Raw genomic sequence first — 121,142 nt, 5'->3', positions numbered from 1 at the left:
GAGAGAGAGAGAGAGAGAGAGAGAGAGAGAGAGAGAGAGAGAGAGAGAGAGAGAGAGAGAGAGAGAGAGAGAGAGAGAGAGAGAGAGAGAGAGACCAACTTGATCTCGATAGCCAATACTAACGGACCTGTCACTGTTTGCATCTGTATTGTACACCCTGTACCTCACCAGTACGGAAGGACCAGCGTAGGTGGTGGGAAGATAGGAACTAAAAGGAGACCTATCGACTTTTTGAGTGTACCAGCAGAAAAGGACAGGGTCGATGACCATGCAGGACATGGATAAGATGATGGACAGAAAATTGGAAAGATAAAGAGAAGACATGAGGGACAAAATGGCAAAATTAGAAGATCGTGTTAGCGGAAAGGGGGAAGAGGAGGGGGGGGGGCAGAGGTTGTGACATTTGTACGGAATACGCTAGAAGCTGACATAGAGGAAACGGATTGCCTCTCGACTGGGACGACACAGCACGGTAAGGCACGTATATAACACCACCAGATAAGGAACTTACTCGTGAAGCTGAAGGTAATGAAGAGGCAACCAGAAAGTCGAAGACGCCATGAAGTCTTATCTCAAACAATCCACCGGAAGTCGATAATGTCGTGAAACGTAGCACGACAACACAAATACACACTGTACAAGCATGCAGAAGTTCAATGACGCCGTTTTATGTTTCAGTCAGAATTCTATTGTGATGCATCCAATGTTTTGGCGGTCGTCTCAGCAAAAAAGCATCATCACCAGGAATTTCCTATAGACATCTTAGATTAAATATCACCAGCAAGACATCTCCTATCATGAAAGAAGAGAATTCTCAAGAGTGACAAATTCCCAAAGCACTAAGTAGAATTAACAATCCTTTACCAGAATTTTTCCCGTGGACTATGAGGCTGTAGACCTGGGATCTATAAAGTATAGAATGTAGAAAATATGTTTTGGACAGATCTGAAGATTCCTCCGGCTCATGTTGGTTTCTAAAGATAGAATGGTCGAAACCAAATACGCACAATTCTTTTTTTCAGTAACAAACAGCGCCTGAATAATCATCACATCTCTCGACTTGTTAAAATTTTTGATGTAAAATACCGACATGTATTAATTTGCTTTGAAACATACAAGTATCGACATTCGGAACACAGTCAAGATGTCGAGACAAATGTGTTATAGAATATAAAACGAGTAGTACGGTTCTGAATTTATACTTTTGAAGTTATCAGATATACGGCATTAACGAATAACAAATTTGATGGTGTATGTACAACTCCCTATACCGAAGGTCCCTTACACCAAATTTGATTGTGTATGTACAGCTACCTATACCGAAGGTCCTTTACACCAAATTTGATGATATATTTACAACTCCCTATACCGAAGGCTCCTTACACGGTGTGTACAACTCCCTATACCGAAGGCTCCTTACACGGTGTGTACAACTCCCTATACCGAAAGTCCCTTACACCAAATTTCATGGTGTATGTACAACTATCTATACCGCAGGTCCCTTACACCAAATTTCATGGTGTATGTACAACTATCTATACCGCAGGTCCCTTACACCAAATTTCATGGTGTATGTACTACTCCCAATACCGAAGGTCCCTTACACCAAATTTGACGGTGTATATTCAGCTCCCTATACCGAAGGTCCCTTACACCATATAGCATGGACGGTACTGAAGATACAAGGACGTTTTTTGACATGGGTAAATATTGATTCTAAAGTAATAGGAAGGGATTGCGTTTCTCATACTTTTGTTCAAATTAACTTAAAGTGCATGTCCGGTCAAAAAACATCATGGGGCGAATGTGTGGTGCTTTTTCTGTGTCGGAATAAAAAATGTCAGTAAATATGTCCGTCACGAATGGAAACATCAAATATTTTGTCACCGAAACGTGACATTCATTAGAATCTTGCATTCGATATATGTGAAATCTAGGTTTCTGCACTCAACGTTAGATCCTGAAGCGACCTCTGGGGCCATATTTGTCTAACATACCAAATGACACACTCATCACACGAAACACGCTGGACCTTTTGATAGCGATATGTTGGCTGGTTGTGTCTTTCCTTTGCTATCTTCAAAGAAGGTATCGGTCTGTGATTCAGGGTGTTTATTTTCTCCTGAATTCATCTCTAGACCAGTCAAATCACTTCATTTGTGCAAGTTGATTTTGTCATAAACTGTTCCAGGGTTCCTTTGTTTTCGAAAATTTCTCGAAGAAAATGGCAAGTGATGTTCATATTAACAATGATTTCCCTAAGCCTTGACGAAGATTGGTACTTGTCGTGAATAAAAAAAAAACGACCAGTAGACTTCGTAAGGACTTCAGCTACCAAAGTATAACGATATTTAGGAATATGTGAGTTCTACAATAACCTGTGTATAACGATATTTAGGAGTCTGTAGAGTCTACAATAACTTGTGTATAACGATATTAAGAGTCTGTATGTAGAGTCTTCTATTACCTGTGTATAACTATATTTAGGAGTCTGTAAAGTCTGCTATAACCTGTGTATAACGATATTTAGGAATATGTAAAGTATACAATAACCTTTGTATAACGATATTAGGAGTGTGTATGTAGAGTCTGCTATTACCTGTGTATAACGATGTTTCAGATTCTGTATGTAAAATCTACAATAACCTGTGTATGACGATATTAGGAGTGAGTATGTAGAGTCTGCTATTACCTGTGTATAACGATATTTAGGAGTCTGTATGTAAAATCTACAATAACTTGTGTATAACGATATTAGGAGTGTGTATGTAGAGTCTGCTATTACCTGTGTATAACGATGTTTCAGAGTCTGTATGTAAAATCTACAATAACTTGTGTATAACGATATTAGGAGTGTGTATGTAGAGTCTGCTATTACCTGTGTATAACGATATTTAGGAGTCTGTATGTAAAATCTACAATAACTTGTGTATAACGATATTAGGAGTGTGTATGTAGAGTCTGCTATTACCTGTGTATAACGATGTTTCAGAGTCTGTATGTAAAATCTACAATAACTTGTGTATAACGATGTTTCAGAGTCTGTATGTAAAATCTACAATAACCTGTGTATAACGATATTTAGGAGTCTGTATGTAAAGTCTGCTTTTACCTGTGTATAACGATATTTAGGAGTCTGTATGTAAAGTCTGCTATAACCTGTGTATAACGGTATTGAGGAGTCAGCAGAGTCTGCTATAACCTGTGTATAACGGTATTGAGGAGTCAACAGAGTCTGCTATAACCTTTGTATAACGTTAATCATGGATTGAAATGTGTATTAACCCCATTATTCAATTATTTTCGCAATTATCATATATATGATAATTAACAGCCAAACTATTAGGATGGCAATTTCTCTTTAACCACATTATCTATAATATTCCTAACGGACGTGTCCTAATTAGATGACGACATGAAAAACAACCGTGCGTTGAGTATTCTGTTGTAAATCTTTGGTGAGAGCTACGGCATTTTCACGCACTGTTCACGTTTTAACTGAATAAAACCAAAGATAAAAACAGCGAAATCTTTTATTGAAAAATATTTCTCGATATTTTCTTGACAAAAAGAATTTGGATACACTCATTTTATATCACTAACAGACACGTCATATTGGACGGAAACTCGGCAATAAAACATGATATCATACAGGTGACATGAGACCAGCTCATTTCTATTACCACATAACAAAATCAGTCCTTTAAATACATTGATTGTTTTTTTCAACCCATCTGGACTTGGCGACACTGACTTGTCGATATCTAAGAGAGGTAACTCTCCTTTAAATGAGGATAGACATTATAACAATGGAAAGTCAAACAGAAACACTTACAAATCACAGACGAGATAACAAATTCTGTTATAAATTGACTGTCATAAATATACACTAGCTCCTTTAATTCTTACCGAAAATTACTCTCTTATAAAATATCGTAAAGACAAAAAAATATATAGATAACACTGTCATAACAATAAATGGACGGTATTTATAAACACTATTTTTCATTCATGTTTACATAAATAATTTAGGTTTCATTTCCTGGCAAGGTGTCACCAATGTTCACCTACTGACCTTACATAAAAGACAACCAATGGCGCTATTTCTTTACATAAGGTATATCGTGGATTTAAAGAAATCCTTAAGGATTCATAATATATAGACCCTGGACCCGAATATGTAAACAAAGTAAACAATTTCTACAATAACAGAAATAACTCTGAACGTCACTTAACAACTACATGTAACAAGATCATAATTCAAAAACTACTGAGAAATTATTTCAGATTAAACTGAAAAACAATTGCTGAATTGTACATTCTCATGATCGATAATGACATATATTACAATAGCTTTTAAAACAGTCATGGTGTATACTGGAAAGAGTTTGAATAGAAATAAATTACACGTGATTAAGTAATCATGTTTATGTTAAGAAAGCAGAATTCTGTTTTCCTCGTCCTCTTCTATTCATGATACATTATAATTTCCATGTTTCCACAAAGTAAGGACACTTACGTCAGAGCGCTAAGATCGATGAAAGACATAAAGGTGTGACTCTAATATTTAGTAACCTGTTGATTCTGTATAACTCTCGTTACATTTAAGTACATCTATTATCATGTAATATACCACAGTACCGAACGTAACAATTACAAAACGTAACAATCAGAACACAGCTAAAGAATAACAGGCAGTTTCACACCAAAAACATTTCCGTACGAGACAGATTTGGTAAACATGTAAATGTCCTACAGTATCAAACGAGTATTCCGAGACATGAATCACTTCAAAACTCTATTGTTGCTTTTACCAAGTATACAGTGTATTTGTGTCGGAAGTAATTTTATTACAGATTCAGTCAAGTATTCTTCATTAATCAAGCCTAACTACTCCAGCGTTTTGGAGAAAACAGATCCTTATTTCAATTCTGAAGAGTTCAATAATCACCTATACCTTTGTTAAGTAGCTCAAGACTTAAACAGTCGGCTGGATTAGTTTTGCTATACTGTGAACCAGTACTAAGAAGTATCAGGTATTTGTGTAATTGGTGCACGTGAGTTATCAGAACTCCAATGGTTTGGCCGGCTGTGTTGCAGGTGTAGTGCCCGTGTTGATTCTGGGTGTCTCCTCCCAGTCTGTATTGTTTACCAAAATTTTTGGCGTTGTTGGTCTGGAACCAGTTGGAGAGGGACTCCGGTATACCGGTGGTGCCTGAAAGTAGTGATATACACGTGTAATACACACAGAGACAAATAAACACGATAGAAAGGGGTGATTAATGCACGTGCATCAAAAATGTACTGAACTTTGATTTTGCGTGCTTTATATAAAAGTGCGAAGTAAAGTGCAAATGGTACAGCAGTCACAATGTTCATTAGTATCACAATTATGTTCCTCATAGGAATTATGCTGATACACATCACTGATAGACACGTGACGAATAATACACGCGCGGAATATAAATAGCACTCAACTTGTGGTATTTACAAAGTATACGAAGTGTAATAATATACTATTAGGAGATTTGATGTTCAAAGCACAAAACATTATAGGTAATATACTGATGTAGAAGGAAGCAGAATTTATAATCATTGTTATTGAACAAAAATCTACTTATTTACGCATGTACTTTTATAAGTTGTAGTGTAAATAATATTATTCAATCAAACACAATTATATCGACATAAAGAAGTACTATTTTTAGCATATAGCTAACCTGTTATCAGTTTAATAACATACATACTATTTCTTTTTTCACATGTGTAATTTGACCTTACGAAACTGTGATTGTGACGTCACCAAAATGACAGAGAATGAGAATATCGATAATTTTGATTTTGTATCAGCCTCGTAGAATTCTAATTTAACGGATGTTTGCAAAATCTTACACTACTTTCCATTCTATATGACATTAATAAAGCTCTTGCCTCTGAGAAATTCGTTTCATAAATCTCATATGAACAGAAACTCATGTGAGATCCTCTAAAACTTGAACACAGAAGTATATCAATGATTGTCTAGAGTCACCAAACATAATATATACTTGTATATAATTCTTGACATGTCCTTATAGCCTAATATCCTGAAATACACAGCCCTGAGGTATATATATATATATATAATAGTACTGATGTAGATAAGTGCAATATTCAGTCAACAGGAAACAATATACTTATCTTGGAATTTAATGACATAGTATTCAGATCTAAGAGCACTATTAAGGTTGATACTTAGGATAAAGACATACAAAGCAACACTGACTATCATAAAAATCTAAATTATAAAAAAATGTATTATTTGAACACCCATGTACAGAACTAATACTCCTGAAAATAACACATGTTCCTGTATATTATAACTTATCAAGTAGCATGACAAGCACGTGTAAGAGTTACACCTGTACTAGATTTTGTTTCAGTGGTAATATCGCAAAAAAAAATTTCAACCTTAAGTATCAAATTTATTTCAATAATCGGTAGATTTGTATACTCAGTGGAAATCTGTTCTGGCTCGCAAGAATATGTGACAACTAATATAAGTTTATATTATTGTTAATAGTAATTTAAGTTAAATCATAAATAATAATAATTGAAAATAAAGCAATGAAGAGATTAGGAAACATGCAGTGAGTTTAGAACGGTTCTGGTGTTCCGACGATCCGTTTTGTACATTTAAATGGGAGGATGGAAAATTGAAAAAGTGAAGCATACGCAACTATGCTATTGAAATGTTGGTCAAGGCATTTTTGCAGAATAAATCAATACCTGCAACGACACATTCCATTAGCATTGTTAACTACACCACTAACATTTTAAGCATAACGGTGTTAAAGAAAAAAAAGAATATTTGTTAATAATAATATTCTTTCTGTATACTGTGTAGGAACTACAGAGTATTTTTCTGGAGCTACGAAAAACTCATTTGTTTGCTATACATTAAATGGGTCTTTTTCTTCTGGCATTGCCGGGACAGGATCATCGGAAACAACAGGCCCTTCAGCATAAAGAATATGTGCACTTGGTCCGGGGGGAGTTTCTACCTCTGCCTCAGTCTTCTTAGATTTCGCCTTCTTTTCATTTACTGTAGTCACTGATTCCTTTTTCCTTGCCGCCGGTTTCTCTCCCGTCAGTTCGTAGACCTTCGCCATCAGGAATTGTTTGTCTCGACTCTCCTGCAACCAAGACAAGCAAATTATGTACAAAACTCACTACAGACCCTTACCAAAGACAACAGAAACCAACTAGCGAAGAAAAGCAACAAAAATGGAACAGGCTGTATCTGAAAATAATTAATATAGATCAATAAGATACATGAGAGGTCATAGGAATATCTCAAGTATATTTATATAAAAACCCAGCAAAAATAGGGAAAACTGTCTAAATAAACACAGGAGGGACACAGATTCAACAAAATCATACCCATACAAATGTAACAAGTGCCTACAAGACCCTGACGGTTCTATCAAACTGATTATCAGGAATAATGATAAATATTTCTTCACAAATGACATGTATGTTTCGAGTATCAATTGAAATAGTTTTAGAAAATATGATATAGTTCGTGATAAATTTCAATAACTAAATTAAAACAAATAAATATCAAGAACTTGCCATTGTGAGTTGTTCTTCCAGCATTTTGACGACGCCACGGTAGGCACTTCCTCTTGCTGAACAGAAGTAGATAATTATGCTGGAAAAACAATGAAGGTGAAGGTATTAACAGGAATTTCCCAGCAGAAATATCTTAAAACCAAAATGATCTTTAGTACTGCTTCACATAATACATTAGATCATAAGGAAAACGAACTAAAAATGTGGTCGCTATTCAGGGGTCGGCTCCATACAAGATTTTAATGGAAACTCATCATCTCTGTTCAACTTATAAACGGTAAATGTGAAAAACGTTTTCTTTTCACAAGAACAGTCTCCAAACACATTGACTACAAATATATAAAAGAAAGTTATAAGACGACGAAAGAAGAAGCGTTCGGAATTTACTGTATACAAGATTACTATAAATCAGTTATATTTCGCTTTGGAATTATTTTCGCGTTAAGACATTGATTATAGAACATTGAATTCTATTGTCTGATATGATATTTTGAGAGAAAAAAACACTGGTGTCTTTAGCATTCACACAATGAATTTGTTCAAGTCAAATCTTGACAGCTGTAATAAAGTGTGTAAAACATTGACTTAAAAGACGGCGTACATCAATACTACTAGGAATGTTAATACTGCCGATGATGACGTGATCAGTGTGACAAGGTCATTCAGCCATGCTGGAAGGTTGGAAATGGTCGCATCAATGATATTTGACATCCCTGTATTGTAGATTCGGAACGGCCCACACCCAGTCGACGGTCGTATCCTGGTACAGAAATAAGGTGGAACTGTTTTTCACCAAGAAAGTAGCATCTACCAAGACACTTCACGAACGGAAAGTTCGTAAATGAAAATGAAATAATAAAGGCTGTTCAATCTCTAAATAAATAGCAATAATAATAAAAACCACTAAAAGATTACGAAACGTTCTTTGAAATATATCAAGATAAAACAATGTTTTAACAAAATATCAATTAATATTGTAAATGCTATTTTTAAGGGCACCTATCTTTCCCCTTTTTTCCTAATATGGAATAAAATCGCAATTCAACAGAAATCGAAAATCTAAGAGAATAACGCTGACAGGCAATAATAATGCAATCGTGAGAATCCGAACCGTTGACAAAACGATCGATACAGGGAAACAATTCGATATCACTGTAAAATAACACAGTTTCGTGAGGCTCAACTTTCGTGGTTTTCATAACAGTACTACTTCGTGGACACTTGATTTCGTGGACAGAAATTGGTAAATAAATCTACTAATACGATAGTTTGCAGACATCTGAATTCGTGGATTAACCAAAGAAATCAATGAAATAGATCCCTCGAAAACTAATGATTTTACAGTGGTACCTTGGACTTAAATAATATTAGGCAATTGGGATGTAACTTCACCTGTATGTATTACATCATTTAAATTTATCGTGGACGAATGCATATATCAAAGATAAGAGCTGTATTATAAGCTTTGATTCATTACTTGGCTATACTGTATCTACATATAAATTTGTATCGAAAGGTATTATTCATTGATGTCTTTCCTACAATTTTGTGTTACTTTACTGTAGCAGTAACACCACGGAAATCCATGGTTGATATTGCTGACGAAATCTTTCAACTATTATTAATTACTCTGAGGTGTTTTATATGACCTTTGCGATTTATGTATCATACTATATCAACACAACTTACCTGACCATTGTATAACCGACTGGGAAAACTGACATGAAAAACGCCAGAAGTAGAATACCTATGAAGAAACTATTGTTCCGCGAGGCTCGGTACGGTTTCTCGGGAGGACCAGTAGTTTTCATTGCGGATAACTGAAAGACGATATCAAAATTCGAATCAAGTACGAGGGAATGACCAAATAATTCTAGATAACAATACATCAAAACATCAAAAAGGATGAAAAAGAAAATACCGTCAGCTGAAACCCTGAATATTGCAGACAAGTAGAACTATATTGAAATGTGACAGAATAAGTTACAATTACTCTACTACAACAAAAAGTTTTCCCCTCAGCAATAGTTCGATGTTAGGGTAAACACGTATTCGTGATACTGAAAATCTAGTTTAGCGAATGGACTTTGGTACTTACGTATTTCAAATAGAAAACCACAAAAAAACTGATAACCGTCATTGATGTGATCATAGGGCAATACAACAGGCCGATCCTGAAATCAATAAAATAAAACAAAAGGAACACTTTAATATAACACAAATATAGCAAGTTAGAAGATATTCATTAAAAATGGGTTATTGGAAAGGTAATTTGATCGTTGAGTTACGTGTACAAAATGTTATGAATTATAACATTGTCAATACATTTCTTCACATATAATTTGACTTATACTTACCAACATAACATCTGTGAATACACCAAGGCCAATACACTTTTTGGAATGTCGAATACAGCAGGGCCAACCTTCTTTAATAGCTTACTTTCACACTTTGTAGTTAGAGCCCTTAAAACAACAATAGTAAAACATGTTGGATTAGATTAAGGTTCTACAATATTCAAATATTTACAATTGTTTTTGCAATGGAATGATATATAAAACCTGAGGATGATGCTGATCTCGTTGCGTCTGTATTTTACATATAAACATGAAAAACGTTATATATATCCTATATTTCAATACTGAAATTAGCAGAATTGTTTAAACAGCAAGAAAAACTAATTTCAAAACATTGTTCTTTATGCTATATATAACTAAAGAGTGAACCACTTACATTCTAGGTCCCTCCACGAGCAGAATGACGATTACGTTAATAAAGAAATCCGTGACTACTAGCTTGTAGAATGTCTGACCAACGTAGGTTTCCCAGCACTGCAAAAACAAACAGTGGCGTCACCGATATACCAAGGAAACTCAAATGTGTTATTTCCTCCAACGAAAATGTACAAAATAGTGGAAAAATAATAATCAATAAATTAAAATAAATACCGTGAAAATAACGAGACCCAAATGTGTTATTTTGTGTAACAAAAGTGCCAAATACTAAAATAACATTTGTCAATAATTTTACAAGGAAAATTTAGTAAAAATTCATAGAAAATGCTGAGGATTATGCGAGAATACCATTACTGTATATGCACTATTATATATTTTACATGGAAATGTGATATATGACATAAAAAAAGTTTTGTACTACACATTTGTATATTTAACCAATTTGTTTCCAACGAATACTCGTTTGGACCCAGTAATCATTTGAACCATGCCGTCTTCATTATTCATTTGACTCTACACCTCAGTAGACAGAGAAATTGTGTAATTCATACCATAATTCTGACTTACCGTAATGGCTATACATGAATCCGGAATCCCTACATTACATGGGGTTGTCTTTGTACCACATGTGATAAGACTGTAGATGGATATGATCAGCACAGCCAATGAGGCAAGCTTCAGAAACACGATTCTGTTGGCAAGAGACATGTAAGTGCAAAACATAAAAGTTTAAACAGAAAACTTAATTTCAATAGCAGATGTACAGTTGGGCATTGTCCTTTTCAATACACATAATGTTTTTCGCTAAGTAGAACTCAAAATACATATAGTACAATGTTACACGTACATATTGTAACGTGAGAGAGAGAGAGAGAATGTGTACGAGAATATGGACTATGATTTTTAACCTATCTAGTAGGAACAGAAACAAGAAAATAAAAACATGTCAACACAATCATAATCCAAACTCAAATTCAATAAAACAAGGGCAAAATATGAACAAAACGAAAGATTAACACGTAAACTCCTCTCCTCAAAGAGTACAAGAGGAATAAGACCAGGTGTCCTGGAAGAGTGTTCTGTGTCATTGACAGGCGACAAAGATTTACATTCACGACACCCGCAATGCAAATCGTTGTCAACCAAAGTGAGTAATGTCATATTCTCAAATAAGAGCACGGCATTTTACCTTATCAAGTGTAACTTCAAGGCGAATCCAGTGGTATAATCTTCAAACTTGATCAGGATTTGAAAAATAATGGGCAATATTCCATTGAGAGCGCCCAGGGTAATGGATGGCAGATACTGTATCAGCAGTAGGACGAAACTGTCACTGGAAGTTGTCTGTAGATTAATGAGAGATGGTGATAATAGTTAGTACATTATTCGGTTAGTGGGGTGACTTTTTAAGGTTTTATTTGTCACCATAATACTGATATTAACGTGTTGTCACTGAGAACGTTCCAACAAACTTGCCTTGATATAACTAGTTTCTACTAAGATGAACTAATGTCTGAATGTTCCAAATGTAGAATCAACAGCTGCTGACTATTGTTTAAAATACTGTTTTGGACACTGGTCACTGTTGTTGACGGTTTTGGGCATCTTTTGGTTACGTTGTTAACTGTTTTGGACACGTTGTTAACTGTTTTTGGCATATATTTTTGACTATCTTTAACATAATGTTGGACGTTTTGGACGACCGTAAAACTGATGCTGGTGTAGGTCCACTATTCCAAATCAGAAATATCATTATGCAATGGATTAAGTGGACTCTACGTACATGCCTCAACGAGTATACATACAAATACACTGTTCGTAGACAGGAGTGCCACTATTGTGATACTGCATATACCTACGTGATAAGTTGTATGTGAAACAATGAAGCTCCTATATGTACGGATATATTTCAACAAAACAACAGCATAAGTAACTATCAATGTACTCACTACAATAGGAGAGCATTAAACTGTAGAAACTAACGACGAGAAACACGTGCAATTCAAATTATCTGCTGCTGTAAAAATGACATAAAAATCGCGATTGAAATATAACACTAGTTTCAACTGCGCGTCTGTGATTGGTGTTGGAAATTACATCAATGTTGCACAAGTCTGTGTGATTGGTTGGAATAAAAAACTACAGATAATTCGATTTTTTCTAAGGATATTACTGCCAGATTCGTCACCGGGATACAGATATTTGTAATCTTATGTACGACGCCTCGTGATACGGATTAAAAACATTGCAACTATTTAAGGCAATCTATCATATGTATATGTAATATTCCAAAAAATTACTCAACGCTGATGAAACCTGGAAAAAGACAGTGCTGATAGAACACAATACAAAACCACCAGTACTCATACGTTACATAAGCACATACGCTACGGTGAGTGTTCTCACCTCCCCAAAATCTAGCATCGCCATAGAAAGGCCAAACCGCTTAAAAACGGAATCGTGATGTTAAAAGACATATCTATCATTCCTTACAAGAAAACTCGTGTCATTGGTGTTGCACAACGTTTCCTTTATACATTGTCTTTATCTTATGTTTGGAAGTTTAGATAATATTAAAGTTTAAAGAGTACTAAGTGCATCAAATAAAAGGTCTTATCTTAATATCCAGGAGGTTAAACTCGTGTTTCATAAGTAAATAGAAAAGAAGTAACCTTGAATTGTTAAAAGTACTCATTCTTATCAACGATGACATAACATTTGAAGCAAAACATCATGAATTTCAACTAAACACACATTTAAGATGAAGCATTCTCTGCAACGACAGCTGTTCCCTTACCAATGCGTCCCGTCACAATCTTAGAACTATAACCAGAACTGATTATATATGACGCAAGACTTGCTTTCCCATGGTAGAAATGAAACGCATCTCATGAAAACATTGTCATGGCGACGCCGAGATACCCTCGACGTTAAATAACTGATCTCTGGTAGAAAACCCTGTTGGAGTAGTTTTTTGATAATGTTAAATGATGATGTTTTTCAAAAGAATCAGTTTACCTCTGTTGAGAACTTTTGGACGAAGTAGATTAGATATGCAGATCCACCAAGCATTGCTAGGATAAGCCAGTTGATGAAAAACCGTTTCGTGTAGAGAGCACACTTCTGATTCGATGTCATATTTTTTCTGGTCTGCCTAAATCTCGTTTCTGCCAGTTCTGCCTGTCATGATAAAGAAAACAATTTGTTATACAATGTATCGTCCTCTTAATTGGTTCCTGTTTCAAATTCTTGATCAAAGTCATAATGCTGCTTTCTTTCCTGATGTTGTTTACATTGCCATCGTCATGATGGACACCATTATCCTAAGCATCATGCATATGGTCACCACCTACTGGAAAATTCACATCAGCTTAGGACATGTATGGGTAACCTTATTTCATAACATCTGGTCAATTCAACCTGGTTATAACAGCCATACTCATAATACATAAATCTCGAACTTTACATCCTGGTCTCTTGAATTTTCCAGTGCTTGTGTATTTGTTCATAAATCTAAACAACATTTTTACTGAAATGGATCAATAAAATGACGCGTATCTTGATCACGTGGGTTATTCATTAAACTATATCTCTTGTCCTTGTGGTATCATACACTAAAATTTGAACAATACATTTTTTCGGGAAATTATGCAAAAAAAAGCATGATATCGTTACTTTATTATGGTTACTGTTACAAAAGTGTTTACGATTGCCATATGTATCTAGACGTTTATCAGTCCAGCCTTATCCGGTTTTTGTGACATTTTAAAGTGTATACAGTGAAAGAAGCGTACCACAATGTCTTTGTACACACTCTTCTGTTTAATTGTACTCCAAACCTCCTCTGTGAGGGCATAGTCCCAGCTACAGAACACTTTAATGTTATACGTGTACCGAACGGCATCACCAGACCGGGATATGCTCTCTCTAAAGCTCTTTACGCTTCTGTAACAGAAATAAAGCGTCATCAGTGATTGCCGCTATTGATCGAAAGGCTTAAGAGTAATTAATTGATGCTATCTTCGTGAGGTTGGTAAACATAAACTGATTAGATTTCAATATATCACAGAAAGTTTCGAAGTCTACATTGCCACCTTTATCAGATCAATGATCAGTGATGTTCATATTTGCCAGTGCACTAGAAAGTCATGAAATTAATCAGACTTTATAATCCTATCTGTACTAAGGTGAACAATTTTGAAAGAGATAGTGATAAGAAAACAGTGAAAACTGATTAAGTTACATAAACTACTAACCCCTCATTTAAGATCTATAAGATCTAGGGATATGTGTGTAAACGTCTTATGGACCCCCTCATCCCTGTTTATATATTTTTAAACTTGTAAAATGTGAAAATCTAAAACTAGATATGGATACTTACGCCTGTGCCATCACCACTAACGAAATGATGAAGACAACAACGACGACAACAAAGACAGCGAGCGGCATGATGTAATTAAAATTGTGACTTCCTGCAGTGCCCATACTGTATTCATTAGCATCATACCAACCAAGGAACAATGCTGTACCTTCCATCCAACCCTGAAAATAATCTAGATATAACGTAGAGGCCAAACACATACAGTTCGAACCAAAATTAAAAAATAAAAACATACAGGACAACAATACTTAATTTATAACAAGTACAGTATAATTACTAGTAAACAGAAGTACGTGTTGATATAATCCGACATTGGAATATAACTAGTTCCACGTACATGGTTGCCCTTGCCAAGAATGTAATTGCAATTTCGTAGACCTACTTTCACATATGTGCATCAACGATTTATCATTGATGATATAGTCAGTAGAGATAGTTATATCGCTGTACATTTTAAGACGGTATGGTCATATATATCACCTTATTAAAAACGAACTTAATTCATTATAACTTGATTTGATGTTTTGATGAATTTTACCCCTGACCACAAGGACATAAACATGCATTATACTAACCGTTCCCTGAAGAAAGTCTGCAATGAGTGTAGCGGCATTAGAGGAGACATTAACGGTGTAGGAGGCACTACAGGTCTGGGCGGTGGCCACGTCTACACCTCCGATACCTGTCCCAGTCACCGCACTGGTGTAACCGTTTGACGAGAAATTCACAATGGCAGGTAAAGTCACGAAAATGAACATTAGTAGAAAGATAGCGATGTTCAACTTGAAGAGGGTGCGCAGGAATACAAAGTAGGAAAGTACACCAGCCCCTTGTTGTCCTGTAAAATAATTAGTGAATAATGAAATTCTAGTTATGGCTATTTCACTAAATACAGATAAAAATTCATGTAATAATTTCAGGGTCATGTTGAACCTTAAATCTCATCTTGATTTCAAAGATAAAGAAGGGAAATTCTTTAAACTGTACTGTCACCCTGTGAACCACACTAAAATTATAGATGTTCTTAAAGTGTTACGCCCACACTATCGTTACAGGTAGGCAACTCCATAGAAAGACAAATTTACGTTGAATACGTCTTGTAAGTTATGTTTTACTAAACTTCGAGAGGTTTCAAAACACTTTCCACAGTTTTAATGGTCTCTTACTGATGACCACTTTAAAGGGATGACCATGCAATACCTCTAGTGAATGGCGTGCACTTAGCATTAATCATCAAACTTCCTGGACATGTCATTATAACAACACAGAAACTGGACATACTAACAACCCATCCTTTTAAACCGAACAAACAGTTGACACAAATGAAGAAATCAGAGAGACTGAGGAGCAGAAGGTAAGAGAAAAGATAGAGTCCACTGTGTTCGCCTTGGCACCCTCAGATTGAGGGCACTGTAAAACTTATCACGTGACCCTTATTGTAGATTAGTTACGAAATGCTACGACAGACCGTTCCTTTCTCTGTGAGGTTATGGTGATCACTCTATGGAACCAGCAGACAAAGACATCTGCGGTCTATAGCGAGAGGAGGAAGACACCTCCATAGATATGAAAATGGACTACTGGCACATCAAGTTATGCACAACACAATGCCGGTATTCTTCAAAAGACTTACACCTGATCACACTCGATACAATACCAACGATCATAATTCATTGTCACGTCTCCATTCCTATAAATATGGCACCACTTCAGACTACACTAACGTACTTATATGCTGCTCCTTCCGTTCTGCATTGTTACGCCTTATTTTATTATATCAACTTCTCTTTTAGATTACTACACTTTAAAAAAAACTACCATTAATTATAAAAGTCCTGGGGCGATTTTATGATGCAGTGTTACTGATAGCTCTATTTATTGAATAATCCAGTGAATGCGTCCATATATATTTTCGTTTATGTCAGAAGTGTAATTAATATGCATGTATCCTGGAACAGTTGCTTTCTTTCATTGACTGTGCCAGTCAGAAATCGATTGTGATGTAATAATATGAACACTGACGTTACGAATTGAATTTGGCGTAAAAATGGCTGCAGTCAAATATTTAGCTTGAAAAATAAACAGGCAAAATGTAGCCCATTTTTCAGAGCTGTGTAGTAAACAGTATCAGATTTGTCTTCATTTCATAGGAAGTTTTATCAAACTCGTCAAGAAGTTTTGAAAAAACTTCAAACACTAGTTTTATAATATCTCATATGACATTATATTATATATCATATGACGTTAAAAAATATTTCATATGAAATAAGAACGTATTTAAGGTTACATATTTATAAACCCAGCTTCTGTATCAGAAACTTTATTCTAACCTTAGGCTGTTGTTTTTTCAGGTATGATTGTAACAATCTAATATCTAACTTTATTGAAAAAAATATATAATCTGAGAATACTCATGGTTTTATTTAACAATCTCTTTCTCCCTAACAACCGGATCTTATCTAAAGCGTTATGCGTCTTATAACTCTATATTCGCATATGTATAGGAATTACATGACCACTGCACAAATTTTTATTAGAAATATTGATTTTACCTGTCATGACCAGAGACAAACTGCTTTGTAACGTAATCTATCTCGTGGGTATTGATCACGGTACCTAGAGAATTAAACATTGTTTGATCGTATTTCATTCATCATTATATCTGTCAGGTGCCTCGGGTATTTGTCAATAATAGCTCACGTTAATCGTTTATCAAATTATAAGTAAAACCCAGCTTTAATGACATAATTAACACATCATCAGAGATTAATATTAGTCTCAAATACTTAAACCTAGTCATTATAGGTATTTACACCTGAAGGTAGATCGATTCAGTTTCCTGTCAGGTGAGAGAACCGAAAATCATATTGGAAAAAACATTGGAAGGTCGGGGTTTATATCTCGACTTTTGTATGTTTTATTGAAAATGTCAATATGTTAGAGAGAAGTCCTCATTAACTAGATTCTAAATTATTCAATTATACTATTATTCAAAAGCTGTGGCACATTTCACAAGCACCACATACGTCATCATGATGAAAGTACGGGCCTGTTTATATCACAAGTAAACCTCCATTGTTTATACTGATATTTAAAGAACATGGTTAGCACGACTTAACCATTATATTCTCAGGACCACGTGATCCTACAAAATGGTAATAAATACCTCAATGTTTTGGTGCGATCTAGGTAACAACCATAACAAAGATAATTGACATATTGTGTGCGTTGTCGCGTGTGTCACGGTCGGGAACACTTATAGACCTACTACAGAGGTAGATATAAATAGTCTATTGTCGAGGTTCCATTCAGAATGTCAGTTTATACTTCACAAACAGTAATGTGGTGTAACTTGAAATTTAAATGTGTATGGAAAACGGATTTCAATTTCCTTTTTTTTCATACTTGATATTGTCAAATTCGTATACCAATGATTTCGACAGGTTCATTTTTAAAGACCGTTATTAAAAGCAATTTTATTTCTCTAAAGTGACATGGTATAATCTGGGACATTTTCTTCAGTATACTGACTGTGTTACAAGTAATTCTCTTCCAGTGATATACACTATAGCCTTAGCACCAATTAGTGGTATTTCAGTGATATATATTCATTTCGGTATCTGAGCCAATCTTAAAAAAACAAAACATTCCCAGATTATCATTTCAAAGAATCCTTCTATTGATCTGCTTAAGTAAGATCTGCACCGAGATACAACATCTAGATCTTTTAGCGGTATGATATTGTGATATATTGTTCATGTAGCATGGCTGACCCTTTCTCTCATTATATTATTAGTTATAGTTACCCTCATGACCGTACTTTAAACCAACCCCTATAACGTGTTTTACAATTTTGATTAATTGGGTCAATTATTGGACATGCTAATGTTTTATGACCTTTTTGTCAATATTTGCTAATGTTGGTTGATAATTAATCAAATATTAAGTATCGATTTTACATCACGTCATGGAGGGGTCACTAAAATTCGTGGATCTAGAAGTTCTTTAAGTAAATGATACCTAGTAGAACATGGGATTCAATCGGTCAATATTGTCTCAGCAATTTATTGTCTATGTAAAGCCATGTCTCATACCATATCCTGTGTAAATAACACTAACTGAGCGAGGAGTACGTGTCTTATTTATAACAGGTCATATCCTTATAATGAAAACAGTCCAAAGTATATTCGTTCTTCCCCTAATGCCTTGGTCAAAATACTTTACCGTATTGGTATCAAAACCCCGAATGGCTTGTATCTCAAAAACATAACGAGGAAATACACACAGATTACAAACCTTAATAATTACGTTTGTACTTGATTAGGGGAGAATGGTTGGAAACAAAGAATGTCTTTTCTGAAGAAATTATTTATCATCGTCAGTAGAATTCCCCGTCTTGTGTGTCACCTGATCGCTGTATTAAGCGTGATATCAGTAGTGCCCATTTTATCTGACTCGGTTGTGTTTCTGAATACCACCGCCACTGATTAAAGTGATATTTGACCGTTAGATCACTACAGAAACTACATTGGAGACAGTGAGCCGTGCTTCACCTGAACCAAGAGCTGTCCCTCATCCTTACACTTACCATGGCGTTCCATTTCTAGAGAACGTTAATTGTAGTTAATTATCTGAGCTGTTTCTTTGAAAACCATTTTAATTTGATTAAAACAGACATTAGATCTATTTACAAAGGAACGATCAAACCTTTCTTTTCATAAGAACCATAAATGTAATTAAAAAAAGTGTTTCGCAATTTATGATTAACCTGTTATAGTGGCGTTGTATTTAAATCCATGATACTACACCGTAGGGTTATCAGTACAAATAGCGGAGGGGTGTTACCAGAATATTGTTCTCTACAGTATCATAATTTTATTTTTTTAGTAAGTAGGTGATGTATATACCAGAGGGGAAAATAGTACGTGAAATCTGCAATGAAAGACATTGTCCTTTTTTAGTTTGTTCTTAATCTTTCCAAAATAGAATGACACGCAGACATCCGAATACAATTTATCTATAATTAATCCTAGGCCTATGATTTCAGTTTGTTTCTGTTAGGGCCTTGCTCAATGCTACACAAAAGGAAGATTTCACACCGAAACCGAAAACCATAGAACAATGGGTGTTGTCTGATTATAGCCTACATAGAAGAGATAGAATAGAAGGTGAAGGTGTTTACTTTGTGTAACGTGTATTTACATAGCCCAGACACCAATGGGGTTAAACCTTGTTGATATAATCGTATCACGCCATTAAAAAACAGATCAGAAAATTGAAGAAAAAAAATCTTCAAAGTAAAGTAAAATCAATGATTCCTCGGTAGGTCTAACAGGACAGGAATGTAAATAATGTATGAATGCTGTTGTAAACACGTCGTCCCTAGAACACCCTCCTAACTAGAGAACCCTATTACTTTATTAGACGATATGTTACAACATGTCTATCTACCTTCGATTTTTTTCAGAGCAGTCCCCCATAGTTCAATCTGGTATTGGAATTCTTTGTAGCCAATCTTGAACTTCTTCCAATCCTGAAATAAAAAAGTAATGCATGTAATGATCGTTCAAATCTTCATATACATATTCAGTAATGCTATAATCAAGAAATGACGTCACTTCGATATTGTTGATATTAAGTAAAGAAGAACTCTTCTGCATTGAAAACATCAGAAGCACTTCAGTCTTTTTCCCAGGGTCACTGATGTTCTGAACTTTCTATAAGTATCACCAGTGTTATCACTTAAAAGAACCATCAAAATATCTTTACGGGATTTGTAGAATATAATTAAGTAAACCATCAGTTTCATGCTCTTTAACGTGGGCTTTTTTCATAAGAGGAAATGTGCAAATTAATTATGACAATGTATTCATATCGTTCATCGAGACAATGACAATTAAGGATATCAGAACAATTTACTTATCGTTGATGAGGCCTTCATAGTCTTATTTCTAATTATAAAGAGGTGTATATATAGGATAACGTATATTTTTCTGTGAAGTATATCGTGAGAATAGACAAGACTTGCTGAATAGGTCTATGAAGTAATTCAGTTGAACTTGTTGAGGACGTTCTGTGTTCAGTAGGGAACTTCCTTTTGTTTTCGATTTTCTTCCTAACATATTTATGATATGGTATTTTAAATAACACCCAATATTTATGCAGCACTAAAAGTTTAATAACACTCCTTGTACCTGTATCGATTAGGCCAACAGGAACAATACACATGTCGCGTGGACATGTTATAATGTATACCTCGACAGAGAGGACGGCTTACTGTATCTAACCCTGATAAATCTACACGGTATACATATATGTACTTAAACAAGCACACGGGAACCTGTGATATACTACCTCGACCTATTCCACTGGGTCCCGAGATGTACGTGCAAATTCCAAACACTTTAAAGGTCATCACACGGGAAAAAAAATCATTTATTACACCCCATTGAGGGATCACATTTTATTACCGTGTCACCCATATGCCAGACCAAATACAGTGTATATGAAATACATCGTATCTTTTATTGCACAGAGCAAATTCAGTTTTTGTTGTTCTTGTTTTTTTTTGCTTTGTGTGTGTTGTTTTTATAGGAACCTGTCGAGTGGCGAACAAAGTTTTGAAATGTCCTTTTTCATCGGCTTAAAACAGTAGCGTTATATCTGTTTTCAAAGCGTGATTGCCTGGGTATGGTTTAAGCAATGGTTCTATTTATGTTTTGTGATTGAGCCTACTCACCATCTTTCGCCGATACATCCACCCGCTACATCCTCCAAGGCGTTTTGTTGGTCGCTCCGCCAACTTCGACCTTCAAGTAAAATATTAAATTTTTGAAAAAGTTTGTAAAACAGACGTGAAGTAATTATACCAAATGAACACGTCACTTATACAGTTATCAAAAGGTTTATACATATTTTGATACCATATTTTGAAGAAAAAAAATCATTACAATGACAAATGACGTTCATCATACCATGAACAGATTTTGAAACATTAAGCAGCTTCTATCCAGGTTACATTAGCCACGCGGAAAACAACAACAAAAGCTTAAATGAAGGTCTATCAATGTAACAATACACTGATTAGACAAATCTGATGATGATGATGATGATGATGATGATGATGATGATGATGATGATGATGATGATGATGATCAGGGGCGTAGCTTCCATAGAAAGAAAAAGCCCGGGCTTACACATAAAAGATCCGTGCATATATCGGACAAAATTACAAAACTAAGATTGAAAATAAATATCAGGGTTCGAAGTTTGTTGTTGAATAAATAAAAAAAACTGTCTCAGAAAACGATTCAAAACATCTTTGAAATCATGAAATTCATGACCCCTTGCCTGGGCTTACACATTTCTGCTGGGCTAACTACGCCCCTGATGATGATGATGATGATGATGATGATGATGATGATGATGATGATGGAAGTTGTAGTAGTGATAGTGGACGAACGACATCAATGAAGACGACGACTGCTAAGATTTCGGTTTCCATTTAACCCATTGTGTTTAATATACATTTCAATGTGACGCACGGGACGTCTAATTCATGCACAATATTATCGTTATAGATAGACCGAATGTTTGTTCGAGCGTATAATTAGGTAATACCAGAACAAATGTAGTATGTCGTTATTGATTACTGAGAACGCCCAACAAACTATCCGTGATAATAGATATCGTCATTCACCAAAGACTTTGTAACAAAAGCACAAAGTATTGTTACTTGTATACCATGTGAGTCTCCAAAGACTTTCACATCAACAGCATAATTCATAGAATATCAAAGAACTGATTTTGTATGGAGTCATTGTGGGGATGGTATACCTCTTTTAAACGTCTCATCTACAAATAACACCACTTCTATATAACATTGCGTCTGTATAACACCACCGCTATATAACACTATGTGTATATAACACTCTGTCTATATAACACTATCTCTATAAAACATCACCTCTACATAACATCACCTCTATATAACGTTACGACTATATAATACCACCTCTATATAACATCACCTCTATATAACGTTACGACTATATAATACCACCTCTATATAACACCACCTCTATATAACGTTACGACTATATAATACCACCTCTATATAACACCACCTCTATATTACGTTACGACTATATAATACCACATCTATATAACACCACCTCTATATAACGTTACGACTATATAATACCACCTCTATATAATACCACCTCTATATAACACCACCTCTATATAACGTTACGACTATATAATACCACCTCTATATAAAATTACGTCTGTATAACATTACCTCTATATAACATTACCTCTATATAACGTTACGACTATATAATACCACCTCTATATAACATCACCTCTAGATAACATCACCTCTATATAACATTTCCTCTATAAAACATCACCTCTATATAAAATTAACTCTTTAAACACACAGCACTTCATGTATGTATACGAAAGCGTGTTTCTGTAACACCATAACCATTATTATAAAATTTTGTAGGTATTAATCATCTCCATATTTCGATTGTATCACACCAGGAAGTGAACAGTAGCGTATTTAACAATGGCTTACCTTCTGATAGTGAGTGGAGGTGTCCAGCTTGATTCCGAACTAGGGTTTAACAGTAACTTCGAAGGTTGCGCTCGGGGTACGGTTTTAGCAGTGTTTGACCGTATCCCTTTCGCTGACGTCACGGGGGATATTTGAGGGGATCCATGTCCCGAAGTCGGCGAGGTTGAAACTTTACGGGTAGCACCGGAAGTGGGATGGACAACGTTTTGTCTAGCGGCCCACATTTACATATATGGCACGTTTAGTAAGAGAAATGACTGCACCGGCTAAACCACATACAGGTAGAAAATTCTAACACCACAATGGGCACCGGCTCCAAAACGTAGGATATATGGTCGATCCAAACATAATACAAATTTTGTCCTTAAACTGACACAAACACTATCCTTGTCGTAGTATAATATCGAAAGCACACGGAAAATAAGTAATACTTTTTTATGATTCTACGTAAATATCTATGAACAGGGATGTTATGTTGTAAATCAGGTAGAACTGAAACGTCCCGGTCCCAACATGTCTTCTGAACAGATTCCTTCACGTAAATGACACGATGAGTTGATTTAGTCACCAATCATACCCGGGTTGTCTTAGGTCGTATCGCTAATTAGTTTGAGCTGCGATTTCACACAATGTGATTAACACTCAATTGATGGCGTTACTTTGAAGCTTACTGAAATGTCTGGAGTCCCAGATACCTACCCCAAAGTACCCCCATGTCGCCCGATCGAGAAATAATACCGAATAATTTAAGTATATCGCAGTTAACGTACTAGTATGTTCCAGATCTACATTAACATTACCGTCTCTCACCTGATGGCAAAACAACGAGTCTATTGTTTAACCGTTTAAAAGCGGTTACGGACCACTTAATGCATACTCATGTAAGGAATTCGATATGGTGTATACAGTATTGTATAATGTTATGACACGAAAAGCGGACTCCTTTGTCCGGAATAAAAAAATGCGTAACTGTGGAGTAGAAGACGACAGTACTTAATTAATTAAGAAATCTGAAGGAGAATGTCATCAGAAGATTTGCACATCCACCGTCTCATTGCAATATCAAGGTCATCATCGTCAGAATATCCTAAATCTCTTCACTTATGTTCCGTATGTCCGAACACACATTGTGATGATAAATCAGATTAATGTCTCCCTTACAGCTGCAGGATTCTTGAGGACAAGGAGAAGAGGGAGGAGGAGGAGAAGGAGGAGGAGAAGGGCGGCGGCGACGACGACGGCGATGATGATGATGATGATGATGATGATGATGATGATGATGATGATGATGATGATGATGATGATGATGATGATCGTGATGATTTTTATCGTTATTACCTGTACTTCCGTTTCTGTTGAAGAGAACACGGTAAGTTCTTGATTAGCTGTAAAGTCTTGTATACATCCTCCTCATCGTCAAAGTTTTTCACACGAATGCCTCTTTTGGACAACTCCTTTAGGTCCGGATCGAGCTCATCATATGTAGTCTCTTCCGGATAAACGGCATTGCTACTTCGGGCCTTCCGGTTATTTGCCTCCTGTTTTCTGGCCATTGTGATCCCTACGTCGGAGGTCAAAGCCAACTTACTTGGAAGCAGAGAGAAGATTTGGTTTGCCTCGCTCTTATATGTTACCCTCCCTGTACTGCTTGATTCCGACTGGATCTCTCCTGAAATTGGTTAATTGATTTATCATTATCACGTGATATTTGAAGGAAAATGAGACACTTCCGGTGAAACAAATATGAACAAATTGATTTACGTTACACAAATACATTGTGATTTAGGGATAACCTATACAACAAAGCTAGGCTAATAACGATCTTGTTGCCGGCGTTATTTCAGGAAATGTTATGTAACATTTTCTTTATTGAATACACTTCAAATTTTGATTAAGTCCATCCATGAAATTTCGACTTCTGAAAGATAGCATTTACAAAACAATTATTACATCCGTGATTTATTCGTGTTGGGATTTTTAAGGCTGGCCAGTCCTGAACTTTTATATAACTGTCCACGGCATTTGGAATTCAGACTTATTGCCGATCAAAATTAGTTTTTTCATATCATAACACAAGATTTTTTCACTTCACAATAGATATTTCGCTACCATTTTTGAAAATGTTAAATAAAAACGGAGTAAGTTTAAAAACAGTTGACATCTGAACTATTAGACAGCTGGAAACGATCAGACTACAACAGTGTATTTAGAGTATTGTCCCCATCTTATGCTGTTTCTTAAATATCACTTAAGTGTTGTTTTTTCTTCTTTTTTTTTGTTTGTTTTGTTGTTGTTGTCGTCGTCGTCGTTGTTGTTGTTGTTGTTGTCGTTGTTGTTGTTGTTGTTATAGCCTGTTACGGCTATTATTGATATTGCTACTAAACCTTTATCATAATTCTGAGTGTGATATTGCCCTTACATGTTACGAAGATTTAAAAAAATGTACTTTTTATTTGCAGATTTAAAGCATTTAGTGTTTATCAGCACATTTGGATAGCCATTTTTATTATCATTATCCTAATTGTGAGGTGTCAGTGCTCTCAGTTGCTATTATCACTGTATAAAATGCTATACTGCACAGTAAACATAAATCAGTTACTCCGTTGTAAAATCACTATGGTGCCTCATGTCACCTTATATGTACCTCTGGATGGGTTCTCCGATTCACGTTAATCCCATGTTTGTTACCGTAGCAGCAGTATATATATATATATCGATGTGCATCGGCTACATACGCTATTGCCGTAGCACACATGGTGCACTACTCGACAATAGGGATACGGGAAAGGAAAATTATCAGCCACCTCTGCGTGATGTAGACAGAGAAAGTTCAACCCTAAGGGTTTAGCTTTTAAGGATTTCGCTCTATTCATCATATACATGGGAAAGATATTTTATATTCTAGCCGAAAACAGACCAATGCACATGTGAAGTATGGGATTATATCCTATCTTGTACAGTATTTCCATACTACTATCAGGAAAAATAGCAAAACATTGACAGTAGTTCAATAACAACTTATGTGGTATTGTTTGAACTCCTATCGTTTAGTTTATCTATGTGATTTTCTTATTATTTGTTGTACTAAGTATGACATACCCACAATCCATCTGCACCGGAAACATCATGGACATTGCTACCTACAGATACCGGTAGCATGGTGTATAAATTTCACTACTACTCCGTTTATCTGTGTGTGTATTGGTAATTTCGTGCTCTTCAGAGCTTGGTTGCAGTCATTCAATGGTTAGCAAAATAAATATATTTTCCCGTTAAGACACAAGGGCGTTCAGAACAAGATTTCCTATAATTTTGTTAATATATATGATTTTTCATTAAATGCTTCATACAGACCAAAGTGATTTATGTTTCTAAATCCTTTAATTCCGAGATGTTTAATCCCGATAACAAGTGCAAGCGGGAACTTGTAGTGCTAAACAAATAACAGCTTGTGTGTATTGTCGGGTATCAATATTCGCTTACTTTCAGTGACCAATTAGAATTTGATATGCAATGATAATGACGCTCAGAAAAGAGTTATTATAATAATATTTACGAAAACCGGAAGTCACAATAAGATTCATATCGAGGCCACGTTTTGGTCCGCTTTTTAAATCAATTTCTTTCAATGACTTATCAATTATTCATGATTTATATCAGTAACGGACAACTCAGAATTTTTATCTAAAGTCGATTAACAGTTGTAAATCTGGAGGAATTTACGGGACACTGCATGTACTGCAGAATAATCAGGTTGATATGAGCTGAATCGTCCCTGTTATGAACCACAACCAGCAACACTACATCACCATTCACGTTCCATAGACACACAGCTACTATTATCCGCCCCAGAACATAGTAAACACAACAACAACCATGATATACAAAAGTGAATTATACAAGTATACATGTAGACGTGTCCACACATTTTGATAGTTCGTAATAAACAGGTTACTATAACAGATAACGATAACATTCTCTAATGAAATCACACTGATTCTGAGAAACATGGTAATGGATATAATTTATAATATGTTTGTTTACAAAGTTATAGGTATATGACACCCTAACTATTAGTATACAAACATCTTCTTAGCAATCGTTGTTCTATCCACTTACTAAGTGTGATAAATATGTACCTACCTGTATCAATGGTTAGATACATTCCGATTTCGATTTTTTACTCTCTAATTTTGTAATTTTTAGATATTATTGTAAATGTGACAGAACATACCTTCTACAGTGGAAAACCATTGGTAAAGTCTGTTGTGTGCCGCCATTTTTCTCTACCAGTTTACTGAATATCTAAGAATCCTTGTTATAAAGCGTGAAATGCAAAAGGCACAGTGGCGTTCTCTATGAATAATTAATACCAGAAACTGTTTCGGTATCTCTCTATAGACAGTGCCACTAGTCAGGTTCCTCCAACCAGTTTTAAAGACATAATATTCAGTCTCTCTAGACAGTACCACTATCCAGGTTCCTCCAACCAGACTAACAGACACAATATTCAGTCTCTCTAGACAGTACCACTAGTCAGGTTCCTCCAACCAGTCTTAAAGACACAATATTCAGTCTCTCTAGACAGTACCACAAGTCAGGTTCCTCCAACCAGACTAACAGACACAATATTCAGTCTCTCTAGACAGTACCAGTAGTCAGGTTCCTCCAACCAGACTAACAGACACAACATTCAGTCTCTCTAGACAGTACCACTAGTCAGGTTCCTCCAACCAGTCTAACAGACACAATATTCAGTCTCTCTAGACAGTACCACAAGTCAGGTTCCTCCAACCAGACTAACAGACACAATATTCAGTCTCTCTAGACAGTACCAGTAGTCACGTTCCTCCAACCAGACTTAAATACACAACATTCAGTCTCTCTAGACAGTACCACTAGTCAGGTTCCTCCAACCAGACTAACAGACACAATATTCAGTCTCTCTAGACAGTACCACTATCCAGGTTCCTCCAACCAGTCTTAAAGACACAATATTCAGTCTCTCTAGACAGTGCCACTATCCAGGTTCCTCCAACCAGATTAACAGACACAATATTCAGTCTCTCTAGACAGTACCACTATCCAGGTTCCTCCAACCAGACTAACAGACACAATATTCAGTCTCTCGAGACAGTACCACAAGTCAAGTTCCTCCAACCAGACTTAAAGATACAATATTCAGTCTCTCTAGACAGTACCACTAGTCAGGTTCCTCCAACCAGTCTTAAAGACACAATATTCAGTCTCTCTCGACAGTACCACTATCCAGGTTATTCAATATCTCTAAACAGTACCACAAGTCAGGTTCCTCCAACCAGACTTAATGACACAATATTCAGTCTCTCTAGACAGTATCACTAGTCAGGTTCCTCCAACCAGTCTTAAAGACACAATATTTCAGTCTTCCCGGACATGTGTCAGTGTGCATACAACACTACGTTAACGTCCCATCAATACGGTGCCTTTTATCTACGACTTAATGATATTGACCTAAGACACCATAAACTGACTGTTTGGTCCTGGCCAACGAGTGTAAATATAGACAAGTGTAGTCCTCTTCCGTTCTTCCATAAGATTCAATTCTAATAATTTTACAATAAATACATCAGGTCGATTTTTTTTCCAAAGACGTTTCGTGTTTCTATAATGTCAAACGGCCTGACCGTCACATAACCGGGGTATTTAAGTAGGGCTCGTTTGTAAACATCAAAACGCTGTAAAAGTATCCAATCGATTGCAAGGTAATATTGCTATAAACAGGAATATATCAGTAAGGTATAAACAGAACAAGGGTAATATTAGTTAAAGGACAATACACATTTCTGATTTATTTACATTGAAGTCTCTTTTGCGAGCGAGCCAGCGAAGGGATCCGATCGCTCAACATGACCAGTGAAATTTACAGGCATTCGTTTTAAATGGTGTTCAATACATCTTATTGGGACGTGATATTTACAACAGTTTATGGTTATACGAAGCAGTGTTCACAATGATGGGATCACTTAATGTCGCTGTTACAGTGCAATCACTCTGAAATAATATTTCATTCGGTCACATTGCATCTGGCAATAGTTTGATTAAAATATCGCTTATACGGTTTGAGGGCAAAATCCATAATCTTACATCTATATTTGCATGAAAATGCCACGATATTAACTCACCAGAAATAATAAATACTTAAGTAAGATAAGCGACATTCTGCGCGTGACCATTACGATCCCGTTCTTGTCGACATGGAAACTGCGACCGGTAACTGGCAATATGTCTGTTTCACTTAACGGATTATACTGTCGGTAATAAATCTTTACTTCAGTTTAAATCAAGTCATTATCATGTTTGCCAGTAAAGCTATGTCATGTATAACTGCTGTAAATGCCACATCGCAATTCAATGCTTAAGTACAATGTTATTCCTGAGGACGTCCAACACTAAGGCTTAAACAGAGGACCTACCAATTTAGGTATTAGAAAGAAGATGATCAGAAGTTAAAAGAGCACTGCATAAAACTCAAAGTTTGCACTAAGTACTAGAGCTTTATTTTAATAACATGCCGAACTACCCAGCGGATTGCATGAGGTTCTCCCACATTAGTCGCCTCGTGGATAGTTTTCTCGATCAAAGACCCACGCGATTGTCATTTAAACGTACATCGGTAACTCAAATCATTTACAAAGGACATTTGTGCTAGCATCATGATGACCCTTTCTTGTGATCGGATGCACTTCTGAACGTTAAAATATAAAACCGCATGAATTGTGTTTGTAGGCATTTTGCGTATTGCTAGTCTACGTCGGACACATGCATTAATGAATGTTGACTAGAACAAATTTGTATTTAATAATTTACTTGTGCAAGAATCTGTTGTTTTAAAAAAATGTCTGCCGATAAAGATAAGGACTCTGGACTCCTGTTTCGGAAATCAGCTCAGTAAAAGCTAGTTATGTTGTTGAGGTGAGTCGTGCTCTGTTAGAGTCATGTGTCAGCAGGTGCTCATCTATCACGTGACATTATATACATGTTCTGTTAACCAAGATAAAAGCAAACCTTCGGAAACTAATCAAGCATGTGTATATACACTATATTGTACTACAGGTTTCAAAAGGTGTTTTCTAAACCAGGTGAATACGTTGGTACCAATAATTTTATAGATAGTAAGTAATAACGATGGGCTGATCAGGTCTCGAGTTCGATAAAACCATCGCCATCCCGAAGTCGTGAATACACCTATAGCACAATATACATCTCACCTCAACCGTGTCCGTTCCTGCTACCCTCGAACAAAGTGGTCTCTGTGGGGTATCGGTATACATTTACTATCTTTCGTCAATACTAGTTATGGGAAAGCAAACACGTGTAACAGGATTGATTTATATCTGTGTATACATTTCTTCGATTGATACCACAAAATTCAACTACATTCTAATTAATGGGGTCTATTTAAAATTTGTTTCGCCTCATTATTTCGTCCGCTTGAGTACATGGATTATTGGGGTTATATAGAGTTGACACTGACTCTTATCAAGGAGATGTTTCTTAAGGGCAAAGGCCAATCCTTACAACTGAGTTGATATGGAGGTTGGTCCTTTCTTAACTAACGTTACGTAAATGTGTTGTCGTGAATCACTCATCACAATTTAAAATGTACCCTTACCACAGCATGGCAACCCCCCTAAAAACCCAAACAAACAAAATCCAAAACTATCTGTACTATATAAACGGCATCTAAACGAGTCTTTGTTGCTAAGAGAACAGTGATCTTCACAATGATTCTAGAGAACGGCACAGAAAAGAGCGATGATCTTCACAATGATTCTAGAGAACGGCACAGAAAAGAGCGATGATCTTCACAATGTTTCTAGAGAACGGCACAGAAAAAAACGATCATCGTTATATTAGCGACATCCAAGTGGATTTTTGTTGCTTTAAATGGGCTTCTTATACACAAGCATACCTGCTACAAGTCTGTAAATAAAAAATGAGTTTTCGTGAAACTGTCAATGTAGGGAACACTATAACGGATTGAACCCCATACTGATTACAGCGCCTCCTACAGTTCTGTCAATATAGGGAACACTATTACGGATTGGACCCGATACTGATTACAGCACCTCCTTCACTTCTGTCAATATAGGGAACATCATAACTGATTGAACCCCATACTGATTACAGCGATTCCTTCAGTTCTGTCAATATAGGGAACACTATTACGTATTGGACCTGATACTGATTACAGCGACCCCTACAGTTCTGTCAATGTAGGGACCACTATTACGGATTGGACCTGATACTGATTACAGCGCCTCCTACAGTTCTGTCAATATAGGGAACACTATTACGGATTGGACCTGATACTGATTACAGCGATTCCTTCAGTTCTGTCAATATAGGGAACACTATTACGTATTGGACCTGATAATGATTACAGCGACCCCTACAGTTCTGTTAATATAGGGACCACTATTACGGATTGGACCTGATACTGATTACAGCGCCTCCTACAGTTCTGTCAATATAGGAAACACTATTACGGATTGGACCTGATACTGATTACAGCGACCCCTACAGTTCTGTCAATATAGGGACCACATTTACGTATTGGACCTGATACTGATTACAGCGACCCCTACAGTTCTGTCAATATAGGGACCACTATTACGTATTGGACCCGATACTGATTACAGCGACCCCTACAGTTCTGTCAACATAGGGATCACTATTACGTATTGGACCTGATACTGATTACAGCGACCCCTACAGTTCTGTCAATATAGGGATCACTATTACGGATGTATTTTATCTGTGATTTATCAGTATAGGACACTTCTAGTATCAGGTTTTGTCACACAATGACGGGACGTCCTCTGATACCACAGTAAGTACAAATCAGAGATTACGTAGACAGTGGTAAATTACGGAGATTTAATCTGCTGTCAGTCATTCGTTTATACTGCGCGACATTTTGTTTGGAAAGCAAACCCCCAACATTAGCTTCCAATAAAACTAGCTCTTTATCTAAACAAAGAAGCAGCATAAATTATCAGCTGTTGTTCTTATCATACTATTATTCGTGTCATTTATATTTTTTAATTTCCACGTCTGTAAAATGCAAATATATTTTTTGTTTTACGTCATAGCTGCCAAAACTATTATTATTAATTTTGAAAATTGCTTTTTTATTTTCAATTTTTTAAACCTCGATGTTTAATGATTTTGTAATGCTCGAGTCATGACACCAGTATATTAGAAACCGTAAATAAAAAAAGCTCTTCTTCGTTTTAGTGTTTCTTTTTGTAATTGGCTTCGTAATCCATGTGTTTAGAAAATAGTGTCTACAGCCTATCATTTTGAATTAAATTTTGTATCATTACGAATGGCTTCAACGCTCAAGTTTATGAAAGGATGAAATTTCTTTGAAATCTATAACGTTTTAGACATGATAAAACGACTGAAGTGACTGTCCTCTTTAACACTATGTGTTACTTAAGACTTTATGTATTTGACCAACTCAGACCGTGAGACGTCGAACCAAACAGATTGACATCATTGTTTTTTCAGCACTAACTTTATCGATAACTTACCCTCTGAGGTAAAATATTCCAATTAATCCAAGAATCCTATATATTCTTGATATTAAGTATAAGACCGTCTCTCTAAACAGCCTCTACCACAGCGCTGTTAACTCTCAGTGTCACGAAATCCTTCTATGTTTGTTCATGTCTGGTGACGTTTCTACGTTCCAAATTACTACTGATTTCTTTTTTTAGCGCCCAGATTTTAACCGACCAACCGAGCGACGATACAATAGCCTGATTTGAGATTTAAATGATATCAAGTAAATATTTGAATGAGACCGACAATAGCGAAACTCCTTTAGCGAGCAGACCTAGGGTGAGGTCTATAGGTAAGCACTGCCAAATATAGATCTCCTCTCGCGCTACGCTGACAAAGAAGAGTCGACATGTATATCAGAACCGTAATTGGATGCATTCACGCGATTATGTTCACGATCTCTTTTAAATTTAACAACAAGATAATTACGTTTCCATTTTAAATGGACATCTAAATTATGACTTGACGATGTTTTTTACCATGATTTTGTATTATATATATAAAGTAGAAATAATTATCACAAACATAAGACAATTACGTGTGACGTTTTGATGACTTCACTGTCACCTACGTCAGACGAATCTTGGGTATATTGTGTACGTAAGTAGTCGACATGACTTTTCGGCTAAACTATAATCCTATGTATACCCTAAGCTGATAAACAGTGTTACGAAATGGCAACAAGATTATAGTGAAAACAGATCGAACACTCAAAAAGTGTGACGAAATAGAAATAAAATTGAATTGGTGATCTTCCATGCCTATATCTGGTAGTGACATTGTGCTGTCCTAGTACGGTCGATTCGGGTTCACCTTTTTATTATAATCTTATTATGAGCATTGTTAATTTGTTTCACAAAATCAGTTTTCCTTATGCAGGTTCTGACATAATAGATAGTAAAGGTTCGTTAATTATATTGTTGATCACGTTCCTTAATAACCGCGATGTAACCTACATATTGACTTCATATTCGATGATAAATTATGTAGCTGATTTTAACCTCATGCTAACCACGTATTCGGCGGTAACCGCAGTGTAACCTGTATGTTAACTTTGATAATACAGTGATGTGTGTTACTTTAACTTATCTTAACCACATAATTGACAGTAACCGCTTTGTAACCTTGTGTTAAGAATGATAATACAGTTATGTGTGTAACTTTAAACTTATCTTAACCACGTATTCGGCAGTAACCGCAGTGTAACTTTGATAATACAGTTATGTGTGTAACTTTAAACTTATCTTAACCACGTATTCGGCAGAAACCGCAGTCTAACTTTGATAATACAGTGATGTGTGTTACTTTAACTTATCTTAACCACATACTTGACAGTAACCGCTTTGTAACCTTGTGTTAAGAATGATAATACAGTTATGTGTGTAACTTTAAACTTATCTTAACCACGTATTCGGCAGTAACCGCAGTGTAACTTTGATAATACAGTTATGTGTGTAACTTTAAACTTATCTTAACCACGTATTCGGCAGAAACCGCAGTCTAACTTTGATAATACAGTGATGTGTGTTACTTTAACTTATCTTAACCACATACTTGACAGTAACCGCTTTGTAACCTTGTGTTAAGAATGATAATACAGTTATGTGTGTAACTTTAAACTTATCTTAACCACGTATTCGGCAGTAACCGCAGTGTAACTTTGATAATACAGTTATGTGTGTAACTTTAAACTTATCTTAACCACGTATTCGGCAGAAACCGCAGTGTAACTTTGATAATACAGTGATGTGTGTTACTTTAACTTATCTTAACCACATAATTGACAGTAACCGCTTTGTAACCTTGTGTTAAGAATGATAATACAGTTATGTGTGTAACTTTAAACTTATCTTAACCACGTATTCGGCAGTAACCGCAGTGTAACTTTGATAATACAGTGATGTGTGTAACTTTAATTTATCTTAACCACATATTTGAAAGTAACCGCTTTGTAACCTTATGCTAACTTCGATAATACAGTTATGTGTGTAACTTTAAACTTATCTTAACCATGTATTCGGCAGTAACCGCAGTCTAACTTTGATAATACACTGATTTGTGTAACTTTAACTTATCTTAACCATATATATGAAAGTAACCGCTTTGTAACCTTATGCTAACTTCGATAATAGAGTAATGTGTGTTACTTTACGTTTTTCTTAACCACATATTCAATAGTAACCGCTGCTAATTTCGATAATACAGTGGTGTATATGTTAATATTTCGACCCAATGATTTGTGTTATGTTTACTACATCTTTGGTATAGTGACATTGACCTCCGTTTAAAACACATACTGGGTAGGTGTATAATCGTGAGTATTAGTTAAGTATCATGCATGTTATTTAATTAGTTATATATGTATACACTATTTGTAAGGCATCGCTGATCCAACATATATTAATAGCTGCGTCAAGTGGAATATTCATCTTTCTTTATTAAATACAGTTTAAAACTTCTATAAATACTTATATATCAAATATTAATGAAAATCTACTGGCACGTGGAAGTTGGCCTTCCATTATATAGTGCTTATCTCGGATTTACCATTACTGAAAGAATGCCGAGTGGCTTTCACTAAAATTATTTTCCTGTTTTAAAGGACTACTATTTTAACAAAGACTTAACATTAAGAGCGCCAGAAAGAGGTTAAATACTATTTAAAAACAGACTTTAAGAATCGAGCGATAATTGTTTTTGTTACTTATCAACGTTTTTATTCAGATTCGGAACCCGTTTTTGTGTCAATAGTTTACCATTAAGTAAGTTAACGAAAGTCTTTACACATAAACTGTATGTGATCTGAGGCCTGGCAACCGTCAAAACTTGTCTGTTAGTTTTGAAAATGTAAACACCTGAATGTTAAAACCACAAGACAGATCGTGCCAAAAACACTGATTTGTCAACATTCATTTTCATAAACTTGTTTATAATGTTTGTTAATTACCATCATTAACGATGATGAGTTAGTCCAATCACTAGGAATGATACAAAGAGATGATTCTATCCAATCACCAGCAACATTTCTGGAAGTAGTTCACCAATCACCATTTAGATTATAGGAAGTCAATTTGCTGAACTTGATAGAAAATTCCTTGTCAACATTACAGGACGTTCTCATACAAATTGTATTGCATTAAATCTCCTGTTTGTTACACAACTTTCCATTGTCCTATCGATTCGTAAGTCGCATGTCCATACATCAAGCAAAAACAACATTCATATTGCAATTACCCTAACAAATTAATGAGAAAACTTCTCTGTCAAATCACCAACAACTTTGGAGAAATTCCAGTGTCATCAGCAACTTAACACAATAAATCGAATCACCATTGATGTTTCAGAATTTCCAATGACCATTATCTTTGCAAATGGTCCACAGTTTGACCAGCAGGATAGAAGCGTTGGTCCTTACACCAACAGATGACCGAAGAAGTGATATAATTAGATGTAGGAACCTACAGAAAGTCAGTGATGAAAGGACATGGACCATTGCGTACTTTGACTTGAACAATTACACACTTTGACATGAACAATTACATACTTTGACACGGACCACTGCATACTTTGACACGGGCCATTGCATACTTTGACACGGACCATTTCATACTTTGACACGGACCACTGCATACTTTGACACGGGCCATTGCATACTTTGACACGGACCATTTCATACTTTGACACGGACCACTGCATACTTTGACACGGACCACTGTATACTATGACACGGACCGCTGCTTACTTTGACATGGACCATTGTATACTTTGACACGGACCGCTGCTTACTTTGACATGGACCACTGTATACTTTGATATGGATCAACGATTCTATTTTAGTCTACTATGAGTAGCTGAGGATCAATCATTGTGGATTTTTTGTAATCATAACTGGCTTAAACACTACTAAACCAAACGACATAAGGAAATTCAGACGACAATGAAAAAATACATTACCCACATCGGTCGATAAACAGACTTACTATCCCAAACAGGATCTCAGGTAGCGTCCAGTAAATCAGTATAATATCAAATCTGATATCCTTATCCACCGTAACCTTGACAGGGTTCAAAGGTCACACAAAACACTGATATAACCGGATACAGTATGTTTATTTCCGATAAAGAAAGAACATCTTAAGTTAATAGGGTAGACGTTTTAACCGACACCTCTACTAAATTGTTAATACATAAACACGAGTATCCCTCTTATGAAGAATTAATTTGTAGAGATAAAAACAATGCTTTAAACCTACCGCCTCGTTTTGATGGTACGCGGCGCGTCACTGTCAATAAATAATAGTTCGAAGTATTCATATCTATAACAAAATGAAAGTACTGTAAAAGTGTCTTTTTTCGGGGGTTCAAATTTTTCGTGAGTTTATCGAAACCTTAAAACTAAATAAGGAGATTTATTTTTCATTCTTTTGTTTATTTTCAAAGTATCGTTTCTCTCGAATTTATCCCATTCTCGAAAATAACAACTTTACACAATAACAAGTTCTCATTTAATGCAAAAATTTTGTTTATCATAATCAGACAATTAGATATTTTCAGTGACGTTTTTATTCCACGTCTGTAAGATATTGATCACAGTACACAACAAACTGCAATCGCTGTGGTTTTTGTGTTTTACATGCAAGATCCACATAGCACCATTTAGTATCAGTTTCTGGAAATCAATATTGATTAATCTAGAGTTATAACGGCTATAATTACCCCACGATATATATATATTTTTTTGCTCGTGAGTACACACCAACATGAAATTTTACATAAGTGCCAGTTATTTCGCTGATTCTAATGAATAAAGAATACTTGACCATTTCTAGATTGAGGAATGGATACCTACCCTGTTTCTTGGAAGGGCTTCTTGGTAAACCTGTGGAGGATATTGAAGACATCTATGTACTAATAATTCAGAATGGTCGAACATATCTAGCAATACTGTGATATACAGTAAAGCAGTGCGTTTACTTTGAATCTCACAAGAGTTCACTACTCTCTGATAAATATGTAGTATCTAGCCTTTTGAAAACCAGTGTATGACAAAAGCATGAGAACAATCCACAACTAAAGTCATATACTTAAGTATAACTATCTCCCAATTGTATTGGGCTTGTGATGAGGAAATATGACATTTTATTTCCATACTACAAGACATACAATAATAGCTACATTGTATGAAATAAACAATAACAAACTACACATACACCTAGTATAGGTTACCAATCATCCTATACTGATTGGTTATTTCACTTGTTTTATGGTAGGTCCAAACACATACAGAGTTTGGACGCCAGGGAGACTTTAAAGCCAACAGGCGAAATATGTGCACGTCATGTGCGTGAAAAGTTCAATCTTCAAATGATACAGTATACGTACTATCTTTTTATATCTTGTGGAGTGGTTACATAACTCTGTGATAAATATGGTCCTATATGATATGTACGTATTGATCATACTTTTGTGTTGTCGCTGTTAATCAATACAGACTAATTTTGACCCTTGGAAATTGGCATCAGTCCATTCATAGTTGGAGAGTAATCATTACTATATAGTATTTTTCCTTTTGAGTTTCAACATCTGCGGTGTAGTGGAGCTTGAAAAATGTTACGAGCTGAGTGATACATTAAACAGATATTCAGAGAACAATACACATAGACTAATGTTTTCTATAAGTGACTTACCATTTTTGGCGGGAGACCGAGGATGACCTGTTGACGATATCATGCTTGTTCTATAGTACAAACTCCGAGCAATAAACGTGATAAAAAAACACTTAAGAATGGTCTAACATCATCGATAGTCCTCTAACTATGTTTTAACGACCTTGCTCGCCCGTATATTAACACAGGAGATCGAATGAGTACGGTTAGGGTCCTACTACTTAGGGCCTGGAAACAATGGCTGGTCAGTAGATTGGTGATCGGATCAGGGATAATAGGATCAAACATTGTACGTCACAGACCCTACCTACTATGAGGCACAGTACCAACTTATATGTACTGTTACAACGTTTTATTGTTTTCACTTGACCACTTGGCATAAATCAATCATTTTATTATTCATTATAGGGCCATTAGTGTGGCATCCGTTCTCACCGCGCATGTGCTACGCTAGTTTTTGGTGAGATGACAACAACACAAAATGATCTTTGAAATGTAGCAAAATGTGGTAATAGAAACTTGACTATAATACAAAGACAAATAGCAACGGAAAGAATCTTTCTCACACTAAAATAAAAAAAAAATCAAACAAACAAAAACCCCACACAAACAAACAAATACAAGCAATCGATCAGTACATATCGGTTAAAGCACAGACACATAACCATTCACATATATGTTGTTTAGATTTGGTTTACATCGCTAAACTTTTCATCACCATCTATGGTCATTGAAGGACAGTCTCTCTATGTATGGAAGCCAAGAGTAATTGTTGTGTTCGTGTCTTCGTATGGGCTGTTGTATGTTCCGAATAATAGTGCGGAACTGAAAGCGACTTGGTAGCGTTATCACACTGAAGTATACTGCCGAAGGGACGAGACTGAACATTCCATCAGGTCACATTATACTGATAAGGGACAAACCAAACCAGTCGTTATGTTACCATTATACTGAACTTTACGCAGGTCTAGAAAACCATATAACTATCATTTTATAGACTTTGGTACGTCCCGGCCTGAGACAAAATTCAAAGCCTTCCTCACTGGGGCAAATATTCAATTAAAGACCAACCATAAGAATATATTAGGGGAAATGGATACTTAAAAAGAAGGTATGATCCCAAATTTAGTCGCTTCTTACAAATCAGGGAATATGCACAGCAGGTAGTATCCATACGTCCTACATGCTAATTGATTTAATTTCCTTTTTTTTCCGAATAGAGAATGTTTGGCAATTTTGAACGCATCTTTCCCTTTTTAGTTTTTTATAGTTTTTTTTACATAAATGATAAAAACCTGACTGCTAGGTTACTACTGATCCTTAAAATAAATTGGGAGGGGGGGTTAGTGAGCGAGGCGAGGGATGTTAACATTTTGTATTTGACTATTTGGTGACAGAGAGACGTTAGAGTGGTTGTAATCAATGAAAGGCTATATATTTACTGTTATACATATATATGTATGTCTACTATATCACAATATCTGTTTCAAATATTTATTGATTGACGGTATACAGTAGCTATTTAGTAATCGAGGTACATCAAATGATGACCTTATCAACTGATACCACTGTGTTTTTCTATTTTCCCGGTTACGGTTGAAACTCCTATTGACATTAAACGATTGTATTTATGACCCCCAATTTCACGTTATTCTATACACAGATGAGAATATACTAATTTCAATAAATAGTGTAAATACAACCTGATGGTATATTGTCATGTGTAAAATTGCTGTCATAATATATAGTGTGTACTTAAAATACGGAGGTTATTAACGACTGTATGGAAATAGAGGTAGAAAAGAATATACAGGAAATATATTGAGGTAATAATCAATAACATGTTCGATGAATGAAAGGACGCTGGATTGTGTCGGGTAATTAATTAGAACCCTGTTCATTTATCATACAGTGAAGATGCTTCAATACAAGAATGAGCAATGTTCAACAGTTTTTATTTTAGAGAGAGAGAGAGAGAGGGAGGGAGAGAGAGAGGGAGGGAGGGAGGGAGAGAGAGAGAGAGAGAGAGAGAGAGAGAGAGAGAGAGAGAGAGAGAGAGAGAGAGAGAGAGAGATATGAATAAGCGACAATGGCACTAAAGGTAAATTCCTTCATGCATAACGGTTTCAGCGCATCAAAATCAGTAGACGTGATCGCTGTGCTCGGTGATGCGTGACGAAACCTGGTAACAATGCTTAGGTGGATGATAATGATTTCCTAGTGTTTTACAACACATCGCAGAGAAGATGTATTTACATAAATCCATTGACACACAGTATGATAGCACTACTACAAATATTGTACATAATGAAAAGCAGTCTTGCTTGTAATTAGATTATCAGTCATTTTATAGTAATGGATAATGATTCCTAGAGTAAACTGGACATAATATTGTACACAAATATATTTCAGATAAATGCAACAGCATACAATACATTGTATACTATTTCTGTCAAAAACATTATGAAATACCACATGGCAAGTTATTATCACACATTAAGACCGTATAATTGTAATGTGATATGATATAGTGTCCTACACTGTGATAACTGATTAATATATAATGACTTACATGATAATATGTAAGCATTTTAACTGATTAACGTAATGGTATATCAATGATATAGTATGTCGAGGTATGTATTAGAGCAGCACAGTGTATTATATTGAATTATAGTGTATTATATTGATGTACAGTATATTAGATTGATGTACAGTGTATTAGATTGATGTACAGTGTATTATATTGATGTACAGTATATTATATTGATGTAGTATATTAGATTGATGTACAGTGTATTTATTGATGTACAGTGTATTATATTGATGTACAGTATATTATATTGATGTAGTATATTAGATTGATGTACAGTGTATTATATTGATGTACAGTGTATTATATTGATGTACAGTGTATCATATTGATGTACAATGTATTATATTGATGTACAGTGTATTATATTGATGTACAATGTATTATATTGATGTACAGTGTATTGCATTGATGTACAGTGTATTTATTGATGTACAGTGTATTATATTGACGTACATTACATTGATGTACAGTGTATTATATTGATGTACAGTATATAATATTGATGTAGTGTATTAGATTGATGTACAGTGTATTTATTGATGTACAGTGTATTATATTGATGTACAGTGTATTATATTGATGTAGAGTATTACATTGATGTACAGTGTATTTATTGATGTACAGTGTATTATATTGATGTACAGTGTATTATATTGATGTAGAGTATTACATTGATGTACAGTGTATTATATTGATGTACAATGTATTACATTGATGTACAGTGTATTATATTGATGTACAATGTATTACATTGATGTACAGTGTAATCTAGCTATACAATATCATTCACAAATACATTGGTTCCCTAAACTTCGTTATGATGATGATAATAGATTCAATGTTGTATTGAGAAACATGAAAATAAATACAAACATTATGGTACATACTGTAGCATACATGGTTATATATATAACTTTATTTTGTTGTTTTGTCGCTAGGTAAAGGAATTTCCCTAATTTACCCAACTTAGTTACATTATGGACACTTAAGAATGTTATCAATTTCAACAAACTTGGGCCTTTATGAAATATGGCTTAATTTATGTATATCAAAGATTGTTATATAAATTACATTTGAGAAAAAATGAAATACATCCTTGATATCATGTTTGACACAATACACAAGTTCTTTTCTCTCTCTATTGTTTTAGAAAGTAAGGTGGGACCAATGCTTGAATGTATTTCGACAGAAGTCAGCTTACAATCTTTAATATATTGATGATGATACGATCGATATATCACGAAATCACTTAGTGTTAACGCTAGATGGATCTATCGATCAATTAGACGTAACATTGTAACTAAGAATAGCACAGAACGTGTTACTACAGTGTTCTTTCATGTTGTAATACAACCCCAAGACAAGTGTGCTTATTCCAAAATGGTTTTAGTACATTTTTTGTATGTGATTGTGATCGAGAGCAGCTGAATATGTAACTCAGGAGGAAGGTTGTAGGTTTATCTAATCGATGGTCGGTGATTTTTTTTTTCTGGGTATAGTTGGTTTCCATTAATACGGTGCCGTGTCTCTGAAAATAAAACTAATGTCATACGAAAACGTAATCAGATTACGGGGGCCATCTTGAATACTGTCAGCATACACTCGATCTTTTCAACACGATGTCCCATTACACTGTCTGTTGATTAACTAGTTCTTACCACAATCTCGTTTGTCTTAATGTAAAACCCAAACAGAGAGTACCAATCACCGATTTCATAGTCGTCGTGGAACAGAACTCTTGGATTCACCGCTTGGTTGAATGCTTCACACGAAAGGTAAAAGCAAGTGAGGCATGCTATGTAGTTGTGGAGAAGATAGGATTTTATCAATGAATAAGGTATTTAAATCTTGTCGACCCATCAGTCGTGACTTAAAACTGCAGTCGACAAAACAGGCATATTCCTGTTCAGGAAAAAAAACTTTGTGAAAAGGTGAAATGTGTTTTCATGTGTAGATATGCTTTATACATAACTTATACGTGCGGGTATTCATTAAAAACACTGTTGAATAATAAAGATGTATATATTATATATATATATATTACCTTTGTGAATACCTGTACACCTATTCAATAACTTCAGGATTAAAGCTTGATTCTAAAACAACGTCAATCTTGTGTCGAGTACTATTCTTCGACCTCTTTTGATTTCAGTTCCAAGTACTCCCCTGTAAAGTCATAAATACATCAGTCATTCTGAATAATGTATAACAACGTTGCTACACGGTATAGAATTTAAGATACAGTTTCAGGAAACGAAAATGAAGATGTCTAATATATAATGCATGTCGCCGATTTGTTTATTATAGCAACAACCACGTCATAGAGAAACTATGATATTAGGATGACTTATTGATCCGGACAAGGTGAAAATCACAAATTGTGTGGATTTTGTTTGGTTACTAGTTTTGAAACAACAATGAGTATATGATCGTGGATATTTATTGATCCGTCTATGTCTACCATAACAGACCTACCAATGTAGATAAGCCTAACGTTTGTATTACTGTTGTGCCGTGCCGATATAACCCTTTATATAAATCAATAATGGAAAAAATAGTAATGTTACTATGAGTGATGGAAAAAAATATGCAGAAAGTTGTAGATGGAATATTTATTGTTTTGAAGGTAGATTATAATTTTTTTTCACACGTGCGGAGGTAAGCTGAACCGATCATCTACGACATGTATCCTCTCTCTAAAAGAAAATGAAACACACAGAAGTGCTACATAGTCAATAGTCATGTACCATAATTAAAACAATGTAGTACTACATGAAAGTACTATTGGTACGGATTACCTGTTCAGTGCATTGTCCTGTTAGAGTTATCTCCCTTCATGCTAGATTGAAACGTTTGAAGAGCTACATAGTCCATATGTCATATATCATATTAAAACAATGTAATACTACATGAAAGTATTACTGGTATGGATTACCTGTTCAGTGCATTGTCCTGTTAGAGTTATCTCCCCTCATGCTAGATTGAAACGTTTGTACGTCAAACAATTTATTTTTACAATCAATAACGCAAACTTTGTTTTTCAAGAGTTCTTCACAACCATTATGATTTGGTAATATGTTTTATCGTTGTCATTCTATAGTATGGCGCTGTTTCTGTAATTGTTTGTGTGTTTGGTATTTCAGGAGATATGGTCCAATAAATCAAGAATTTTAATAAAGTTTGCTTGTCATTATTTTTCATTAACATGTATTATCCGCTTCAGTGACGCATAGCAAATCAAAGTATTAAATAAAATAAATATGTTTACTTTAAAGTCTGTTCGTTTTAAAGGAATAGAAGCAATACCGTGTTTTACCATACAGTGTATACTGAATCCTCCCTACTCCGTCTCGTTAACTTCTTAACTATATTTAAAAGCAAACAGTATATCAATCACTTCAATGAATCTCATGAGGATTATGACAATGGAGGGCCGAGGAAGAAAAAATATGTCTTTCACTTTAACATGTCCTGAAACGAGGTCTTCAAATCCCAAAAAGAAGTTTTGACAAAAATCACTTTTTTACAACTAATTAACACAGATGGTAGATAATTATTGGTCAATTCGCCTGCCGTAGTGTCAGTATCCATTAGAACGACAGAAACTAGTCTCATGATACAGCTGATTTGATATTTCTGGGCTAGGACCGATCTTCCAGTAACAAGAGATCTATAACATCTGACCGATAACGGAGATGTTGGCCAGAGTTACGGGAACCGTGTACCTTATTTGAACAATTCTACTGATTGTGATTTTTGCAAATTCATTAAAGAAGTTTTAACATATTCGATAACATATCACAAAACACAAAGGATATGATATATAAAACGCAATGTGTGCCCTTAAGCATCAACACATCATATAAAGTAAATAAATTATAGATGTAAAACCATAACAAATACATACAATGTACTGACAACAATTCTATATCATATTTCTTTAAAAATTTACATATTTATATAAACAAGATAATTAATCACTTACGTGTAATTATGACGCCGAGTACTTTGTCACGTGCAATGTAAGTTGTAAATATTTCCACGTGAAACACACTTTTTGTTGTCCACAATGCTCTCCCCAACGCTGCGATTTTATATACACCAGGGACAATAATTAGTAGTAAACTTCTAATCCTATAGGAACACTAGTCCAACCCGCACTGACTTTTACGTACAAGTGTTTGTAGTAACCAAAGGATAATCCCAACAGAATTGCCTTACGTAATATTACATGTCTATAAATCTCTAACAGAATTAAGGGGGACATTTCGTTGTGTATGTTTCTCGATCTAGTTTTATGGCAGTGTAATAAACAATCATTTACCTTTATGAAGTAGACATTTATGCTGAACGGAATCTTTTTAATACATAGGTACACATTTAAAATATATGTACACTGCGTGATTTACGTTCTCGATACTCCAGTGGTTAACGCTCGCTATGCAGGTTACGAAAGTGATCGTAACCACTGGGTATCGAGGACTGTACTTTTACTAATTGAATCTTGATGATAGAAAGTATTGGAGTAAACAAATCAACTGTACCTGCCGGTTCATACAAAACTCACAAATGTGTTTGAAAGGAACAACAGTTAAGCGATTGGTAACACCATAGTAGCTATATACACAACAAAGGGAGGTAAGAACGAAATTTGAAAGACGTTTGATAAGCGTGATCATTTGGATAATATTTAAAAAGGGCCTGTTTCCAGTAATGTTAATTCTCCATAGGAGCCTGCCCCCGTATAATTTCTTATCTAGCTCAACTACTGTTTTTTTCTTTTCCGAAAAATAATTTTACACCTTTCCGACACCCAGATTTCATAATTTCAGTGAAAATGTATTTTTATAAAGTTGTCAATTTCAGCATCAAAGACATAAGCTCGTAAATAAAAGAAGGTTATCTCGAAATTGTAATTCGCAACATAGTATAAATTTCTTTTGATAAATATTTCCAAAACATCGTGTTTATTCATAAAACATAAAAAAAAAATATTCTCGGATGAAAATGCACTTGCAGAGACACAATTATGAAGAAAAATGCCATAAATTTGCAATTTTCTCCCGTTATATAGTTTTGGATGCAAATTTCCATCAGAAAATCGGATAGAGCTTTACTTGTTTCATATGTGTACCAAAAATCAGCAGCTAAATCCATGTGGTGGAACGTTCTCATATCGCCGCCTGAATGTGGTTGTAAATTGAAAGAAAAGAGGAAATGAGTAACAACCTTGTCTGAAACCCTATTATATAGCTTATTATATACAAACTTTATATTGAATATCAGAGCGGATATTTTCATGACAGTTTTATGATGTGTAAAAAAAAAAAAAAAATAAAGTACTGTTTCCCCGTCTCGATCTTGATTACTTGAGAACCATTACGTGTGGAACGTATCAGATATCTCTGGCTCATGGTTACATCGCCGAACATTTAAGTGAAGACGGCGACTATGAGGTGTGGCTTTACCAGCACTCCCCTGACCTTCTCCGATGTCAAATACGTTCTCGACACAAAAGCCAAACGAAATATAACGTTTGGATACGGTTCACCGTTTCACCTGATGTTGAGGCCCCAATAAAGGACTACTACTGCCAGTGCCCAGTTGGAGAGAGAACGATGGGAATGTGTGCGCACATCTCCAGTATCTTGTACTACCTTGGGTATTACAGGACGCTGGAAAACCCTCGACCATTACAACCACAGGTAAAGAAATTCCGACAAAACTTGAAATAGTTTTCCATGCGGCAACAGAGTGCATATATCGAAAGTATGTTTGGGGCTCGATATGAAAGATCCCCGCTACCATGTGACTAACCAAACTTATAAATATAGGTATTATACAATCGCCCGTAGCTATGAACACTCCCGTAAATGCGAAAACCAACCAAAATCATAAGGAACACGTTTTGTTTGTTGTTCTGTCTATTTGTCAGCCAATGTCTTCAACCACGGGGACTTGCGAAGTAGCCATCTTGGATCTTTTTATGAAAAAGTGTTTCTCTCACTTTTTTTCATATCTGTGTACATATTCTCAACATACCGAACAAATACTCTCGTTTTTCTGTTAATTATCTAAAGAAAGTCGAAAATCGGCAATTCAACCAGAGGCTAATTCAACCCAACATTTGAAAATGTTCCACCACTTACATTTTGATGATTTTTCCTCTCATCAATAGCATATTACGTACTATTTAATAGGATAAAAATTGGTTTGCATCCAACGCCCATAAAAGGGTGTATTCTCTAAAAAACACAGTTTTTGTGTCTAAAATGTTAACATCGAAAATGGCATTTTGGAGATTGTTTCTTCCATAAAACAGCCAAATGGCGCGATGGAAACATGATTTTTGTCACAATCATGCCATGAATGTATTCTTTACGGTGACTATCATTTGATTAGATTTTCATTAATATTTTACATAACATGCACATTTTATCAACACTTAGACAGCTTCTGAAAGGTACAACTTTGAGGAGCCATAAAAAACAAACCAAGTGACCTAAATCTTTATACTTTATAGATTTGTGACCACAACGGCATGGGCAATGCACCACCAACAGGAAATTTGAATCAGAGAAGGGGCCGTTTTGGAAACTGGCCCTTTCAAAAAAAAAGGTATGTCATAATACAAATATACTACTTTATGTATTTAACTACCTGATATCTGGTTTTTACACTAGATATAATATTGCTGTAGAAGTTAGTGATTGTTGTATATCAAAAAGTTTATTTACGCTGTTGCCTGTTATCGTTATAATACAATATTTAGGGCTTTAATCTACCTCGTTCACATAAAAGTATGTATATTGAAAGGTAGTCTACCCATGCAGGTACCGAAAAAATATACACTGATCTCTCAGTGTGATTATAACTAAGCGAAATGTTCATATTTTGTTGAAAATCTAAACGCTGAAAACAACATCTTTGTTCTAAAGGTGGGATTGGGAATTAAACGGAACTTGACATTTAATAATGTGTGTTAAACCGTTCCTATTGGACATGAAAAAAACAGAGTTACATACCAACACAACCTGATGTGTCATTCCTTGATAACGACTCCACTGGTGCGGATTGTTGTTGCTAAAACCTGTACTGGTACAACTTTTTGTTTGTAAAACCTGTACTGGTGCGGATTGTTGTTGGTAAAACCTGTACTAGTACAGATTGTTGTTGGTAAAACCTGTACTGGTGCGGATTGTTGTTTGTAAAACCTGTACTGGTACAGATTGTTGTTTGTAAAACCTGTACTGGTACGGATTGTTGTTTGTAAAACCTGTACTGGGACGGATTGTTGTTTGTAAAACCTGTACTGGTGCAGATTGTAGTTGGTAAAACCTGTACTGGTACAGATTGTTGTTTGTAAAACCTGTACTGGTGCGGATTGTAGTTGGTAAAACCTGTACTGGTGCAGATTGGTGTTGGTAAAACCTGTACTGTTGCGGATTGTTGTTGGTAAAACCTGTACTGTTGCGGATTGTTGTTGGTAAAACCTGTACTGTTGCGGATTGTTGTTGGTAAAACCTGTACTGGTGCGGATTGTTGTTTGTAAAACCTGTACTGGTGCGGATTGTTGTTGGTAAAACCTGTACTGGTGCGGATTGTTGTTTGTAAAACCTGTACTGGTGCGGATTGTTGTTTGTAAAACCTGTACTGTTGCGGATTGTTGTTGGTAAACCCTGTACTTGGACGGATTGTTGTTTGTAAAACTTGTACTGGGACGGATTGTTGTTTTAAAAACCTGTACTGGTACAGATTGTTGTTGGTAAAACCTGTACTGGTGCGGATTGTTGTTTGTAAAACCTGTACTGTTGCGGATTGTTGTTTGTAAAACCTGTACTGTTGCGGATTGTTGTTGGTAAACCCTGTACTGGTGCGGATTGTTGTTGGTAAAACCTGTACTGGTGCGGATTGTTGGTAAAACCTGTACTGGTGCGGATTGTTGTTGGTAAACCCTGTACTTGGACGGATTGATGTTTGTAAAACCTGTACTGGTGCGGATTGTTGTTGGTAAAACCTGTACTGGTGCGGATTGTTGTTGGTAAAACCTGTACTGGTGCGGATTGTTGTTGGTAAAACCTGCACTGGTGCGGATTGTTGTTGGTAAAACCTGTACTTGGACGGATTGTTGTTGGTAAAACCTGTACTGTTGCGGATTGTTGTTGGTAAAACCTGTACTGGTGCGGATTGATGTTTGTAAAACCTGTACTGGTGCGGATTGTTGTTTGTAAAACCTGTACTGGTGCGGATTGATGTTTGTAAAACCTGTACTGGGACGGATTGTTGTTTTAAAAACCTGTACTGGTACAGATTGTTGTTGGTAAAACCTGTACTGGTGCGGATTGTTGTTTGTAAAACCTGTACTGTTGCGGATTGTTGTTTGTAAAACCTGTACTGTTGCGGATTGTTGTTGGTAAACCCTGTACTGGTGCGGATTGTTGTTGGTAAAACCTGTACTGGTGCGGATTGTTGTTTGTAAAACCTGTACTGGTGCGGATTGTTGTTGGTAAACCCTGTACTTGGACGGATTGATGTTTGTAAAACCTGTACTGGTGCGGATTGTTGTTGGTAAAACCTGTACTGGTGCGGATTGTTGTTGGTAAAACCTGTACTGGTACAGATTGTTGTTTGTAAAACCTGTACTGGTACGGATTGTTGTTTGTAAAACCTGTACTGGGACGGATTGTTGTTTGTAAAACCTGTACTGGTGCAGATTGTAGTTGGTAAAACCTGTACTGGTGCGGATTGTTGTTTGTAAAACCTGTACTGTTGCGGATTGTTGTTTGTAAAACCTGTACTGGTGCGGATTGTTGTTGGTAAAACCTGTACTTGGACGGATTGTTGTTGGTAAAACCTGTACTGGTGCGGATTGTTGTTTGTAAAACCTGTACTGATGCGGATTGATGTTTGTAAAACCTGTACTGGTGCGGATTGTTGTTTGTAAAACCTGTACTGGTGCGGATTGTTGTTTGTAAAACCTGTACTGGTGCGGATTGATGTTTGTAAAACCTGTACTGGTGCGGATTGTTGTTGGTAAAACCTGTACTGGTACGGATTGTTGTTTGTAAAACCTGTACTGGTGCGGATTGTTGTTTGTAAAACCTGTACTGGTGCGGATTGTTGTTTGTAAAACCTGTACTGGTGCGGATTGTTGTTTGTAAAACCTGTACTGGTGCGGATTGTTGTTTGTAAAACCTGTACTGGTACGGATTGTTGTTTGTAAAACCTGTACTGGTACAGATTGTTGTTTGTAAAACCTGTACTGGGACGGATTGTTGTTTTAAAAACCTGTACTGGTACAGATTGTTGTTGGTAAAACCTGTACTGGTGCGGATTGTTGTTTGTAAAACCTGTACTGGTGCGGATTGTCTGTTAGAGTTACCTCTCTTCTTGTTAGATTTTTACATGTATGAAATAGACATGTCCTGAAAACTATTTGGGGAGAAATATTCTGGGTCTCGTGTATTGTGTTATATCAATAACTACTGTATTTTTGTTGTACAAAATAAAGAAGAATTATTCAAAATTTGAAATTGATTTTTTCCAAACTTTGAAAATTGAAATTTGAAGAAATAACGCAACGTTTCAAAATATACTAACGGAAAAAGTTTTTGTCCGGTGGTAAATATTTCAAATGTTTTATGGATGATTATATCATTGTTAAGATGTTTATATTAATTCCTCATTACTGATTAAAATTTGAGAAGTTCTGTTGTCTTAACACAGACGGTGTTGGCATGGATAGCGTTTAAACGTGGATACCCTACGCCATTTCCTGATCAAAATCAATAGCGGGTGTGCCCACCTCGAGCTGCAGTCGCTGCTCTAACTCTCCTTACTGTTGACCCCATCAAATTGTTTATGGTCCCTTGTGTGATGTTATTCCACTCCTGAAGAAGGGCCTGCGTGAGCTGAGCGACGTTGTTTGGGACGTTGACACGCTTCCTAAGCCTCCAGTCCAGCTCGTCCCACAAATGCTCTATCGGGGACAGATCTGGACTGTAGGGTGGCCAGTCGAGTACTGGGACATTGTTTTGGTTGAGGAAGTTACGACACACCCTAGCAACGTGCGGCCTCGCATTATCCTGCTGCAACGGAAGGTTTCGTGCTTGGATTAATGGAAGGACATGAGGAATGAGGACCTGATCCCGATATCGGACGACTGTAAGATTGCCTTGGATGATCACGAGAGGTGTTTTCACGCCATGAGAAATCCCCGTCCAAACCATAACAGACCCTCCTCCGAATCTGTCGTTTTCTTTAACGCATGCGTCAAAATATCGCTCACTGCAACGTCGATAGCAACATTTTCGTCCATCTGACCTGTACAACGTGAACCGAGACTCGTCCGTGAATAACACACGTCTCCAGCGGGCCAAGCGAAACCGATTTGGTGCATGTGCACGCAGCCATTGCATTCGACGTTGACGTCGCCTGGGTGTAAGTTGCGGACCAACGTAGGGACGTCGTGGCCTTAAATTGAACTCCCGCAACCGATTCCTAACTGTTCTTCGACACACACGGCGACCATGAGTGCCTACAATATGACTTGCCGTCTCCGTCGCTGTCTGAAATCGGTTACGTAGGTGTGAGAGACGTATGCTCTGATCTTGACGTGGCGTCGTAAAGCGTGGACGTCCGCTCCTGGGACGGTCAGCTAATCTTCCCGTGGCCCTGAGACGCCCAACTAATCGAGCTATCGTTGACTCATGGACTCCAAATTGCTGGGCGACGAGACGTTGCGATTGGCCATGTAGAATTCGGGCAACAGCACTACCCCTTATCAACTTCGGACATTCGCGACATGCTGCTTTTTAATCGCCTTGGAATGAATTGTTGTGCAATGGATGTGTGCTGTTCAAAACTTGGATTTGGTATGGTTTTCAAGTTGATAGCACGTGGTAGTGCTACGGACGCACGCTTTGTTGGAAAATCTGTTCAAATCGTGCAGCGTCGCCCGTGGTCACGGTTGACCGAATTGAAACCGACGATTATTTAGGCAGTACGCTGAGGTATTTATGTGTCACATTTCACAACATTTGGTCTACGGATAAAAAAGTTATATTACCAAAACTGAACTTGCGTTTCTTTTTTCCGCTAGTATAGTATTTGCATTTTTTTCGTTTTAATCGTTTCAAATCTTATTCACAGTAATGCAGAAACTCAATAGATATTAAAAACAACAGTCACATGTCTAGGAAAAGACACCTAATATTATCTTACCTAACCGGGTACAGGACTCGCACAACTGAATCTATCACTATACATTACTACTCAGCATTTAAGTTACACAATGTACGTGTATTAACATTGACATTCACAGCACAACTGAACACTGTCTAGACTCATTGAAACATACCTGTCAAAGGCTACAAACGGTATGATTTAGCGGGTTAAACGGCATTTCAGGCTGTCATCGCCTTCAGGATCCAACAACCGGAAGTTTACAAGTGAAACTAACCACCCAGTTAAGGAAAACCCCAACGTTTTACACCTGTCTAAATCCGTCCGACAGATATTGAAATCTTTTAAAACTATACATTTTCTTGAAGACTAATAAACACAGATTTCTTTCATTTATCACCAATTATAAATAAAAATCCTCAGAGAGCACAATGTTTTACTAAATCTGAATTTAAGTGAAGTCTTGTTGCATATTGGCTGAATCGAATATTTGTCTACTCCTTCTCGTGAACAAGTATCGCTTTCAATAATCATGTGACTACAAGCTGATCTGTGCCATTAAATCAAAATGGCAGAAACCATGACGCAACAGAAAATCAATGTCTGTTTAACTTTTCACTAACCGTTGATAAGCAATGTATTGTCGACACCATAATGTAATTCTGGTGATACTAAGTAGTGTTTTTGTATTGGTGATATGAATAAAAGGACATTCTGGTGATACTAAGGAGTGTTTTTGTATTGGTCATATGAACAAACGGACATTCTGGTGATACTAAGGAGTGTTTTTGTATCGATCATATGAACAACCTGACATTCTGGTGATAGTAAGTAGTGTTTTTGTATCGGTCATATGAACAATCTGACATTCTGGTGATACTAAGGACTGTTTTTGTATCGGTCATATGAACAACCTGACATTCTGGTGATAGTAAGTAGTGCTTTTGTAACGGTCATATGAAAAACCTGACATTCTGGTGATACTAAGGAGTGTTTTTGTATCGGTCATATGAACAACCTGACATTCTGGTGATAGTAAGTAGTGCTTTTGTAACGGTCATATGAAAAACCTGACATTCTGGTGATACTAAGGAGTGTTTTTGTATCGGTCATATGAACAACCTGACATTCTGGTGATAGTAAGTAGTGCTTTTGTAACGGTCATATGAAAAACCTGACATTCTGGTGATACTAAGGACTGTATTTGTATCGGTCATATGAACAAACGGACATTCTGGTGATACTCAGATGTGTTTTTGTATCGGTCATATGAACAACCTGACATTCTGGTGATACTAAGTAGTGTTTTTGTATCGGTGATATGAATAAACGGACATTCTGGTGATACTAAGTAGTGTTTTTTTTGTATCGGTCATATGAGCAAACGGACATTCTGGTGATACTCAGATGTGTTTTTGTATCGGTCATATGAACAACCTGACATTCTGGTGATACTAAGTAGTGTTTTTGTATCGGTCATATGAACAAACGGACATTCTGGTGATACTAAGGAGTGTTTTTGTATCGGTCATATGAACAACCTGACATTCTGGTGATAGTAAGTAGTGCTTTTGTAACGGTCATATGAAAAACCTGACATTCTGGTGATACTAAGGAGTGTTTTGTATCGGTCATATGAACAACCTGACATTCTGGTGATACTAAGATGTGTTTTTGTATCGGTCATATGAACAACCTGACATTCTGGTGATACTAAGGACTGTATTTGTATCGGTCATATGAACAAACGGACATTCTGGTGATACTCAGATGTGTTTTTGTATCGGTCATATGAACAACCTGACATTCTGGTGATACTAAGTAGTGTTTTTGTATCGGTGATATGAATAAACGGACATTCTGGTGATACTAAGTAGTGTTTTTTTTGTATCGGTCATATGAGCAAACGGACATTCTGGTGATACTAAGATGTGTTTTTGTATCGGTCATATGAACAACCTGACATTCTGGTGATACTAAGTAGTGTTTTTGTATCGGTCATATGAACAAACGGACATTCTGGTGATACTAAGTAGTGTTTTTGTATCGGTCATATGAACAACCTGACATTCAGGTGATAGTAAGTAGTGTTTTTGTATCGGTCATATGAACAAACGGACATTCTGGTGATACTAAGGACTGCATTTGTATCGGTCATATGAACAAACGGACATTCAGGTGATAGTAAGTAGTGTTTTTGTATCGGTCATATGAACAAACGGACATTCTGGTGATACTAAGGACTGCATTTGTATCGGTCATATGAACAAACGGACATTCTGGTGATACTAAGTAGTGTTTTTGTATCGGTCATATGAACAACCTGACATTCTGGTGATACTAAGTAGTGTTTTTGTAAAGGTCATATGAGCAACCTGACATTATGGTGATACTAAGGACTGTTTTTGTATCGGTTATATGAGCAACCTGACATTCTGGTGATACTAAGGACTGTTTTTGTATCGGACATATGAACAAACGGACATTCTGGTGATACTAAGCAGTGTTTTTGTGTCGGTCATATGAATAAAAGGACATTCTGGTGATATTAAGGACTGTATTTGTATCGGTCATATGAACAAACGGACATTCTGGTGATACTAAGTAGTGTTTTTGTATCGGTCATATGAACAAACGGACATTCTGGTGATACTAAGGAGTGTATTTGTATCGGTCATATGAACAAACGGACATTCTGGTGATACTAAGGACTGCATTTGTATCGGTCATATGAACAACCTGACATTCTGGTGATAGTAAGTAGTGTTTTTTTGTATCGGTCATATGAACAAACGGACATTCTGGTGATACTAAGGAGTGTTTTTTGTATCGGTGATATGAATAAACGGACATTCTGGTGATACTAAGGAGTGTTTTTGTATTTGTCATATGAACAAACGGACATTCTGGTGATACTAAGTAGTGTTTTTGTATCGGTCATATGAACAAACGGACATTCTGGTGATACTAAGGAGTGTTTTTTGTATCGGTGATATGAATAAACGGACATTCTGGTGATACTAAGGAGTGTTTTTTGTATCGGTGATATGAATAAACGGACATTCTGGTGATACTAAGGAGTGTTTTTGTATTTGTCATATGAACAAACGGACATTCTGGTGATACTAAGTAGTGTTTTTGTATCGGTCATATGAACAAACGGACATTCTGGTGATACTAAGGACTGTATTTGTATCGGTAGTATGAAAAAATACATCGATGCAAATAAATCTGTAGATCAATATATTTCTACCGATCGATGAGTAACATTTGCTCGATTGGAAATTTCTGAAAAGCAAACAGTACATCATATTAGCGAATAGTCGCGATACGTTTAGTAGTGCAGGGGGAGAAAAGAACCATATGTATTCCAAAGAACGAAACCACCCCCCTCCCTCTCCAATTTGTTTCATTACCTTTCTATACATACACGAGTATTTTTATCTATTTAAAGTGCTTCTAAATAAGTCTACAGACACAATGAATTCAAATAAGTGGAAAGCAGAAGGAGGCCAGAATAAAAAAAAGTATTGTTACCGATTGCAAATCGGTGTACCTGCATATTTCCGTGTGTGAAATTTCATTAAAACAAAATCAAAAAAAAAAAAAAAAAAAACCACCAAAAATATATATAGTTAGATAACCACATGTTGGTACTAGTGACCATGTACAATGTAGTTCTGCCTATCTTATCTTTCTTAAACAATGAATTGAATGTGAGAGAGATTCTGCTTTCCCCACTGATTTCCCTGGGGAAGCGCTGTTGTAATGGAGAGAAATAACGCACTCATCTATTTCACAATGTTTTATTGAACGCAATGGAATCTCGTTATAGTTTTTCGTGAAAAGGCTTTATTGTTGAGTGAAATGGGGTTAACTCTATTTTGGCTTTCCTTTTCATCTTTATGTTATTGTTATTATTATAAGGACTATGAAATTGTTGTTGAATCGAGAGGGAGAGAAAATACCTTTCCTTCATTCAGTGTTGTCTTTCCTTGGAACCCAGTCGAAGGATGATCCTTCAGTCTCCATTTTTGTGTCAAATACGGATAAGATACCAAATACTTGTGTCCTGGGATGTGATTAACGTTTTATTATTTATGTAATGTGTATCAAGCTTGACAACAAGTATTGACGACCATAACATGAACAATATGGATTTATCAATATATGGCCATTCAAAAAATTAAATAAAATATTAACACTGGTTTCATACAGTACAGCAAGGATCATACTACTGTTCTTCTTCTTAAGAAAAAACAGATGGTTAGGTGCACTGACCCCAAATCTAATACATATCACAATTTTCAATATTGAATAATTTCCATAGAATATCGAGTATATGTGTATATTATGAGCCATTCCAATATTCGAATGAATTAAAACGTTACATGCAGGTTACGGTGCACGTGAAACATCAACGATTGCATGATCTGCACGATTTAATCGTGCAAGAATATACTAAATTGAATGTTACAGATGTATTGTGTGTGTAACTGTTTGTTGTAAAGTTCGTCTCTAAGTGATGTTATTGAGTATGGTTAAGTGTGGAGACAGTGTCGATTAATCTACTTCGAGAGGTGTCGTAGGGAGCTAACTTCAGATTAAATGTGGCTGTATATAATAACGTACTGACGTAACAATCATAACCATGGCTGTGTTCATTGCACAGACAAGTGGGTTCAGAAATACCTCGAGTGACAAGGATTCGAAAGTAATCTTACAATAGGGCAACATGCCAGTTTCCTAAAAATTGAAACGACAACAGTTTCGATTGGAAGACAATAGTACCGGGTTGATAATGGTGCATAAAGTGGTATTAAAAGTGAAAGAGGAAAAATATTGACATTGAATACTTCAGGAGAACTCAAATATTGCCTCTTCACCGTTACTGCCACGGTGTCTTAATTGAAAAGTCCTGTTCCTGACTGAGTTTAACGCTAAAAAGAAATTTCAGCTTCCTGCGATTTTTAATTCCGATCATTTCAGCAAAGCCATTTTATTATTAATGAAAACAAATGGACAATATGGACCCGATAGGGTCAGAGTGTTTTTTTCTTCTCGCGAGATTGATTGAGAGCATCTGATATGGCCCTAGTAGGCCTTGTTGCTAGCATGGCCATTTCTGCCATCGACACCATGTTTCTAAACAATTAGCTATAACTGATGATAACGCTACAGTACGTTCATTTGTCAAATGAATAATTCAAATCACGTAATTGAAAATGTGATGAATCTTGTCCCCATTTCCGGAATACTTGAGCTTTTCAAAAAAATAAAAATTTCTTTATAACAAAGACACATGTTTTCATTGTGCTTCAAATTGTGTGCAGTCGAATTGATCAAATGGTTAATCTTAAAAAACAACCAAATAGATAGGTGAACTTATTTTTATACAATTGACAGAAACTAATCGAAGCGCTTTTCCGTGCCGCCATTGCTGTGTTTACAAGAGTTCTAGACAATGTGCCAACAACCAGGTACATTATGTTCTTTTAGATAATTCAATAAAGAAAATTATGAAATTCAAATATTGATGAGCACATTTCCATCCAGCTAATGATATTTCTTTAGACCAATTTTGATTTTCCACAGCTATCACACATGTTTTAATAACTTGGCATACATCAACGAAAAGTCTGAAAAATAAAAAATAAAAAGTTTTATGGTGCAGTTTAATTTTAACAATTGGCAGTAGTGTATCTAACTTGTGTGTCTTTAGTACAAATTTCCACCAGCTAAATTTTTAAGTAGAAAAAACAATCCTTCAGTAACGTCACCCACCGTTTTCACTAGACTGAGGCTCATTAGGAAGACAATATGACTCCAGTGACCAGCATTAATGAAGACATATGAGAACCTCAAGTTATCAAAGTTTGTGTACTTTGTTCTCCACCGAAATTTTTATAATCTTTTAAAAAAAACGAACTACTATCAAATCATGCTTAGGTATTACAATCATTTAAATTGCCTATTAATGATAAGGATACGGACCTCCCTTGTTTATACTTGACTCCTAAACTTCACAGAAATCCATATAAACAACGTTTTATTACTTGCTAATCTAGCTGTTTAACCAAGCCTTTGTCAAAACTACTTACCACTATTCTAAGTACTAGGAAATATGGGTTATATTCTTATTTTGATATATTATTTATTGAAGAAGTTGAATCAATAGAATATGAATTTTGAAGAATTCAAAACAGTTTTTTTCAACACCCTCTTATAAAATAGCATATCTTGCATAAAAAGAATTTCCACCCTGTAAACTACCATTCCCCATTCTAAACGAAAGGAACGCCTTCGTTCTCTAGTTATTTGCAAGAAAGGTGAATGGTGGTATAGATATATGGTTGTGAACTACACTGAAGCGTATTTGTAAAACATACGTCCTAATCAATAGAGAAATATACGGACGAAATCATAAAAATGATCGAGTTTCTGGTTGACAACATCTTGAGGTTAATGTCAAGATCTTCCTCCCTGCTATTGGTATGCTTATAGGAACTAACTGCGTCCCTATGTTCGCTTTTGTTTTTCATACGAGGCTGGATTTATTGAAGATCTTATCAAAACAGGTCACAAAGACCTTTAAAAGTGGTTAAATTTCACTTTCAGATATATTGTTGACGTATTGTCTTGAAATAACAAGGAATTTATTGACCACATCCATCATCTATACCCATCACATTGGAAATCAAGGACTCGACAGACTCTTCTATACCAGCCGCTTACCTCGATCTTTTCCTACAACAAATGCATTTTGGCCAGCTTTCCACCAAGCTGTATGGTAAGCGCGATTATTTCAATTTCCCGTTTCTGGATAGTAACAACCTCACACCCCAGCCTATGGTATTTACATTCAAACAATGCAGATTGATGAAACTTATTGGGAAGTTTTATGGTTACCATAGTGATGTAATTGATAAATATTCCATTTCTTTGTGTGATATGAAGCTGGACGTTTTTGATGCTCGTTAGCCTGTTGGTTCCGTTGTTGTATACCTTGTTCTCATTTGAGAGAGTGAAATTACTTCCTTGGATTGACCAAGTTTTACATGGCAGTGCCGTCGATAAAACTGAAGACACTAACTCTTCCGGAACACCTGATCTTACTCTTGTTCCTTTTTCAGGGGTATCCGTGTAAATATTTATTTTGTTCGTATTTTGCCCTATTTATGGAATTTGAGTTTCGTTTATGATTATGTTGACGACAAGTTCGTATTTTCTTGAATTTTTTAGAACTAATCAGACTGATGTTTGAAATGTTTTAAAATACGTCTTTTGTAATGCAAAATACTTTTCTAAGAAATATTAAAGATAACATTTTTGTACACATAAATGGAAGTTGTAACGAAAAAAATCGTTACTTCTGTTTCCTTGATTCCATAAATTCGGACAAACGGTTAAAAAACGTTCAATGTCAATTGTATAAAGATACAGACAACACCTTAGTTATATATACAAACGTTTATTACTGAGCTATGATTGCTATATATCTCAAACAACAATTTTGGCAAATGACAAATTAATGTATTGCTTTTTTTAGCATACAGCTGGTCATTTTGCACCAAGGAGAAAATCATTTCCAGTATAGATATCGCCTGGGTCTTCCATTCGTTTTCTTATACTTACCAACTCTGAATTATATTTACATCAGACACAGATTCACATTATCATAGTAAAGTATCATATATACGTTTTCGGGGATGTGGTGGGGACACCAGATTACTGTAGCATACAATAAAACAAACGTGAACTGTATGTTAATATTATGTACATAAAAAAATCGTTATACAATCTTTCAATCTTCTACAGAATAAAAGATAGCCTTACGCAATTTACAGAGCAAACATTACGAAAGTACGCAAAATCATAAATAGCAATGTACAGTAAAATTGTATAATTATTGATCAGGAATTTACTTTGTATATATCCTATAGATACATAACAAAAGACAATGCATACTATACATAATATAACATATCATATATATATATATGTGCATATGTATGATAATATATCATGTATGGATTATGTTATACGACTTAATACACATAGACATACAATGTATAAGTGTAATACATGTAAACCATACAGACATTATAATATATCATATGTCCAAAGACATTTATGATATATCATGTTTGTCAATATACATTATGATATACTATATCTGTAACATTATATACTATATATATATATTATGTTATATACAACGCATATAGTGTATCGTAGAGTAAATTTATTATATTTTATACATATTATAATACACCATACACATAGTATAATACACCATACACATAGTATAATACACCATACACATAGTATAATACACCCTATACATAGTATAATACACCATACACATAGTATAATACACCATACACATAGTATAATACACCATATACATAGTATAATACACCATACACATAGTATAATACACCCTATACATAGTATAATACACCATACACATAGTATAATACACCCTATACATAGTATATTACACCATACACATAGTATAATACACCCTATACATAGTATAATACACCATACACATAGTATAATACACCCTATACATAGTATAATACACCATACACATAGTATACATTATGTATGCTGTATACAATACAATATACCGTAAATTTTCAACGATGTACACAGCATTGTATAGCATATACAGAATACAACATATACAATGTAATACATCGTGAATTTATGATATCTTACTATCATTATCCTATCATGCTGTTTATTCAGCACAATGGGCTATAGTATTTAATACTACCACAATTGATACCATTAACATATTTTCTGTCTTTCATACCATGTACAAAGAACGTGAAATTGTGAAACTATAGCCTGAGAACGGTACATTGTGCTAATGTGCTATACTTAATAATGTGTTCTAAGCACAAGTATATACATTCTTATTGTATTCATTTTGTTGATGCAATCACTCAAGAAATTTAAAAGGTTTAAATGCTGGTCTAGAACACATTGAAATATATTTTTGCAACATGGCAAGAAATCATTTTACACATAAAATTAACAAAGCACTAAAATAGTTAGAAAAAAAATGCAACGATATTCACATTATAGACACTGATAAAATGTTATTCCTCCGTATGAATTACACACACGCACAACACACATACAATATTCCATCTGGTAAAACACATACTTAACATCTATGTAAACATGATGCAATTAAGAATACTACATAGGGGATAAACGATGCATCGTTTTACACCGGCGGCGAGTAATGAGATACTGACACCATACATAGTTTTAGTCTTAATTATACAAAATCTCATGTAATACACGTACATCACGTACTTACGTATGACCATATAGTGTCAATGTCAGTGTGTTATTATACTGACGTTACATGTATGATATTCCATGGATAAGGCACAGTTATAGGGATGTATGGAGAGGTTTCATATCGACAAAAGACCTAGTTTTTCGTAACGAATGTAAAATGTCTTCTCATTATGGTAGACCAATTCTTGTGCAATTGTTCCCATCGGCGTGTATATCTTTAAAAATAAATTCTTGAACGTAAACAATATATACTAACAATTATTATGATTTGCTTTTTCTTGTCATGTTTGTATGTCTTGTTTTCATTAGAGAACTTGACATTACACATGGTCTTATTCTCCTTGTATGTTTTTCAGGAGTCTCATGTTAAATAGTTCTTTTGTTCATAGAATGCCCTCGTTTTGTTAAATATGAGTTTTACTTAAGATTCTGTCCACGTCCATATATTTGTACACTGAATGTTCCCTTCAAATCGATTTCTTCTTTTTTTTCTGTCTTTTTTTGTGAAAAACGCTTTATGAAGAATAGATATGATACCTTCCCATAATCGCCCCTTGGAACCCCGATGTGTATAGTTGTAGAGAGAATGATCAAGAACGCACATGGTCATGTCTTTTTTGTTTTAACACATATTAAGCATTTTTATATCAATTTCTTGCACACATTGACTATGCTGTTGATATTGTTTGCATGTTCACAAAAATGGGTCCACTTTCAATAGGGAAAAAAACGCAAAATTACGCGACAGTTTTGAGTTATAACACATTAGTACCTATTATAACACTAACAAAGAAGCAGTTGTTTTCTTATATTTCGTAGGTACGAATAACGTGGAAATAGGGAAAGAATTTTGATACACAGATATATATGAACAGTACAGAAATCTTAAAACAGAAAGTATCATACAATGATGAATGTAGTTGAGATCAATACACTTAAACCTAAGCTGACATTGACCTCCCAGTCCATTAAAGACGTCACAATTTTTACTGATTGTGTTTCTAGAAAGAAAACGGAGTGTCAAAGAATACTTGCACATGTTATCCAAATTACGATAAAAATATCTTTTCTAATCCATTCAAACCTTAAACTTTTCCGTTTTTTTCTTACTGAGTCCATAAATCTGTTTGCGTTGGAGTGTAGAGTTACCCTTGATCGATGGTCCGCTGATGTTAAACTTGTTTTCATGTGGAAACGTTACATCACTTAATTTTATTAAACATGATTTACATGACGGTTTTCAACTAATTGGTAGAAGACGCTTACTCTTCGGGAACACCTGGTCTCTGGTCTTATTCTTCTTGTACGTTTTATGAGTCACAGTATTAGTCTTTCTTTTTGTTCACATTTTATCCTAGGTTAATCGAATTTGAGTGTGATTTCAGGTTATGTTAACATATCAGTATTTTCTTTTCAACAAATACCAGAGAAAGAATTGACAGTTGGATCCTCAATAACTAACATCGTTATGAGTATATATTTGAACAAAATCCTATGTCCCTACGTCCTTAATCGCTTTGTCGTGGATGATTTAAACTTTATTCAGGGTATGTTCGTTCTTTCATGATCAACTTGAATAAATGCTTTGACACTTTACTAACCAAATTTGAACATGGGATTATATGGTGTAATGTTTACCAATTCAATTTTTCATTATAATGAATGAGTGACTTCGGATACACCATATCATATCAACGTTGGTACCAACAGAACACAGTAACACAACCCAAGTGGGACATAAGTAATGCATAAAAACAACATATTTAAGGTCGATCATCAACAATATAACGAACAGATCAACATCGATATCAGCTCAATCGTAGTTCACGCCCATACAATGTTACTATGTCAAGTACAATTAGCCACGAAGCAAATAAATAAATTTACTTTGTGTGATAAAATGATACACACAGAAGTGTATCATATGTAAGTTTTCATTTCATTTCATGTTTGCCTGTGCATACTTCCGACATATTAGTTAACATTAGTGACCTATATAAACTTCAATGATTTAAATGGTGCAAAAAAACCTTGGACTCAGTGGGCTATCTACACAACAAAAGCCAACACACGGCGTTACGTATACCGCTATTTAAAATGCATAGACGAAAACATGTACCAGTGGATATAATCAAAATGTCTCTGAACAAGTTACTATATCAAAACATTGATGCACGTATTTAGCACATGATATTGTAGCACTCAGTATATATCTTTTGGTACAGCGTTGTGAAAAGTTGATATAAAACGTGTATTTGATCATCTTTTGTCCATTAAGTCTGTGATGTATAAAAAATATCTCTTAATAATGCAATTCTGCATAAAAAAGTTTTCCCAATGTAGAGTGTATGTCTTAAGTTTATAAACTTTCCCTCTTCAAAACAGTGTCATGTAATTTATAATCGCAAATACTATCCATCATAAAGCACCGGTATTTTGATTTTGACCGCTTGTAAATAGATCTTATTATACGAACAGTGATACACAAAACGCTATTCACTAATATATCAAACGGACTAGTGCAGCAGCAGATATCACTTTACTTCAAGGGGTGTGTTCATATATTGCAATGATTGTACAACTACCAATAGTACAACTCGTTATCAAACAGGTACATCTAACGCTGCACCTTATTGGACTGGGAAAATCACGTGTTTTCCCAGGAGAAATACCATCAACATGGTCACATTGTAATAACTCCTTTATGATGATTGACATTTTATGAAAAAAATGAATAACATTTTCCAAATGATACATAAGCACTAGCTGAAAGCTGAATACGATTAATATTTCATTGATATATACATTTCTTCATCCGTTATTGTGTATGGATACTAATGATGAAACAGTATATATTGGCAAAACATCTGACGGCATAAAATCAACATTATCGTAAAACAATATATAAACAATGTTATTTAGTGGTATGTTGTTAGTTACAGGTACATTTCTTGACATTTACGTTTTTGAGTTTTTGCTCTTGTTCACAAACTTGGTAACCATTTTCTCAATTAGACCTTTACCAGGTTTAAATATGTATCTGAAACACCCTATAATATAAACACTCGTATACAAACCATCCATACTAATCTGGTCAAGGTATACATCAGTAATTGTTATAAAAAATATCACTGTACAAGACAAATATTGAGATTTGGAGACAGTTAATTATATAATGATCTTACTATCACCAACATCAAACCTCCTCGTTGTTTACGCTTGAGTAATATTTTCCATCGCTCAATTTGCGTTGCTTCAGACCTTGGTTAATGTCCGGGGCAGCACTAACTGCCTCAGTGTCGGTAGCTACTGCTTGGTTATAACTTGGGGACCGCCGCATGCTTCTATCAGGTGAGCGCATATTGTCTTTTTCAACATCTTGGTCACGTGGCAAGTTATTTTGATGTTGCTCTACTTTGGCATAAGGCACATCATCAGGGTCTACATCGTCATCGCGAGACGGGTCCGAGTCTTCCAACGCTAACAGTTTTTTTCTAATAGGGTCTTCCTCAGAGTCCCGTTTTTTCCTTCCGATGGGGTCACTGCTTTCCTCATCTTTAGCTCTCAAAGGATCTGAATTTTCCCCGCGTTCGGTTATTGCTAAAGGAGAAGATGTCTTTCCATTTCTGCAAGTAAATACAAAATAGACCACAAATTATTCTAATTTCATTTATCATCTTCAAAAATATAAAATAATTTCTAAATCACAACGCTATGAGTTGCCATTAAAAAGTAAATATTTTCATGTTGTTGCGCTAACCTCGTGCTTATAGCACTTACCTTGCCTTCATGTCTTTATTGAGTTTGTCGATCTTCAGAAGAGCGATGTCAAGCTGATGTTTGACTTTCCAGATCTGAGTCTCACAAACGGGGTCTTTACATCTGTGTTTCTTTGTGTAATCTAAGGCCTCCATGACGGACTGCTCAAACGTTAAAGACTTCCCCATACTCTGTAAATGAGATATGTACTCAAAGTTACATACCGAAGGATACCCAAGAAAGTGCAGTAAAGTGAAACAAATCCGTTTAAACGAGACATAGCAGTAGCAAATTATGAATAAATACATAATGTAAAGAAAAGCAATGACTGTCATGGAAATATTCGAAATATTGTGTCACCATAAGAATTAATCAGAAATGCAGCGACCAATTATAAGATATGCCACCGTATTTTTATCTCAAATATACTTACTAAGCTTACTAATGCACAACAACCACATTTATCGTATTGTTTCAGACACTTCCTGCCAAATCGGAAGTAGAGGTGTTCCAATATAAGTAGAATACCCCCAAGCACAATTCCGGAGGCCAGGAGGATGAAAGCACTGGTAAAATTTAGAATGCCAAGCTGATGACTGTTCTGCTTTCTCTTCTGTTTGGAGTGACACGCCCCTGCCAACCAGAATTTCCGCAACCGATCTAGCTCTCCTGTGAAACACGGGATAAGAACAGTTCACAAAATAAATATGAAAAACATGTGGAATGCAGGTATGTATTAACTATGAAACGAGAGTATCTTCATAATGTGGATGTTTTGTATCAAAAAGTTTAAAGGTCTCTTAGCATAAACACACATACTCGTTTTCCCAAACTAAACAGTAGCCTTCAACATCCAAAAATATGGTGTTATTGGCGCCTTATAAGTATTCAGAATTATCTATATAAATATATACAAGCCGCTGAAGATACTTGATTATAAAGTAATACTTGGCATAAAAATGTATGATACAATTAGGAACATGTATTACAATGACCTATAAAATATATGGAGAACACTACAATCGACATAATAATACAATGTTTTATTACATATATGGACACGCTACACTTTACCTAATCAGATTTTCTTTAACCTATATGGATATCCGATGTAATATATAATTATCTCCCTTAAATTACATATAATAAAATAATACTATGAATGATTCTTGTAGCACAGCACGCTTTATATCAGAATAAGAAAATATTTTATAATATTTTTAAACGTTATTCACATCGCTCCATTGAAGGATTTGTCATTAGATACTATATGGGATATTTCGTGTGTGTTCTAGTTTCACATGGTCTGGAGAAGTACACATACCATATTCTTGAAGATCTAACAGGTATGAATTGACCTCCTCCACTAGGATGCCAGACCCCTTGGGGAAGCCGACACCGTAGCCCGTCATGGCGTACCACTTGCCCACGGAAATGAGATGACAGTCAACATCTATACCAATCTGGTACTCTAGGGGCGTGGCATCATAAATAAACGCTTGGATCTCTCTGTAACATCACAGACATATATACATTTAGGAGATTGCGTCAGACGTATTTTTTTCCTTCCTGTTACTATTATAAAGATACTCACATCTGAAAAATGTCATAAAGCATCGTTAAACGCATGAATCTCCCTCAAATCCCACTTGATTTAAACTTGGTCCAATAGTAACTTGTGATGTCAGTATTTCATCTTACTTCCGGAATAACGATGATTTACCTCATTCCTGCCTGCATGTATGATTTGTTTAGTTAACCAGATATTTTACGGGGATGATTAGCGGGTTGCCGTCGTCGTATACAAAGATGATAATTTCACCGTACATTCAGTGACAAACACGACAGCAAATTTAACCAAACAACACGATAAACTAGACTTATGTCGCCATGTTATGGATTTAAACCTCATTAAATCAGCAAAAATATAGAAATCAATATTGACCTTGACCAGTCTTTGAAAACAATGTACAGCACATCGTCTCGTCGGGTCTCTACAATGAGGTGTTACAATTTTCCTCGTTCATTTTTTTATTGTTTACCGTCATCAGAGAAACACCGGATCTGTAGGAAATCCAGACGATGTTTTGCTATCCATTGTGTCCATGACCTTTAATGAACGGATGGTACACAACTGGTTGACGTTTAGTAATTCATCTATTGTTTGAAAAAAAACTCCAAGACAAATGAATGTTCCAACGATAGCATTACTGAAGGCAAACTGGATTTGTGTACGTACTTTTGGATATATATGTCATTAAGAATGATCCTTCCTGCTTTGTGTCTACAAAAACAAACCTGCGTTATATATTTGTAATACTTAGCCGCCACAGCTACGAATCCCCTCGTGGAGAAACTATGCAAGGCTTCTTACGTTACATGTAATAAAAAGTTCCTTCACAACATGCATTCTGTACCAGATGCATGTCTGGGACACCCATCAACCTGTCTCACTGACCCTTTTTTCAATGCTTTCACGGCTTCCCGAACCGACGGCTGATTGTACTTTTTCATGTAGCTGAACATTTCTGGGTGATTTTGTCTCAGGTTTTCTTCCGTGCTTCCATTAGGCACGGTGGCGAACTTGAAAGGCGGTTTGTGACTGTGTGGATTTGTTAACTGTGGAAGACAAACCAAAAAAGACTTCCTTTAATAGCATTCACATCCAATTTTTAAATATATATATAAAAGACACATTTTACGTTGATAAGTGCTAACAGTGCGGAATGTTGTCTCCTTAAACCTTATATGCTTTCCCAAAGTGTTTCTACTATTACCCGAATCCGGTATGCATATTTGCCTTATATAGGTTTAACCTTGCAATTGTTATCGACATAGCTTACCCTCCAATCTTTGATGCCTGACAGATCATAGTAAACTTCCTTGGTAATCATAAAAGCGGCTAAGTTAGCAGTGTAGCTTGCCAGGAAAACCAGGGCGAACAATGCCCACACGTTGGCCAGGAAACGACTAGCGCCCCCTCGTGGATTATCAGCCGAGACCGAAGCCCCAAACAACATCGCCCAAATCAACCAGAAGGACCGGAACAGGGAGAACGCATGCTCTAGAAAATGAAGAGATAATGATAAAATGCAGTGATACAAACATTGACAGTTGTATTGTTCGTGTCTTGACTATGCACGTTTTACATGTCAAGTATCAGTCAGAAGGACAAAGTCATGTAAAGACGATAACGTATTCATTATTTCATCATTAAAACAACGCGATACTTTTCATACAAACCCCAGTATAGAAAATCTTTGGCGCTGGTTTTATTAGGTACAGACATGTACGGACCTACTCAATAAGTGTGTCTAATTTGGCACCAACTCACCCGTCCATCTCCATCTCGTGACAAGGACTCTCCATATATGGCCATACAGAAAAGGTATGAGTATGGACTTACCACGCTGGATGGATAACACTAGCTATTAGACGCCAGACTTTGAGGGACCTTGGGGACAAAAACAATGAGCCGACGTCCTACAGTGGTGGCTTTTAATAGCCTGTATATAGACTATTTGAGCAGTTTGGTATCAGTGGGACCATATCTTCATTCCATATATCAGCGTTAGACTATTTTCTGTATAATGTTTGTTATCCTTGAGAATGATTGTTTGCGTGTGCACACAGTACTATCGTAGCAACTGTTAAAAGTAATAGGGCTGTAATGAGAGCAGGCTGTAAACAGAGGTAGGGGACGCGTGTAGTTGTCATATACCAGTGTGTCGCGTACTGATAGCTATTTGTTTGACGAATGAATTTACATACTGGCGAATTGAGGACTGTTGATTGTTCTTTTATGTGGAATTACGTTTCAAGATGTTAGTGTTTTTTTCTGAAAAGGCTGCATGGTTTTATCGGTAATTTTTTCTAGTATAAATTTGAAATATAATAGTATTGTTGTCAAATGATGCATTTGACCAAGAACAACATTTAAAGAGTGACCCTAATGTTTCAAGGACAGAAAAAAAATCCTTTATGGACGATATTTCGATATTCACGACAGCCTGTACATTCTGGTGACCTAATTTACCTGTAGTTACCTCTCATAGGTGTGTTGCCCTGATCCAATCCCCACGGACTTAGCCACTCGAAGATAAAGATGGACGCTCCTATGGAGTGTACGCTGAACACCAAAATCAGGCACCATGACGGATAGTCATAAGGTTCTGAGGAGGAAAGACAGGAGGCAAGATATATTTTCGTCTTCATCAATGCAGCCCACCGTTGCATAATGTCAATAACAGCGTTTATGATATGGTATTTTGAAAATGGGAGTAATCATTTGATCACTTACTTCCAACTAATAAAAAAGGATAGTGTAATAGTTCCATATTATATCGTAATGAGTGTTGTAATCACATAACTCACTGGTACATGTATGAGAAATAACCGAAATTCCTATTCGAGAAAATCGTTATGACATATTAATTATGCCTTTGACATCAATATTGTATAGTAACCAACAACATGTGAAACATTACTAAGTGTTCCCGGCTGATTATTCACACAGTCTTTCCAATGATACTTCAATATATCTGAAAGACAATCAGATGTCCTGATGTTTCTACTAGATTTAAACACTTATCGGACCTAAAACTACATTGGTCTGTACTGCATTTAGTACAAACGCTTCTTGAAATTGCTATTCACTATTTTGTACGAGAATGAGACATGTTGTCCCTTTTTAATACAAACAGTAGTATTATGTGATGTTGATTATCTTCGTAAGTGAGAGGTTTGTCTTTCTAGTTTTACTTCTTTTGGTTTTTTTTATTCCATTGAATTAGCAGAACTCAGTAATATCTTTTCGAAATGTTCATTATCACTTTGGAGAGGTTTAGAAATATAATACTGGAGATGATTTAAAAGGATTTCTAGAGCTTAAAAGTTTCTGTGTCTCCACTTTACCATATAGGGAATTATAAAAAAAAATTAATAGACACTTTGGCAGGCTTTATCGTTATATCTAATTCCTTTACATGTATCATCTCTTCTCTTACACGTTTTACATTTGTCTACTGATAATGCATTTACGAATATTGGGCATTTTTGGGCTTAACTATCATCTTATGCCTGGTGGCATATTGAGATTAACGTGACATAAAAATTTACATTGTCACTAGAAGGTTTAAAAGTACTTGCAATAAGGAAAACCTAAGAAACGATGTCCTATTATGAACAAACACGAAACATTCACAAAAACCCTTGAAAAGTACATTGAGAATAAGACCATGTCTTCCGGAAGGGTAAGAGTCTGAGGTTTCATTGCTGACACCAATCATATTAATCCTGGTCAATACAAGTAAGTAAAAAACTCCTTGGGGAGTGGGAACTTCTATGGACTCCACCATATACTATACACACGATTTATCATCAAAATGTTAACAATGCAATGATTGGTGAGATAGCACGTTTAAAGAGGGATATGAAAAATGATAATTTAATGTCACATTGACATAGGCAGACTTTAAAGACACACGAGTGAATGAAAACCTTAACGAAGAACATCTTCTGGTTGCCAAAGGCTTTTTTTCCGTAGGAAAAAGGCGTACTTTAAGAAAGACATAATGTCGTTTTACACAGGAGAGTCTTACTTAAAATCGACATGAAGTCCTTCCAAAAGGACGCATGTGCTGCTTGTGTAGCAACAGGGTAAATGAGAGAACATCCTTCCAACTGAAAGAATCAGTTATAGAATATGACAGTTGAAGAGATCAAACTCCCCTAAGGATCATGGTCAATGCATACCTGAGACAGGAATGCATGCAACAACTTCCTTATTTAACTCCAAAATAAAATGATAAAAATCCACTTAGAATTACACAGGAAAAGTAGTAGGAAAGATGACAGTCATTGGACAAGACACGGTGGCGACTGTGCGTGTAGAATATCGGTAAGCGATTTGGCGGTCTTCCGAAAAATAAAACAGGGCTTGGCTTTACCTAGAACGGCTGTAGGAGATATAGCGCCCTTCCGAAGGGATACGACTATAGTTGTACCAGTCTCGAGATAGGGCATTGAAAATTCGATTAGCTGGTTTCGCTTTGGCGTGATCTGGAGGGCAGTGAGCACCATGTCTGCTTGTCGGTCCTGAAGGGCCCGGATGAGGCCATTCCATTCCCCTGTTATCTGTAATGTAAGAAAAACGGGAAAAGGGTAAGGCTTTGTTTCTGCATCAGTGTATCAATGTATTTGTGATTCACAGGTATACTTTAAAATGCAATTAACGAAAAGCCCTGCTACTTGTTTTTGTTATTCGTTATCAAAGTGTACTGAGGACAGTCAAGCACATGTGTCGTGGTGGTCGTGCAAATATCAGCGTATAGATATTTACATTGTCGTACAATTACAAAAATACCGACGTTAATAGAAGCACCTGACAAAAACCGGCGTTAATAAAACACTGCTACAAAGACCGACGTGAAAAGAAACCCTGTTACAAAAACCTGCGTTGATAGACATACCGTTACAAAGACCGGCGTTAATAAAGCACCATTACAAAGACCGACGTTAATAAAACAATGTTACAAAGACCATCGTTAATAGAAACACCGTTACAAGGACCGATGTTAATAGAAACATTGTTACAAAGACCGATTATAATAGAAACCCTGTTACAAAGACCGGCGTTAACAGAAACACCGTTACAAAGACTGACGTTAATAGAAACACTGTTACAAAGACCGGCGTTAACAGAAACCCTGTTACAAAGACCGGCGTTAATAGAAACACCGTTACAAAGACTGACGTTAATAGAAACACTGTTACAAAGACCGGCGTTAACAGAAACCCTGTTACAAAGACCGACGTTAATAGAAACACTGTTACAAAGACTGACGTTAATAGAAACACTGTTACAAAGACCGGCGTTAATAGAAACACCGTTACAAAGACCGACGTTAGTAGAAGCACCGTTACAAAGACTGACGTTAATAGAAACACTGTTACAAAGACCGGCGTTAACAGAAACCCTGTTACAAAGACCGACGTTAATAGAAACACCGTTACAAAGACTGACGTTAATAGAAACACTGTTACAAAGACCGACGGTCAAAGATGCATAGCTACGGATGAGGACCCTGGTTATAGAGAGAGCCTTCTCACTGTTTTAACAAAACAAATTCTTTATCAAGGTCAGCATAATTAAAAGAATATCAGTTAGGATTGCAATCCTTCAGAATACCTTAGTAACATTCGCCATTATTAATAAAGTTCATGGTCAGAGAAATTTGGTTACAATAGTCAATGATTTATAGACAACAGTTTCTATCTATTGCCAATGTTAAGAAATTACCAGATATTCGTCAAAAGTGCTTATGTGCCGACACCTAGTGTAAATACATGACAAGAGTCTTTATTTCAGATAAACACAGAATCCATTATATGATGATTCTATCTTGTAATCGTGTTTTTTTTTTTGTTTTCTGGCTGCAGTTAAATACTAACTAAACTTCACAATGTTCATGGTATATAAAATGTCTATACAGTAAGGAACAGCTCTCTAGTCTTATAGTTATACAATGATCGAGCTATGCAATATCTCTAAGCTCGTAACAGTGACGGTAAACAACTGGTAAAATAGTTAAATGCGTGCCATCTAGAAAGTCAGTTAATGGCTCTCTTTTTACAGGTAGATATTTTTTACGTTTTTTTGTTTTTGTTTTTTTCCAGACATGACTCACTCGATATTAATCTTATTGTAGGGAAAGGCACTTTCCGTTCTTGCTATATATACGATTGATGTTGAGGATTTAGCTTCGAGACTAACATAAAGTTACATTGCTGATATATTTATTGGAAGTGAAACTGTGTACTTATCCAAAAACAGCTCAAACGTCTACGGAATTTCTTTTTATGCAAACGCTACAATGGTAATTTGGCAGGTGTTTTCAGATTTGTTGAAGTATTACGAGTGGTTTGGTGGTGTATGGTTTATTGGTCGTTACACCTGTCAACCTTGCTGGAGCTAATTTATCCTATACTGAGTATCCAAACACACATAGAGAATTTATCCCTCATGGTGACAAAATAGTGTTTCAACATCTGTTACAGTGATTATGTTAGTGCTCCGAGTATACATTAAGTATTGCTATCAGACTTTGTCTCTGGAGGGTATTCTATAACAACATACATGACTATCATTTTACGTCCAGAACAGTAGTCTCATCCATTGGAGACAGTGTAACTAAAAGTCTTCGTCAAGGGCTGCCGCAAAATCCACCGGTACATAGTAAAACATCACGGCGAATCGATTCTGTCATTTTAGAATAAATCTAATCCACAATTTTCATTGACAGCTCTTCAAAAGGATGCCGTGCACTGCTCGGCTGGGAGCTGTTACGCTACACTTATCAATAGATGAGAGATTAGATAAGTTCACCACTAAAGATGGACGATAATCTTTAACAGTGTTGTGAAACAGTTGGGAGCTGTAGCGAACAATAGGATAATGATAAGTGTCCAGTTCCGCTATAGAGCACATATCGATCGTTTCGTCCCGGAAATACTATCGCACTGAATAGCTTTACAGTTAATTCAATGAACTAATTTGTAAACAACTTGCAATGCAAACAATATCAAACGATTCACAACGTCCGTCTGTAGATAGTATGCTCATTACAACAAAATCGCCGTGAAGGAGCTTCAGTCAATCGGCCTTTATTTAACACATGAATGTAGTTTGCTTATGACTTCTCATAATTAAGACAGAATGAGTTATTACAATAAGGCCAGCAATTCCCAGTAAACTATGCCTTCAACAAATAACAGAACAAAGTGTTTTATCTTTTGGGTAAATTAAACTAATAATCTACAAACAAATGCAAATCGTTGAAAAACGTTAGAAGATAATCGGGAGTGTGTTTCAACGTTAATGTCGCTATTGAGTACACTTGTCGTTTATAAAACGATTAGGGAAAGTGAAGGGATGTTATTATTGGAGTAAAGTCGTTTTGACGGAGAACAAGTTCATCCTAATCAATTTATCGTTTGATGAATGATGGTAAAGGATGATGTTAGGCAGCGATAGAGGTCTATAGCGCTATGTATCTCGTAAGTGGATAGACAGGGGATACGCTCAAGCTGCCTAGCTGTCTCGTCGGACGAACATTTAGATAGAGGTCTATAGGGCTATGTATATCGGAAGTGGATAGACAGGGGATACACTCCAACTGTCCAGCTGTCTCGTCGGACGAACATTTAGATAGAGGTCTATAGCGCTATGTATCTCGTAAGTGGATAGACAGGGGATACGCTCAAGCTGCCTAGCTGTCTCGTCGGACGAACATTTAGATAGAGGTCTATAGGGCTATGTATATCGGAAGTGGATAGACAGGGGATACACTCCAACTGTCCAGCTGTCTCGTCGGACGAACATTTAGATAGAGGTCTATAGCGCTATGTATATCGTTAGTGGATAGACAAGGGATACGCTCAAGCTGCCTAGCTGTCTCGTCGGACGAACATTTAGATAGAGGTTTATAGGGCTATGTATCTCGTAAGTGGATAGACAAGGGATACGCTCAAGCTTCTCAGCTGTCTCGTCGGACGAACATTTAGATAGAGGTTTATAGGGCTATGTATATCGTAAGTGGATAGACTATGGGTACGCTTAATCTGTCTCGTCGGACGAACATTTAGATAGAGGTTTATAGGGCTATGTATATCGTAAGTGGATAGACAAGGGATACGCTCAAGCTGCCTAGCTGTCTCGTCGGACGAACATTTAGATAGAGGTTTATAGGGCTATGCATATCGTAAGTGGATAGACTGTGGGTACGCTTAATCTGTCTCGTCGGACGAACATTTAGATAGAGGTTTATAGGGCTATGTATATCGTAAGTGGATAGACTGTGGGTACGCTTAATCTGTCTCGTCGGACGAACATTTAGATAGAGGTTTATAGGGCTATGTATATCGTAAGTGGATAGACTGTGGGTACGCTTAATCTGTCTCGTCGGACGAACATTTAGATAGAGGTTTATAGGGCTATGTATATCGTAAGTGGACAGACTGTGGGTACGCTTAATCTGTCTCGTCGGACGAACATTTAGATAGAGGTTTATAGGGCTATGTATATCGTAAATGGATAGACTATGGGTACGCTTAATCTGTCTCGTCGGGCGTGAATTAAGGGAGAAAATAACTAGAAATGTAAATAACAATTTCAATCTAAATGTTGCTGCGGGTACATCGTAAACAACCCAGTTCAAATTAAACCGTCACATTGACACCATCACGTAAATATCGACATATTGATAACTATTTAGTAATCCTTGTTTTTATTTGATATCAAGTAACTAACAGCAAAATTATGAGATCAAATATAATATTAAGATAGTACACCTGCGTACTCAAATGTACTACTGCTCATCTAATGTTGAAACAAAACCAATAACTACATGAGAAATATCGTTTAGATTAATAAATTTTGATAATTTTATATGAAAATAGTATTTTCATATTATGAAGAGTATTTTAGAAGAGGAGAAGAGGCACATTTCAACATAGGCAATCGATGTAAACGGGAAAGTTCGCACCGCATCACTATCTCTTCACTAGATAATAGTAATGAAAAAGTTCATGGCATTAAGTTAATTACTTAATTAATGATTTAAACCAATTTTACCATTCACTGTAAACGAGCTGTTGGTAAGGTGAATTATTGTGGTTGCCAAATGGACAGATAAATCACTATACAGACTATTTACCGGGCATATATCACTCATCTTGAGTTAATGTAACGCACGTGATTTCTCAGACAGTCATATATCAAATATAGAGTACCTGCAACGTCCATGCGACATCGCCAGCCATTTAAAAGCGTAGGGCGGTGTGTCTGGCGCATGCTCTGAACGACCCTCCGGTCTCTGCGATGAGAGAGCCAGACTTCCGTCGAATAATGTTCGTCCGCCTTTCGAGTGTCAACAATAAATTTGTCTATCCGCGTCGCATTTCAAAACCAATTATTTGCTAATTGGGGTCTGGATATTTTCCGGGGAATAGAACTAATGAACACTTCACACCATGATTTTTGTGTAGTTTCACAAAATTTAACTAGGACGCTGACAAAAAGCAACTGGTGCAACAAGCAAAGATAGTTTTGTTTTGTCATTTTCATCGTTTTTATGACACTATTTACTTGTTCTGACAACTGTAAATGTCAATCTGTAAGTCTCACAGATTACATCTCAATACACAAGAGCATGCTAGGAAACACTGTCCTGTTGTGGCCAAGGATAATAATCTTATCTTATCTACATACTCTATTCGTAAAACAGCATTTAAACTAAACATAAGTGTCTCCGTATAGGGAAATCAATGGAAATTTATATTGTCGGAGAACAGAAGAGACAACTCACCAATTGATCTCTTCAAGCCAAAAACATCTGAGCTTAACTTGGAATATTATTTTTACTTACTTCATTTTCCACGCCGAAGCTTCGGTCCGCCACCTCAAACAGATCAAAGTCGAATGCCATCTTTTCGCTGAGGATTTTTAGTAGGTCGATACTAAGTCCGGCACAACATCGGACCACAGTTCCGTTAAACAGCGAGGTGTCGTTTTTACCACTGTAACAAAACACTTAATTATACTTAGAGGAAAAGTTAACATTTTCACCATATCAGTTTGAACTTTGCAGAGTTTTTGTGTCTTTTGTTTAATTCTTTGAAATTATTGAGCGATGAACTTTGCCGATGGATGGACTTAAATCCCCAAGTTATGACATATCGTTGGCTGTGACGTCATAAGTCTTATGTACAATGACACGTTTTAGATATAGACATGTTCTTGACGTTTTCATAGAATGATGAAATACTGTATTTACAACGTTTATTGAATAATAGGTCAGCGAATTTCCTGATCTAAACTTGAAGGTTTATTTCAGTCGAATTCTTTTACACGCCTTCTAGAATCTCATACATCAGATCCCTTGCATCATCGACGCGTACAAGAAGGACGAGATAGCTGAGTGATGTTTTCAATGCATTTTTCTCCACGTATTCTATCTATTACTAATCAGATTTCAAAAGGGTTTCTAACAAGTGTACTATTTATTGATACATATTTTTCAGTTTTTGTTTTAACTTACTTTCCTTATATATATTTGTAATTGTCATAACAAGTTGAATATTTGTATGCAAAGATTGAACACATTATTACAGGCAATTGATGTTTTCTTTTGCCATGACCAAAATTGGGCATTGGAAAAGAACTGTAACTCTGTAGATGACGGACACGTGTCCAGATATCAGTACAATGACACTTTGCAAACGCATTAACTTGTCTACAGAATCTGGCAAGTGAACCATGGGCATGAACTCTGTATATACTGATGTATGAGAAGCAATGTTCGTGCATATTAACATTTGGTGGTCCACATGGATACTTTAACTAAAAGACTATTAGTATACCTAATGGACAGATATATAGATTGGTTGATAAAATCCACCCTGGTCGCGTGGGAACAATTATCAAATATGCAATATGACACCTGATCGAATTAGTATGGGGCAGAAATACGGTAACGTCCTTTCTTGACTGTAACGTAAGATCGCATTTCTATTCTGTAAATATTCTCATGTAATATTTTTCTACGTTGGACTTTGAGCGTATCTCGTGCGTGTATAAGATTTTCCCCTGCAATATTTGCTAAAATAGTTTATCAACTATTTGTCCCACATATGTTCATTGTAGCCTTTTGTGGAGAGTTCCATAAAGAACATATGAATTGGAATCGAATTTCAGATCTTTCATATACGTCGAATGTAAAATGTATGAGAATCCCCGTCTTTACAAGATTATGATAAGCTGTTAAGTAGAGAACAAAGAACTGTTGTTGATACAGATTTTAAATATTGCTGGAAGCAAACGACTCACTGAATGGTTTCGTTGTAGACTAGACGGCAAGGAATGGACGGAGGACCACATTCCCCAGTGGAGTTATCAAGTTCTTTGTACATAACATAAGGTTGCTCTTCTAGTGTCGCGATTCTGAAGAACCGTCTGTCTGGTCGTCCTTTTGGCGGAAATCGCATTTTTCCTGGCCAAGTGATTCCTCGCATCTCCAGTTTCATTTCAATCTTTTTTGAATATCGGACTGTAGTCACAACTGGTGCCCAGCTGCCGACCTGTAACGAGAAAGAGGTAGCAGTGACCGCTATTAAAGCGAACAAACATACTTAAAACACATACTGTTGAGCCTCATGGAATGTATTACTGTAAACGAAAAACATTTTCACCCAAGTTTAATTTCAACCCATTTCGCCTTTTCACATATAAAATGAAAACTGAGTTTAATTGTGGAGCTAAAGTTGAGTAATGCGTTTCCATGTATGTTAGACTGCATTTTTAGAGGGCAAAACAATCTTATTAATATTTCAAAAGCAGTCATACATATAGTCATACATATAGTCATACATATAGTAGTCATACATATAGTCATACATATAGTAGTCATACATATAGCAGTCATACATATAGCAGTCATACATATAGTAGTCATACATATAGTCATACATATAGTAGTCATACATATAGTCATACATATAGTAGTCATACATATAGTAGTCATACATATAGTCATACATATAGCAGTCATACATATAGCAGTCATACATATAGTAGTCATACATATAGTCATACATATAGTAGTCATACATATAGTAGTCATACATATAGCAGTCATACATATAGTCATACATATAGTAGTCATACATATAGTAGTCATATATATAGTCATACATATAGTAGTCATACATATAGTCATACATATAGTAGTCATACATATAGTCATACATATAGCAGTCATACATATAGCAGTCATACATATAGTAGTCATACATATAGTAGTCATACATATAGTAGTCTTACATATAGTCATACATATAGTAGTCATACATAAAGCATTCATACAAAAATCCTCGTTGAAATAATAAATTCGTATGCGAATTCACGCTTACGTTTCAAATGTGCAGATAGGAGACTTGTTACAGCAAAGTCAAAGTAATTTTACATTAGTTTTGTTAATAACTTATTGAATGATAAAAGAGTGTTAATCGAGCTGAACAAAACATTGTATCATTGGCTTCAAATATATTTCAAAAAGAAAATAATTTAAGATGGTCCTCGAAACATAAAAAAGAAATATTCAAGAAATATGTTAACGGCTTATGCAAAATTTCGTCTGTCTGTGCAATCATTTCTACTTAAAGCCGCCTTTTGACCTTGTCGCGTAGCTAATTCTACTTCCGTTAACACACGACTGACTGTTCATCTGATTGTCTCTATGTGTTGACAATTGTTTAGGCTTCTCTACAATAAATAGATTTCAAGAAATAACACGCGAAGCCCTCTTGACTTAACTCTGTTGCTATTCATGTACGCTAAATTAATTTTGAGCTGCAAAGTACAAATTACAACAACACAAAATGAAAAGACGATAGAACAGAAAGCTCTAGACAGCAAGCTAGATCCTATTTTCAAATTACCGCGATTAAAAGTCTGTCGAATCCACGAACACCAGATTGTGCGTATATTGAAAACGTGATTCGTTTACTTTCCATTGTTGCCGACCCAGCATTCTACAGTCATGTACTGGCATCCTGCCAGACTACGTGCTAGCATGCCATTTATACTGCATTTCACATTTCTGAATTTCCCGAAGTAGGCATATCTAGAACCAATATCTCCCTTACACACCTTCCAATTGTCTGACTATATATAAATCAAAGTTGTCAGTCAAGTCCTCTAGCAACAGACAATTACCACACTGCTTGTTAATAGACCTTTCCGTAATAGATACCGTTTTGCTTCGTGTTAGCTTTAAAGGGAAAGACAATTAAGTCAAAGTCTAATCAACCAAAATTTGTCGAGTACATAATATATTCATTCAGTTGTTACCAATATTGAATGCTCATCAGAGTCACATTTTATGAGACGTACCACAACGTGTGAACTAATATCGTTTTGATATCATTACTTTAATTATCTGCAATAATGTCATGAATTGTAAAGGTTATTTCGGTGATTCATGCATGGACCGTATCACCACTAAGCTTGATCCATTCATAAATGATCTTTTTAAGCCATGTGTTCTTTAAGCTTGATTCAAACATTGATGTGATATTGTATAATTTCCTGTCATCTGAACGCTTGATTCTAACAATAACGTTCATTGTAAGGAATTGATGTTTTGACTTTGTTTGCTATAACTGTAAAGGTTAAATCTTCGCTGTCGATGGTATAATACAAATTTTCTATCATTGTTTACATAATACTCTTTTTCTGGACTTTGCAACATATATTTTGGCTAAGTATAAAACAATTAATGAGACTTCGAAAGCAGCTATTGATAAGGAACAGAAATAGCGTAAGGGATGAAGTGGTATAAAGTAAGTTGGCGTGGTTAAAAAACAATAGTTAGGGAAGTCAGTATTAAAAAAAATGAGAGTAAACAATTACCTCCAACAGATCAGATTAGCTATTATGAATTGTAGCAATACATTTGCTTCTAAAGTCACACTAATTAAATTAATTTATCTTACTAGGAAACATAAAACTTCACAAACGTTTGATGTGAAAAATGTTTTGCACATCAGGGAATGCCAACTAATTTGAAAAAAGAGAAGTTTAAAATTTCACAGCTTGTTATGTAACTATCGGATTACTAGAAGAACGCGATCTAAAACGAATCAGCGAAGGAAGGTAAATCGCTTTTGGACACCTAATATGTTGGTATTGAAGACTGGTGAGAAGACGAACAAAAACGTTTTGAAAGATGAGGAAAGGAAATGTGCAAGCACAATGACAGTTTAGCTCCGCTTAATGTAAAACGCTTTTAAAGGCGGGTTAATCGGATAATATCATGTCGGGAATCCCACAGTTGAACAGTAAAGGATGAGGTGTGATGATGTATTAGAGAATAATACTGATTTTTTTATTCTATCAATACCATTATATATAATCCTTTGCAGATGATGTTGATCTGAAGAATGTATGTACTACTTTATACAAGGAATATTGTGGTAGACACACACTACAATATATCTATATACACTTTAATTAGCGTCAGACACATTATAAAATATAAATGTATATGATATTTGCCATAAAAAACCCCAAAAATTTCAACAAAACATAAATTTGTTTTCCACATCTATAAATACTTGTGTATTTTTACACATTTTTGAAGGCATTACCTTTTTAAAGAAATCTGTATTAATCAACTCCCTTTTCAGTAGATATTTTTTTCAATAAATCACAGAAAGTAAGATTGTCTTGTTGAGTTTCTGTTAAATGCTGTATATGCCTTCAAATTTCATTGTCTGAAGAAACTTAACATTTATTACTGAAGTTCAGAAATGTATAACGTATCTATGTTCTACATCTTCACTTTAACTGTCCCTGTCACCTTCTTTCCTTTTCTCTTCTCCTATCATATATACATTGTATTTGTAAAATTCATTCTTCATCCGGTATTAAAATATTTTGTTGTTTTTCCGTGATCTCAGTGTAAAATATCCCTAAATACCAAATACCAAAATCCGAACTTATTTAAACTGAATATTCGGATTACTCGAAATTTCCTTATGGCCACGTTGACTTCGAGATATCGAGGTTCGACTGGTAATATGAACCTCCTGTTGAATCGGTGTTGTACTCTTTTATTGTTGACAACACAGACGGCATCGAAATCGAATCGTGCACAAACGCTCGTCTTTGGTATTGATTTTGTTATTCATTAATCTTTTCCCAAATTCGTGTTTTTCTCTAAAAAGTCGATTTCTGTATACTTTTGCATCACTTTCGACACCCCAGTTGTTCTCTGTTTAATAGTGCCGTGTGGTGCTATGCTGCTTTTAATTTAACGGTTTAGTTTGCAAGACATGTTGACTAACTACGCTTTCTTTCTTTTTTTTTTCAAACATCACAAACTTCGATTTTTTAGTATGTCGAACATAGGTCGAAGAATGAAACTCAACGATTACGTCAATTCTTCTTCAGAGTCGAGTATGGCTTTCTTGCTAGATTCCTAACTTATTGGTTTTTTTAACGAATGAAACAATAAGGTTTCATTGCAGACGTTTTCTATCTATTGTCCAAAGAATGGTAAAATAACAGAGGCATGATTGCAGGAATTTCAAGTCGGTGATTTCTTACTGAAATATTTATCACAGAGAATCAAGATATTAATTTACAGAGGTTCAGTAAAAAACAAGACACTTTGGTTTGTCCATCAAGACAGAACTACTGCATAATACTCCATAAATATGTCCAATATCTAATTTAAAACCGATTGCCACTTATCCGGGTTGGTTTTGAAATTCTGAAAATGCAATTTTCTAAATAATTTGAATTATGCAAACCCATGAGCTCCACTCTAGAAATGTTCAATCATTCAAAGGACACAGAACTAGTACTTCTTCTTTAATTAGCCCAGTTTAGAGTGCATCAAGCGACACGAGTACAGTTTCCTTAAAAACCTGCAGACAGCGCGAGTTATGTCACTACGTTCACTAAAGGTAAATAGACAGATAACGTACGACGTTTAGGCGAGTAGTGTAACGTGTTCGCAATCTCATACATTTGTAAGAAATGTTTCATTCGCAAACCCCAGGAACATTTTTTCAGGTATAATCACAATGTAGATAATTTTGCTAATCTTGTTATTCAAGTAGATTTACGTTGGGCTTAGAAAAGGCTTGAAATGACTTTTCGATTTGATTTCAATCTACAAAACGAATACTGCTTCTCTGTCTCACCTCGGTCAGTCGGCCTCTAAGACGCCCTCTGAACATAGCTTCCTGTACGTTAAGGATTTGTAGGTGAACATATTTGTTGATGCTGATGTCATTGAATTCTATAGGGTACTCTGTGTCCGCACCAGCCGTATCCCCGTTTAACATAAGACTGCAAACAATTTTTAAAAATTAAACGTTGCAATTAAATTATGATGTGAAAAAATGGTATTTTCTTATGAAACATATAAGAACCTGACATCCTCTCAGTAGAAAGATCGTTAAAACATTCACTTTCAGTTTTATGAAGGTGACATATGCCTTTAAATGTTTGTATCTAGAAGCGATACAAGTGGTAATTCATCGAGTTTTACACGAAATCTAATTCGGTAATAAACGAAAAATAACTCCTTTTCACAAACATGAAAATACCGAATTGCTAAAAAATCAAGCATAAAACCCAATATCTTACAGATGATCATCATTTTTCCAAAGTCAGTTACCTGCTGTATGCGTTTCATCATCATTTTATCCACAAAAACAACTTGTTAACTAGACACTGGTGTGACTTCCGGTGTATACTCACTTGTACAATTCCTCGCCTACATCCCACGTGGTGGGGACGTGCGAGTTGTTACAGGAAACATCCGGATGTTGTTGGTCCATGTTGTAACCCACGTTTTTCATTTTCTGCATAGCGTCGATCCAAGCCTCAATAGCATTCTTTGTTACATTCGCCACCAGATCAGATTCTCGATCTGATCCGTACTCACCCTTGAACGATATACCTGTAAACAGTAGACGTACAGGTGTCCATCATTACAGTAAAAGTTTAAAATAAAACCCAGTTTTCTGTGATGTTAAGTGATTGAGAAGAGCCAGAACGAAAATATCAAGTACCAAAAAATGGAAATAAAGGGATTGTGTAATTAAAAAACGCAAACGCCCTTGAAATGGGACAAAATAGATAAAGTTGATACCCATCGAATTCTTCAGCAGTCTAATCATATAAGAAGATTTTTTTCCAAAAAATCACTGGCAAGGAATTATGGAAATCCTAGAGACGTCAATGGTTATTCTACCGTCCAAATAGCAGTACAATTATTACTTGAATATATCAACGTCCTCTTTCCCAGCATATAAAGAATATACAAAAGGTGACCAATTATCGTCTCAGTAACTTTTGCTTACAATACACGAAGGAACTGACCATTAAGTGACCTAAATAAATCATGTAAACTTGAAGAAGTGAAAATGGATCATGGTGCATTCCTTCTGTCAGTGGAAACGGGACAGACTAAGAACCACTACAGTTCAACAAGTCCGTGAGACATTGCTTCCTTCCGTTACTAAATATATCCTACTGCAACAGTCTCCCAAAACCAGAAGAAAGTGTCCTTTTCACTTATTCAAGAAGATATTTCGAAAGATATTGATCTGTTAATCTTGCGTTTTATTTTAGAAATCTTCCAACATGATCGGCAGATTAAAACATTTTATGTATCAAACGTGCAATATTTTGTTTGAAGTTAAAAACAATTAACATTTTTGAGTGGATTAGATTTAATTCATTATCTCATTAATTACATCAATATCAATCTATTAACGTTAGTATAGCTTCATGAAAACATTGATTTTCTTTTATTTCTACTCAACACCTCTCTCCTCAGTACCCTCACTACATGTTGTCACTACACGGTAAAACATTTGTTTATTGTATTACATCAATGGGTCCATTGGGGGCTTTATTTTTCTGTCTATCCACCAGGCAGTTGTAAGGTCACGTTTAGATAGCAAGTGGTGGTAAAATCTTCACCAAGGTAATTTTTGTGTTATCTAAGACGTAATCAGACAGTCCCAAGACGTACAGAATTAAACTATAGTATTCGACAGTAGTATGTGTAATCATTCATTGCTAATCAACATTGACCTGGATTCTCAATACTGAAGGACAATGTGATTCATTGCTTTTAACAGGCAAGAACTCCTCTTGCATGTTGATAAACAACAACCATAAATTAAAGATCATAAACACGTGCAGTGTCTTATTTTGTATGAAAGATTACGAGATAACAGTGTATATCCAATTGGTGTTGAGAATGTCTTAAGAGAGTTGTGTGAAAGCTAAGGACCGCCGAGTGTCATCTAGACTCCCCTATATTGGATTTTTTTACCATATAAAATCGGTAGTGAGGACTGGTGTATGGTTGGTTATATGAAGCTACTGGTTCCTGTAAACAGTCTGCCAGATTTATACCGACGGGTATTCCCCAGACTCGGGGTATTCCTTATATAGATGAAGACATTAAGTCTGATTAAAATACCACAGTCACTGCTTGTAAGAGCCATTGGCGAGACAACTGGTCTAGGAGTCTCAGGAGCGATTTGTGAACATTGATAGTGAGATTGAAGTACTAGAATGTCGATCTGGCGGGGCATATCATATTCCTTCAAATTTTCATATCCCAACGTACCCCACTGACATACTGATATCTAAGTACTTCCATGATTTCCGTGTGCCATATCACAACATTCCATTGGTTGTTTGACGTCATATTTCACCTTCAATGTCAATTGACGTGATTTAAATACGACATCCTAGATTTTCCTCAATGACATTATGCCACTCAAAAATCCCTACAGGTACTCTGACGTCATATTGTACACTCTAAGTCAGTATGACGTGTCATTCCATAAGAGTGTACCGTCATAGTGAGTATGACATCTTTGCAAGCTCTCGATGGTTATGTAGTGTACTAATATATATCTGATTCATCCTGGTTTTCGACCCAGTGTCTTAACTACTCTCGTGTTATAACGTAGCAAGATGGGGTTTGACAACTACTTACCGAATGTGCCGATAGGAAGTGTGGTGGTACGAAAGGGGCTGCCGGTACTAGAAGACGTTAGTATCCACAAGTAATCCGATCCTGCAAGACCTAAATCCTGAGCCGCATCCATGACACTGTAGGTGTGTATCCGACTAACAACATAGAACAGAATGATGGAAGAAAAGTTACACTGGTAAAATCGACTTTCAATTTAAATCGGTAAAGGACAAATAAAGGGAAACTTTATCTCTGATTACCTTGTATGTAGGATGTAGATTCTCGAATCTTTATGATTGTTCTTCTTAAGGAATTCCTTTGTTTCTTCATCCACGTAATCGATGTCGTAACTTCCGGTATACACCAGCGTCGTCACACACGTTAGCCTATGAAACCAACAAGAGTGACTATTGACATCGAAATATCTAATGTCAGTAACTCGGAATGATAAATAATAGAACACATTATCATATACCTCGGCCGAAGTTAATAATGTGTTTATTCAATTTATGTGGGTTTTTTTATTTATTTTTATCTTAGAAAGATACACAATAGGAATTTTGATGTAATGCCATGAGTCGCTTACGATGTTACAAACAAAACATACATCGTATAAAACATGTGTAAATTATTATTCAATAGTTTGGCAAATAAATACAATTTTATAAAAAAAAAAAAGAGCTAATTAACAACCAAAATATAGTGGCAACATACCGCGGTTTTCTTGGATATCCTTGGTAATCGTTATTCTGTTTCACTAGTGACGTTATGGCACTTATTAAATCAAAACTGTTGACCTGTGATGACGTCACGATGGTGAAATGAGTCCAGTTGTAGCTGTATAACAGTTCTAAGATGACCTGGGCTTCATGGTATATAGTGGGGGATAACTGTAGTGTACGTGACTTTCTCTGGTTCTGAAACAAGAATGTAACAAACGATAATTATACAGTTGTTGAAGTGACAAAATACTGTATATGAATGGGAAATTATGTTATGATGAACAGTATAGGTTGTCTATGAATAAAACACCTAATAAAGACTATATAGAATAGATTTGCCTTATAAAAATGCAGGCAAATAATGGTAACGTGAATGACCTTATCATGGTGAGATAAGTTTCAGTAAATAATACCTTTTCACACAAATTTAGATAAGACACAACAGAGCCAAACAATGAATTAAACTGCATCATACAGTTTCGTCCTAGGACTCGTCAGTGATGCTACATCATACAGCTGTTTCGTCCTAGGACTCGTCAGTGATGCTACATCATACAGCTGTTTCGTCCTAGGACTCGTCAGTGATGCTACATCATACAGCTGTTTCGTCCTAGGACTCGTCAGTGATGCTACATCATACAGCTGTTTCGTCCTTCTAGGACTCGTCAGTGATGTTACATCATACAGCTGTTTCGTCCTAGGACTCGTCAGTGATGCTACATCATACAGCTGTTTCGTCCTAGGACTCGTCAGTGATGCTACATCATACAGCTGTTTCGTCCTAGGACTCGTCAGTGATGCTACATCATACAGCTGTTTCGTCCTAGGACTCGTCAGTGATGTTACATCATACAGCTGTTTCGTCCTAGGACTCGTCAGTGATGCTACATCATACAGCTGTTTCGTCCTAGGACTCGTCAGTGATGCTACATCATACAGCTGTTTCGTCCTAGGACTCGTCAGTGATGCTACATCATACAGCTGTTTCGTCCTAGGACTCGTCAGTGATGCTACATCATACAGCTGTTTCGTCCTAGGACTCGTCAGTGATGCTACATCATACAGCTGTTTCGTCCTTCTAGGACTCGTCAGTGATGCTAAGGGCCTACATTTTGAAGCCTAGATCGCTACTAAGGGAAATCCAAAGTGACGATAGAAAAGTCAAATTCTAGACGTTGCAGTGCACTAGCCCCATAGTTTTAAAAATCGTAATTTTCATATAGCTGAAGATTTTAGAACTACATCAAGTACATGTGTGTATTCTGTACAGTGCCACAAGTCGAGTGAATTAAAACCTGGCATGCAGGTTACGGCAAACCTTGAGGATTTAAAGTTCACCCGAAGTGTCTCCCAGTTGCCTTACTTATCAATGACGAAATGGCAACATGGGCCATAATAAGATTGTACAAAACACACACACAAGTGAATAGCATCAATAAATACACATTTAGATAAGACATAATAGAGTAAAACAATGAATTAAACTGCATTATACAGCTGTTTCGTCCTTTTAGGTCCCGTCAGTGATACTAAGGGCCTAAATGTTAAATCTAAGAGGCGACCGAAGAAAATCAATCGTGATCGATAGAAATGTCAAAATCTAGATGGAGAGGTGCGCTAGCCCCCTACTTTCGTCTTTTGTTTTAATAAATTTGGTCATTTTTAGCAGGAAGTCAGGTACATGGGTACATTCTGAACTGTGCCATTTTTACAAGGAATTGAGATATGACATATAACTATATACTATATAGGCGGCCTTTTAATGACAACGTAGGCCCTTGTATATCTTAGATAACTTAAAATCCATTTCGACCAGTTTTCATTTTCCTCATTCGATTAAAAAAGTTCAACAAAATAGGCTCTTAGCATTACTGATGAGTCATAGAAGGACGAAGCACCTGTATGATGTAACATCACTGACGAGTCCTAGAAGGACAAAGCACCTGTATGATGTAACATCACTGACGAGTCCTAGAAGGACGAAGCACCTGTATGATGTAACATCACTGACGAGTCCTAGAAGGACGAAGCACCTGTATGAAGTAACATCACTGACGAGTCCTAGAAGGACGAAGCACCTGTATGATGTAACATCACTGACGAGTCCTAGAAGGACGAAGCACCTGTATGATGTAACATCACTGACGAGTCCTAGAAGGACGAAGCACCTGTATGATGTAACATCACTGACGAGTCCTAGAAGGACGAAGCACCTGTATGAAGTAACATCACTGACGAGTCCTAGAAGGACGAAGCACCTGTATGATGTAACATCACTGACGAGTCCTAGAAGGACGAAGCACCTGTATGATGTAACATCACTGACGAGTCCTAGAAGGAGGAAGCACCTGTATGATGGTATTTAATTTAGGATTTCTTTTTTACTTTAACTTATATCAAATTTATATTTAAAGGTGATATTCAATCTATGTGTCTTTTGTACAAACAAAAAACCGACGCAATAAGAGACCTCATCATTACGACATACGTTCTTCTGACTTAACAATGACATATTCATGTAAACCTTTCTATGGTTATTCCGATAACTATCGAATGATGCGTTTTTAGGCCTATAGATGATGACTAAGAAAGGGGATAATCAAGAAAAAAAGTCAGTCCAGTAAGGAGAAAGCTGTCTGTTTTGTTTAAATCAAAACTATGACTTGACATTTTCAATTGTTTTTTATCGTTAATTGAAGGAACAGCTTTAAAATGAATTTAGACTGTCTGGTTTTGTCAGCCTCAAGCTCCACATGGTATCTTCATATTGCAGTAATACTGATCTAATAATACAAAGTGCATCTATTGCAGCCTCGTTCTGTCCAATACAAGCTTTGATTTATGAAACTAGCTAATTTCTTTATATTTAACTGTCATGTCCATCCCCGGTAGCTAGAAGTAAATGAATATGTCGTAATAGTGATATAAAGCAAACTGCTATCTTATTCATGGTTCCCTGAATTAAACATATACGAAATGCAATGGTTTTGATGAGACAACAAAGCTGATTGATACAGCTCGCGGAACGGATGATCTTCGGACCAATCAATGCATTTGTCTTATCAGCAAAGAATACAGAACTAGCGACAAGAATTGCTATACTGGTCGGTCCAGTATTGTAGATTTCAACATTTTCATGTCTTTGAAAGAAACTACCCTTTCCATCAATATCAACAATGTGACAGTGAAATGACTGCAAGCAGCATGACGTCACATCGTTGATAGTTACGTTACGTGGCATGGTGGCAAGTTCATAAAGTCAATCTATACTCATGATATAAATCATATCGCTCGTTCTTCGGATAAGGCATCCGATACGTGAGTCCTCATACCCATGAACAACACTACAGTAAAACTGTGGTACTGAAGAGAGTCTAACATGAGGCAAAACAATTGATCTCTTCATCACATTCAGTGCAGATGTAATACAGTAAGCTCCTGGTAATGCATCTTGATTTGATTTGGCAAAAACATGAAATGATTAACATCAAATATTCGCGATGTCAAGAAGCAAGTACGCCTAACGCGAAATGATCGGTTACTCTGACACAAGGTTACATGTTCCAGTTGTACAGCGATTCAACAAACCATAGAAGCATTTGTCTTCCCGTGTGCGATACGATAGTATGGATGGGGCTTTCATATAAATGGAGGGTATTCCTGACACATAACATACTCATCAGTATAAATGGGTCGTTGGGTGCGCGGGAGTAACGTAATAACACAAATCAGACGGCGTGTAATTTGAATAACGTTATGAGAATGATGGTATGATAGTTGATAGAATGAAATAAAGAACAGGCCCAATGTAGTGACAGACTGCTGCGAAAGGGGAGTTTACTGGTGGTAGTCATCATGATATAAATGGGGAGATTACCGATGGTAGTCATCATGATACGAACGGGGAGATTACCGGTGGTAGTCATCGTGAAATAAACGGGGAATTTACCTGTGGTAATCATCATGATATAAACGGGGAATTTACCTGTGGTAATCATCATGATATAAACGGGGAATTTACCGGTGGTAGTCATCATGATATAAACGGGGAATTTACCGGTGGTAGTCATCATGATATAAACGGGGAGTTTACTGGTGATATTCATCATGATATGAACGGGGAGATTACCGGTGGTAGACATCATCATATGAAAAGGGGAGTTTACCACTGGTAGTCGTCTTGATGTGAACCTCAAATTCCTTAGGTGCACCAGCCGCCCGTGATAAATGCTGAACCGTACACCCAGGGTTGCATTACGGATTGAAGCATCATTGAAGATTCATTTGGAATTGTCCGTTGACAACGAAAAATACACGAGAATGAAAAAAATAATTGACTTATCAAAATTCCATTCAAAAACAGCACAGTTTTTTGTCATCAGGGTCAACTAGATTGAAAGATGTCATGTAAAAACTAAGGAAAAGAATACGCAGACAAGATTTAAAAAGCTGAAAAGAACAGGAAAACACAACATCAACGAAACGAAAAATGTGTGAAATCCTATGCTTATCAAGGTGTTACAGACATATATGATGAGATTCTCTTTATAATTGGTATAGCAAGGAGACGAGTGTGCCATTCGTCCGACAGCCATGTTAAAATTCTGAATGTGCACGGTACAACACAAAGGAAGATTATCAACGATACTCGTAGGTACAGCATTCAGTTAAATCACCGACAAGTGTCATTTCATTCTGCGTCAAAAGTTGCAACGTTCTCAAAGTGAGAACCGAAGTAATGATAATAAAAGCTCCGTACAAGTTGGAACGTAAACATTTCGATTGTCATATCTTAAAATGAAATATAATACTTCGAAATGGGGTTATGACTATACAGCTAGCCAACAGTTTGCTTCTCAAACCCTCACTATGTTATTTGCGGAAGTCGTGATATTAAGAATAAGTCTAACTATCTAATAAACTGCCGTATGTAAATTACATTGAAGTTATATTAATTTGGAAAGGTATTATGGGACGGGAAAGGATATGGACACGTGAGGAACCCTAACCTGAGGAACTTTAATGCTTAAAGGAAATAAACGTATACTATTTTAATCAACAAGGTAACAAAGAAAGAGACAGTGTTTATTTCATCATTCACGATCAAAGCAAGGCCTTAACATGTAATTCAGGATAAATCGACTAATTGTGAACATATCGTTAGGTAGTTGTAGGGTTTTAGGTGATTGCTAGGTAATGATAATCGTCCATCTGGTAAAACACTTGATGCCGAATTTTCACTTTAATGTAATTAATTGAAGCATGTGTTTTGTGCACATGTAAACTCCACCAGTAATCACGCTGCACCTCGGCGAACAAAATCAGATTTATATGAACAATTCAAATCTCGTTATCAACCAAACTGTTATCTAATTTAACCACTGGATCTAAAAAAAGCTTGAAATTGTTCGGTGCTAAACACAGGAATAATTGACCAGATGTATCTATTGATTAACGGTAAATCTTTTTTTTTAATAAGGTATATGATACAAAAATTATAATATAGAATTCAAGGTGTGTGGTACACAGAATTATAATATAGAATTCAAGGTGTTTGGTAAACAGAATTATAATATCAAATCCAAGGTGCATGGTACACATAATTATAATATAGAATTCAAGGTGTGTGGTACACAGAATTATAATATAGAATTCAAGGTGTTTGGTAAACAGAATTATAATATCAAATCCAAGGTGCATGGTACACATAATTATAATATAGAATTCAAGGTGTGTGGTACACATAATTATAATATAGAATTCAAGGTGTGTGGTACACAGAATTATAATATAGAATTCAAGGTGTTTGGTACACATAATTATAATATAGAATTCAAGGTGTGTGGTACACAGAATTATAATATAGAATTCAAGATGTGTGGTACACATAATTATAATATAGAATTCAAGGTGTGTGGTACACAGAATTATAATATAGAATCCAAGGTGTGTGGTACACAGAATTATAATATATAATTCAAGGTGTGTGGTACACAGAATTATAATATAGAATCCAAGGTGTGTGGTACACAGAATTATAATATAGAATTCAAGGTGTTTGGTAAACAGAATTATAATATCAAATCCAAGGTGTGTGGTACACAGAATTATAATATAGAATCCAAGGTGTGTGGTACACAGAATTATAATATAGAATTCAAGGTGTGTGGTACACAGAATTATAATATAGAATCCAAGGTGTGTGGTACACAGAATTATAATATAGAATCCAAGGTGTGTGGTACACAGAATTATAATATATAATTCAAGGTGTGTGGTACACAGAATTATAATATAGAATTCAAGATGTGTGGTACACAGAATTATAATATAGTATTCAAGGTGTGTGGTACACAGAATTATAATATCAAATCCAAGGTGCATGATACACATAATTATAATATAGAATTCAAGGTGTGTGGTACACAGAACTATAATATAGAATTCAAGGTGTGTGGTACACAGAATTATAATATAGAATCCAAGGTGTGTGGTACACAGAATTATAATATAGAATTCAAGGTGTGTGGTACACAGAATTATAATATAGAATTCAAGGTGTTTGGTAAACAGAATTATAATATCAAATCCAAGGTGCATGGTACACATAATTATAATATAGAATTCAAGGTGCATGGTACACAGGATTATGATATAGAATTCAAGGTGTGTGGTACACAGAATTATAATATAGAATTCAAGGTGTTTGGTACACATAATTATAATATAGAATTCAAGGTGTGTGGTACACAGAATTATAATATAGAATTCAAGATGTGTGGTACACATAATTATAATATAGAATTCAAGGTGTGTGGTACACAGAATTATAATATAGAATCCAAGGTGTGTGGTACACAGAATTATAATATATAATTCAAGGTGTGTGGTACACAGAATTATAATATAGAATCCAAGGTGTGTGGTACACAGAATTATAATATAGAATTCAAGGTGCATGGTACACATAATTATAATATAGAATTCAAGGTGTGTGGTACACAGAATTATAATATAGAATTCAAGGTGTTTGGTAAACAGAATTATAATATCAAATCCAAGGTGCATGGTACACATAATTATAATATAGAATTCAAGGTGCATGGTACACAGGATTATGATATAGAATTCAAGGTGTGTGGTACACAGAATTATAATATAGAATCCAAGGTGTGTGGTACACAGAATTATAATATAGAATCCAAGGTGTGTGGTACACAGAATTATAATATAGAATTCAAGGTGCATGGTACACATAATTATAATATAGAATTCAAGGTGTGTGGTACACAGGATTATAATATAGAATTCAAGGTGTGTGGTACACAGAATTATAATATAGTATTCAAGGTGTGTGGTACACAGAATTATAATATAGAATCCAAGGTGTTTGGTACACAGAATTATAATATAGAATCCAAGGTGTGTGGTACACAGAATTATAATATAGTATTCAAGGTGTGTGGTACACATAATTATAATATAGAATTCAAGGTGTTGGGTACACAGGATTATAATATAGAATTCAAGGTGTATGGGACACAGAATTATAATATAGTATTGAAGGTGTTGGGTACACAGGATTATAATATAGAATTCAAGGTGTATAATACATAGAATCATAATATAAGATAAAATGAGATATTCGGTAAATACCAGAAGAAGCATCATTCAGTACATATTAAAAATTATAGACAGTAGAGCAAAATATCTAATAAATATAATCATACTTCTCCCTTTTCTTATTTCCAAAGATCTTCCGTCTAACGCGCTAAAATTTATTTCTCGTTTTCGTCGTAAAAAGTAAATAGGAGTTTAATAGTCGTAACTACCATTTTAAATTATACAAGCTAAGCATTATAAAGTCCCTGTGGTGCATTACACTGCGTTTAACATGTTTGAATATAAGACATTTCACACCAATAAAGCACCCAAGTATATGTATTATAATCGGCACTACTTAGATCTAATGAATACGTTCACGGCTCTAATTTTCATTGCATATTCTTTCTGGAGAAACGATGACATCAACATCTTCTGATTATAACGCTGAATTCCTGTTTCGTAATCAGAAAACGATTCAGAAATATATTTTGTTAGAAATATATTGTTTCTCTTGTGTTCTTGACATTGACAGCAATTTGCAGATCAGTTTTCTAGTTCTAGTTTCATCCACAATTACTGAAAACAAGAGAGTATTCGGAATTTCACCCTAACACGACTTGTAGAAGTAATACTGAAATAGAGCAATTTCTGGCGCGGTTCAAAATACGTTTTTTGAAACAAACTCCACAGGCTTAAATGACATAAATCACAATAGAAAAAAGTGGTCCGTGGAGTCCAAGCATATACAAGGTTAATTAAATTTAATGATATCATTGTAAAAGACGTAAAAAAGAAAGTTTTAGTTACTGCCGCTTTACGTCCTGTTAACAGCCATGGACTTCACCACTCAACCACCGCGGCCCCTTATAAAAAGGAACACAGCTGAATGAATACTAGTGGAAAATGGTTAGAAGTCTGACAAGTTTTAATAAATACTGGTCCGACAAACTTGGAATGATTTATCGGGGGGAATGTGCATACAAAATCAATAAAAAACATTTCGATGTATACAAAAGAACACACAGAATTTCTTCATACCATGTATTTAAATGAAGGATTCTATTCTAGTACTGAAACAATTTCATAATCATGGCTTTATCATTGACAATGACAACCGCGTGGGAAAATAAAAAAAAAAAAACCAAAGGCAGGACTGATGTTTTATTAGTTCTATCTATCTGAAGTTTTTATCAATAAAATAAAATGTTTTAATAAGATGTTAAAAATTAAGAGGAGCAAGTTTAACATCTTTAAATCCTATCTAATAAGCTATCAAAGCATGAATGATACGCAACGCCAAGGGGACACAGTAAGCTAGACATCACACCAAACATACTATACACGACAGAGATGGAAACCGATTTACTTGCGTTAGAGGATACAAATGACAGTAAGTATCGGCTGGATTCAGAAAATAAAGATTTGTGGTGAGCCGACGATAAACTGAACATAAGTCAATGTTGATCGACGTGATCAGACAAATGTTGCAGCTTATTGTACTATGAGTGCCGCCAAGGCGTTCGTCTTGAAAGCATTCATTTGACACAGACGCCGGTAGTGTCATCGTGGTCATCTACACGTTTGTATGTCGAGTTATGCCAAATGGCTGTCACAGGAGGCGGTGTTGGGAACAAACAGTTATCACAACGATATCACGATTACTGAGTTGTACCCATCAAGGGGCTTTTCCAACACATCAACTGAACTGTTGCCTCGTAGGATGCAATAGTTGTAAAAGCGAATAGATAAATTCCATCACAGAGATAAAATTCCATAGTGGCCATCACACAATTACCGTCCCCGTCAATTTGTACTAGGCTTTGTTTACAACCATCATTACTGACGATCATAGAAAGGAACCACAGTATGACAATTTTGTACGGTTTTGTCTTTACACTAACGAGTCTTTGGTTAGTAATGGTATGTGTCAGTCATGCCTCGCTTTAATATAAATATATTTTATTGTTTATCTGACATCATAATATGACATCAATATAAACGCTTCCCAATAATGACAAACATGATATCAACTCAACAAAGAGGAAAATAAACATCAAAGATAAATGTTATTATAACTTATAACTATTTATCATTGATGTGTCGGTATTTCCTTCGTTGTTTTTAAAACAATTAGATTTACTGAAACGCTTACAGCGTAACGTGAATATCGTTTTTAAACATTCTGAACTTACTCATTTGAACATTTGAAGAAAAAACATAAGATTTGATTTCTTAATTGTTTCTGTTAGAAAAGAATATTAAAGAATCGATAGAAGTTTAGATGAAACCCTCAGACAGAGCGAATATAGTAAGTTCACAGCGACTTAATCGTATAATAATTTAGATACAGATCGAAGTCCGTGATTGATTTTAGATAAAGAACAACAGTACGGCATTCTTTGGGGTATGAATTATTTACAACTTTGAAACCGCAGAATTGCTTATCGAAAAAAGGCTGCATATACAGTTTACTGTGTACACGAGCAGAACTTTAAACAAGTATATTATAATCGTACATGCACAAAGGAAAGATTGAAATACTATCATAAATGGATGTTGTTATTGTGCGATCTGTATAAGAATAAATGTCCTTGAGTTTCTTGGGTCAATATCCGTGTAAGGAATAGAACCATTTGTTTAAGTTCCCAAAGCCTTCGTAGTAAGCTTGTGTCTGGTCCGGAAACCTGATGCTTGCTTTGGCCTCCCTAGTAAGATGGCTAAGTGAACAAGACACATATAAGACCCCTGAGACCTCACAGTGGTGTTACCATGTTTCCTTTAGTTCTCCATTGCCGCTGCGAGGATACCCTAGGGAGTCGCCAGTCGATAGACTGTCGTGTAACTGACAATGTATTTGGGGATCAGACGAGATAGTTTTATCACTGTTGGACCAACCTGTCAGACGAGGACTTATTAGGGCCAGCACGGCCACAAGTCGGCTACTTCTTGATAGACAAAGCTATAGCTGGTTATCTTTGGCAGCCATTAAAACTCATTATGACTCGGCGGCATCTGCGGTACTTTAAATAAATTAATTGGGTCCGCTAATTGATTAAGTGGTAGCTATTAACGTACAAGACTTCGGACTCTCGCAGTATGACAAGATAAAATCCAATACACAGCTAGAGCAAAGACATCACAGCCGAACACACCTGAGCTACGATGTATGTAACGAAATCAGTATCAAAACGGAAGTTAACATTACTGTTAATAACAGTTCTGGTACAGAGAAGAAGAGACGATGAAGATAAGTTTTTTTCTTATTCAATTAAATTATTAGCTAATGACACAACAATATCTTAATGTAAAGAATTAAAAAACCCAAATAAGATAAGATGCGATTTTTTTTCATAAATAATCAATTTCTTGATTTGAATTTCGATCGACTGTCTTTGAGTCGTGTTAGTGTGAAAAAACAGGAAATTCTTTAATGTCAGGTTAGACGTGTGAGGTAATATAATGTATATGAGCTCTATTACTGTACCTTCAGGTGCAAGATGGGCCTTCACATTATTTATGTAACTGTTATTTGAAAGAAAAGCACTGTTCAAACATTCAAGACAACAGACATATACTTGGTAACTCTGTTGATATATCTATACTTCTAATTAAAATTTAGAGTGTAATATGCTCCGAAGTGTGTTTTATGAGCAGTTCTAAGGATCGCAAAAATACAACTTCTCATTTCATGAAATCTCATATGAAATGAAAATTCACCTCAGATCGTATAAAACATTATAAACCTGATGGTAGGACAAAAGAAATATAAATATTGTCACCATTCCTTGGTGATAAAAACAAAGGTGGGACGAAAGAATTGTACATATTGTCACCATTCATTCATTCTTTCTCAGCTCTTCTCCCAATGTCTCTCTTAACCTTTTGTTCTAAGCGTTGACCGAGGAAAATGTGATCGGATGGTTGGTAGCAATCGTATCAAGGTTTTTGACATTTCAGTGTGATGACACTATAAAATGTTCGTCAATGACGTCACCATCCGTCATCGCCATCTACTTTGTTCTGTCTGAAAAGCTGGCCTTAACGCTGTTTTCATTAAGACTTTTATAGAGTTATTTTTAGTTCTACGTCCTTGCAACATCCAGAATCATATGAAGACGGTATTGCTAGGGCCCCTGATCGATGCTTTTTATGTTTTGAGGTGTCATAACCTTGACAAGGTAGCGTTCAATACTGAGTGAGAAGCAAGAAGCACAGAGTACTGTACCTGTCAGTGACTTTGGTATGTGTTTGGTGCGGAACCCGCAGACTTCTTCAGGTATAAGTAAACCGAAAAGTCAAAAGTAGGGTTTTGTTCAGGAGAGACAGAAAGAATATAGAAAAAATACTATGATCCCATGTTTATTCGATTGTAAAGATAGAGTAATTCAGGCATCGGGTACAATGCTGAAGTCCTTTCTGTGGAGCAAGCTGATTGAAATCAAAGTCATTTGTGATGATAACAAATGCTAAATCCACTTAAGATGTGAGCAGTGGACAATATCATTAGCTGGTACTCTTCAACTTAAACATTTTGTTTGAATCATTTCTCGTTATTGTGCAAGGCATTTGAAAACGAAACCCAATAGAAAAAACCAAAACAAAAAAACAATTAAATAAGATGACTCCCGTAATAACATTTCGTAACATTTCAGTTTTTTTTTCATTTGTTTGGTTTTAGTTTCCCTGATTTCCTTCTTGATTACCTTTTTCCTTTTTCTCTTTTTTAATGTCACGTTTGTCCTAGTTTAGTCTACAACATTTTGTCGGGGGACAAGGCTACGTGCTAACTATACTCCTGACGTCATCACTGTGAAAATAGCAGATTGGTGTCAAAATTAGTTCTGTCTGTCATACAGATTCAGTTAAAAATACTGACACAGAATCAATAAAAGCCTGCAGTGTAGCTCACTTAGAGAAGTTTAGCCGAATTAAAGTGAATTATTAGCGGAAACATAATAAAGTAAAGGAGAGTGGTGAGATGTTAAATGCTTGGAGAGACCGGGGTGACATATGCCTGTGATGGCTGTTACAGCCGTCAACACAGAGATATGTCACGATGTCTCGGACCGGCCTAACGTGCGACCAATAAACACGACCTTTAATAAAGAGTCACGGAACTTCACGGGACTCACGACTGATAGCAACGCGGGAAATTGAATCATCGACTAGCTGTTGACTTTCACCGACGTCTTCTGGACATTGCCAAACTTGAAGGTACTGATGTATGGATTTTATAACACACTCAAACGTACGCATTATCGTAGAAATCAACTAAATTAGCATTTGCATATACACACGGGGCTTCTCAAATCTATCGACCAAAATTTCAGACAGAAAATTTTCAGACGATATGCAACCGATTATGTCATACTTAGAATTGAATTGCATTGCAATATTGTGAATCAGACATCGGCCATCGGATTTACCCTGTACAGCGGACATGGAATGGATTCCATCACAATATAAGCGTTCACCAAAGGCAATGATCATTTTATCTTCTTGGTGGTCACACGAAGAAATGATAGTTCAATTTCAATCCTAAATATTTTTTTCTTTCTTTTATCATCATTGTCATTTTACTTATAACAAATATATACCAGTGGTGTATAGACAAGTAGATATAAAATTACCACAATGGCTGCCAAATGAAAGGACTACAAATGGCTGCCAAGTGAAAGGACTACAAATGGTTGCCAAGTGACAGGACAAGCACTTTGTAAATTGAAAGAACAACCTATGGTTGCTAAGTTAAAGAACAACCAATGGTTGCGAAAGAAAAGAACAACCAATGGCTGTCAAGTAAAAGAACAACCAATGGTTGCGAAAGAAAAGAACAACCAATGGCTGTCAAGTAAAAGAACAACCAATGGCTGCCAAGTAAAAGAACAACCAATGGTTGCGAAAGAAAAGAACAACCAATGGCTGCCAAGTAAATGGATGATCAAATAAAAAGTTAATGCTACAACTGGTTTCCAAAGTAAATGTTAACAAAATCATAGAAAACATAACACAAGGTTAATAAAACAAATAAAACAAGAAATGTATTTACCATGTCCATCATATAAACCCACACGAATTGGAAAGCATGGTCACTACAGACTTTTCTACAATATGGCCAGCTTTCCGCCAACCTGTATGATAAGCGTATAATAAATGTACGTTTTGAATATCCCTATTGTAAATTTTCCATTTCTGGATAGCAACACCCTACATACTCAACTAATAGTGTTTACATGTCGCAGTTGATTCGATATTCAATGGCCTGTTCAAATTATCACGATTTTCATGCAAGAAGTCTTCAACTGATGGACACGTAGCACAGGGTTTCAAAAGATGCAGATTTATGAAAATTAAAGGATAGTTTTACGGTCGTCATAGTGATCTCATTGAGAAAAAATATCTGTACGATATGAAGCTGGGTGTTTGATGTTGCTGTATACCTTGTCCTCATTTTCGAACGTGACATTACTTACCAAGAGGGTGTCGTCGAAACACAAGACACTTACTCTTCTGGAACACCTGGTCTTATTCGCCTTGTACTTTTTCAGGAGTCTTCGTGTAAATATTCTTTTGTTAATATATTTTGATTATGATTATACTGACATGTTCGAATTTTCTTGTTGTTCTTTAAACAACTATGACTAAAAATGGACATCATGGTGATCAAAGCTGATCAGTGATAGTTATCATCTGTTGGCCAATGATAATAGTTAGCAGCACTATCATGCTCTATCGAGGAATTGTTCATGGTGCATTTCGCAGTGGTCGTACAGCGCAGTATATTTGAGTTACTGACTTGTATCGACCTTTTAAATGTGGTATGTATGCAATCAGCTTTAAAGAGCAGGGTCGCTTGAACTTTAATAGTGCTGACTGTGAACTATACGATATTTTGACTACAAAATATCCTTTTAAAGAATTCTGGTGGAAATGAAATATTTTTTTTAAAATTTGAAATTTCAGATCTATGATAAGAAACGCACGTTGCCAAATGTTTTGCATTTTAACCAATCAGGATATAAGTAACCAACTATTGATAATAATTGTTGATAAAATATTGATTTGCAGTGGAATACACAATCACATGTATCCTACTGATTTCGATGTGCCCACTTTTAGGTAGTGTCAATTTCATATAAGGACTCATTATATGCATTACTATTTACACACATTATGCTGAAATAACACCCATATTTATATTTGTGGTAATCCGAATGGTGACAAGAAAAAGTCAGCGATTAAAGATATACACCTTCTCGTCATGTTGCCAAAGAAAACAAGAGACCCCCTACGAAGTGGATTCCGTTGTGCCTACCATAATCCCGTATGGGCCCAGTACGGCATTTTCTAACGAGTAACGTGCGTACTTTATTTGTTTAAAGATGTAAGAAGTATTTCATGTGTAATATTTTTAAGATCTAGATAGCTATGTTTTCTCGATATGTGATGCTCATTTGTGTAAAACAAATATTAATGTTTATTCTACAGAAACATCTGATGATTGTTGCGCAACTGAGGTAACCTCCATGTGCGCCAGACACGCGAACCCGTTGATAATGTTGACAATTAAGTTGTAGAGCGTACTGGCGAACACGAACAAATACTTGGCTGTAGTGTTGATATCAAGAGTTAGGGCCATACCATCAGGACAATTCGGATATTAAGAGTTCAATTTTACAGTAGAAAAGATAAGAGAAACGGCAAATAGCATCAACATTTCCTCACACGCAATGGTTTCGTTTTGGTACAGGAATCCCACGAACAATTATATCGATAATGTTACATTAGTAGCAATTGTGTTACTATGTACTCCAGGAACCCTTTATCTTTTTCTATATTCACTTTTTTTTTTGCATTAACATTGGAATTGTGACAATTTTAAAGAGAAAAACTTCTTCTAGGTCACAAGTATTTTTGTCAGGGAGATAGTTTACACTTTGTCGAAGTATATAGATATGAAAAATATCAATACTATCCACGCTTATATACTAATTTAGATTAGACTCAAAACGCAAAAATGACATGTGTGCTTGTCTAATGAAAATGATTTAAGAAATAATGAAAGAAGACAATGGTTACACATATAATTATATAATAACATACGAGATAAAATTCTACTTATGGTTATCGTACCTTCCAGCATTGAATAAACTACGGATTCATGTTAATTATTATAATATAAATGAGATTATACGTCATTCTTTATCGAATACACCAAAACTAGTCAGATCGTACATATCTAATAATTTCACAGGTGATAACATGTATGGTCTATAGGTTTGAACCTTATATCCAAGGACGCTGTTTTCCAATATCACCATTTTAATTTTATTCAGTGAAGAACTTATCAGAATACAAAGCCTGGTCTGAGGGAACCGCCTTTGTTCGTATCACATCAACTCATTTAATTAAGACGATCTCCAAATAAAAGACTCAAAACGAACTCCGAAGGCACTCTGATACATGATCACAGTACACTGACTGAATATACATGTATAATTGATATAAGTGTAAAAATGTCCCTTTAATTTAGTTTTATTGACTAACGCCTGAAATGTGAAGAAGTGTGCAGTAGTCTAGTAAAGAACTAACTTTCATACTTGATCAGCTGAGCTGTCCCGGGTATATACTGATATACTTCTATTTACACATCCTGTTTCTATGTTGATATTGCATATTATTCAGGATTAAAATTTGGTAAGTTGTCAGTATACGATGGTGAGGTATATCACTAGAACTGTTCATGTCCTTGTGATCATCTGTACGCTGTTGGTTACAACTACATTAATGTACAAGTCTATACGTCGAATCCCAAGTGCCGAATGTTATGTATTTTGTTTCGTTCTGCCTCACAATTTCAATTACCAATATAGGGGATATTTACTTAATAATAATCAATAAACAGAAATAAAATGGATTGTCTAGAAATATTGAATATTGCATAATCGTCATCCTAATGTGACGCTGGAGACCTTCGTCTGTATATTTCAGTGCTGTAGCACTATAATGTCGGTTTCAGTTTCGCACTATCACAAGGAGCTTTTACGATTATATCGCAACCTTTCCAAAAACACACACACGTAACGCATGCATCCTCCTAGCATGATTAACGATGAGTCCATCCTTAAATAACCACAACTGTTAATTGATCCTGGAGCAATATAAACGCCCCCCCCCCCCCCCGGAAAAAAAAATAAAATATGTACATGTGATATAGAGAAATACTGCCTTTCTGTGACATTATGGCTTCATACCATTTTTACATGTACTTTTTAAACATTTAATTAAGATTTTTTAAAACAAATACCCATTTTTCATACGTCCTTGACTTAGGACCACCTGCAATTATTTATCATTCAGTATATAAATATAGAAAGCATACCGACAAAAACAATACTAGTTAGGTATTCCGTTATAGTAACTCTATCGTATTTCCTTTGAAGATTCTTTGCCTCAGAAAACATTTGTAGGATATACTTGCAGTTAATTTGAAGCACTATGGAGCCTGATGATCTTTATTACTTAAAGACGTGGCAAACATTCTGAATTTGCTTTGGAAACATTCTCTAATCAATTCGTTGTACGGTATAGTCACTGTGGTACCAATATCTTTACTTTTGTATAAAGAGGAGAGCAGTATAACACAATACTGTTATACAGGGTACAGGGTGGCACAACATAATACTGTTATACAGGGTACAGGGTGGTACAACACAATAATGTTATACAGGGTACAGGGTGATACAACACAATACTGTTATACAGGGTGGTACAACACAATGCTGTTATACAGGGTGGTACAACACAATACTGTTATACAGGGTGGTACAACATAATACTGTTATACAGGATGGTACAACACAATACTGTTATACAGGGTACTGGGTGGTACAACATAATACTGTTATACAGGGTACAGGATGGTACAACACAATACTGTTATACAGTGTACGGGGTGGTACAACACAATACTGTTATACAGGGTACAGGGTGGCACAACATAATACTGTTATACAGGGTACAGGGTGGTACAACACAATAATGTTATACAGGGTACAGGGTGATACAACACAATACTGTTATACAGGGTGGTACAACACAATGCTGTTATACAGGGTGGTACAACACAATACTGTTATACAGGGTGGTACAACATAATACTGTTATACAGGATGGTACAACACAATACTGTTATACAGGGTACTGGGTGGTACAACATAATACTGTTATACAGGGTACAGGATGGTACAACACAATACTGTTATACAGTGTACGGGGTGGTACAACACAATACTGTTATACAGGGTACAGGGTGGTACATCATAATACTGTTATACAAGGTACATGGTGGTACAACACAATAATGTTATACAGGGTACAGGGTGGTACAACACAATACTGTTATACAAGGTACAGGGTGGTACAACATAGTACTGTTATACAGGGTACAAGGTGGTAAAACATAATACTGTTATACAGGGTACAGGGTGGGTAAAAATAATACTATTATACAGGGTACAGGGTGGTACAACACAATAATGTTATACAGGGTACAGGGTGATACAACACAATACTGTTATACAGGGTGGTACAACACAATGCTGTTATACAGGGTGGTACAACACAATACTGTTATACAGGGTGGTACAACATAATACTGTTATACAGGATGGTACAACACAATACTGTTATACAGGGTACTGGGTGGTACAACATAATACTGTTATACAGGGTACAGGATGGTACAACACAATACTGTTATACAGTGTACAGGGTGGTACAACACAATACTGTTATACAGGGTACAGGGTGGTACATCATAATACTGTTATACAAGGTACATGGTGGTACAACACAATAATGTTATACAGGGTACAGGGTGGTACAACACAATACTGTTATACAAGGTACAGGGTGGTACAACATAGTACTGTTATACAGGGTACAAGGTGGTAAAACATAATACTGTTATACAGGGTACAGGGTGGTTAAAAATAATACTATTATACAGGGTTCAGGGTGGTACAACATAATGCTGTTAAACAGGGTACAAGGTGGAACAACATAATACTGTTATACAGGGTGGTACAACATAATGCTGTTATTCAGGGTGGTACAACATCATGCTGTTATACAGGGTACAGGGTGGTACAACACAATACTGTTATACAGGGTACAGGATGGTACAACACAATACTGTTATACAGTGTACAGGGTGGTACATCATAATACTGTTATACAAGGTACAGAGTGGTACAACACAATACTGTTATACAGGGTACAGGGTGGTAAAACACCATACTGTTATACAGGGTGGTACAACACAATACTGTTATACAGGGTACAGGGTGGTACAACATAATGCTATTATACAAGGTACAGGGTGGTACAACATAATACTGTTATACAGGGTGGTACAACATAATGCTGTTATTCAGGGTGGTACAACATCATGCTGTTATACAGGGTACAGGGTGGTACATCACAATACTGTTATACAGGGTACAGGATGGTACAACACAATACTGTTATACAGTGTACAGGGTGGTACATCATAATACTGTTATACAAGGTACAGGGTGGTACAACACAATACTGTTATACAGGGTTCATGATGGTACAACACCATACTGTTATACAGGGTACAGGGTGGTACAAGACAATACTGTTATACTGGGTGGTACAACACAATACTGTTATACAGGATGGTACAACACAATACTGTTATAGAGGGTACAGGGTGGTACAACATAGTACTGTTATACAGGGTACAGGGTGGTACAACATAATACTGTTATAGAGGGTACAGGATGGTACAACATAGTACTGTTATACAGGGTACAGGGTGGTACAACGTAGTACTGTTATACTGGGTACAGGGTGGCACAACATAATACTGTTATACAGGGTACAGGGTGGTACAACACAATAATGTTATACAGGGTACAGGGTGATACAACACAATACTGTTATACAGGGTACAGGGTGGTACAACACAATACTGTTATACAGGGTGGTACAACACAATACTGTTATACAGGGTGGTACAACATAATACTGTTATACAGGATGGTACAACACAATACTGTTATACAGGGTACAGGGTGGTACAACATAATACTGTTATACAGGGTACAGGATGGTACAACACAATACTGTTATACAGGGTACAGGGTGGTACAACATAATGCTGTTATACAGGGTACAGGGTGGTACAACACAATACTGTTATACAGGGTACAGGGTGGTACAACACAATACTGTTATACAGGGTACAGGGTGGTACAACACAATACTGTTATACAGGGTGGTACAACACAATACTGTTATACAGGGTACAGGGTGGTACAACATAATGCTGTTATACAGGGTACAGGGTGGTACAACATAATGCTGTTATACAGGGTACAGGGTGGTACAACACAATACTGTTATACAGGGTACAGGGTGGTACAACACAATAATGTTATACAGGGTACAGGGTGGTACAACACAATACTGTTATACAGGGTGGTACAACACAATACTGTTATACAGGGTACAGGGTGGTACAACATAATGCTGTTATACAGGGTACAGGGTGGTACAACATAATGCTGTTATACAGGGTACAGGGTGGTACAACACAATACTGTTATACAGGGTACAGGGTGGTACAACACAATACTGTTATACAGGGTACAGGGTGGTACAACACAATAATGTTATACAGGGTACAGGGTGGTACAACACAATACTGTTATACAGGGTACAGGGTGGTACAACATAATGCTGTTATACAGGGTACAGGGTGGTACAACACAATGCTGTTATACAGGGTACAGGGTGGTACAACACAATACTGTTATACAGGGTACAGGGTGGTACAACATAATGCTGTTATACAGGGTACAGGGTGGTACAACACAATACTGTTATACAGGGTACAGGGTGGTACAACATAATGCTGTTATACAGGGTACAGGGTGGTACAACACAATACTGTTATACAGGGTACAGGGTGGTACAACACAATACTGTTATACAGGGTACAGGGTGGTACAACATAATACTGTTATACTGGGTACTGGGTAGTACAACACAATACTGTTATACAGGGTACAGGGTGGTACAACACAATACTGTTATACAGGGTACAGGGTGGTACAACACAATACTGTTATACAGGGTACAGGGTGGTACAACATAATACTGTTATACTGGGTACTGGGTAGTACAACACAATACTGTTATACAGGGTACACAGTGTTGTTAAAGCCGTAAATCTCACCCCCAACACGACTTTCTGTTCAATATGCTGGTAACATTTATCATTAGAGTTTCTATCGAATGTCTGACCTTCGAATCATTCCAAAATTTTCTTTTGATTCTATCTCTCAGTACAAAACTTTTATGAAGGATGTCCCATTAACTGCTACATTGGAATTACATACAACAACGAAGTTATTATATATCGCACTCAGAACAGGACTTTTGATCACTCTGAACAAACATTCTAGATATTAACTTCTTTATCATACCTTCATGAAGAACTAAGACAGTTTTACCTCACAAGATTGCCTTTAAAACAAGACTTGATACAGGGCTTTTGGCGAATATCCATTTTGATATGTACATTAAATTACAGGATTGCGCTTAATGTATATCGGTATGTTTGATACGAAACACCAACAGGATATTTCTCCTCAACATAGTAAAAATTGCGAAGTCAGTGCACTTGACCTGTTGGTTTTCCTACAGCTACCTGGTTTCCATGGTCACGAGAAAAGTAACGGTTGTCTACTCCTGATTACACATGCGTGAACGTCAACTTTCATTAATAATAGTAGAAATGATACATTCGTTGAGTGAACGATGAAGTAGATTTTATGGTTACATAAACAAGAAAATGATGGATTTATCAGTATGAACCATTATGTGTGCACCGAGCAGACTTGCCTCACGAAATAAAATTCATTCTGTCACAGCAATTCCAGAATTGAAGAAAATCCATGAGAATGGTAGAAGGGATGTGTCAGAACGTGTTACAATGTATGTCAAAATCGCTGTTTATACCTAACGATCAGGGTTTTTAAACTGCCGTGTTACACACAGGGTTTGATTTCTGTCAGTTTTCAACGACTCATACTTCCAAATGATTTTTACAATGTCTAAAACATTAAAATCTGGCAATGTATTGGAAACTCTTTTAAATGTAGATTGTGAACAGAATTTTCCATTCAAATCTCTTAGCTCTTGTTGTTGTTGTTGTTGTTGTTGTTGTTGTTGTTGTTGTTGTTGTTGTTGTTGTTATGACATTTATGAGTACATGATACCATTCTTATTCCAATAAATTTTCGACTTCACTACACAATGTGTTTTATCCTCCAAATTATCAAAAAATCATTGATTTTTCAGTAAATCGTCGGCCTTACACTTTATCATCGCCTGTTAAGTAAGTAATATTTTTTCGCTCTAAAAGTAATCGAATCTTCAGCATTTCGTAGACTTAAAATGTCGGCTACAGGAAACACAATCTCATTAATAAATAGTAATCAATGACATCATAGTCGGTGATGAAAGAGATCATTGTTTATAGTGATCACTCATTTCTCACTGATTTCATAGAAAATTTACATCTTCCTGCACCATTGACATTTAATAATCGATTTTAAAGTTTATAGTCAATACTTTATTGATTTGTAGTTACTAATCGAGCTGAAAGACAGTCATTAAATGATATATCTTTTTTTTTTAAATCATGGAATGAATTAACTAAATATGGACTTTTAAATAAGCTGTCTAGCCACTGATTATCTATTCAATCATCGAATCATCGACGTTTTAATGTGTCATCTAATCATCTACTTTCTAGTAAAATCATCTATCTAAGAGTCAACGGTTTGGTAAATCTAAAAAAAAAAAAAAACAATTGTTAGTTAACGATGCCATTTGTGATAAAATCGATTTCATAGCCAAAGATGATGAAGTATGGCCCACGTGGTCATATATCAATATAAGTATGTTCTGGACAGGATCAGAAAAACGATACACGGTGTCAGTATCTGACAATAACTACGTTGAGAGCATCATGTCTATTGGAACCACCAGCATACTTAAACCATTCTGATTAGCTAAACATGTATGTCCGACTGTGTTGATGTTAATGATCTGTTGTTAGTTTGGATAGAGATGATCATCTACAATCACTAGCCACTCAGTTGGTGTGTAGTGCGAGAGGGTATATATATCATATGTGCAGATGGCGCTGCAGTATAAACATGGCCTCCTGCATCGGACAGGCTCATTAGAGAGGTACGGAATTCATTACTGACAAGTAAATATAGAGGAAGAACAGGAAGAACCAGACGTACCCTTTATACGTCATGGGTAACAAATCCGCAGCTGAAAATCCGTGAAATATAGCTCTCCATTAACTGTAAACCAAGAGATAAAACCCTCTAAATGTAAGCTTCAAAGTTACAGCTCTCTCACATCAAACCTCGAACAACAGCTCTCTCACATCAAACCTCGAACAACAGCTCTCTCACATCAAACCTCGAACAACAACTCTCTCACACCAAACCTCGAACAACAGCTCTCTCACATCAAACCTCGAACAACAACTCTCTCACATCAAACCTCGAATAACAGCCCTTACACCAAACCTCGAATAGATGCTCTCTCACACCAAACCTCGAATAACAGCTCTCTCACATCAAACCTCGAACAACAACTCTCTCACATCAAACCTCGAACAACAACTCTCTCACATCAAACCTCGAATAACAGCCCTTACACCAAACCTCGAATAGATGCTCTCTCACACCAAACCTCGAATAACAGCTCTCTCACATCAAACCTCGAACAACAACTCTCTCACATCAAACCTCGAACAACAACTCTCTCACATCAAACCTCGAATAACAGCCCTTACACCAAACCTCGAATAACAGCTCTCTCACACCAAACCTCGAATAGATGCTCTCTCACACCAAACCTCGAATAGATGCTCTCTCACACAAAACCTCGAATAACAACTCTCTCACACCAAACCTCGAAAAACAGCTCTCATACCAAAACTCGAATAACAACTCTCTCATACCAAACCTCGAACAACAGCTCTCTCACAACAAACCTCGTATAACAGCTCTCACACCAAACCTCGAACAACAACTCTCTCACACCAAACCTCGAACAACAGCTCTCACACCAAACCTCAAATAACAGCTCTCACACCAAACCTCGAACAACAGCTCTCTCACACCAAACCTCGAACAACAGCTCTCACACCAAACCTCGAACAACAGCTCTCACACCAAACCTCGAACAACAACTCTCTCACAACAAACCTCGTATAACAGCTCTCTCACACCAAACCTCGAACAACAACTCTCTCACACCAAACCTCGAACAACAGCTCTCACACCAAACCTCGAACAACAGCTCTCTCACACCAAACCTCGTATAACAGCTCTCACACCAAACCTCGAACAACAACTCTCAAGGAAGAAACCTCCAAAAAGCAGCCCTCAATCACCAAATCCTCTAAATAACAGCTTTCAAACATCCAAAATTAGAAAATAACAGTTCCCAAAAATCTTAAACCCAAAACGTCACTCCTGTAACTATTAACATTAAAATTCTCCAACAATGAACAACAGTCAAACAGTCAAATTTTTAATCTCGATATAGATCATTTTTAACATTAATCATCGAACATACAGCTCTCATTTAGACATAAACCAAAGACATCACAAGTATTTATGAATACATCAGAATAAAGTTATCTACCTCGAAATAATAATAATATTCTTACTGAATTCTGAAGTCTGAAAATGTCCAGCAGGTCATCTGAAGACAGGGAAAACAGTTCTGTCAATACGTTTAAAACGTAGAGAAGAATCACGTCGGGCAATGTCATTCATGGAATCATACTGATCAAGCTCCATTATTTTTTTTATTTCTATGACCGATTTTTATTCCTGAAATTCCAATTTCCATCAAAAATTATTTAAAAATATTATGAAAAAAAGTAATCCGTGTTATAGTGATATGTTTCCTCTCGTCAGAAAAAATGTTCGCGCGAATGTCAGGGATGTTTCCTGACAGCATATCACGTTGTTCTTAAGACTTCCTGTCCCAGTGGAGACATGTGAAGACCATACCATCACTAGCCTTACACGCACCCATAACTTGTGCGTCCCTCAAGATTTACCATGTTTTGCATTATATATCACCACGTGGCTGTTTCGGTCAGTAAAGAATACGACCCGCTTACAAGATTCTGGAATAAGGACATATTGAGCTTTTTATGAATATCGACCGAGCAGTTTGCAGTCAAGTTTGTTGCCAGAAAAGCTTCCTCCTATCAGAATGTAATCCCGTGAGGTTGTCCTGTCAGACACTAAACAGCGCCACCTAGTGGATCAGAACATCTCGTCCTCTACGGGACTTGACTAACATAAGAGACATCCAGTAAATCTGCAAAAAAATCTTCCGAGATAATTTTAACAGTTTTTCGTGTCTTGTTTCAATATTTGGATTGCTGACCATGTTCCATTGATACCAATTTGATATCCACGGATGTAATAATATTAGGAACTAAGTCTACACACATGCTAAGTGTTAAGATACTAAACATTTATTCGAAGAAGGATGATGATAACTATATCATTTACAGTACATTTAAACTGTTTGGACATAATGCAGACGTATTTATACGTCAAACCGGACGGAATCATTCCTGTAACTTGATGTCTATTGCTCTAAACTTACTATATTGTTTCACATATGAATCATTATCAACTGTTCATACGATCTGAAATTAAGATATTATAATGGTATTGCTTTTAGGATAATGATTTTGAGTATTCCTTAATGTGTAACAGTGCGCGTGTTGTAAGCCACTAGCAAAGTACTTATAGACGTAGTCTTCAATGTTTCGTGAAACCGCTATCCCCTATGCAATTCGTCGTTGTCTTTGAAATAAACGTATAATCATTTTTATGATGCCTTTTTTGTATCTTTATGTGAGGATTTATGCATGGGAAAGATTTCCTTACACGATATTTATGAAAGTGAATAACAATTGTAATGTAGTCCCGTTCATAGAGGCTTGTCTCGCCATCCTTTATTTTACATTGACATAAATTTCAAACATCTCTGTGGGATTGATTTTTTCTTTTTTAAATTTTCTGTTTTCAACCTTAAATCTTGCAAATCAGTTTAACCCTAGCCAAATAATCTACAAATGAGTGTTACCAATTGGGGAAATTCCGCAGTCATTCATTCATAAGTTCATTAATTTTAATATTATTGCTATCATTTTTCGGAAAGACATTTTAAAGATAGCTGCATATCGAAAGCTATTCGAACCATCAGATTTTGTGTAGGCCCAAGGAAAATATATGGGTCAAAGTGGGGGTTTAAAATGTAAAAAAAAATATTGTAAACGTTCTGAAAAGTTTTTATTTGAATATTCCTAGTAAGTTGGAGAAAAACCATCAAAATCTGATAAAGTAGGCCACGGTGATGTAATTTGTAACTGGTCTATTTTCATCTCGCACGGTTTTTAAAACAACACAAACACTTTGTTCAACTAATCTTAAAATAACTTGACAATGATTACCACCATAAGAGAATCATGCTTTATACCTGACAAATCGCTGACATTACATGACCCTAAAGGCCTGGTCACGTGCAACTCCAACAAGCCGCATATTTCATTTTCGATTTTAACCAGCATTTTCTGAGAGAGGGATATCTGGGGTATGTATTCCGATACATATAAATATCTAGCGAGAAATACAATATTACGAAAAATTAGATATCATGTACCATCTACCCGTATCTTTTGATGACATATAAAACATTATTTATCATAATTTTCTTTTATCTTATCTGAAATACGAAACATGCAGCATGTCTTGTGGTGAATGCACATTGATGTGAACCGTCTAGACGTCAGAAAAAAACGGCATCTTCGCATACAGAAATATCGGTAAACAGGAGACAGTAAGTGGTTCTCCTACAAATTGTGTTTTATGTTATTATCATAGGTTTGCTTTTCAAAGTAAGTAAAACCTAGACATTCTCCCTGCCTTTAGTACCTGAAAGTCGTGGTATTATTATAGTATAATAGACTTACCTGTACCGATCCGGTTAGGTACGGGTTCCACGACAGCAGGGGCAGTCCTAAATCATGAATGATATTGGTCATATAATCCGTGAGACGAAGGAACTTCGAGTCGTCCTTTAACGTCAAATATAGTACAGTGTTCACCTGCTTTGGCAAAATATTGGAGCAAAACAAATCAAATATCTCCGATGGGTTGTCACCAATTTCCGATTTCTGAATGTCTAATTTGAGTGACCGTATTTGTCGTCGACGTAAGGAGTTATATTGAACCATTCGGATGGCTTTCCTAACAGGTTCTTGCATTTTTATCAAATTCGGCATCAATATTCGAAGTCCCAGTGTTGGTCTTTGGGAATTAACGAATACAGTCGGAGATGTCCCTAACATCCATATCACACTCCAAAAAACGAAGTGAAGAACATTGCCAGATCCCGCGAAATTCATGTTGTTTTGTACTTAATATATAACACTTAAGATTCGATTCCGTGAGATCCAACCACGACGACTGAGAACACACTAACACTGACAAGGGCTGCTTCTATCACTTTTCAATCTAGATAGGCTTTTATACATATATCTTTTGGAATGTTTCTACAATATATCTTGCGTTAGTATATAATTACATATTGATAGAAAAGTTCTCTTTTCCTTCTCCACGGTAACCCACAACGATGCCTATGAATGCTCATATGATGTTAATCTTACTTCCGGTACAGGTGCCAAAAGTGACTCCAATTATAGTGGGGGTATCTTAGGCATTTGCTGCTCAATAAGATATGAATATCAACTTGAAGCTTCCATGGATAAAATTCCGTTTACGGTTTGAAAAGTAGATTACAGTTCATATGAAAGTCCCTGATTAACCTAGGTCAACATAGGTATTCTTCCAACTACTATGATAGAGCAGACAAATTGATGTTATGTCACAGTGCATACTTCTATCTGGTACCACTTGTCCCCATCTTGACCGGAATATACCGACTGCTTTTACCAATACACTCCCGTTGTTTCTCAGAATACGCTTAATACTGCAGCTAAATCCGTTGACATTTTACTCTGCCACTTTTTCAAATCTTGGCCGTGGTGTAGCTTTACACGTGGCTGAGTTCATTTCCTCTTCCGACTGGGTTCATCCCTGGCTATGGCATCACAGTAACACTGAAAGTAATAAGGACAATGAATATACATTATATCGAGTGTACCATTGACATGCGTGTCACTACAATGTTGTGTCGGGTTTAAGTAGTCGTTAGCGCTGCTTCCAAATATTACGTGCTGGAGATACACACCAAAACAAGCTCACCAGTTCAGCAGTTCTACTTAAAATTCATAGATGGCAGAGTTTTGTTGTCATTAGACAAGTTCATTGCGAAGGCGTAGAGAATGGTGTAGGAGGAGTGATAAACTGTATGTATGATATTCATTAGAAGTTTCCTAACTGATTTACGATAGCAACAAATTGTTATGCATTGAGTAACTGTACGGCAAGCACTCGTCTACTTGGGAGGGGGACTCCTGGGACGAGATGTCCCGTATTACATTTAACCCATAAACTATTTCCCTCATACATGTAGAAACGTAATCAGACTTATTCCCGGTGATTTGCAGAGATATTGTGCAGGCCACGTTTTTGTCTAAAATACTATCTCGTTTTGTACGATTTACATACATCAACGAAGTAATGTGCAAAGTGAAGCAGCCAGGCGGTGTATTGAGTAAGACATAAATAGCTGACTACTGTCACAGAAAAACCAGGCAGGTTTAAACGTCAACATTCATGAAGAAAGAAAAGTGTTTTCGTTTCGTATACAAACTATGATACCATAACACACTCTGTCTTTTAGTACATTTGGGTATTGTTTTGCCTTTATATTTGTGCTTCAAATACATCAGCTGAGTTGGACATCTTCAATAATGTGACCTCTTTTAGCAGTTTAGAAGAGACAACGCTATGAAGCACAGCAGTTAAAATACTATAGATCGTAAATGTCTGCAGATGTATAGATTGCTTTCATCACGAAGTCGTTTAAGGCTTTGACGAGTCGAAGGACGAAACAACTATATTATGTAGGATTCCTGACGAGTCATAGAAGGACGAAACAACTATATTATGTAGGATCATTAACGAGTCCTAGAAGGACGAAACAGCTAAATTATGTAGGATCACTGACGAGTCCTAGAAGGAGGAAACAGTTGTATGATGTAGGATCACTGACGAGTCCTAGAAGGACAAAATAGATGTATGATGTAGCATCATTGTTTGGCTCTGCTGTATCTAACTCTAAATCTGTATCTAAAGGTGCTATTCAATCGTGCGTCTTTATATAACCTTAACTAGCGTTTCATGATCAATGCTGGTATCACTGTTATTATATGTCATAGTCTTTGTATGTTATACTGTAACCCTGTTATATCACTGCTGTATAAGAATGTCTGCGTTGTGTCTCTGTATGTTATACTGTAACCCTGTTATATCGTTGCTGTATAAGAATGTCTGTGTTGTGTAGATATGTTATACTGTAACCCTGTTATATCACTGCTGTATAAGAATGTCTCTGTTGTGTCTCTGTATGTTATACTGTAACCCTGTTATATCATTGCTGTATGAGAATGTCTGTGTTGTGTCTCTGTTTGTTATACTGTAACCCTGTTATATCACTGCTGTATAAGAATGTATGTGTTGTGTAGATATGTTATACTGTAACCCTGTTATATCGTTGTTGTATAAGAATGTCTGTGTTGTGTCTCTGTATGTTATACTGTAACCCTGTTATATCACTGCTGTATAAGAATGTCTGTGTTGTGTCTCTGTATGTTATACTGTAACCCTGTTATATCGTTGCTGTATAAGAATGTCTGTGTTGTGTATCTGTATGTTATACTGTAACCCTGTTATATCATTGCTGTATAAGAATGTCTGTGTTGTGTAGATATGTTATACTGTAACCCTGTTATATCACTGCTGTATAAGAATGTCTGTGTTGTGTAGATATGTTATACTGTAACCCTGTTATATCACTGCTGTATAAGAATGTCTGTGTTGTGTAGATATGTTATACTGTAACCCTGTAATATCACTGCTGTATAAGAATGTCTGTGTTGTGTATCTGTATGTTATACTGTAACCCTGTTATATCACTGCTGTATAAGAATGTCTGTGTTGTGTAGATATGTTATACTGTAACCCTGTTATATCATTGCTGTATAAGAATGTCTGTGTTGTGTCTCTGTATGTTATACTGTAACCCTGTTATATCATTGCTGTATAAGAATGTCTGTGTTGTGTAGATATGTTATACTGTAACCCTGTTATATCGTTGCTGTATAAGAATGTCTGTGTTGTGTCTCTGTATGTTATACTGTAACCCTGTAATATCATTGCTGTATAAGAATGTCTGTGTTGTGTAGATATGTTATACTGTAACCCTGTTATATCGTTGCTGTATGATAATATCTGTGTTGTGTCTCTGTATGTTATAATGTAACCCTGTTATATCGTTGCTGTATACGAATGTCTGTTTTGTGTCTCTGTATGTTATACTGTAACCCTGTTATATCGTTGCTGTATAAGAATGTCTGCGTTGTGTCTCTGTATGTTATACTGTAACCCTGTTATATCATTGCTGTATAAGAATGTCTGTTTTGTGTCTCTGTATATTATACTGTAACCCTGTTATATCGTTGCTGTATACGAATGTCTGTTTTGTGTCTCTGTATGTTATACTGTAACCCTGTTATATCGTTGCTGTATAAGAATGTCTGCGTTGTGTCTCTGTATGTTATACTGTAACCCTGTTATATCATTGCTGTATAAGAATGTCTGTTTTGTGTCTCTGTATGTTCTACTGTAACCCTGTTATATCGTTGCTGTATACGAATGTCTGTTTTGTGTCTCTGTATGTTATACTGTAACCCTGTTATATCGTTGCTGTATAAGAATGTCTGCGTTGTGTCTGTATGTTATACTGTAACCCTGTTATATCACTGCTGTATAAGAATGTCTGTTTTGTGTCTCTGTATGTTATACTGTAACCCTGTTATATCATTGCTGTATAAGAATGTCTGTGTTGTGTAGATATGTAATACTGTAACCCTGTTTTATCATTGCTGTATAAGAATGTCTGTGTTGTGTAGATATGTTATACTGTAACCCTGTTATATCATTGCTGTATAGGAATATTGTTGTATAAGGTTGTGATACTGATTTATAAGGTTGTGGTACTGTTGTATAATGTTGTGACAGTGTTGTATAAGGTTGTGACACTGTTGTATAAGGTTGTGACACTGTTGAATAAGGTTGTGACACTGTTGTAAAAAAGTTGAGACACTGTTGGGACACTGTTGTATAAAGTTGTGACACTGTTGTATAAGGTTGTGACAGTGTTGTATAAGGTTTGAACACAGTTGTATAAGGTTGTGATACTGTTGTATCAGGTTGTGACACTGTTGTATAATGTTGTGACACTGTTGTAAAAGGTTGTGACGCTGTTGTAAAAAAGTTGTGACACTGTTGGGACACTGTTGTATAAAGTTGTGACACTGTTGTATAAGGTTTTGACATTGTTGTATAAGGTTGGGACACAGTTGTATAAAGTTGTGATACTGTTGTATCAGGTTGTGATACTGTTGTATAAGGTTGGGACACTGTTGTTTGAGATTGCGATACTGTTGTTTAAGACTGGGTCATTGTTGTATAAGATTTAGGCATCCACGTTTAAGGTTGTGTTACTATGATGTTGTATAGTGCTGTGTCATTGTGATATTAGATTTTGATACTGTTGTTTGAAGTAATAAAAGATGTTAAATAAGGCTGTATCACTCTTGTGTAAGGTTGAACTACTAATAAGTCCAAGAAGGCTGGGACGCTTATTGTATAAATTGGGCCAATGTTTGTAATTCTGTAACAGTGTTGTATAACGTTGGGCCATTGTTTGTCATACTGTAACAGTGTTGTATAACGTTGGGCCATTGTTTGTCATACTGTAACAGTGTTGTATAAAGTTGGGCTATTGTTTGTCATACTGTAACAGTGTTGTATAAAGTTGGGCTATTGTTTGTCATACTGTAACAGTGTTGTATAAAGTTGGACTATTGTTTGTTATACTGTAACAGTGTTGTATAAAGTTGGGCTATTGTTTGTCATACTATAACAGTGTTGTATAAAGTTGGGCCATTGTTTGTCATACTGTAACAGTGTTGTATAAAGTTGGGCTATTGTTTGTCATACTGTAACAGTGTTTTATAAAGTTGGGCTATTGTTTGTCATACTGTAACAGTGTTGTATAAAGTTGGGCTATTGTTTGTCATACTGTAACAGTGTTGTATAAAGTTGGACTATTGTTTGTTATACTGTAACAGTGTTGTATAAAGTTGGGTCATTATATATGATACTGTAACAGTGTTGTATAAAGTTGGGCTATTGTTTGTTATACTGTAACAGTGTTGTATAAAGTTGGGCTATTGTTTGTCATACTGTAACAGTGTTGTATAGCGTTTGGGCTATTGTTTGTTATACTGTAACAGTGTTGTATAAAGTTGGGTCATTATATATGATGCTGTAACAGTGTTGTATAAAGTTGGGCCTTTGTTTGTTATACTGTAACAGTGTTGTATAAAGTTGGGCTATTGTTTGTCATACTGTAACAGTGTTGTATAAAGTTGGACTATTGTTTGTCATACTGTAACAGTGTTGTATAGCGTTTGGGCTATTGTTTGTTATACTGTAACAGTGTAGTAAGAGGTTGGGTCATTGTATGTAATAATGTAACAGTGTTGTATAAAGTTGGGCTTTTGTTTGTTATACTGTAACAGTGTTGTATAGCGTTTGGGCTATTGTTTGTTATACTGTAACAGTGTAGTAAGAGGTTGGGTCATTGTATGTAATAATGTAACAGTGTTGTATAAAGTTGGGCTTTTGTTTGTTATACTGTAACAGTGTTGTATAATGTTGGGCCATTGTTTGTCATACTGTAACAGTGTTGTATAATGTTGGGCCATTGTTTGTCATACTGTAACAGTGTTGTATAAAGTTGGGCTATTGTTTGTCATACTGTAACAGTGTTGTATAAAGTTGGGCCTTTGTTTGTCATACTGTAACAGTGTTGTATAAAGTTGGGCTATTGTTTGTTATACTGTAACAGTGTTGTATAAAGTTCGGCCTTTGTCTGTGATATTGTAACAGTGTTGTATAAAGTTGGGCTATTGTTTATTATACTGTAACAGTGTTGTATAAAGTTGGGCCATTGTTTGTAATACTGTAACAGTGTTCTGTATGACTTTGTTGGATAAGTTGCATCACTCATTTTCAAGACTTTATTGCCTACGGTTTTTTCAATGTGTATGATACTGTGGCACTACAGTTTGACGTAACGGTCTAGCTTGCGCTGTTTGTTTATTATTCAAAACGATGTTACGTCATATACATACAGAATTCATGATGAGAAAACAATCAAAATCCATGGACGTTTGTTAGCAGCAGAAGAATAATTACCTTTCAGCATGTAATAACGATACTTTTTTGCTGACGCTGTATTAGTTACTTTTCCGATGTTCACTGCTGACTAAGCTTTGACTTCTAACATATTACATGATGTCACTGTCTTAAGGCTTGACGCTTGGCCAGTGTTTAAATGATTTCTCCTCGCATCGCTGACGTAAAAGTGTTATGTAAGAAACTATGAATAATTATATCGCATTTATGTTATTGATCAAAGTTCCTGTTCTCTCGTCATCAAAGCCAGCCGTATTGTCTTAAAACAAGATACTTGTTTCAAATATTGATCCAAATGATTTTGATAATACATCGACTCTCATGAGATAAAGCTGACTTTTCATTGCCCAAAAGTCGTCAGGACTATCAAAGCTAAAACTGCAATTCGCTGCCAAAACACAAACCAGGAAATATTGGCAACTGTTTAAGGTTCTTAAATATTTATAAAATTATCACTTACATGTTTCCCTGCAATATTTGGCAACTGTTTCTTTGCAGAAAGAAGTAGCAATAATGACACTTGGCATCGGCTTTACCGTATATGTACAGAGTATTGTGATACTGCGATATCGCCGAATCAAACCGAGCATATATCTTATATATATATATATATAATGCCTGAATGTGTTCGTTTTATATAATTTCTAAATCTAAGATGGAGGAAAGCATTGATCATGTCGTACTTTTATATTACAGAGCGTGACACACCATTTATCTTGACATCAGCCCAGATGAAAGAAATCTAAATACGATGGATATAAATTGATCTCATATTTTGGCAATGTAAATTTTAAAAGCCTGTTTGACATTATTTTCCATACATCACAACGAACCAACTCGTCAATTGGCAAGAACACGTTCCTGATGAATACGTTTAAAACTGAAAATACGCCAGCTCCTTTTAACGAGATGAGATATATCGTATACTTATGTGAATATGTTGCCATTTTTATAAGTTGACTGCTTCTAAGACGACGAAGCTACCGACATTATTCTAAAACACTGTCCATGCTTCCCGCTATGATTTCTTCGTTGGCTGCTAGATACCGAAAGTTCACTGTTAAAACCTAGTTATGTTATAGGCGCATTTGCTCCATTAGCCTGAACGATGCAATTAAAAAGGCGAAAGTGCCAGCGCATCAATGTTTTTGGCTAGGCGGTTATCGACAAGCAAATG

General features: G+C 35.9%; 2 protein-coding genes across 2 annotated transcripts; both read right to left on the bottom strand.

Annotated features, from left to right (window-relative positions):
* Window positions 1-5,043: 5,043 nt before the first annotated feature.
* LOC132559394 (transmembrane channel-like protein 7) lies at window positions 5,044-38,656 on the bottom strand. Its single transcript, XM_060224006.1, has 20 exons — window positions 38,614-38,656; window positions 37,766-37,805; window positions 37,180-37,205; window positions 24,653-24,983; window positions 21,470-21,539; window positions 20,182-20,263; window positions 15,306-15,568; window positions 14,731-14,891; window positions 14,144-14,294; window positions 13,368-13,529; window positions 11,539-11,693; window positions 10,917-11,040; window positions 10,348-10,445; window positions 9,972-10,079; window positions 9,713-9,788; window positions 9,304-9,434; window positions 8,216-8,374; window positions 7,615-7,693; window positions 6,939-7,175; window positions 5,044-5,215 (listed from the first exon to the last, which is right to left on the bottom strand). The coding sequence occupies exons 1-20, from the start codon at window positions 38,654-38,656 to the stop codon at window positions 5,066-5,068; spliced, it is 2,646 nt and encodes an 881-aa protein (XP_060079989.1). The 3' UTR covers window positions 5,044-5,065.
* Window positions 38,657-64,892: 26,236 nt separating this feature from the next.
* Window positions 64,893-113,919, bottom strand: LOC132559388 (glutamate receptor ionotropic, NMDA 2A-like). The gene is made up of 16 exons (XM_060223999.1): window positions 113,485-113,919; window positions 86,743-86,945; window positions 86,289-86,414; window positions 86,050-86,183; window positions 83,787-83,988; window positions 83,225-83,372; window positions 78,342-78,592; window positions 76,882-77,032; window positions 71,404-71,590; window positions 69,502-69,627; window positions 68,299-68,519; window positions 67,914-68,074; window positions 66,780-66,964; window positions 65,889-66,124; window positions 65,477-65,646; window positions 64,893-65,322 (listed from the first exon to the last, which is right to left on the bottom strand). The coding sequence occupies exons 1-16, from the start codon at window positions 113,917-113,919 to the stop codon at window positions 64,893-64,895; spliced, it is 3,366 nt and encodes a 1,121-aa protein (XP_060079982.1).
* Window positions 113,920-121,142: the final 7,223 nt, after the last annotated feature.

The sequence above is a fragment of the Ylistrum balloti genome, unplaced genomic scaffold (assembly GCF_031769215.1).
Source record: "Ylistrum balloti isolate Yb309-2 unplaced genomic scaffold, AGI_CSIRO_Ybal_v1 Utg370902, whole genome shotgun sequence".
Classification (NCBI taxonomy): domain Eukaryota; kingdom Metazoa; phylum Mollusca; class Bivalvia; order Pectinida; family Pectinidae; genus Ylistrum; species Ylistrum balloti.
The sequence above is the reverse complement of the archived record's forward strand: the minus strand, read 5'-3'. Positions and strand labels throughout refer to the sequence as shown.

Excerpts from the sequence above, each read along its gene's own strand:
- LOC132559394 (XM_060224006.1), bottom strand. The coding sequence starts at position 38,656 with ATGATATCGTCAACAGGTCATCCTCGGTCTCCCGCCAAAAATG. Across the intron at positions 20,264-21,469 it reads GGATGTATCGGCGAAAGATG|GATTGGAAGAAGTTCAAGAT; the intron begins GTGAGTAGGCTC and ends TTTTTATTTCAG. Across the intron at positions 15,569-20,181 it reads TGCTCTGAAAAAAATCGAAG|GACAACAAGGGGCTGGTGTA; the intron begins GTAGATAGACAT and ends ATTATTTTACAG.
- LOC132559388 (XM_060223999.1), bottom strand. The coding sequence starts at position 113,919 with ATGAATTTCGCGGGATCTGGCAATGTTCTTCACTTCGTTTTTTGGAGT. Across the intron at positions 83,373-83,786 it reads GTAGGCGAGGAATTGTACAA|TCTTATGTTAAACGGGGATA; the intron begins GTGAGTATACAC and ends AATTGTTTGCAG. Across the intron at positions 65,647-65,888 it reads GTTGTGCATTAGTAAGCTTA|AGTATGGGGAAGTCTTTAAC; the intron begins GTAAGTATATTT and ends TCTCATTTACAG.